Below are 144,179 nucleotides of genomic sequence, written 5' to 3'. Positions count from 1 at the left end.
CAGCGAAAACAGGAAAATGGGAAATCTGAGCAAACGATTAACTGGAAACCATATCTGTAACACTCATTCTCAGGATCAGCGAGGGTCCCAGCGCTCAGCCCCAGTTTCCCCTTTGCTGGTCCAGTACAATCTATGATGTCGTTGTCACTAATAGTTGCAGGACTGCAGCTCCAATCATACTGCAACAATTAGAGACCAAATTCTATTCTCTTGCAGAATATGGAAATGTTGACAATAGTGAGGAATGTATATAGGAAACAGAACATTCCTCTCATTTCAAGTTCTACATTTTCACCATTTATTACTGCGGCTTAAACCGAATCTATTTTTCTCGGTCATCAAAATCATCTAGGAAATGAGAAAAGCCCACTGTTGTCACATGAGTCTCGCTGGAGGTTTCCAAGACAGCAACGATGCCAAAAAATACCGTCATATACAATATGTATCCACAGCTACACACTGTCACCAGCACCAAGGCTCAGTCAGAGGATGATGATGGGAGTCTCTGGATAGACGACTCGTTGCCCAGTACGAAACGGATACATGAACCTTGAGCAACTTGTTGAGTAACTAACGTTTTTGCTATAATTTACCCTGTACTCTACACACAGGAGAGAATAAACAAAAATTCATACAATAATCCCTGTATAGTGACCTATAATGCCAGGGATATCTCCAGGGCTAGTGACAGTTTTGTAGCTTTTTGCACTTTGAGGATGTTACAGCCCTCTATGTATGGAATGGAACAAGTATTAGGGTTCAGTCCATGCACACGTCGTCTTTTTCAGGGGGACCAAAATCGGACTTTCTTCACATGGAAGACACTTCAGGAAACGCTCCTTTACGCTGTCGTATTGTAAACCTCTAGTATCTTTCTTTTAGGAGTTTTATGGTTGATTCCAAAGCCTTTTTTTTTGGACGTTTTTTGGTGGGATCTTTGAGAATTTTTCAATGTTTTGGGACGTCTTTTCTATTGTTTCCACGTTTTTTTTTTAACTTCATGCAACGATGAAGAAACCACTAGCGTCAAAAATATACCTGGTCCTCATCGAAGCAGAAAACGCCTGCAGAATGGTTCGGTCACTTCTTTTAACCACCTGGCGTCTTTTGAAAACGTGAGATGGTTAAAAGACACTCAGGGTACTGAACACGTGTGACCAGCAAATCATCGTGACATAGAAACTAGTGATGAGCGAGTATACTCGTTGCTCGGGTTTTCCCAGCATGCTCAGGTGTCCTCCGAGTTTTTTGTTGATGCAGCTGCATGATTTGCGGCTGCTAGACAGCCTGAAATCATGCAGCTGAGGCGACAAACTAAATCTCCGTGCACGCCAGAATACTCGGAAGACACTCGAGCATGCTGGGGAAAACCCGAGCAACGAGTATACTCGCTCATCAGTAATAGAATTAGAAACCAATATGTTGAATCTTTTGAGGGTTTTCTCAGCGCTTTTCCAGGCTCGTCTCCAAATCTGCCTGAAAAAAAAAAAAAAAAAAGCAGTTGTGTGAACAACTCTTTAGAGGCGCAAAGTGCAGACAGGCAGGTTGCAGATGTAGCAGAGCCGATTGTGTCATTTATTTAGGGTCACTTGCACCCCAAGTTATGATGAAGTAGTAGAAACCTTAACCTGCCACTCTGTATAATGTAAAGCACATATCACAGATGTAGCAGAGCTGACATTGCGGTTGCCTCCTCTGACTACACAGTAGTTGTAACCAGAGTATATATCAGTAGAAAACCAAATCTACAGTCCTATGTAAATAGCATAACGCATGCAGATACCGTCTATATTCACATCAGTTAATCTTAATTTATTATTTGTCTAGGTCTAACTCCAGCATTAAGATAGGATAGTAGTAACCCTAAACTGCAGTCCTAAGTAAGGTAACACACAAATATCAGCTAGAGTTGTAAAAGAGATGACTTTGTAATGTGGTAGCATTTGTGGTCACATCCCAAATATATAACACCAACTAGAGTATGTAATAGTAGAAACTTGCAGTCCTATGTAAAATAACACACCAGTTATCAGCTAGAGTTGTTAAAGAGATGATTTTGTAATTTATTTGGGGGGCCACATACCCTGGTAACTATTATACTCTCAGGGTAGGTAATAGTAGTGACCTGCAGTCCTAGGTAAAATAACATTACACGAAAACTTCACCTATAGTGCTAGCAAAGCTGACTCATTTATTTAGGGCTGGCATGCCAAGTTGAAATATAACAGTCAAAATAGTCCTAACCTGCAGTCCTATGTAAATAGCACACCAAAATATCACCTAGAGTTGTAGCAGAGAAGACTCTCAATAAATATGACAATCTCATCGTGCAGCCCCATGTAAAACAGTGCATATAATGATGTAATCTGGGTCTGATTAAAATAATGTGTTATTTTACATGGGACTGCTAATTAGGGTTTTATTATTGCAAAAATCTAAACTCAAAGGGTGTATACTTCAGATAGATAAATGACAAAGTCAACGCTGCTACATCAGTTTATCATCAAAATAATACCCTGGGGGCTGTGTGATGGCTGCACCTCCTCCTGCAATGTATAACTTTACCATACAAGGGGCTTTTAAACTAGGAGCCAGAATGAACTTCACACACTGCCTGCTAGCAGGAAAGTTTGAGAGAGTCAGGCCACCTACATGTACAGCTGGACACACTGCATGACCAATGGGAGGAATCCCAATTAACCCCACTGCTACCAAGATTGCAAAAAGAGGAGGTGAGGAAGGAGTTAAATTAAAGGCACAACACTGATACATTTAACGGTATAGGTTTTTTTTCCTGATATGGTAACATGCAATCAAAGATAAATATTTACAGAAATGTAACATTGGTGTTAGAGTAAATACAACATGGTGAACACAGAGGTATAAAGGGAGAGGGCTGATTGCCAGCTCTTTGGTCCAGGTGCAGCTGTCTCAGGGTCTGTGATTGCACATGAGATCTCTCGGTGGACTCATCATCAGCAGTCTAAAGTGACGAAGCTGCTGCAGAAACTCTTGGAAGTTATAGTTGCCACAGTCCTTTATATTAAAAAAATGCTTTTAACCCCAATCCAACTTAGAGAAAGAGCAATTTATTAAGGAGTGGCTTTCTTGCAGTCCTATGTAAAAAAAAACTTTACAGTTTAGGTGAGATCATAAGAGCTGAACGAATGGCGACACATGATAAACTCAGCTCTGCTGCATTTAATAAAGTGACCCAGTACTTGTCCATACAGTAAGGGATCAGCGTTTAATAGAGGACTTACCCCTGTCAGGCTGAATGGAGCACACTCTGCAGCAATCAATCCCACTTCAGGAGTTGGGGAAGAGCGAGGGAGTCTCAGCCCAGTGCAGGAGTCTGTCCAGCTGGTGGCAAAGTTTCCTCCAGGCTTCAGTGCAGGATCCTGGTTGTTATGATCCAGGGAGGTGCAGGGTCTTCTGCTCAGGGTGGCGGCAGATCACATGTTGTCAGTGACCCCCCACATGTGCCGCTGTAACACCAGCCTTAGGGTCCGCGGAGCAGCGCTCACATATACCGTGTCTGTCTCATCCAACACAACCAGCGTCTCCGGCTATTACACCGTGCAGCTGTATCACCATCAGCAAGAGGAGGGGACAGGAGGAGTGGGCAGAGCTCAGCCCATACATGTGACAGCCACACACCACTCTCCAGGAGCCACCAGAGACCCCACTATCTACAAGCCTAAAATATAGGTGAGGCCCATAAACCCCTCTGGCCATGTACAGCATAGAGATAAATCTAAGAATAAAGTCACTAGTCATTACTGATCCTGAGTTACATCCTGTATTATACTCCAGAGCTGCACTCACTACTCTGCTGGTGCAGTCACTGTGTACATACATTACATTACTTATCCTGAGTTACATCCTGTATTATACTCCAGAGCTGCACTCACTATTCTGCTGGTGCAGTCACTGTGTACATACATTACATTACTGATCCTGAGTTACATCCTGTATTATACTCCAGAGCTGCACTCACTATTCTGGTGGTGCAGTCACTGTGTACATACATCACATTACTGATCCTGAGTTACATCCTGTATTATACTCCAGAGCTGCACTCACTACTCTGCTGGTGCAGTCACTGTGTACATACATTACATTACTGATCCTGAGTTACATCCTGTATTATACCCCAGAGCTGCACTCACTATTCTGCTGGTGCAGTCACTGTGTACATACATTACATTACTGATCCTGAGTTACATCCTGTATTATACTCCAGAGCTGCACTCACTACTCTGCTGGTGCAGTCACTGTGTACATACATTACAGTACTGATCCTGAGTTACATCCTGTATTATACCCCAGAGCTGCACTCACTATTCTGCTGGTGCAGTCACTGTGTACATACATTACATTACTGATCCTGAGTTACATCCTGTATTATACTCCAGAGCTGCACTCACTACTCTGCTGGTGCAGTCACTGTGTACATACATTACATTACTTATCCTGAGTTACATCCTGTATTATACTCCAGAGCTGCACTCACTATTCTGCTGGTGCAGTCACTGTGTACATACATTACATTACTGATCCTGAGTTACTGTACATCCTGTATTATACTCCAGAGCTGCACTCACTATTCTGCTGGTGCAGTCACTGTGTACATACATTACATTACTTATCCTGAGTTACATCCTGTATTATACTCCAGAGCTGCACTCACTATTCTGCTGGTGCAGTCACTGTGTACATACATTACATTACTGATCCTGAGTTACATCCTGTATTATACTCCAGAGCTGCACTCACTATTCTGGTGGTGCAGTCACTGTGTACATACATCACATTACTGATCCTGAGTTACATCCTGTATTATACTCCAGAGCTGCACTCACTACTCTGCTGGTGCAGTCACTGTGTACATACATTACATTACTTATCCTGAGTTACATCCTGTATTATACTCCAGAGCTGCACTCCCTATTCTGCTGGTGCAGTCACTGTGTACATACATTACATTACTGATCCTGAGTTACATCCTGTATTATACTCCAGAGCTGCACTCACTATTCTGGTGGTGCAGTCACTGTGTACATACATCACATTACTGATCCTGAGTTACATCCTGTATTATACTCCAGAGCTGCACTCACTACTCTGCTGGTGCAGTCACTGTGTACATACATTACATTACTGATCCTGAGTTACATCCTGTATTATACCCCAGAGCTGCACTCACTATTCTGCTGGTGCAGTCACTGTGTACATACATTACATTACTGATCCTGAGTTACATCCTGTATTATACTCCAGAGCTGCACTCACTATTCTGCTGGTGCAGTCACTGTGTACATACATTACATTACTTATCCTGAGTTACATCCTGTATTATACTCCAGAGCTGCACTCACTATTCTGCTGGTGCAGTCACTGTGTACATACATTACATTACTGATCCTGAGTTACATCCTGTATTATACTCCAGAGCTGCACTCACTATTCTGCTGGTGCAGTCACTGTGTACATACATTACATTACTGATCCTGAGCTACATCCTGTATTATACTCCAGAGCTGCACTCACTATTCTGCTGGTGCAGTCACTGTGTACATACATTACTGATCCTGAGTTACATCCTGTATTATACTCCAGAGCTGCACTCACTATTCTGCTGGTGCAGTCACTGTGTACATACATTACATTACTGATCCTGAGTTACCTCCTGTATTATACTCCAGAGCTGCACTCACTATTCTGCTGGTGCAGTCACTGTGTACATACATTACATTACTGATCCTGAGTTACCTCCTGTATTATACTCCAGAGCTGCACTCACTATTCTGCTAGTGCAGTCACTGTGTACATACATTACATTACTGATCCTGAGTTACCTCCTGTATTATACTCCAGAGCTGCACTCACTATTCTGCTGGTGCAGTCACTCTGTATGTCCCATGTGGATTTGCCCTCAGCCAGCTTGTGGTGGCCGATTGGTCCTACCTCGACCATTAGTGTAAACCCTTAGCAGTGTGAACAGGGCCAATTTTCAACCCCTTATCTAAAATAAGAATGTCTCCACTTCCTTGCAGGGTCATTTTCAGCGGCACCAGGGGGCTTCTGCACATGGGAATATTCAGACTTTCTGCAGGACATTTGCCTTTTGTGTGGGGGCTGTTGTAATGACATCCACAGGATTTCCTCCCAGGATGGGATCCAGGCCGCCATTGTTAGTGCCTGCGCCAGGTAAACATGTATGTGAATGTGGCCATGCAGAGCAATGTACGGCTGCACACAAAATGCAGTCAGGAAACAGTAGGGGGCACAACCACTGGCTCCAATGTTTTCAATGGGATGAGTGATGGGAAGTCATTGTCCCCCATGATCACTGATATATGTCGCAGTCCCACCAGTACATGCTATAATGCTGCGGCCCTATTATAATCTACCCCATCTGTCATAAAGCCCCCAAATCAATTACCCTGCCCTTCACTACTTTGGATGTACTGGTCACCATAACTTAGTCTGTCTGTTACGTAGTCCGTCACGGTCTGTCCATGCATCCGCGCAGCTCTTACCACTGCAATGTATAAAGTAATCCTAAATGATATCACAAATATTTGTCTATTTGTCTCTTATTTATATTATTTATTAATTTTTGAATATTTATGGGGGTTGAATTATCAGCAGCAGCCAGTAGAGGGAGCTCTGGAGCTCACTGCATACAGTGTTATTATTGCGTTCAATGTAGTTATCAGTATGTGGTGAGCTCCCCCTAGTGGTGGCTGCAAGAAAGGGAATTTTTTTAATCTATCTGTGAATTTGGAGCTTCAGTGTAAGATATAATGTGGAATTATTAAGACACAATATGGAACCTATTTAGATGTGAACAGCGGTTTAGCTATTGCGGGACACAGGCTGCAGTGACTGTCAGTGACGGTCCTCTACACTTGCAAAAGAACATTTTCCTGGCACTTTCTGGTCTGTTGGATTACTCCTCTCGTGGTAACCAGCACATTGCAGTTTCACCGCTGCAGACAATCATTGATCTATGGTATGGAGGAATGGGGTCACCAATAGATTACACAAGCTCTGAAGGGTCCGCCTTGTTAATCAGGACTCATATGCATTCAGCCTCATAATTTGAGTCCAGGAAGCTGAGATACGAGGGGCTGTTTGATGTAGTCCTCGCTCTGCAGATCTGCTGTAGGTGACCCTAAAATCCATTTGGAGACCAATTCTGCAAATCCTGCAAAGAAAAAGTCACCGGTGACCTGAGCGTTTCCTCCATCTGACTGGCAGGAAGGAGAGCAGCAGCGTTGCTGATCTGCAAACAGGCCCTCATATCTCAGCGTCCTGGGCAGTGCAAGCATTAAAAAGGGGCAGAACCAGAACACCATATTTTATAGTGACTTCATTCTTCCACCGTTGTGTTTTTTAAAGGACCCGAGTGATCTTTTATGACTGAGCCACAGCTGGAGCCGGAGGCACTTCCATTTCTGCCTATTTTACAGCTTTTTTACTGTGCCGTCCCCATAAATCATTGTCCTATTGAGCATCATTTTGCACCCTGTACCCCAAGTGTCTGTGTCATCATCCTGTACCCCGAGTGTCAGTGTCATCATCCTGTACCCCAAGTGTCAGTGTCATTATCCTGCACCCCAAGTGTCAGTGTCATCATCCTGTACCCCGAGTGTCAGTGTCATCATCCTGTACCCTGAGTGTCATTATCCTGCACCCCAAGTGTCAGTGTCATTATCCTGCACCCCAAGTGTCAGTGTCATTATCCTGCACCCCCAGTGTCAGTGTCATTATCCTGCACCCCCAGTGTCAGTGTCATCATCCTGTACCCCGAGTGTCAGTGTCATCATCCTGTACCCCAAGTGTCAGTGTCATCATCCTGTACCCCGAGTGTCAGTGTCATCATCCTGTACCCCAAGTGTCAGTGTCATCATCCTGTACCCCGAGTGTCAGTGTCATCATCCTGTACCCTGAGTGTCATTATCCTGCACCCCAAGTGTCAGTGTCATTATCCTGCACCCCAAGTGTCAGTGTCATTATCCTGCACCCCCAGTGTCAGTGTCATTATCCTGTACCCCGAGTGTCAGTGTCATTATCCTGCACCCCCAGTGTCAGTGTCATTATCCTGTACCCCGAGTGTCAGTGTCATCATCCTGTACCCCAAGTGTCAGTGTCATTATCCTGCACCCCAAGTGTCAGTGTCATCATCCTGTACCCCGAGTGTCAGTGTCATCATCCTGTACCCTGAGTGTCATTACCCTGCACCCCAAGTGTCAGTGTCATTATCCTGCACCCCAAGTGTCAGTGTCATCATCCTGTACCCCGAGTGTCAGTGTCATTATCCTGCACCCCAAGTGTCAGTGTCATCATCCTGTACCCCGAGTGTCAGTGTCATTATCCTGTACCCCCAGTGTCCGTGTCATTATCCTGTACCCCAAGTGTCAGTGTCATTATCCTGCACCCCCAGTGTCAGTGTCATCATCCTGTACCCCGAGTGTCATTATCCTGCACCCCAAGTGTCAGTGTCATTATCCTGCACTCCAAGTGTCAGTGTCATCATCCTGTACCCCGAGTGTCATTATCCTGCACCCCAAGTGTCAGTGTCATCATCCTGTACCCCGAGTGTCAGTGTCATTATCCTGCACCCCCAGTGTCCGTGTCATTATCCTGTACCCCAAGTGTCAGTGTCATTATCCTGCACCCCCAGTGTCAGTGTCATTATCCTGTACCCCAAGTGTCAGTGTCATTATCCTGCACCCCCAGTGTCAGTGTCATTATCCTGCACCCCCAGTGTCAGTGTCATTATCCTGTACCCCGAGTGTCAGTGTCATTATCCTGCACCCCCAGTGTCAGTGTCATTATCCTGTACCCCAAGTGTCAGTGTCATTATCCTGTACCCCGAGTGTCAGTGTCATTATCCTGTACCCCGAGTGTCAGTGTCATTATCCTGCACCCCCAGTGTCCGTGTCATTATCCTGTACCCCAAGTGTCAGTGTCATTATCCTGTACCCCGAGTGTCAGTGTCATTATCCTGCACCCCCAGTGTCAGTGTCATTATCCTGTACCCCGAGTGTCAGTGTCATTATCCTGTACCCCGAGTGTCAGTGTCATTATCCTGCACCCCCAGTGTCCGTGTCATTATCCTGTACCCCAATTGTCAGTGTCATTATCCTGTACCCCCAGTGTCAGTGTCATTATCCTGCACCCCCAGTGTCAGTGTCATTATCCTGCACCCCCAGTGTCAGTGTCATTATCCTGCACCCCCAGTGTCAGTGTCATTATCCTGTACCCCGAGTGTCAGTGTCATTATCCTGCACCCCCAGTGTCCGTGTCATTATCCTGTACCCCGTGTCAGTGTCATTATCCTGTACCCCGTGTCAGTGTCATTATCCTGTACCCCGAGTGTCATTATCCTGCACCCCAAGTGTCAGTGTCATCATCCTGCACCCCGAGTGTCAGTGTCATTATCCTGTACCCCGTGTCAGTGTCATTATCCTGTACCCCGAGTGTCATTATCCTGCACCCCAAGTGTCAGTGTCATCATCCTGCACCCCGAGTGTCAGTGCCAGTATCCTGTACCCCATTTTTGTAATCTTTATTGGGGCAGCACAATACACAATGTCTCCTGTCTGCGGGGATCGGCGAGAAAGGGCGAGGGTTATTCGGGGCGCTGCCAAACTTGCTCCTTATACTTTTATTTTTCTTGCCGCGTTTCTATGGAGACCTCAACTTTCATCTGGAATGTCGACCCAAAGCCATTTACTAAACACTCTGGAGGGCTTCACAAACAAGGGCCCCAAGGTGGTCTGCGCGGAGGACCGTGCGGGGAACCAACTCGTTGCCGGTGCCAGGTGCCTCCTTTATGCCACATTGTTCAGCTGTTGACACAATCATTAACCCTTTCCGTGCAAAGCAAAATTCAAACATGCACCTGTCACTCGGAGTTCTATTCCACACAGCAGCGCTGGGGTCTTTTTTCTCATCCACTATGCTGCACACTGCAGCATAGATTTAACCACTATTATATGGGGGGGGCACCTGGTTGTGAATGAAATGTCAGAAAAAAATCAAGAGGGGATTTTGCTACTATACACATTTTGATACATTCAGGATCTGAGGAAAGTTGGATAATAATAACCCCCTGGGCAGATAATTGGGGGGGTCATAGTGTTTATATGTCATGCCATCTCCAAAAAAAATGCCTAAAGAAATCAGATGTGGAAAAACTCTGATGACTGCTTGTTCTCTGATTCTGGGAAAGCTGGGTGACAACCACTGTGGTCCTTTAAGCTCTCAGTTGTCAGGTGTTTTTTTACAAACAAAACCATTAATCGATACTTTCCCCAAATAACACTGCCATTCAGGACTATGGGAAAGATGGACGCAGCAGGGGATCCAATGGGCATTCCCAATGATCTTGTCTAAGGGCCAGACCCCGACATGACATAACGTCCCCTCCAGATAAGCCCTGGAGGACTGTGTTTTATTTCATGGACCCTCCTGTCATGGCGGAGCCTTTTATTGGCTCGGTGATGAATGAAGATGTGACGTCTTCCTATGTTTTGTCACGGCTGAGCCCCCAGGTATTAATAATGGGTCCCTATCTGCAGCATTAAAGTCACGGCACCGCGCCACAATATTATCATTCCACCGAAGGCACTCGGCTGATTCGCAATCAGGACGGTTTATAGGGATTCGGATATTTGCACGCTTTATGGTAAAGAAGTAACAAAAAGACAAGAAGGACCGGGTGTAGCCCCCGTTTTCTACCTTTTGTGCCACATTTATGTCACTTTTTATTGCCTGGGATAAATGGCGCTGTTCTCCTGATTCCGTCGTTGTATTTCTTGTGTTCCTGCGCCTCTCCGATCCTGAGATGTAGCCCCCTCTTCCCTATATATAAATCTTGTCTTTTAGCCAAGTAGGAGTGGTGTTCAGTTCTTGATGACCACACCCTGTTGGTTAAACAGACTAGATTTACTGTATATACAGTGAATAGAACGCTGTATCTCATTAACAGAGTGCCAGATTAATGATGTCCAGATATATATATACCGTATACACACACACAGTATATAGCCAGTTAAAGGAGGCCCCTATATACAGTGTCAGCCTGAGAATTCCTCTATATACTTCATCCAGTTTAAGCTCCCATACACTGTATCCAGTTTAAAGATGTCCCTATATACAGTACCCACCCTGAGAATGCCGCTATATACAGTACCCACCCTGAGAATGCCTCTATATACAGTACCCACCCTGAGAATGCCTTTATATACAGTATCCAGTTTAGGATGCCCCTATGTACAGTACCCACCCTGAGAATGCCTCTATATACAGTACCCACCCTGAGAATGCCTCTATATACAGTACCCACCCTGAGAATGCCTTTATATACAGTACCCACCCTGAGAATGCCTCTATATACAGTACCCACCCTGAGAATGCCTCTATATACAGTACCCACCCTGAGAATGCCTCTATATACAGTACCCACCCTGAGAATGCCTCTATATACAGTATCCAGTTTAGGATGCCCCTATGTACAGTGCCCATCTAGAGACTGTCCCTATAATAATTTTCCAGCCTTTAATAAAATTAAAAAGGATGTCTGCCACCCCTTTACAATATAAGGGACTGATATAATGGGACCCCACTGTCATGTCCTGGACTTCCATATTCCTAATTGGTTGCTACAAGTAACCATTGATCCTGTTGCCGTGGAGATAGCACCTGGTTACTTTTGTTGCATTCTATTGCCATGTATGTGCCAAATGGCACGTGTGCTGTGTACTGCCAGCAATGCGCGGCTGCGGAGTTGTCCGCTTTCTCTCTGAAGACTAGAGGATACTTGCAGATTTGCGTCTACAGTAGATGTGTTATGCGCTTTTAGTTAGGTAAGTTTTGCAGTGGCGTTGAGGAGGTGAGAGCTAGTGAGAAATGGAAGAGGAGCCCCCGGGCTAAGAAGTACCTGATGCTGGGTGTCACTGTGCAATGGTTTAGTAGTGTAAAATACTGTACCTCTATTGGAAGCAAAGGTTGTGCGCAGTGTCCTGAGCTTCTAGGTCAGAGCACATCCTGGGGTCGACATTAGGCCGGGATCACACATGCGAGGAATGCGACCAAGTCTCGCATGTTAACACCCGGCACTGTCACCGGCACTCGGGAGCAGAGCGTGCAGCTGCATGTATTGCTATGTGGTTGCATGCTCCAATCCAAACTCGGCCATGTTTATCGCATTTCTGGCCTTAACATGTAGCTCGATGGCCCCTGCAGTGTCTACTGTCTACAGAGCATACAAGTGAGGACTTTCCTATAAGGGTCCAACGTGGACAGGACAGACTGGCAGAAGTAGGAAAAGACAAGCATCTGCAGATTAAAAACACCTGCACCACAGCTAGCTAGTAAGTAGGGGTGAGTAACACTCAGTATTTCAGTGTGCTATTGCACAGAAGAGCGTAAAAAAGCTCCAGCCTCAGCTGCAGTCAGTGTCATAGACCAGCCCAGAGTACCTTCATTAGAGATAAGCAGTGAGGATTGCCACCACAGAGGGAAGCAGAGAAGCTTCCTCCTCACTATGAAAAAGTTAGGAATTAGTCGCCCATCAGAGTTGAGGAATAACCACGCCAGAGGAGTCCACAAGCTGTCGTATGAAGAGGAGTGCCATGAGAGAGACGGCTGGAGACAGTCCGTAGGTCAGCGGCTGTAATGCCGCAACTGTGAAGTGTAGTTCTTCGACTAACTACTGTTCACACCTGCATCCTTCATCCATCTCTTAGTAGGGAACCACTTATAACCAAGGGCTGTTAAATCCAGTAGTATTTAAGGGGACACACCACTGTATCCACTTATCTCCCCTTAGGACAAAAGGATAGGGCATGCTGAAATCCATCTGGCCGATTCTTCTCTCTGCCAAATATCAGCCATTGGAGACAGTCAGCAGCCTCCATACACATGAGATGGTCGGACAGTAACACAACTTTTTGGTGGGTTCGATATGGATAACTTACAATATGTCATACATGAGTCAACACCTTCACCCTACGTGACACATAGGACAAGAGTACCACCATGGGACTTCTGAAGATCAGAACAAGAGGTCTCCTAGGGGTACGTGCACACGCTGCGGAATGCTCTGCGGATTTGGCCGCGCGGACTTTGTAAAATCTGCAGGTAAATCTGCAGGTCAAAATACAGAGAACCAGAGAAGTCTCCACGGTCATGGTTCTCCATAGTATACCCCAACGTACGTGGCCCTAATACAGAGAACCAGAAAAGTCTCCACGGTCATGGTTCTCCATAGTGTACCCCAACGTACGTGGCCCTAATACAGAGAACCAGAGAAGTCTCCACGGTCATGGTTCTCCATAGTGTACCCCAATGTACGTGGCCCTAATACAGAGAACCAGAGAAGTCTCCGCGGTCATGGTTCTCCATAGTGTACCCCAACGTACGTGGCCCTAATACAGAGAACCAGAGAAGTCTCCACGGTCATGGTTCTCCATAGTGTACCCCAACGTACGTGGCCCTAATACAGAGAACCAGAGAAGTCTCCACGGTCATGGTTCTCCATAGTATACCCCAACGTACGTGGCCCTAATACAGAGAACCAGAAAAGTCTCCACGGTCATGGTTCTCCATAGTGTACCCCAACGTACGTGGCCCTAATACAGAGAACCAGAGAAGTCTCCACGGTCATGGTTCTCCATAGTGTACCCCAATGTACGTGGCCCTAATACAGAGAACCAGAGAAGTCTCCGCGGTCATGGTTCTCCATAGTGTACCCCAACGTACGTGGCCCTAATACAGAGAACCAGAGAAGTCTCCACGGTCATGGTTCTCCATAGTGTACCCCAATGTACGTGGCCCTAATACAGAGAACCAGAGAAGTCTCCGTGGTCATGGTTCTCCATAGTGTACCCCAACGTACGTGGCCCTAATACAGAGAACCAGAGAAGTCTCCACGGTCATGGTTCTCCATAGTGTACCCCAACGTACGTGGCCCTAATACAGAGAACTAGAGAAGTCTCCACGGTCATGGTTCTCCATAGTATACCCCAATGTACGTGGCCCTAATACAGAGAACCAGAGAAGTCTCCGCGGTCATGGTTCTCCATAGTGTACCCCAATGTACGTGGCCCTAATACAGAGAACCAGAGAAGTCTCCGCGGTCATGGTTCTCCATAGTGTACCCCAACGTACGTGGCCCTAATACAGAGAACCAGAGAAGTCTCCACGGTCATGGTTCTCCATAGTGTACCCCAACGTATGTGGCCCTAATGCAGAGAACCAGAGAAGAGATGTCTCCGCGGTCATGGTTCTCCGTATCATACCCCAACACTCGTGGGCCTATTGGTCCAGTTGGTCAGCACTAATGAGTACTCCAGCTTTCCATTTGTAGCTCTTTTGCTTTCGACACCGTTACCCTTCTAGAATAAACCGATTTTTCTTGGCTCTGTTGCCCATAATGTGTATAAAATGCTTTGCCCGACCCTGAATGCACCCGGGGTGACCGACCCTGAATGCACCCGGGGTGACCGACCCTGAATGCACCCGGGGTGACCGACCCTGAATGCACCCGGGGTGACCGACCCTGAATGCACCCGGGGTGACCGACCCTGAATGCACCCGGGGTGACCGACCCTGAATGCACCCGGGGTGACCTCTGCCAGCCAAGATGGTTCAGTAAGGATGTTTGATAAGTAAAAGGAAGAGGACGTAAACCAAAATCTTCTCTCCTGCCACTCAAGGTTCCAGCAGAGCTCTCTGTAAAATCAATTAGGGGCTTCCCATGGAGATGAGACCCCTGGGCTGTGCCAGGCTGTTTAATCATTGTAAAGTAGGCCAGGCATGCACGGGATATCCAGACACGGGAGGGGAAGAAGCCTCCTCTGATGGGGTGACTGGGGCAGAGGAGGCCTCCAGGACAGAGGAGCAGACAGGGTCTCTGTTACCCTTGACTGAAGCCTCCGGCGACTCTTCCTCAGACAAACAAGTCTTGTTAGCACAATGCTCCATTTCTGCTCCTCATACTTTGTGGTCAGTGGCTGACACCGGGGTCAGGAACCCTCCTGGTGTCCCTGTGAGAGGACTTGTCTTTACACTTCCTGTCAATTCCAGGAAACATTTTCAGCTCTCGCTTTTCTCAATTGCTGCAAACTGTAATTATTTCCGGACAGACCCATCATATGAACGAGTCACATAACAGCAACTATACTAGTGATACCTGTATCATGTGCTGTCAGTGTACCCCAAGTGTCAGTGCCATAATCCTGTACCCCAGTGTCAGTGCCATAATCCTGCACCCCAGTGTCAGTGCCATAATCCTGCACCCCAAGTGTCAGTGCCATAATCCTGTACCCCAAGTGTCAGTGCCATAATCCTGTACCCCAAGTGTCAGTGCCATAATCCTGCACCCCAAGTGTCAGTGCCATAATCCTTCACCCCAAGTGTCAGTGCCATAATCCTGCACCCCAAGTGTCTGCTCCATAATCCTTCACCCCAAGCGTCAGTGCCCTCCAAGAGTCAGTGCCTTAATCCTACACCCCAAGTGTCAGTGTCATAACCCTGTACCCGAGTGTCAGTGCCATAATCCTGCACCTCAAGTGTCAGTGCCATAATCCTACACCCCAAGTGTCAGCTCCATAATCCTGCATCCCGTGTCAGTGCCATAAATAATCCTACACTTCAAGTGTCAGCGTTATTATCCTGTACCCCGAGTATCAGTGTCATTATCCTGTACCCCTAGTGTCAGTGTCATTATCCTGTACCCCGAGTGTCAGTGTCATTATCCTGTACCCCAACTGTCAGTGTCATTATCCTGTACCCCAAGTGTCAGTGTCAGTATCCTGTACCCTGATTGTCAGTGTCATTATCCTGTACCCTGATTGTCAGTGTCATTATCCTGTACCCCGAGTATCAGTGTCATTATCCTGTACCCCAAGTGTCAGCGTCATTATCCTGTACCCCGAGAGTCAGTGTCATTATCCTGTACCCCGAGTGTCAGTGTCATTATTCTGTACCCCAAGTGTCAGTGTCATTATCCTGTACCCCGAGTGTCAGCGTCATTATCCTGTACCCTGAGTGTCAGTGTCATTATCCTGTACCCTGATTGTCAGTGTCATTATCCTGTACCCTGATTGTCAGTGTCACTATCCTGTATCCCCAGTGTCAGTGTTATTATCCTGTACCCCGAGTGTCAGTGTCATTATCCTGTACCCTGAGTGTCAGTGTCATTATCCTGTACCCCGAGTGTCAGTGTCATTATCCTGTATCCCAAGTGTCAGTGTCATTATCCTGTGCCCCAAGTGTCAGTGTCATTATCCTGTATCCCAAGTGTCAGTGTCATTATCCTGTACCCCGAGTGTCAACGTCATTATCCTGTACCCCTAGTGTCAGTGTCATTATCCTGTACCCCAAGTGTCAGTGTCATTATCCTGTATCCCAAGTGTCAGTGTCATTATCCTGTACCCCGAGTGTCAGTGTCATTATCCTGTACCCCAAGTGTCAGTGTCATTATCCTGTATCCCAAGTGTCAGTGTCACTATCCTGTACCCCGAGTGTCAGTTTTCATTATCCTGTACCCCAAGTGTCAGTGCCATTATCCTGTACCCAAGTGTCAGTGTCATTATCCTGTATCCCAAGTGTCAGTGTCATTATCCTGTACCCCAAGTGTCAGTGTTATTATCCTGTACCCCGAGTGTCAGTGTCATTATCCTGTATCCCAAGTGTCAGTGTCATTATCCTGTATCCCAAGTGTCAGTGTCACTATCCTGTACCCCGAGTGTCAGTTTTCATTATCCTGTACCTAAGTGTCAGTGTCATTATCCTGTATCCCAAGTGTCAGTGTCATTATCCTGTACCCTGAGTGTCAGTGTTATTATCCTGTACCCCGAGTGTCAGTGTCATTATCCTGTACCCCGAGTGTCAGTGTCATTATCCTGTATCCCAAGTGTCAGTGTCATTATCCTGTACCCTGAGTGTCAGTGTTATTATCCTGTACCCCGAGTGTCAGTGTCATTATCCTGTACCCCGAGTGTCAGTGTCATTATCCTGTATCCCAAGTGTCAGTGTTATTATCCTGTACCCCGAGTGTCAGTGTCATTATCCTGTATCCCAAGTGTCAGTGTCATTATCCTGTATCCCAAGTGTCAGTGTCACTATCCTGTACCCCGAGTGTCAGTTTTCATTATCCTGTACCCCAAGTGTCAGTGCCATTATCCTGTACCCAAGTGTCAGTGTCATTATCCTGTATCCCAAGTGTCAGTGTCATTATCCTGTACCCTGAGTGTCAGTGTTATTATCCTGTACCCCGAGTGTCAGTGTTATTATCCTGTACCCCGAGTGTCAGTGTCATTATCCTGTATCCCGAGTGTCAGTGTCATTATCCTGTACCCTGAGTGTCAGTGTTATTATCCTGTACCCCGAGTGTCAGTGTCATTATCCTGTACCCCGAGTGTCAGTGCCATAATCCTGTACCCCAAGTGTCAGTGTCATTATCCTGTACCCAAGTGTCAGTGCCATTATCCTGTACCCCAAGTGTCAGTGTCATTATCCTGTATCCCAAGTGTCAGTGTCATTATCCTGTACCCTGAGTGTCAGTGTTATTATCCTGTACCCCGAGTGTCAGTGTCATTATCCTGTACCCCGAGTGTCAGTGCCATAATCCTGTACCCCAAGTGTCAGTGTCATTATCCTGTATCCCAAGTGTCAGTGTCATTATCCTGTACCCTGAGTGTCAGTGTCATTATCCTGTACCCCCAGTATCAGTGTCATATCCTGTACCCCCAGTGTCAGTGTCATATCCTGTACCCCCAGTGTCAGTTTGCATGTTTTGCATGTGACAATCAGAGATTCAAAGAGGTAATCTAATATTGAGATCTGAATTCTTCACTTTATGGAATCTGGTTTGCCAGTCGCCATTTTTAATAATCTCTAGTAAAATTCTGCTTTCTGCAGTTTTATTGGTTGTCCGTGCGCTCCTCGACCGCTGGCAACCATAGCGACAACTGTACGGAGGTGGTGAGCGAGAGCGATTGTATGGCTTTGTATGACTAATGTATTTTCCGCCATGTGCTTTGCACGGTGAGAAGGTTAAAGGGACATCACATATGATGGAAAATAAGGTGAATTGTGTAGAGGAGCCTGTGACATGTTTGCATGAAACTGGAATTTCCCTTTAAGAGCAGCTGCTGTACCTGCAGGGAGTATTGTATATAGATGGGGTCCTCCAGGCTGGAAACCTTGTGAGTCAACATGATAGCAATTAGAATTTGGGACCCGGCCGCCTTTCCTTGGAAGCAGCCGAGCAGCTCCAGTCATGTGTCACCGTCATCGCCAGACATTTTTTTATAGCTCAATGAGCCATATGACTCGCGGAATGCTGCTTTAATGTACAGTTGTGGCCAAAAGTATTGACACCCCTGAAATTCTGTCAGATAATACTCAGTTTCTTCCTGAAAATGATTGCAAACACAAATTCTTTGGTATTATTATCTTCATTTAATTTGTCTTAAATGAAAAACACAAAAAGAATTGTCCTAAAGCCAAATTGGATATAATTCCACACCAAACATAAAAAAGAGGTTGGACAAAAGTATTGGCACTGTTCGAAAAATCATGTGATGCTTCTCTAATTTGTGTAATTAACAGCACCTGTAACTTACCTGTGGCACCTAACAGGTGTTGGCAATAACTAAATCACACTTGCAGCCAGTTGACAGGGATTAAAGTTGACTCCACCTCTGTCCTGTGTCCTTGTGTGCACCACATTGAGCATGGAGAAAAGAAAGAAGACCAAAGAACTGTCTGAGGACTTGAGAAACCAAATTGTGATGAAGCATGAGCAATCTCAAGGCTACAAGTCCATCTCCAAAGACCTGAATGTTCCTGTGTCTACCGTGCGCAGTGTCATCAAGAAGTTTAAAGCCCATGGCACTGTGGCTAACCTCCCTAGATGTGGACGGAAAAGAAAATTGACAAGAGATTTCAACGCAAGATTGTGCGGATGTTGGATAAAGAACCTCGACTAACATCCAAACAAGTTCAAGCTGCCCTGCAGTCCGAGGGTACAACAGTGTCAGCCTGTACTATCCGTCGGCGTCTGAATGAAAAGGGACTGTATGGTAGGAGACCCAGGAAGACCCCACTTCTTACTCCGAGACATAAAAAAGCCAGGCTGGAGTTTGCCAAAACTTACCTGTAAAAGCCTAAAACGTTTTGGAAGAATGTTCTCTGGTCAGATGAGACAAAAGTAGAGCTTTTTGGGCAAAGGCATCAACATAGAGTTTACAGGAGAAAAAAAGAGGCATTCAAAGAAAAGAACACAGTCCCTACAGTCAAACATGGCGGAGGTTCCCTGATGTTTTGGGGTTGCTTTGCTGCCTCTGTCACTGGACTGCTTGACCGTGTGCATGGCATTATGAAGTCTGAAGACTACCAACAAAACAAATTTTGCAGCATAATGTAGGGCCCAGTGTGAGAAAGCTGGGTCTCCCTCAGAGGTCATGGGTCTTCCAGCAGGACAATGACCCCAAACACACTTCAAAAAGCACTAGAAAATGGTTTGAGAGAAAGCACTGGAGACTTCTAAGGAGGCCAGCAATGAGTCCAGACCTGAATCCCATAGAACACCTGTGGAGAGATCTAAAAATGGCAGTTTGGAGAAGGCACCCTTCAAATATCAGGGACCTGGAGCAGTTTGCCAAAGAAGAATGGTCTAAAATTCCAGCAGAGCATTGTAAGAACCTCATTGATGGTTACCGGAAGCGGTTGGTCGCAGTTATTTTGGCTAAAGGTTGTGCAACCAAGTATTAGGCTGAGGGTGCCAATACTTTTGTCTGGCCCATTTTTGGAGTTTTGTGTGAAATGATCAATGTTTTGCTTTTTGCTTCATTCTCTTTTGTGTTTTTTTTTCATTTAAGACAAATTAAATGAAGATAATAATACCAAAGAATTTGTAATTGCAATCATTTTCGGGAAGAAACTGAGTATTATCTGACAGAATTGCAGGGGTGTCAATACTTTTGGCCACAACTGTATGGAGGATTTGCTCCGATTATGTTGTGGGATTAATATTGATCTTAATGGGACATGGAGAGAAAAGATACCCTTTATATGTTTTTGTTTCCAAGATAAGACCTTGCTATGAGAACAGTGGGACCCCTTTGGCGTTTTTTCAAATGGATTTATTTTCCAAAAGCTTGTACTTTTTTTTACATTTGCTCCAGTTTTTTTTTCATTGTTGTAGTTTTTTTTTTTTTTAAAGGGAAGGTGCTGTGGTTATTTATTATGTATAAAATACAATTTTTTTGTACATTAAAAGTTGCTTTATCCTGAACTTTACTAAACCGTATTTATGGTTTTGTTTTATAAATTTTAACGCAGCCACTTGGGGTTGCCATTTTACTTTGCAGGTCTGTGAGGGTCGCTGGACGACACTTACCGTTTGCAAATGCGGCAGCCCGTGGGCATTGTAGACAGGGTTGGACGCTGACACTATCTCTTAAGGGCCTGTCACACTAAGCGATATCACTAGCAATATCGCTATAACTAGTGACGTTATAGCGATATTGCTAGCGATATCGCCATGTCTGATACTTACCTACGACCCGCTCCCCTGCTGGTTATCGCTGATCGCGCGAGAACGTCCTGGACCGTTTCTCGTCGTCAGCTTCCTGCGGCGCTTCCTGTGGAGAGACAAGCGACGAGCGTGGAGCCGGGCGGGAGGACGCAGGATCGCCTAGTGTGACAGGTAAGTAGCGACCCCTGCGATGTCGCTGGTGAGATCTGCCTGTGTGGCAGCTCACTAGCGACCACTTAGCGATATACCAGCGATCCTGACCGCGTCATATCGCTGGACGGGATCGCTGGTGCATCGCTAGTGTGACAGCACCTTTACATTGTAGCCGCATCAGCTGTGAACTTGGCATGCCTCTGTGGGTTACATAATTCTCAGCTGTAGATGTGGCCTGGCGCCATTTTATTAGCCCTCTGGGCTCCATTAATAATCTGTTGCCAGGACCTGTAAACCGGAAGCTGTACTGTTTTCTTCCAGCATAACAAGTCCTAGGCAAGCTGCATGTACTGGAGGAGCTGCGGAGATCGGATGAGCTGCTGGAGACCAGAGGAGCTGCGGAGATCGGAGGAGCTGCTGGAGACCAGAGGAGCTGCGGAGATCGGAGGAGCTGCTAGAGACAAGAGGAGCTGCTGGAGACCGGAGGAGCTGCGGAGATCGGAGGAGCTGCTGGAGACCGGAGGAGCTGCGGAGATCGGAGGAGCTGCTGGGGACCGGAGGAGCTGCGGAGATCGGAGGAGCTGCTGGAGACCGGAGGAGCTGCGGAGATCGGAGGAGCTGCTGGGGACCAGAGGAGCTGCGGAGATCGGATGAGCTGCTGGAGACCGGAGGAGCTGCGGAGATCGGAGGAGCTGCTGGGGACCAGAGGAGCTGCGGAGATCGGAGGAGCTGCTGGAGACCGGAGGAGCTGCGGAGATCGGAGGAGCTGCTGGAGACCGGAGGAGCTGCTGGGGACCAGAGGAGCTGCGGAGATCGGAGGAGCTGCTGGAGACCGGAGGAGCTGCGGAGATCGGAGGAGCTGCTGGAGACCAGAGGAGCTGCGGAGATCGGATGAGCTGCTGGAGACCGGAGGAGCTGCGGAGATCGGAGGAGCTGCTGGGGACCGGAGGAGCTGCGGAGATCGGAGGAGCTGCTGGAGACCGGAGGAGCTGCGGAGATCGGAGGAGCTGCTGGAGACCAGAGGAGCTGCGGAGATCGGATGAGCTGCTGGAGACCGGAGGAGCTGCGGAGATCAGAGGAGCTGCTGGAGACCAGAGGAGCTGCGGAGATCGGATGAGCTGCTGGAGACCGGAGAAGCTGCGGAGATCGGAGGAGCTGCTGGGGACCAGAGGAGCTGCCGAGATCGGAGGAGCTGCTGGAGACCGGAGGAGCTGCGGAGATCGGAAGAGCTGCTGGAGACCGGAGGAGCTGCTGGGGACCAGAGGAGCTGCGGAGATCGGAGGAGCTGCTGGAGACCGGAGGAGCTGCGGAGATCGGAGGAGCTGCTGGAGACCAGAGGAGCTGCGGAGATCGGATGAGCTGCTGGAGACCGGAGGAGCTGCGGAGATCGGAGGAGCTGCTGGTGACCGGAGGAGCTGCGGAGATCGGAGGAGCTGCTGGAGACCAGAGGAGCTGCGGAGATCGGATGAGCTGCTGGAGACCGGAGGAGCTGCGGAGATCGGAGGAGCTGCTGGGGACCGGAGGAGCTGCGGAGATCGGAGGAGCTGCTGGAGACCAGAGGAGCTGTGGAGATCGGATGAGCTGCTGGAGACCGGAGGAGCTGCGGAGATCGGAGGAGCTGCTGGGGACCGGAGGAGCTGCGGAGATCGGAGGAGCTGCTGGAGACCAGAGGAGCTGCGGAGATCGGATGAGCTGCTGGAGACCGGAGGAGCTGCGGAGATCGGAGGAGCTGCTGGGGACCGGAGGAGCTGCGGAGATCGGAGGAGCTGCTGGAGACCAGAGGAGCTGCGGAGATCGGAGGAGCTGCTGGAGACCGGAGGAGCTGCGGAGATCAGAGGAGCTGCTGGAGACCGGAGGAGCGCTGGAGACAGGAGGAGCTGCTGGAGACCAGAGAAGCTGCTGAGATTGGAGGAGCTGCGGGAGACCAGAGAAGCTGTGGAGATTGGAGTAGCTGCTGGAGATTGGAGTAGCTGCTGGAGATTGGAGGAGCTGCTGGAGACCGGAGGAGCTGCTGGAGACCGGAGGAGCTGCTGGAGACCGGAGGAGCTGCTGGAGACCAGAGGAGCTGCTGGAGACCAGAGGAGCTGCTGGAGACCGGAGGAGCTGCTGGAGACCGGGGGAGCTGCTGGAGACCGGAGCGGAGGAGCTGCTGGAGACCGGTGGAGCTGCTGGAGACCGGAGGAGCTGCTGGAGACCGGAGGAGCTGCGGAGATCGGAGGAGCTGCTGGAGATCGGAGGAGCTGCTGGTGACTTGAGGAGCTGCTGGAGACCAGAGGAGCTGCTGGAGATCGGAAGGGGCTGCTGGAGATCGGAGGAGCTGCTGGAAGCCGGAGATGTTGTTACAACATCTGATTCCAAATGAAATTTTGGAAGCACAGGATCTCTATATCACAACTTATCATGAAAAACACAGAAAAAATACTAACAAACATTGCATATGGATATTTTTATGAGAAAAACTTCTCTAACCCCCAAAAATTGCCTAATAATGCCAGAAAGGCTCTTCCTATTCATCTGTATGTTATAGTTTTTATTTACGGGAACCTGCCACATAGACCTGCAGGTTAAGTAAGAAAGGTACCCAGTAGCTGGGAGAAAAGCAACTTTATTCTTCACAGGAGCTGCAAGCTTTCAGTGCATGGATCATCTACAGTCACCGCTCACCACTGTGAGTAAGCAGCGCATGTAAGCGCACCCCGACACTTTGACTGACAGCCACTTCTGCTGTGCATCAGTACAGAGCAAGCTGTCAATCAAATGTCGTGCTAGACTGTGAGTGGGGACTGTACCCATGCCGTCACACTGCATGACTGAAAGCCAGCGGCTCCTGGGAGAGAAAAAGTTATTTTTTCCTTGTAGCCACTTTGTCAGTGCAGTGGCCGGGCACCTCCATAACGCTATTAACTAGCAGATTAACCCTATATTTGCAGGTCAATACAATTATCTGATGTGCCGGGTTCCCTGTAAGGCCTTTTAATCCTTGCAGTTTTCGGGATTTTTATTTATTTTTTTTGCAAAAAATGCAATTCATAAGTTGGGCATGAATAAACTCTCAAAGTTATTGGTTTTTTTTCCCTTTAGGTCCGTAAGAACCTACACTTCCAAATGCCCTATTTTTAATGGCTGATGCTATTTTGACTCATGAATGCCAATTTTGACTCGGCACAGAAAAATGCATCTATAACCCATGACTGTGGCACGATGATCTGGTTTTCCATAGAAATTATTGTAGGAATTTTTCCTAAAATTGTTCCTTTTTTTAAAAAAAAAAAAAAAAAAAAAAAAAGCTTTCAGCACAAATGCTTAAATATCTGGAACTCGGCTTTGGGGCACTTTTATCAAAATTGGTGTACAGTAAAGGTTAAAGCGCTGCCAGTGAAGCAGCCAATCACATACTTGCAAACAACAGATCCACGCCGGCCGATCATTCACACTGTTGTATGTACGGATCAGTCATGGCTGTGCACTACGGATTGTTAGCGGAGCCCCTTTATTACATCGGGGCTTTCCTACGCAGGTGTTTGATTTCCCCTCTTCTCCAGATTTATGACCCTTTAGTCAGTTCTCATCTCCTTTGTTTGCAGTGTTGTTGGAATCCAAGAAGTATCATTTCTCCTTGCGGAGAATGACATGCTAAGCATGCCGAGATGAGGAGACTTAAAGCCGCAATGCTCCTCTTCTTCTCTGAATCGACAATTTGCATATTTCCCAGAGGAGCACTGCGGCTTTAAGTCTCCTCACCTTGGCATGCTTAGCATGTCATTCTCCGCAAGGAGAAATGATACTTTTTGGATATCGATCAGACGCCTCTCTCACAGCCAAACCAGATCTCACAATTTGCACTGATGAGGGGCAGTACCCCGAAGCACAGTGTCTGCAAACTGAGATTCTGGCTTGGCTTTTATCCCAAGTCATGTAACAAGGACTCGTTAAAGGGTCCACATTGACTTTTAGGATTGCTACTTCCAATAGGTGGCGCTAGAGTTCTAGTCCTCTTCCTCTCTGAAGAGACAGTGTTATTGGAGAGAGACGTTGTATACAGGTTCTTTCCTAGTAAGCCAAGACCGGGCCCTTCTCTCCAAGGGCCCCATAGCAGCGTCATGGTCTGCCTCTGGTATGTATTTGCATGGTGAATATTTTGGAAGTGTGAGCATTCCCCTATTGCACATTTGGGGAGGGAGATGTTGGGGTGTTAGTTGTTTTTTCAGAGGTTAATAGAGGGAACTGCCAGACAAGAAATATCTCTCAGCCCCCACAGGCTGCACTGGAGAACATACCCAGAGCTTTGTCTTGAGCTATCAATGAACTCTGCCTGAACTACGTAACTCGATTGTTTTGTAAGACATAAGACACATGGCCCAAAGTTGTGTCCAGCAGAGACGAGATGGTAACGTAATAGCGATCACTCCCAGGTCACAGTTCACCGTCGCTCCACAATCCAACCTGCGAGCTCATCCGATCCACGAGATGGTGGAGGATGCGGGCAATGTAGGACAGAGATAGTGTAACGAATGGAAGCGGAGGCAGAGATGGTGAAGTTCACATTCGTTTTTACTTTTTAAGTGGAACCTCGGTCCGGGGGGCTCTGAAGGGGGCGTGACTAGTGAGCCCCAGGTACCCGTAGTAAAGCCCCTCAGGCAGGGCCAGAATGGAATAACCGGAGGACACAGGTGCTACCTCCAGTTAGACCCCGAACACGTGGCAGCTGTCCCCAAAAGGGATAACAGAAGTTACAGCAGAGTCCATAATGAGCCGGGTCCTGGATCCGGGTAGATGGTAAGGAGTCGGTTCCAGTGACCTTCACACAGTCCTTGGACTCGGATGGCTGTAGTCGGAACGGGATGGCTTAGGCCCAGATGGTTGCTGATATGACCAGGTAACACAGGATACTGATATGCTGTGGAGACAGAGAGCATTAGACAATGCACAGAGACTGCAGACGCAGCACAGACAGGTTAGCATGAGAACCGGATGTAGCAATGATAGATACTCGTTGCTCCGGCGCTCTCCCTATGGAGGAGAGGCCAGAAATAGCAGCCAGTGCGCTGCCATTGGTTGACTGCATTTTGTGAATAATGCTCGCCGCCCCTTTAAGAAGGCAAGAGAGCGGGCGGGCGTGCCCTAATAGCCTTAGGTACAGATCTCCTCACAGGACGCCAGAAGGAGGAGGCAGGAGGGAGGACAGAATGCTGAGCAGCAGCATGAGAGGCTCGAGGTGAGTGCCCAGAACGGAGAGCAGCGGCAGACCTGGACGCAGCGCCAGGACGAGGGCCAGGTGTAACAGATAGGGAACAAGTCTGACCCAAAGCTGGACCTAAACCTGCGAACATACAAACTGTCCTGTCAGCCTATAACTGGGGCCACAACAAAGCAGTTTAATTTTTCAATGATCTATTCTGATATACTCCAGAGCTGAATTTACAATTCTGCATGCAAAAAATATTATCTGTATTCTGGGAAGGGCTGTCCTTTCACCACACACTGTATAGTAATCGGATGTAGGAAACGCTATCTCTATCTCTGAATAATAGGAGCTGTAGGGTGGCTCAGTGGTTAGCACTGTATGGTGGCTCAGTGGTTAGCATTGCTTCTTTGTAGCGATGGACTCAAGTTTTCAAATCTCACCAAGGACAACATCTGCACGGAGTTTGTATGTTCTTCCCATGTTTAATTGTTTTCCTCCGCGTTCTCCAGTTTCCTCCCAGACTGCAAACACATACTGATAGGGAATTTAGATTGTGAGCCTCAATGGGGACAGAGATGATAATGTCTGTAAAGCGCTGTGGAATATGATGATGCTATAGGAGCATAATAAGTAAGCAAAACTGTACAGGTATAGACTGACAACTCGCTGACTGCTTACACTAATATCCAACAAACTGTACATGATCAGTAATAAAATGTATGCACACAGTGACTGCACCAGCAGAATAGTGAGTGCAGCTCTGGAGTATAATACAGGATGTAACTCAGGATCAGTAATGTGATGTATATACACAGTGACTGCACCAGCAGAATTGTGAGTGCAGCTTTGGGGTATAATACAGGATGTAACTCAGGATCAGTAATGTGATGCATGTACACAGTGACTGCACCAGCAGAATAGTGAGTGCAGCTCTGGAGTATAATACAGGACGTAACTCAGGATCAGTAATGTAATGTATGTACACAGTGACTGCACCAGCAGAATAGTGAGTGCAGCTCTGGGGTATAATACAGGATGTAACTCAGGATCAGTACTGTAATGTATATACACAGTGACAGCACCAACAGAATAGTGAGTGCAGCTCTGGGGTATAATACAGGATGTAACTCAGAATCAGTAATGTGATGCATGTACACAGTGACTGCACCAGCAGAATAGTGAGTGCAGCTCTGAAGTATAATACAGGAGGTAACTCAGGATCAATAATGTAATGTATGTACACAGTGACTGTACCAGCAGAATAGTGAGTGCAGCTCTGGGGTATAATACAGGATGTAACTCAGGATCAGTAATGTAATGTATGTACACAGTGACTGCACCAGCAGAATAGTGAGTGCAGCTCTGGAGTATAATATAGGATGTAACTCAGGATCAGTAATGTATGTACACAGTGACTGCACCAGCAGATTAGTGAGTGCAGCTCTGGGCACGCCCAGGAAGAGGAGGAGCGTCTGTGCTGAGCGTCTGCAGGCTGGGCTTTTGCTAAGCTCCTGGGAAGGGAGGTTTTTTTTTTTCCTGCAAGGACTTTCCATCTGCCCCCTTCCCAGGAAAGAGGACTCTACCTGGGACTGAGCGCCGGGGCTGGGCCCCTGGCTCCCACCCCCCGGTAAGCCAGCTGGGGGTGGGGGGGCCTCATCCACCATCAGGAGGCCCAAGGCACAGCCAGTCCCAGGGATGGGGAAAAAGCGGACCCCAGGGGGCCGTAAGGCTCCAGGGTCTGGGACCCCTGAAGTGAAGGCTGTGGCGGGCCCTTCCCCCGGAGGTGCAGCAGCCAGCAGAGGTGAGGCGGGGCCCCCCCTTAACATCTGGGGCTCCAAGGCTGCGGGAGAGCCGGCTACCACCTACGCCTCCCGCATCCATGCCCACCTCTCCGAATATGAGGAGGCCGGGAAGCAGCTGAGGAGACTTCGGGGGGAGTTGGAGGGAGCCAGGATAATATCTACCATATATACTCGAGTATAAGTCGATCCGAGTATAAGTCGACCCCCCTAATTTTGCCACAAAAAACTGGGAGAACTTATTGACTCGAGTATAAGTCTAGGGTGGGAAATGCTCCATAGATTATTCCCCCATATGGTGTCCTCATAAGAAGCTCCATAGATTATTCCCCCATATGGTGTCCCCATAAGAAGCTCCATAGATTGTTCCCTCATATGCTGCCCCCACAAGAAGCTCCAGATTATTCCCCCATATGCTGCCCCCCCATAAGAAGCTCCATATATTGTTCCCTCATATGCTGCCCCCACAAGAAGCTCCATATTGTTCCCCCATATGCTGCCCCCATAAGAAGCTCCTTAGATTATTCCCCCATGTGCTGCCGCTGCTGCTGCTGCATGTAAAAATAAAAAAAATGACATACTCACCTCTTCGTCGCTGGGTGTCAGATTCTCACCTGTCCTGTGTCCATGGCTGCTCACCGCTATCTGCACGTCATCAGTCAGTGACGTTCAGACTGCAGGGGGCGCGGCGCGCATTAACCACGTCACCGCGCCCTCTGCTGTCTGAAGTCACTGACCGATGACAGACAGCAGCAAGCAGCCATGGATGTAGGACAGGTGAGTATCGCTATACTTACCCGTCCTGACGCTGTCTTGAGCCCCCAGCTTCTCCGCGCTCTCTCTTCCTGCCTTCAGCCGTCACGTGGTGCCGCTCATTAAAACTCATCAATATGCGCATATTGATGAGTTTTAATGAGCTGCACCACGTGACCGCTGAAGGCAGGAAGAGAGAGCACGGGGAGAAACTGGGGGCTCAAGACAGCGTCAGGATGGGTAAGTATGACCTGACACATCCGCCCCCTCCGACCCCTTTGTATATGACTCGAATATAAGTCGAGAGGGGGACTTTCAGCCCAATTTTTTGGGCTGAAAATCTCGACTTATATTCGAGTATATACGGTAAAAGCAGGCTCCGTACCTCAAAGAGAGCGGAGGTCGCCGCCACAGTCCAGCGGCTGGAAGAGGAGATTCGGGCCCTGGAGGGCCGGCGAAGTGTCATCATGGCCGGCAGCGGCCCCTTCCAGGAGAAGCTGCGGAACGAGGACCGGTTCAGGGCCATGGCCGGTGGGTTTCCTGGGGGGTCAGGAGGCCCCACCCAGGTGGAGGAAAGTGAGGAGAAGGAAGAGCAAGAGGGCGCCCACACCACACCCGGGCCACCTCCACCTGAAGGCCTGACGAACACCAACAGGAGTCAGGTAACATGCAGCGAGATAGCCCCTGAGCAATTGGCCCTCCCGCTGGACTCCAGTAATGCGGAGCAAAGCGGGAGCGAGGGGGAGGATGGAGGGAGCGGGAGTAATACCGAGGGGGGCTGCCTCATCCTTAGGCAAGTGCGGCAGATGGAATCCCCAGCACGGTTTGGCACGTTGTTGTTTGGGGATGAAGTCTGCCCGGAGGATGAGGCAACCGGGAGGAGGAGAAACAGGAGGCGCAGGCGTAAGGCCTCTGAAGGCGTGGAGGAACAACTGGTTTTTGCTTCTCTTCCCGGGGCCCCTCTGTCCCGCTGTGTGGAACCCGCTACCCACCCCGGCTCAGCGGGGAGAGAGATGACTGTTGTGACCTGACTGTCGCTTCTGGTGACAGTTCAGACCAGGGCAGCGACATGGAGGTCGGTGCTGGTTGTGGTGGTGGTGTCCGGGCTCAGCCCTCGGTGGCAGGGGGGATGGCCTGGCACCAGATAAAGTTGGTACAGCCAGGGCCGCACCTCCGGCGGCGAGTGCTGGGGCTTCTGGGCCCCCCACGTATGGATCCGCTAAGTCTGGATCGCTAGTTGGGGTCCAGAAGTCTAGGAAGGGCGAGCAAAAAATCAAACAACTGAAGTGGTGCAGGGAGCTGGTCACTCCCATGGCGGCGCCCGTGGTTAGAGCGGGGTCTCCGGCACGTCGACCCAAAAGGGGGTCCATGCGGGGGGCTCCGCCGCCACTGGGCGACGAGGGGGAGTGGCCGGCCCTGCCCGTGGCAAGTGGTGGGCACAGAGTGGCGGCGGTGGTCTGCGAGTGGGGCGGGGCCTCCCCGAGTGTTGCCCGGCCTGCAAAGGCTGTGGCATGCAGGGGGGGCGTGTCCTCCTCGGCCGCTGTCCTGCTCGCTATGTCCGTGTCACCTGGGGGGGCGTGGTCTCGCAAGGGGTCACTGCTCTGCCCGTGGTGGCCGTGACTGGCGGGGGGGGCATGGCCACGGCAGGCCTGCTGCCCTCTGAAAAAGCAGTGCAAGCAAGCTTGTCCACCCAGGAGCAAGGTGGTGGAGCTCCTCCTAAAGATGGGCTTCGGGGCGAATGACATCTTTGCCCTGATACATCCTTCGGCGTCCCACTTCTTTGATGTCAGTTTCGTGCGGCCAGAGGGGCTTGAGCTCTTCTGGTCGAACTACGAGCTAGTGCGAGAAGAGCCCGGATGGCGAGACTTCGTTGCGCAAGCGGTGTCTCACCAAAATGCCGTCAAGCGAGTGACCGTGGTGACTTGTAACGAGTCGCTCGCAGGCGTGGACATAATGACGTGGCTTTCTCGTTACGGGGAAGTCACCGAGGTCCCAAAAAAGAACAGGGACGAATTTGGCATCTGGTCGGGGGGCTGGACCTTCATGGTAAAGCTGAAGGTTTCCGGCGGCACGGTCACCCACATCCCTTCCTCGGCGTTCTTGGGGAGGGACAGGATCCTGGTCTTCTACCAGGGGCAACCGAAGGTCTGCCACAAGTGCGGCGACCCCACCCACTTCAGCGCCAGCTGCAAGGTGCAGAAGTGTGCGTTGTGTGGTGGGGTAGGCCACCTGGCCGCCTTGTGCAAAGACATTCGGTGCCACCTGTGTGGTGACCTAGGTCACCCGCTCAGCCGCTGCCCTCGCTCTTTCTCCAATACCGCTGCAGGCCCGGTGGGGGGAGACCGTGAGGGGGCAACCTCTGGCGGTGCTTCTGCCGTGGCAGGTGGTGGTGGAGGGGGAAGGGCTGAGGGGCCGGTGAGGAAGGGCAATGCTAAGGCAAGGGGCCCCGCGTATGAGCGGAGGCAAGAAAAACGCCATGGAGGCAAGGAGCAGGTGGAGCCTCGGGAAACAGGGGTGATGCCTGCACCTCCCTCTAGGCCCGTGGCAAAAGCCTCTGAGGCCCTGGGGGAGAGTGCGGTGAGTGAGGAGATCAGGAGGATGGAGAGAGAGGAGAAAGCGGCTGACTCAAACGACTCCTCTCGTTATGAAAGTGTCGACGAGGATGTCAGGGGGCAGCCTACAGCATCAGGTGGCAAAAACAAGCGTGCCAACCGTAAATCGGGAGGGAAGAGGGCTGACAAGTCTTCAAAGTCCCCCCGCCCCCAACCACAAGAGTGCATACGGAAGGGCCCGCTGACCCCCCTCTGATCAGACTCTCCAACCGGTTCAGCGCCTTCGGAGGTTCAGATGATGATCCGCAAGACGAGGGTGCTGGGCCGGGGGTAACACCGGAGGGTCCTTCGGGGGATGGTGGAGTCCGTCCCTCAGGGGGTACTGTTCCTCCTGAGGGGGGGACAGGCCTGGAACCCGGGGGCGAGGACACTGGGGGGGAGGGATGGACACGTCGGGGGCTTCCCTAAAAAGGAAGGTGTCTGACTCCTCCCCAGGAGGAGGTGATAGCGGGGCAGGGAAGAAACTGGCCATCCAACTCGATCACCCATGATGGCTGAACTCGCCCCGTTGACGCTGGCGTCCATTAATGTTGCCAGCATTAAGTCAGATGCGGCTCGCTTCACGGCCTTTGATTTTTTCTCCCGGATTGAGGCAGAAATTTTATTTTTGCAAGAGACCAGACTAACGGACATGGGGGCCATCTTTAAAGCACGGAGGGAGTGGAGGTGCGGGCCCTCATACTGGTCTCTTGCGACTAAGCCGTATAGCGGGATGGCAGTCCTTTTTAAGACTGCAGATGTTGAATGCCGACGGGTTACTGAGTTGGAAATGGGGAGGTGCCTGATCCTAGATGTCTTCATGAGGGGACAAGAGCTCCGGCTCATTAATATCTACGTCCCACAGTCCAAGAGGGACCGTAAATGTCTCTTCCTGAGGATCAAGCCCTTTCTTTTTACGAGCCGACAGGTGGTCTTCTGTGGGGACTTCAACACCGTTACGAGGTCCCGTGACCGGGAGGGTCCCGGAGACCGCCTGGCTTATGACAGCGTCGCGCTTAATAGCATAGCTAGTGAAGCTCGCCTGGTGGATGTCCACATCCGGCACACCCCAGGCCACGGGGGTTTCACCTACCATAGGGGTAGCAGTAGGTCTAGAATAGACAGGTTTTTTTTGAAGGAGGATGCCATCTTTTCTGCTGTGTCCGCCGTTGAGGTGGAGTTCTCCGACCACTGTTTAATTTTCTTTTCTCTGAATGTTGCAGAGACTCCTCGGATGGGAAGAGGGCTGTGGAAGCTCAATTCGTCCCTGCTGGAAGAAGCGGAGGTGAGACAATCCTTCGAGGATTTTCTTCAGAGCCAGGTACCGCTGTTGGATCTCTGTAGTAGTAAGTCAGAGTGGTGGGAGATCTTCAAAAAGCGGGTGGCGGGGTTCTTCCGTCAGCTCTCGAACCTCAGAAGTCTGAACAGGCACCGCTTGTATCAGGCTCTGGGGAGGAAACTCGAGCAGCTTGTCTCGACTGGAGGTGACCGTGAGGAAATCTCCAGAGTGAAATCTTTGCTCAAGAGGTGCCAGTATGATAGACACACATCTTTAGTTTTTGAGAGGGACTTCGGGAAGTACCGCTCGCCCGACCCTTACAGAAACTGTAAGATGTCAGTGAATTGTAAGATGGTGACAGGACTGATCGACAGTACAGGGTCCCTGAACAGATCCAAATCAGGGATCCTGGAGGTGGTCAGATCCTTCTACTCGCGCCTCTTGGAAAAGAAGGATCTGGATCGGGATAGGATGTCGGCTTTCCTGGCTGAAACCGTCCCTGAGCCAGGGGGTGATCCCTCTCTTGGTGTTTTGGCAGAAGAAATTAGGGAGGAGGAAGTGAGACTCGCCATTGATGGGCTTCGGCCCAAGAAATCGCCAGGTCCGGATGGCTTAACATCCGAGTTTTATAAGACTTTTAGGGACTCCTTGGTCCCCCTCTTGACAGGGGTCTTTAATGAGTGTCTATCCTCGGGCACTCTTCCCGACTCAATGAGGAAGTCAGCCCTAATTATTCTGTCAAAGGGTAAAGATCCGTCCCGTATCGAGAATTGGCGTCCCATAGCGCTTCTCGATACGGACCGGAAGGTTCTGGCCAAGGTGCTGTTTAATCGGCTGGTGAAGTTTGCACCCCGGCTCCTTTCAGGGGCCCAGCATTGCTCTGTTCCAGGCCGCAGTACTTTTAGTGCTGTGCTTGGTGTCCGGGAGGCAGTGGAGCAGGGTAGGGCAGGCCACTGGAAGGGGTACTTGCTGTCGTTAGACCAAGCAAAAGCCTTTGACCGGGTCAACCATGAGTACCTCTGGTCCGTCCTTTTGAGGTATGGTCTGCCTGGGAGGTTTGTAAAATGGTTAGAGATCTTGCACCAAGGGGCTGAGATTTTTCCGCTGGTGAACGGTTGGTCAGGTCGCCCTTTTGAGGTAGGTTCTGGGGTCCGTCAGGGCTGTCCGCTGAGCACGCTTTTATACGTGTTCGCGATCGATCCCTTCCTAAGGAGGGTAGATCGTGGACCGTTGGCGGGAGTCGGGATGGACCAGGCGGGCTCTGGGTCCTCTCTGAGGGTGGTGGCATACGCCGATGATGTTTCCTTTTTCGTGTCCTCGAGGGGGGAGGCGGATTGGGTCATGTCAGAGGTAGTGCGCTACTCGGAGGCATCCGGGTCCATGATCAACCGGGATAAGTGTGAAAGTCTCTGGCTGGGAGGGGGAGATCCTAGTTTTGATCTCCCGGACACCCTTCCAGGGCCCCAGGCCACCGCCAAAATTCTAGGCATCGAATTTGGCCCCGGGGACTACCCCCAGCAAAATTGGGAGGGCAGACTTAAGATCGCTGCCCAAAAGGTGGACCAATGGAAGGGTTGGTCTTTGTCCCTAAGGGAAAGGGTTGCCCTGGCTAAAGGCTTTCTGCTTCCCTTGTTAATTTACCTAGGCAGCGTGTGCATCTTGCCAGAACCTCTCTGGACACGGGTCTATAGCCTGTTCTTCCAGCTGTTATGGGGGAATAGGCTCAACCTAATCAAGAGAGAGGTCACATACCGCACGAGGAGACTAGGTGGGTTGGGTATGGTCAACCCGGTAGTGTTCTTAGTGAACACCTTTCTTAAAGCCAACATTTCCAACCTCTGGCTAGAGAGGGCTCCTCCGTGGGTAGTCTCCTGCAAGGGTTGGCTTCGGCCCTTCTTCCAGTAATGGGAGACAGGAGGGCAAGTGAAGGACCTCCGCACACCTCATGGGCATCTCCCGGCTTATGCTACCCCGGTTCTGAAGGTGATCCGCCGGTGGGGTCTGGGAATGTGGGAAATCAGGACCATGTCGTGGCAATGCCTTGACTGGAGGGTTCTGTTGACCCATTTCCAGAAGCCCCTGGCCCTTAAGGATTGCCCAGGCTGGGATCTGGAGGTGGGGCTCGGGCTTTTAAATTCTAAGCGGATCCCCACGAAGTTTTGGGACTTGACCTGGCGCTGCTTCCACGGGAGGCTGTATGTAAAGGATAACCTGAAGTGCAGGAAATCCGATGATCGGGGTTGTCCCCGTGAGGAGTGTGGCGACGTGCTGGAAAGCATGGAGCACTTCCTGCTTCAGTGTCCCTTTAATACAGAGGTTTTCAACAGGGTGGGGGCTTCCATACGTTGGCCGCGGCTGGCGTCCCTCTCCTATGCCGAGTGGGCCTATGGAGCATTCAGAACTCTGGGTGGCCAAGACCGAGGCACTTTATTCCTAGTCAGTGTAGTGGTTAGGTTCTACATTTGGAATGCACGGTGCTTCGTTTCGACGCGGCAGAAAGCCCTCCCAAGGGAAGAGGTGGTTAGTAACATCCTGGGTGACCTGGTGAAGGTTCGTTCTTTGGAGTTCGAAAGGTTGGGTGTGAGGAGGGCCTCTTGGCTTTGGAGGGGCCTTTCCTTTTAAAAACGCACTCTAGGGAGAGCTAGAATTTGTGTGAATGTGGGTAGGGACAGCATAAGGTGGTGTGGGTGGTGAGGGACAGAAGTAGGGGCAGATAGGGACAGGCACTGAGGGACAGATAGAGAGTTAGTTATAAGGTAGGTAGAGTAGGGGCAGGTAAGGACAGATAGGGACAGTTTCTTTAGGGACAGAAGTAGGGACAGTTTAGTTGTTGAGGGACAGGGTGAATGTGTTAGTGAGGGATGGGGCCTCTAGACCTCCTTTTTCCTGGTGGTGGGCTACTGCATGGCACACCTAGATTTTTGTTTTGAGATAGAGAAATAATGGATATTGGGCTTGCAGGCACTGAACTTGGGCCTGTAAGTAAAGGTTTGTGGTGTGGTAATATTCGGTAAAGCAAATGATGTAATGACATTGCATTGTAATATTGTATTGTAATATGTATTGTAGTATATGTATTGTAGTATGTGTTGTTATTCTTTTCCGTAGTCAGATGTGCATGGGGGACGTAGTGAGGTTGGGAGGGGGGTGAATGGGGGGGTGAGAGCGGAAAAAAAAAGTAAAAGGACCCTAAAACAAGGGGAAAGTGGCGAATGGATATACCATATACCATGGACCATGGAAATTATGGAAAATGGACCATTTTTGAGCACATCGGGGGCAAATGGGTGAGGGTTTTGCTTGTGGGCATAAACTTTCGTGCTCATCAGGCCTAGACGTGATAAGGCCATGGACATTTATGGACCTGTGGTGTGGGTGGTGGGAAAAATAATAATAAAAAAATATATATATATATATATATATTGAGGTGTTTAGCTGGTGTAGGTAATTTTGCCAAAAAAGAATTGGCTAGGTTTATTTAAGGCAGCATGGGCCAAGAATATTATTTTTGTTTTCCTGTATATAGGTATGGGTGGAAGTGTGAATGGGGAGTGAAAGATTAAAAACTGTTTTTCATTATTTTATGGGAAAAGTTTTCTGTTGGAAAGTTCCTGCTGGGGGTCCCCTAAGCTGGAAAGCTTGGGGGCTATAACAAGTTGCGGTTATACACAAGTTTCTGTATGTCCTAAGTGTATGATTAATGTGTGTATTTTGGTTTATGTGTTTTCTTTTCTGGAATGTTGTGTTGTATTGTTTTTGATATTTTATAATAAAAGATATACAGGATGTAGCTCAGGATCAGTAATGTATGTACACAGTGACTGCACCAGCAGAATAGTGAGAGCAGCTCTGGGGTATAATACAGGAGGTAACTCAGGATCAGTAATGTAATGTATGTACACAGTGACTGCACCAGCAGAACAGTGAATGCAGCTCTGGAGTATAATACAGGATGTAACTCAGGATCAGTATTGTAATGTATGTGCACAGTGACTGCACCAGCAGAATAGTGAGTGCAGCTCTGGAGTATAATACAGGATGTAACTCAGGATCAGTTATGTAATGTTTGTACACAGTGACTGCACCAGCAGAATAGTAAGTGCAGCTCTGGAGTATAATACAGGATGTAACTCAGGATCAGTAATGTAATGTATGTGCACAGTGACTGCACCAGCAGAATAGTGAGAGCAGCTCTGGAGTATAATACAGGAGGTAACTCAGGATCAGTTATGTAATGTACACAGTGACTGCACCAGCAGAATAGTGAGTGCAGCTCTGGAGCATAATACAGGATGTAACTCAGGATCAGTAATGTAATGTATGTACACAGTGATTGCACTAGCAGAATAGTGAGTGCAGCTCTGGGGTATAATACAGGAGGTAACTCAGGATCAGTAATGTAATGTATATACACAGTGACTGCACCAGCAGAATAGTGAGTGCAGCTCTGGGGTAAAATACAGGGTGTAACTCAGGATCAGTAATGTATGTACACAGTGACTGCACCAGCAGAATAGTGAGTGCAGCTCTGGAGTATAATACAGGAGGTAACTCAGGATCAGTAATGTAATGTATGTACACAGTGACTGCACCAGCAGAATAGTGAGTGCAGCTCTGGAGTATAATACAGGATGTAACTCCGGATCAGTAATGTAATGTATGTATTGTACACAGTGACTGCACCAGCAGAATAGTGAGTGCAGCTCTGGAGTATAATACAGGGTGTAACTCAGGAATAGTCACAGATTGATCATCCTTTATGAAGTATTTGATGTATTTGGGGTCTTGGTCTCTGTACATATAGAAAGTTATCAGAGGTCTTGACAGTAATGAGAAATTGAAGACCGTTTCATTTTAGAATTTAGTGTACATTAAACCTTAAATATCCTTTAATATTGATATGTGATTTCCTTCTATAACCCTGACTATGCCATTTGTGTTACGTTGGTCTCTCGTCTCTTCCCTGGGCTTCACATCAGAGCCGCTCCGCTGAATATTCATCTCCTCTGTTCTGGAATATGAAGTGAATGATGGATATGGAGGCGACGACGGACACTGACCCCATAGTGTTCGGCAGATCACTGGGAGGATGCACGCGGATTACCGGACATGTCACTCTGGTGTTAGCATGACTCCGGGTCATGGGGGTAACGCTACACGAGCAGCCCGGCCATCCTGCGGGGAAGCTGAGATAATGTGAACAGGACACCTCCGCTCCTTCCTGTGTAACCCCGAGTATTACAAGCAGAGACATATGTATGAGAAACGCAAGGAATGGAAACTGCGAGACAAAGGCCTGTCATCAAGTGTCACACAACCCCACCATGAAGATGGCCAGATGTGAGAAATATGACTATAGGAAGATAGAGAGAAAAAGAGCAATAGATGGATAATAGATAGAGAGATAGATGGATAGATAATAGATAGATAGATAGATAGATAGATAGATAGATAGATAGATAGATAATAGAGAGATAGAAGATAGATAATAGAGAGATAGATGATTGATAGACAGACAGACAGATAATAGATATATAATAGATAGAGAGATAGATAGTAGATAGATAAGGTAGGTAGATATAGATATTGATCTCTAGATGGATAGAAAATAGATGCTAGATAGACAAATGGATAATAGATAATAATAATAATCTTTATATAGCGCCATTAATTCTACAGCGTTTACAGACATTATCATCACTGTCCACGATGGGGCTCACAATCTAAATTCCCAATCAGTATGTCTTTGGAATATGAAAGGAAAAACGGAGAACCCGGAGGAAACCCACGCAAACACGGGGAGAACATACAAACTCCTTGCAGATATTGTCCTTGGTGGAATTTGAACCCAGAACTGCAAGGCTGCAGTGCTAACCACTGAGCCACCGTGCTGCCTAGATAATAGATAGAAAGATAGATAATGGATAGATAAATAATAGATAGATGATAGATAATGGATAGATAGATAGATAATACATAGATAATACATAGATAATAGATAGATTATAGATAATAGATAATGGATACAAAGATGATAGATGATAGATAATGGATAGATAATAGATATATAATAGATAGCTGATAGATCATAGACAATAGATAGATAGATAAATAATAGATAGATAATAGATAGATAGATAATGGATAGATAGAAGGACTAATGACTCAGCACCCATCTCTCTGGTGGTTTGCTACAATGTGTCGGTCTGCAGGCTGTTTAGCTCACAGAGCATTGTCTATACACTGTGACACACATGTATTCTCCGGACCGCCCTATGTTGAGATTCACTTTCTGCAGAGAATCTTGAAAACAGTGAAACATTGAATTATAAAATATCTGATGAATTGGTAGAACACTTTATGATTCTGAGGATTGGAGATCCCCTTCTATGTCCCGGCTGTCCAGAATCCGCCACCTGCACGTTATACGGCGCTCAGTGTTTTTCTGCATATAAATCAGATCTCTCGGCGGACGCTCCGCACACATTAATATGCGGCTGGCAAGACTCTCATTTTACATTTAATTAGTCCCTAAAGGTGAAAAGCAAATTATTCAATTAAAATGAGTGCGAGCCAAACATCATTTATCTGTGAAGTTGTATCAGCGCCGATCAGGGAGGTCTGTCCCCGAGGGCGGCGGCGGCGGCCTGGAGACTCCCACCCTGCGTGTCCTTCTTTCCGCAGACGACAGCTCTTGTATCCACCTCCGCTGTGATGTGGCCGATCACCGGGTTAACGAGCGGTCGGGGCGATACCAGGATCATTCCTAGATTCTCATTCTGCATTATTGAAAGAATACAAATATGCAATAAACTCGTTTCCGTTCCTGTTTTCCGTCAGTGAGCGGAAAAATTCTTCTTCATAAAAAAAAACCCGCTAAGGCTATGTGCACACATTGCAGATTTGTCTGTGGAATTTTCTGCGCAGATTCTTCCTCTCTTGCAGAAAACGCAGGTAAAAATCCGCAAGTTTTTGATGCGGATTTGTATGCATTTTTGTAAGCTAAATAAAGATCTATTAAACAAAAAAAAAAAAAGAATTGTGATGTCATTTCTTTGTCCAACCTCTTATTTTACATAATCCGTTGAAGAAAAATGTTTACACACAGATAGATAGATCTATAGATAGATGCATAGATAGATGGATAGATATATTTATAGCTAGATAGATAATACCAAGCCTGATGTTTACTAATAAACATAATAAAATGGTACATAAAGAGTTAAATAAAGACACACACACACACAAAATCTGCGTTAGGCCGAGGTCACACTTGCGAGAAACACACGAGTCTCGCACCTTAGTACCCGGCACTGCCGCCGGCACTCGGACTGGAGTGTGCGGCTGCATAGAAATACATGCAGCCGCACACTCCGATCCCGGAGTGCAAGGTATTGAGGTGCACCATAAGATGCGCCAATTTCGACACTTAGCCTCTTTCTTCCCACTTGCCCTGTGGCGGTGGCATATGGGGTAATAGGGGGTTGCATTGTAAGGTCACATCAAGCCCGGTTAGTAATGGAGACACATTAATAAGACGCCTATCCATTACTAATTCTATAGTTGGTAATGGGTTAAAAAAAAGACACAGCTAGAAAAAAGTATTTTAATGAAATAAAACACAACACACAGTTTGCCCTCTTTATTATACGCCTAATCCATGCGACTCCCTCGAGCTCCTGCAAAAAAAACAAAGAAAAAAACAAATTCTCCCTGTCTGACGTAATCCAATTAATAACGAGAGTCCCATGATGATCTCCCCCCTGTAGAACAGGTGATGTCACTGCTCTGCAGGGCCCCATGCGATGCAGGACAGGATGCTGACAGGAGATAATGACTCCTGCAGTGCATGACTGAAGAGGTTACCAGAGTTCAGGCTCTCACTTTATGGCAATGCTGCATGAGAATTTTCTCACACAGTGTTGCCAGAGAGAGAATGAACTTAGGTGACCTCTTTCCCGGCGGCGGAGAGATACAACGCGGAGGATTACCTCTTCCTGTCAGTGCATCACGGAAGGCCCTGTAGAATACTGACATCACCCAATGCCAGTGTTCTACACTGGAGATCGTTGTGGGACACTCGTTATTACCTGGACTACGGTGGAAAGGTAAGTATAGGTTGGTTTATTATTATATTTTTATTACAGGAGATCGAGGGCGTCGGGGCCTAGGTGATTGGTATGTACTGTATGTTATATGTTTTATGTACTGTCTGTACTGTGTTTTTTTTTTTGTTTTTTTTTTACAATTGAACACAGCCATTGTCTGATGCACTACACTGCGGATTTGATGCAATTCTGCGCGTCCAAAAACGCTGCGGAAAAGCATCAAAATCCGCAACGTGTGCACACAGCCTTAGACTTCTCACAGTGGAGAATCCGTGCGGGTGAAATGTAGGAGTCCGGGGTATAAAGGGTTATTCTCATATTCATAGATGGATATCGCCACAGGGTGCTGGCACTTTTGCAGCTCACAGCTTGCAGATGTTCTTGAGATATTAACATTTTTCTATTTTTTTTTTTTTTACAGCTTGTTGCCTAGGAAACCGACCACTGCTGCTGTCTCGCTTCTAAGCACTGAGCAGGTGCTGGCCGGGATTAGAAGATAACAGCACACTCCAAGGATCCTGGCAGCCTCAACACAGTGTGTACAAGCTCAATACAAAAGGGTTTGTAAGCGCTGTACATGTTCTGCTGTTTAGCAACGGTGGTTGGTCTCCCCAAAAAAGTGTTAAAGGGAACCCGTCATCTGATTTATGCTGTCCAAGCTGTGAGCAGTATGAATAAGCGCCTGGCGGAATGATTACAGCCAGGTATATTTTTCTGTGAAACTCATGATCATTTAAGGATCTGGCCAGGGACCAAACTAGTCCGTCTCTGCCCCGGCCCGGCTCTTCCCGGTGCCGCCACACAGGCACAGGTAAGATCCAGACTGGGGCGGAGACGGACTAGTTTGGTCCCTGGCCGGATCGTTAAACACTGCGGCATTTAATAGTATATATATTTCTGCAATCAGTGTCGCACTGGGGTACCAAGGGCCCACCAGTAACATTGACTTTGGGGGGGGCCCACTTTTCAGCTTTATGCAAATGTTACACTACCCTCGTTCACAAATGTATTAATAATATATATATATATATATATCACTAGAACTACTGTACTCATGACACCTACTAGAACTACTGAATGTAGTCATTTTGACTACTGACTTGTTTTCGTTTATTATTAGAGTTTCATTTGTGGTTATTTATTAATAATTATATTTTTTAATGTATTATTATTGTGAGATCCAACAGTAATGCTTTGGAATGTTTTTTTTTTCTGATTTTTTTTCATATTTTTCTACAGGAAATAACAAAAGTAAACTAAGTAAAACAATAATAATAGACGTTTTAAAATAATTTATTATTAAAGTGCACACATATAAACAACGACTCAAGAACAACAAGCAGAGAAAATGTAAGTGAAGGAGAAGAAAAATGAAAATATGGCGCAGAATCTCAATAAAACCGACCAACCGTTATTATGAAGTACAACCGGTAACTTTCTAAACATTTGTTGATTCGCATTTCAGGCATCGTCTTTCAATTACAGCGGTACATTGCCCACACAAAGACTTACGGCAAGTCATACAATTTCCAACAGATCGATTATTTTTGCATTTTGCTTTTATCTGGCAAAATTTTTTTTTGAGACATCACATCTGAAGATGTAGCAACTTGGGACATGCCACCCTTTCCCCTAGATACAACATACGGACCACTCAACTCTGTGACAAGCTTTTACAAAAATGCCTTGCGTGACATTTGTCCGGTGGTCATCTCCTTGTATAATATCCAAGCATTTATACCCGCTAAGTCTAAGGTATTTTCAAATGCGTGAACAGGCCATCTCCTAGTACCTGTTCTTGTGCTGTATTTGCGTGCCATCTGATCTACTACATCTACTCCATATTTTGTTTCATTATAAAACTTTACAGTTTCTGGAGTTTTTTTTGGAGATTCAGAAGCAACAAGAACATCGGGATGGACGGAACTCAGAATTATCACATTTTTGGTTGGCTTACCTTGATACACGGTAAGTGTAAAATTATCCTCATTTTTATAGACTTTAGTGCTGTACAACTTTTCTTTCATTGTTTTTATTTCTTTAGGCACTTCTCGTCTTATCTTATTTAGCGTTCCCACGATAGTCGTTCCCTGGCTTTTTAGCTGTTTGGCAAGTTTTACTGATGTAAAATAATTATCAGTGGTTACATTTCGACCTTTTTTTCAAAAACGGCTGCAATAGTTTCATGACTACGTGGTCAGCTAAACGGTCATCAGCAGGGCGTGAATCATCTTTACCCAGATAAGGGAAGCCATTTACAACATATTTACTATCCTTATCTACAGCTAGCCAAAATTTATGGCCATATTTATCTGGCTTGGAAGGTATATACTGTGTGAAAGGACACCTGGTTTTGCTTGGGAAAAATTGTTCATCAACCGTAATGTATGGGCCAGGTTTGTAACAAGCAATGCAATTGGCAATAAACCTGTCCCACACAATAGAAAAGAGAGCAAATTTGTCGGTTTGCAGTCTCTGCGATCGATTGGACTTCTCATCAAATCTGAGGTAATGCATAATTTCTACAAAACGGTCCCTAGACATTATCGCTTTGCATAACGGTATTCCCCAGTCATAATACAACCAGGTAACACAGTGAAAATGTGAAAAGTTGACATCTGAATTGAACTACATCTATATGAACATCAGGGTAAATAAGATACAGTGGAAAAATTATGCACAAAACTTTACAGCAACTTTTAGTGACAAAAGGACAGCAAAATATAGCAGGTAGTCAAAATGACTGCCTTTAGTAGTTATAGGTGAATGTTGAAATAAATGCGCAATTTTTGCACCTAAATTATTTATTGCCAAAAAATCTTTTTTAACATCCTATTTGAGGAAAAGTCACCGAGTCTCAAGCCGGAATTCCTAAAAATGTAGTCACAGAGGAGAAATACATAGTGCGAAGTAGTCAAAATGACTACCTCAGTAGTTCTAGTGTTTTAACTGGGTAGTTTGGTCAGTCTCAGGGTCTGACTGCTGGGACCCTAAGATCAAGGCTCTGGACCCCTGAGAATGAAGCTCTGCTGTCCCATCCTGGATGGAGCGGAGGTGCGCATAATCCACCGCTCCTCCATTCATTGGCTATCAGATTGCTAAGCACAGTCCTGTAGAGAATGAATGGTGCCAAGGCAGAGCATGCTCCTTTCCGCTCCCTTCAGGACGGGGCTGATCGCGAGGGTCCAAATGGTCGGACCACTAGATATCAGCACATCCCCTACTTTTTTGATAGGGGATAACTTTTTTTCTCTTTTTTGGGGGGTGGCGGGAATAATCCAAATCTATCCTAAAGATCGGTGCGTGTATCAGAGCTCAGGACGAGATCACAGCTGAGGGTCTGTTACAGTTGTATCCTGCCTGGCACAGGCCACTAATCTCTCTCTCTCGCCCTGAAACTTTGTTGCAATGTAGAGTTCTGGATTTCAGCCTGATGAGCTCTCAGCAATCTCTCCCTTGTGAGATAAGCAGTGTTTCTATGGATTTTTAAGCAATACACCAATGATTATTGCAATTCACTTGCAGCAAGCAGATGCATCGAAAATGGTAAAAAAAAAAAGCAAAAGACAAAGTTTATTAGAAAGTCGCAGAAGTTTTCATTATCCGATAATTGAACCATGAAAAATGATTCAGACTGCGGTGGCTGGAGCTTGTCCCGGTCATCGCCGTGCAGTCCTGCAGGGGTTAATAATGTGCACACATCAGTGGTGGTGCATCCAGCCATGAAGGTGACTATCATGTGTACACAGCCGTCCATTGATCCCTGGTAGGCCCCCCCCCAGGTCACGGGAGCCTGTGATGGCGGCTGATGGTTATTGGTTTGTACTGGGGCTCTTTAGTCATTGAGTTGACATTGAGCGCAGGCCGCGTCGTCCTCATCCGTGGGCGCTGGCATCATGGACTCCGGCTCACAAGTACCGTGTGGCATCACTGCCCGGAAACACCAGTTATCTTTTATTATAAATCGCCCATGTAGCCACTACGGCCACAGAGCTGCCAGCCTGCACCACAGTGCCACCGTAACGTGCAGCGCCACCGTGTCAGCCGTGCCACCGTAACGTGCAGCGCCACCGTGTCAGCCGTGCCACCGTAACGTGCAGCGCCACCGTGTCAGCCGTGCCACCGTAACGTGCAGCGCCACCGTGTCAGCCGTGCCACCGTAACGTGCAGCGCCACCGTGTCAGCCGTGCCACCGTAACGTGCAGCGCCACCGTGTCAGCCGTGCCACCGTAACGTGCAGCGCCACCGTGTCTGCCGTGCCACTGACCCCATTACCATGAAAGCCAACATGCCCCACTGTTCCCCATATTAATGACAATACCCCCAACTTTCCATTAACGCCTCTTGCCAAGAGCGAGGAATTACATAGGGTTCCCCATAAGTCTGTATGGGGCACATTGGCGTCTTATACGGCCCATCTCACCTAGGATAATGGAAGGACCCTGGGGGAGACACCTTTCGGCATGTACCCCCTTTTTGTAGTAACTGTATGATGGGGACATGTGTGACGATGGAGACAAATGAAGGACAGGTTGTGTCAGGCAGGTGACGATGGCTCCGGGGCAATGAAGCCCCCTGACAAATGCCACTTCTAAACATATTTTAGTTGCTTGGCCCTAAGACCCCCAGTGCCAGCAGGTCAACAGAGGCCCCCGTAGCCCACATGATTCCACAAATGGTGCCACTGACAACAGACAGGTGCCTCTTAAACTGCTCTCTGACAGCCCTCTGATGAACCCAAGCAGGTGCCCCCGAAACAAGACGCATCTGTGGAGGAAACCAAGTGATGGAAACCCACCGATACATTGCAGCCAAGAAAACCCAAAGTGCAGACCCTGGGGGAAACCTTCTGCTTGTTCCCTCCCACAGTTGACGTTCAGGGGTCTGCAGGACGCCCTGCGAGCAGCTTATTGCTAGATTTCCACAGTGGAAAGTCAATACTCTGATGTATTTGCAGTTTTTTTTACAATTTATTCTAAGGAACAGATTAAATTGCAGCTATAAGATGCCAAATGTAGATACCGAGACGCCTCATGACTGTTTTCTGGTGTAAAACGCTTGCAAAATTTCACCAAATTTTTATGCAAAACCATCCAACAGCGGACACATAAACACAAGGGCCCCAAGTGCTATCCCGATCCAGGAAAGTGCTCCAACGCCCCCTTTGGTCTTGACTGACGGCTCAAACATTTTACTACATCTAGTTTTTGGCACTGAAATGATCAGAGGAGGCGTCAATCATGCTGAGCTGCAATACCAGGAACAACCTGTGGACAAGTGTGGCGCTGTCTCTGGAATAAAGCAGTCATCTCTTTCTAATCCTGGATAAAACAATGAGATCTCAGCAGGATATTCAGACGTGTGGATGATGGAAGCGAGAAAACTGGTAGAGACGGATCATCCAAGACGGGGGATGTTATTATGGGGCACGACTGGTGGAGGAACTGGAGGGCGGGTGATGACACTATCTGCCCCTGCTTTGTGGCTTCTTGTGTGACCCCCATGTGGGACCAGGAGGTCCCGGAGTCTTGTTTTTGGGAGATCAGTCGCCATTTCTTGGCCGTATGGTCGCCCTACCTGCCGCCTCTTCTTCTCGCACTCCTATGATAAGAATAACAGTGCACATGGAGCCGGTGACATGAACGGATTCTCTCAGGGCTCCCATCGATTCCAGAGGAGGGTACCGCCGTCTGTTGACACCTTAAAGGGGTTGCATCATTTTCAGGAATGTCCCCGGTTCCCGATGATTGACAGCTCGGATCAGTGACATGGTCGCACCGAATCGTGCGCTCCCCGATGCAGTTTTTCCTCTGTAGCAATGGAGAGTCGCAGGGCGACTGAAGCCGACCCGGGTCCAGCAGTGCGTCCAGCTTCAGCGCAGCGCTCGCAAGCTCTACAGCAAACAGCTCTCTAGAAACTGGCCGCCTCTGATAGACCTCAAAGGCGGCCACCAGCAGTAAACGGCAAAGCAAAATTCCTTCCATTTTTAGAACGTAGAGGAATTTTACGAAGACGTAAATTGCAAAGTCGATTGTTTTAATAATAATCTTTATTTTTTATATAGCGCTAACATATGCCGCAGCGCTTTACAGTTTGCACACATTATCATCACTGTCCCCAATGGGGCTCACAAACTAAATTCCCTATCAGTATGTCTTTGGAATGTGGGAAGAAACTGGAGAACCTGGAGTTAACCCACGCAAACACGGGGAGAACATACACACTCCTTGCAGATGTTGTCCTTGGTGGGATTCGAACCCAGGACTCCAGCGCTGCAAGGCTGCAGTGCTAACCACTGAGCCACCGTACAGTGCCAACCACTGAGCCACCGTACAGTGCCAACCACTGAGCCACCGTACAGTGCCAACCACTGAGCCACCGTACAGTGCCAACCACTGAGCCACCGTACAGTGCCAACCACTGAGCCACCGTACAATGCTAACCACTGAGCCACCGTACAATGCTAACCACTGAGCCACCGTACAGTGCTAACCACCTTTTATCCATTGAGACGATCACTTTTAAAACATTTTTCCCAGTGTTCTGATAATAAAGTGAAGCTTAAAGGGGTTGCCCAGGACTTTAGCACTGATGGTCTATCCTTAGGATAGGTGATCAATGTCTGATCGGTGGGGGTCCGACACCCAGTGCCCCCCGCCGACTGCTCTTCCCGATGTCGGCTCCGGCGTGCAGCACAGCTCTCTTGACTCTGGCCGCAGCCAGGTGCTGCACATCCACCCCATATCCAAATGACTAGTGTAGTACCCCGCCACGGCCATTATTCTGTTGACAGAGCTGGTCGGCAGGGGTGTTGGGTGTCGGACCCCCACTAATCACATATTGATGACCTAGGATAAGCCATTCCCGGACAACCCCTTTAATTCCTGGTCATGAATATTGTCTCCGATACTTTTGATTCTGAATTCCTGACTATTTTGATGACATAACGAATGAGAAAAACGCTCTTTTCATTGGGCGAAATGAATTTGAAACTTGCTGAAAGCTCACGGTCCTCGGCAGCACATCATGTGGTGTGATCAGGACACGTGCTGCCGAGGACGGCGTCCGCCTGTGCGCTCCGAACGGTCGGATTGCTCTGAATTCTCACTTGTCTGGGCGATAACTTTACTTGGTTTCATCTGTTTTCACCCAAGTGATGAATCGAGGCCAAAAATGATTTTAGAAAGTTGCAGATTATTTTATTCTAGGCTAAGTATTATTTAACCCCTTCATGGCGTGCTGGAGAGCGGAGGCCGTGTGTGCGCTCTGTGCCCCGTCCTCCGCTGATCTCCCAGCTTCATGTCAGGTGCACTTATTTTCACGCGGTTGGAGATTGTGCCCCGGTTGCCTCAGGCGGCACTTTCTACACGTCCATCCTCGGCGCTCTGCCCTACATAGCGGCCTCGCCCATCCTCTCCCATCTGCTCGACACACCGAAAACAGGACGTACGCGGAGCCTCGCTACGATACACGTCCCTCACCGACGGCGGAGAAGCTGACATCTGTGTCATCCGCCGGCTTCATTCCCTGTCGTCACCGACATTTATGCCATTAGCAAAGAAGAGTCCGGAAAGCTGAGATCTAGGCTGCTGTATGTAATGAGCGATAAAGTTTCCCCTGGGCTCATATAAAGGGTCAATCCCAATATAGTATCACACTAATGAAACAAGGAGGGGGATCAGACATCTGGGACCCCCAGCTACCCAGAAACCCCTGGGGTTCAAAAACAGAGGCGGGACATGATTGGAGTGCAGGTGGATGGAGCAGAGATGATCGGAGCGGGGTCTGCATGCTGGGGGTCTGCTCCATTCATTGTCTATGGGAAAAAGCTGAGTGTGGCGCACGGCTATATCCAGAAGACCCATAGACAATGAATGGAGCAAAGGCTGAGCACGTGCACCCCGTAGCGCCCCAATCATCACTGCTCCATCCACCCCAATCATCTCTGCTCCATCCACCCCCACCCCAATCACCTCTGCTTCATCTATCCCCACCCCAATCATCTCTGCTTCATCCACTCCCACCCCAATCATCACTGCTCCATCCACCCCCACCTCAATCATCTCTGCTCCATCCACCCCCACCCCAATCATCACTGCTCCATCCACCCCCACCCCAATCACCTCTGCTTCATCCATCCCCACCCCAATCATCTCTGCTCCATCCACCCCCACCCCAATCATCTCTGCTCCATCCACCCCCACCCCAATCATCTCTGCTCCATCCACCCCCACCCCAATCACCTCTGCTCCATCCACCCCCACCCCAATCACCTCTGCTCCATCCACCCCCACCCCAATCACCTCTGCTTCATCTATCCCCACTCCAATCATCTCTGCTCCATCCACCCCCACCCCAATCATCTCTGCTCCATCCACCCCCACCTCAATCATCTCTGCTCCATCCACCCCTACCCCAATCATCTCTGCTCCATCCACCCCCACCTCAATCATCTCTGCTCCATCCACCCCCACCCCAATCACCTCTGCTTCATCCATCCCCACCCCAATCATCTCTGCTCCATCCACCCCCACCCCAATCATCTCTGCTCCATCCACCCCCACCCCAATCATCACTGCTCCATCCACCCCCACCCCAATCATCTCTGCTCCATCCACCCCCACCCCAATCACCTCTGCTTCATCTATCCCCACCCCAATCATCTCTGCTTCATCCATCCCCACCCCAATCATCTCTGCTCCATCCACCCCCACCCCAATCATCTCTGCTCCATCCATCCCTACCCCAATCATCTCTGCTCCATCCACTCCCACCCCAATCACCTCTGCTTCATCTATCCCCACCCCAATCACCTCTGCTTCATCTATCCCCACCCCAATCATCTCTGCTTCATCCATCCCCACCCCAATCATCTCTGCTTCATCCACCCCCACCCCAATCATCTCTGCTCCATCCACTCCCACCCCAATCATCTCTGCTCCATCCACTCCCACCCCAATCATCACTGCTCCATCCACCCCACCCCAATCATCACTGCTCCATCCACCCCACCTCAATCATCTCTGCTCCATCCACCCCCACCCCAATCACCTCTGCTTCATCTATCCCCACCCCAATCATCTCTGCTTCATCCACCCCCACCCCAATCATCACTGCTCCATCCACCCCCACCCCAATCATCTCTGCTCCATCCACCCCCACCCCAATCACCTCTGCTTCATCTATCCCCACCCCAATCATCTCTGCTCCATCCACCCCCACCCCAATCACCTCTGCTTCATCTATCCCCACCCCAATCATCTCTGCTTCATCCACTCCCACCCCAATCATCACTGCTCCATCCACCCCCACCTCAATCATCTCTGCTCCATCCACCCCCACCCCAATCATCACTGCTCCATCCACCCCCACCCCAATCACCTCTGCTTCATCCATCCCCACCCCAATCATCTCTGCTCCATCCACCCCCACCCCAATCATCTCTGCTCCATCCACCCCCACCCAAATCATCTCTGCTCCATCCACCCCCACCCCAATCACCTCTGCTTCATCTATCCCCACTCCAATCATCTCTGCTCCATCCACCCCCACCCCAATCATCTCTGCTCCATCCACCCCCACCTCAATCATCTCTGCTCTATCCACCCCCACCCCAATCATCTCTGCTCCATCCACCCCCACCTCAATCATCTCTGCTCCATCCACCCCCACCCCATCACCTCTGCTTCATCCATCCCCACCCCAATCATCTCTGCTCCATCCACCCCCACCCCAATCATCTCTGCTCCATCCACCCCCACCCCAATCATCACTGCTCCATCCACCCCCACCCCAATCATCTCTGCTCCATCCACCCCCACCCCAATCACCTCTGCTTCATCTATCCCCACTCCAATCATCTCTGCTCCATCCACCCCCACCCCAATCACCTCTGCTTCATCTATCCCCACCCCAATCATCTCTGCTTCATCCATCCCCACCCCAATCATCTCTGCTCCATCCACCCCCACCCCAATCATCTCTGCTCCATCCATCCCCACCCCAATCATCTCTGCTCCGTCCACTCCCACCCCAATCATCTCTGCTCCATCCACCCCCACCCCAATCACCTCTGCTTCATCTATCCCCACCCCAATCATCTCTGCTTCATCCATCCCCACCCCAATCATCTCTGCTCCATCCACCCCCACCCCAATCATCTCTGCTCCATCCACTCCCACCCCAATCATCTCTGCTCCATCCACTCCCACCCCAATCATCACTGCTCCATCCACCCCACCTCAATCATCTCTGCTCCATCCACCCCCACCCCAATCACCTCTGCTTCATCTATCCCCACCCCAATCATCTCTGCTTCATCCACCCCCACCCCAATCATCACTGCTCCATCCACCCCCACCCCAATCATCTCTGCTCCATCCACCCCCACCCCAATCACCTCTGCTTCATCTATCCCCACCCCAATCATCTCTGCTTCATTCATCCCCACCCCAATCATCACTGCTCCATCCACCCCCGCCCCAATCACCTCTGCTTCATCCACCCCCACCCCAATCATCTCTGCTCCATCCATCCCCACCCCAATCATCTCTGTTCCATCCATCCCCACCCCAATCATCTCTGCTTCATCCATCCCCACCCCAATCATCTCTGCTCCATCCACCCCCACCCCAATCATCTCTGCTTCATCCATCCCCACCCCAATCATCTCTGATCCATCCACCCCCACCCCAATCATCTCTGCTTCTTCCACCCCCACCCCAATCATCTCTATAGGTAATTTTTCTCCAGCGTCCTATGGATAGGGGGTAAGTTGCTGGCCTGGGCATAGCAATTTAAAGGAATATCCCTTCCAAAACCATTCAGATCCTGTCTAAAATGTGATGTCTCCAAAAGACCAAAAGCTGATCAGAGGGTAAATGGCCACCATTGGGTTCTACTGTCCCACAAGAGGCCTTCCACGAGTTCAAGTGGATTCCCTCCATCTTCCCTGGTGTATAGCATCCAACACCATTGCCCCTGGCATAAAACACTCGGCGCTCCTATCTCCTCCAGTTTATAATATCCTGCTCCCCCCTCCCTGGTGTATAACCTCTGGCCCCCCACATGCCATCTGCCTTTACTACCATGTGACAGAGCGACCGGTGGCGCAGAGCTCCTGATACCAGAGCGGTCCGGTAATAGGAGCCAACGGTGTCACAAGTCAATCCGTGACATTTCTTCTCCATCACCTGTGTGTGATATTATAGAGAAGTGGCAGGAACTGCAGCAACTCAGCCACGAAGTGGAGACCCCGTAACATTACAGAGTGGGGGGCCGAGCGCTGAATAGCAGAGGGCAGAAAAGTCACCATCGCTCTGCTGACCCCATAACTGCAGAGTCCAGACCTCCTCTGGTATCAGCACAAACACTGCGCCCCCCACCGGGAGCTTCATGGCCGAGCAGCTGCCTGCAGCCGTACATCACCAAGCACAATGCTGAGCGTCGGATGGAGCGGTGTAAAGCCGCCACCACTGGACTCTGGAGGAGACGTGTTCTGTGCAGTGACGGATCGCACTTTTCTATCTGCGTCCGATGGAGGAGTCTGGGTTTGGTGATTCCAGGAGGACGTTACCCCCTGACTGCATTGTGCCCCCTATACAATTTGGGGGAGGATTAATGAATGGTGTCAAATGAAAAAGAAAATCGTTTTTCTTTGCATTTTCATCCAAGGATAACTTTATAAACGGGATTACAATTAGTCCTTCAAAAAACAAGATACAATACAAATATGTCGCCCTAAAATGTAAAAAAATACTCCTATATACAACAAGCCGAGGTCAGTGGCATTAAGATTAGAGCGGGGGTCCGGTTCAGGTCAGACATAATGATATCTATCTCCCAGCACAAATGTGGTGAATCCTGAATACATTTTCCTCTTTTCCTTCCACCTCACTGAGGATCTCGATTTTCCTTCTATCACAACTTTGGCATGGCGGTATCCAACATCTGAGGGGCACAGCTTGGTGGCGGCACAGTCTACACCAAACAATGAGGGGTCTCCTGGAGAGTTTACCATCACTTATGCTTTGGCTCAAAATTGTTGGCTCAAATCTTCAACGTTAATGGCGCCGCCGCTGCAAAGATCCAGGAGGCGTCCCCCGGAGCCAACAGCTTGGGATGAGGCCACAAGAAGCCAAAAGAAGCAAAGAGCTGTAGGCGAGATGTAAAGCAATGGGCGCAGAAGGAATCAAAAATACCCATTAGCCGGAAAAAAGAAGCCGCAAGACCAGATAGTGAAATTATAAATAAGTACATTAATAAGTGGCTCTATAGATATTGCATATTCTAAGCCATTCCTGGGGGTTGCGAGGAAAGAGGAAAAAAAAATATCAAAAAGGAAAAAAAATAAATAAATTGAAAAATATATATTTTTTAGGATTCTTAAAGGTGTTCTTTATCGCCATCTTGTGGCCATATCATGTATTAGCATATCAAGACACTGCAAGCAGATTCTGTAGGGTTTATGGAGCACAGTGGGCCAGTTGTATGGCGGATGGATCCTTATAGGCCATGAATGCCCTCCGCGCCCCCTTAAATGAATGAGACTTTGACCTTCTGACTTTCCATCCATACTGGAGTCACAAGTGCGCTTGTTCTGGAGCAGAAAAAAACATCAGTTGCTCAGAAAACTCACAGTAAGGGGCTTTGTTACCAGTCCTCAGACCCTCGCAGACCCCCTTGTCTCACTGTAAATTGTATACAGGGGGGAAGGGTTTACAGATCCTTGTTCTCCACAGTAAGCCTGATTCTGTACCGAGAATTAGTGATGCGACTTCAATAGGTAAAGTCACATTTCTAGGGGTCAAAACACCTCCCTCCGCAGATGGCCCAAAAATTCTGGTGTCCGCAGTCCCCGTAACAGTGCTGGCAGAAATTACCCCATATCTGTGATTTCCCCAGTGACCCCATAACTGACACATCCTCAGCGACCCCCATAAGAGTTAACTCCTTAATGAAACGGCACTTTTTTTTTTCTTTTTTAATTTTGTTTCCTCTCCTTTTTACAAAACCTACAATTTTTTTTAATCATTGGAATAAACCATACAAGCACTTTTCCTTTTTTTTTTTTTTTTTTTGCTTATCGAGTTGTAGACTTGAATGACACCATTCACATTGGCACACGGAAACTTGAAAAAAAAAATAGTAAAAAAAAATAAAAGCAATTATTATTATTATGCCATTATTTTGGGAGTTCACTTTCCTGGTGCTGAGCGTGCATTTCTAATGACCCAGTCCCCATTCCAGTACAGTTACAGAGATACAAAACTTACATGTTATAGATAATATAGAATAAATTCAAAACTATGTAAAAAAAAAAATTAAAAAAAAGGTTGTTTTTGGCATTTTCTGAGACTTTTTTTTTTTTTTTTTTGCAGTTTTTATTAATACCATTTTTGGGGCCATAAGATCAATTCATCACTTATTATTTCCTTTTTTTAACATGGGGGTGCGGTGACCAGAATTCTGACATTTTAATATTTATTTTTTGACATTTCCCATAGGGTTAAATAATTTATATTCCGAGAGATCGGACTTATGTGGACGCGGCGATGCCGAGTGTGTTTACTATTTTATTTATTTTTTTGTATTGAGAAAATGAAGTTGATTCAAACTTTTAAAAGTTTTAAAAAGTTTCTTCTTCATTTTCAGTCTCCACGGGGGGGGGGGGGGGGGGCTTGAACCTGGGTTAGTTGGGCTCCTCATTTCAGCGGTAGACTTTCAAGTGGTGCAGATTAGTGATTGGCTCCGGGTCTGGCGGATGCGGACTGTATAGCACAGCTGGCACTTGGAGCAGCATCGGCTCATACACCCACCCCTGGCGTTATGTATATGTACGGCACATCTCAGGAAGGGGGCAAAACCCAGAATATTTCTCTGTATGGACCCCCAATAACTCTGTAGCTCGAGACCTCTCCGTACTCTCGCTGGCATCTCTCAGCTGTTCCCAGATGTCTCTCTGATGTCCGTATGTCCCTCACTGCAGACCCTACAAAATAAATATGTCGCTGGGTGCTGCCATCTTTTTCCATCTGCTAGGCTTTGTGCTTCAATCCTTGCAGATCTCCGACCATTTGTCCCCCCCAAGGATCTTCATCCAGGAAGGGAACAACGTCTGCAAGACGCGTGATGGAGGGCGCAGGATCAGAGAACAGTTAAAGGGGTTGTGCAGAATTAATAAAAACAAAAAGCAAAGATGCTTTCCTGTAAAAATAGCGCCACACCTGTTCATGGGTTGGATGTGGTATTGCAGCCAAGTTTCTATTAGTGCAATAGAGCAGAGCCGTAATACCGGACACAACCTCTGGGAAGGGGGGTGCTGTTTATGGAAGAAAGCAGCCTTGTGCTTCTGGGTCGCCCTCCTAGGGCCGCGGGGCACTCGGTACCGGGCCGGTATCAGCGGGATGTGTCACAGCAGCGGTGACCCGGACCGTGGCCCTGGCCGCCCAAGTAATAGGAAGATGTTAATGGTGGAAAGTAGTTAGATGAATAGTTCGTGATGCCCCCTGTGGTGCTCGGCAAGGGAGGTGCCAAGCCGACGCTGCAGACAGATCCTCCGGGACAGATGGTGTGGTGCAGCAATGATGTTATAGCTCTCCACAGGCAGGGCTGTAGTCCCAGGGTAGTGTAGATGTGGAGACACTTAGATGGTGTAGTGTCCGGCGCAGGGGATGTAGCAGTGCCAGGCGGACAGACGCAGGAAGGAATGGAGGACACCAGGGCATGTAGTTCCAAAGCTTTACTCACAGTCTGTAGTGCCAGCTTCCGTGCCGTGTCCTCCGGGTCAGGGACTCAGCCAACCCCCAGGCAAGATGGAACGCTCTCTTCCACGCTCCGCCAACATGTGCCTTTTCTGAACTTCTCCTCTTATAGCGCCTTTGGTGTGAAGATCTCCTAGTACTGAGTTACACTGGAGTGCCTCCTGACAGATGTTCCCAAGAACTCTACTTGTACGGCAGACAGCTGTAGCCTGCTTCGGGGACTCTCTACTCCTAAGTCCCAGCTCACTATCTGTGTTGCTGTTGTGTCCTCAAGTCTTAGATGGGAGTAGTGCATTTACAGCTCACTACTCCACTGGTGTCTGCTGCAGAACCATTAGTGTCCATACAACCTCGGGGACTGGGCCCCGGCCTTGCGCTTAGAACATCTAGGCAGGGTTCTTCGCATGCATCGTCACACAGAGAGACTCCGTCACACAGAGACACGCATTGTCACACAGAGACGCATCGTCACACAGACATGCATCGTCACATAGACACACACATCATCACACAGAGACACACATCGTCACACAGAGACGCATCGTCACACAGACACGCATCGTCACACAGACACGCATCGTCACACAGACACGCATCGTCACAGAGACGCATCGTCACACAGACTCATCGTCACACAGAGACGCATCGTCACAGAGAGACTCCGTCACACAGACGCGCTTCGTCACACAGAGACACACATCGTCACACAGAGACACGCATCGTCACACAGAGACACGCATCGTCACACAGACGCATCGTCACATAGGAGGAAGAAAGACCCTGGTCCAATTATTTTTTTTAACATGTGAACGCATGTCCCTGCGTACACCGTTAAATATATGTACGAATGACGCATGTGGATCTATGCGGATCAAACATTGCACACAGACGCTAATGTGAAACCAGCCAAAATGAGATCTCCTCTGAGGCGCCTTTTTTTTTCGAAGCTAAATAAGCCCAACTTTTCCAACCTCTCATCATATGAGGCCTCCATCCCGTGTAACATAGGAGAGGCCTCTATCCTGTGTAATAATGTAGTTGCCCGTTGTTTAACTGACTATCTTCTGAATGTCCGTTTTAAAAACTGGATCCCATATTCTAGATGTGGCCTCACCAGTGTTTTATAGATGGGTAACAATACATTGGGATCGCGGGATTTTCTCTCTTCTTATACACCCTAAAATCTTGTTTGCTTTTGCGGCTGCTGCCTGACATTGAGTGCTGCTGCTCAGCCTATATGTAACCAGAATCCCTGGTCCTTCTCCTGCTCTATAGTGCTGAGTATTCTGACATCTAACGTATATGCAGCAATAGGATTACTCCGCCCTCGGTGATTACGCTACATTTATCTACATTACACCTCATCTGACAAGTGTTTGCCCATCAGATGTCTCATCCAGAATCTTCTCTAATATTGTAATGTCAGGATCAGATTTTAATATCCTACATAGTTTGGTGTCGTCACCCCTGCCGGTACGGATCCCTGCGGTCCCCACCGCCTCCCGGTACGGATCCCTGCGGTTCCCACTGCCTCCTGGTACAGATCTCTGCGGTCCCCACCCCTCCCGGTACAGATCCCTGCGGTCCCCACCGCCTCCCGGCACAGATCCCTGAGGTCCCCACCCCTCCCAGCTCGGATCCCTGAGGTCCCCACCCCTCTCGGTACAGATCCCTGAGGTCCCCACCCCTCTCGGTACGGATCCCTGAGGTCCCCACCCCTCTCGGTACGGATCCCTGAGGTCCCCACCCCTCTCGGTACGGATCCCTGAGGTCCCCACCCCTCTCGGTACGGATCCCTGCGGTCTCCACCCCTCTCGGTACGGATCCCTGCGGTCCCCACCCCTCTCGGTACGGATCCCTGAGGTCCCCACCCCTCTCGGTACGGATCCCTGAGGTCCCCACCCCTCTCGGTACGGATCCCTGCGGTCTCCACCCCTCTCGGTACGGATCCCTGCGGTCTCCACCCCTCTCGGTACGGATCCCTGCGGTCTCCACCCCTCTCGGTACGGATCCCTGCGGTCCCCACCGCCTCCCGGTACGGATCCCTGCGGTCCTCACCGCCTCCCGGTACAGATCCCTGCGGTCCCCACTGCCTCCTGGTACAGATCCATGCGGTCCTCGCTGCGGACTTTATCCCATTTAGAGAACATACCATTTATGACGACTGTTTCCTGTCATTTAGCCAATTCCTTACCCATCTGCATAGTTTCCCCCAGTCTCGGCTTATGGAGCTTCAGTATAAGGCTGTTAGGATCTCTGCAAAGTACAGATAAATCACATCAGCCGCATTACCAACATCCAGATTTGCACTTACCTCCTCATAGAAACCCAACTTGTTAGACACGACCTGTCTTTCGTGAATCCATGCTGGTTATCAGTTATTATATTATTCTCTGCAATATATCTCTGCAGCTCATCTCTTATCATGCCCTCATCTATGTCACACACTACGAATGTCAGACTTACCAGAGGATAGTTGCCTGGATCCACCTTCTTACCTTTCTTAATTATTGGTACCACGTCAGCCATCCTCCAATCCTGTGGCACCGACCCTGTTACAAAAGTCTAAGAATATGAGATACAGCGGTCTGTCAATTATTGAGCTCAGCTCCCTCAGCATCCATGGATGAATGCCGTCTGGGCCGGGGGATTTGTTAATGTTTAAATTGCTCAGACGCAGGTGCACTTCTTTTTCTTCTTAGTTATATCAGGTTGTGAACTTTTTTGATTTTTGCCTTGTTGAATGATCCCTGAAACAGACAGATCACTGGTGAACGTGGATGAATAGTGCCTGTTTAATATCTCAGCCTTTTCTTTGTCCTCTATAATTACGTTATTATCGTCTTTTAAGGGGTCGATACCATCTATGTTTTTCTTTTAGGCATTGATGTATTTATAAAAATTTTGGGGACTAATTTTAATGTCGTTGGCGATTTGTTTCTCTGTAGATAACTTTGTAGCTTGAGTTTTTTTTTTACATTTCTTATTGAGATCTTTATACTTCTGAAATGCTATTTCTGTATTCTCGACCTTCAGGATTTGGAATACTCTTTGTTTTAGTCTGTTTAGTCTTTATACTATATTAATTATCCATAATGGGGTTTTTCTGTTATTCTTGGACATTTTATTACTAGAGGGTATAAGATTTTTTGCAGGATTCTAATAGTATTTCCTTAAACATGCCCCCTTTATGGTCGGTATCCCCAGGTACCATGATGTGGTCCCAGTCTACACAAATAAGCTCTTCCCTTATTTTATTGAAACCAGCTTTCCTAAAGTTCCAGGTTTTGGTATTTCCCCTTTTGAATATTTGATTGAAAATTACATTGGAACTTACCATATTATGGTCACTGCTTCCCAAAAGCTCCCTGACCTGTAGATCTGAGATTGTATCTGGTCTATGTGACCATACCAGATCCAGCAGATTACCTCCTTTGGTCGGTTCATCTACCAGCTGAGAGGCGCAATTGTGGACAAGAACTTGCAGCTTTTAGCACAACCAGAAAATTCTATGCCCCAATGAATGCCTGGATAGTGAAAATCTCCCGTAATAAAGGATCCTATTATTATCTGCTGCCTTTTTAATTTGTTGCAGCATTTCATCCTCTACATGTTCCCCTATATTAGGAGGCTTGTAGCAAAGTTAGCATCTTTCCATTATTGCTGTCCCAATATACATTTATCCACACTGACTCTACATTGTCGCAGCGCCCCCCAGTGTCGTCATTGAGCACTGGTCTCAAGTTATATTTAATTTTAAAAAACAATATTTGATGCATTACTGATTTTTTTTTTTTGCATCTTGTGCATTATTAGACCATGTTCCTACCTGCAAAAAATCTTTGCTTTTTCAGCTGAATTTTTTTTCTTTAGGTATTTGCCCCCGAAATGCAGAATAGTAATTTGCTCTGGTTATTGTTTTTTTCTTTTGCTGCAGATTTGACGCAAAATGCAATAATTGCAGACTATTAGTACCTTGAACAGAAAGTTGCAGATCAGTCAGTGTTAGATGCAGACACTAAGTGGCGGGCGACACCTAGTGGTAAAATTGCAGAACTGCATCGGATGAATTTGCAGACACTTTAAGTGGCAAGCGACACCTAGTGGTAAAATTGCAGAACTGCATCGGATGAATTTCCCATATTCTCCTTGATTATATTAAAGGTCGGAAATTATTTAAAAATTGCATGAGCTGCGGAGCGTAGAGAACAACTGCTGGGAAAGTGGTAGGAATTTTCACTTATAAAATAATTAAGTGCAGCCGCATAAGATGTTATAAGATCGTAGTTACTGGCAAGAAAGCGGCAGCTAAGAAGTCTGTAATTTAAAGGTTGTCCCATAATGGAGCTGATAGACGAAGCTTGGATCGTTCTGTTCTAGCGTAATGTGAACTCAGGCTGAGGACAGCACTAAAGAGCGAATGGATTTATAGTCTGTAGTCCTGAAAGTGGCGCTTTACGGGACCCAAACTTCTTAAAGGAGCCAACGTTCCTTTAAAACTTCAAACCTGACAGCAGATACATGACGCCCGAGGCACCCGCTGGACGTATCAGACACTGGTGGTGTGATTTCAGCCACGTATCTGATTGTGAAACTGGAATTAGAGTACAGATGATGGCAGTCATGAGATAGGAGAGAGGGGGACACTTTTGCAGCCCCCTAGCACTTACTACGACCATTTTACAGCACAAAAGTTCGGGTCCAGATTATTTTGTGCAAAATGTTTGCGTCATTGTGAAGAATTTGACAGATAAAGGGAAAAAAAAAACATAAATCAACTTAAAAGAAGCAAAAAAGTGATAAATCTGCCCCAATTTCCCTCCCTGACCTCCATAAGTTCCCAATATTACCCCCCTTTTACTTCTCTCAACCAGGAAACTAAAAATGACCCCTTCGCTTCTTCTCACCACCAAGTATAAATTAACCCTTTCATTGCCCTAGGCCAAGGATATTAAAACTAGCCTCATTCATTGCTCAAGGAATCCAGACATGCCATTAACCCCTTCATGGTCACACAACTGTAATAGACTCTGTGAGACAGTGACCCCTGTTACAGCTAGGGGGCGCTGTATGTGCTCCTCAGGATACGCATGGAGGCGTAACTGTGATGTGAGACAGTGACCGGTGTTATTATAAATGGCCGGTATGTGTCGCAGAGGAAGTCTGCGCTGTAAGCCTGAAATGTTGTTGCTCTGGGACTTGTAGTTCCAAGTGTTTGTTTACTGGGGGGCTTACAGGGTTAGTTGGAGAGCTGGGCGGGACTGACTAACCACACATACACCGCCCACCTGTGGGGGTGGTTACAGCTACATAATGTGACCAGGGTTTGGGTCACATGTTCAGAGTGTAGGGACCTGAATGGTCAGTGTGTAAGGTCCTGTGAGAGAGGAAGGCCTGTGTGTTGGAAGGTCCTAGGTGTGGACGGACTTCCTGAAGAGGCCGTATGTGTGGAATCCTTGACGGCACTGCGTCGGGGAGCTACCGTCCTTCTGAGGGTCTGGACTGTCGGGAGTGCCCTGGTCACAACGACAGTGATCCCAGTAAAGGCAGCTTCCCCAGGAGAGAGGACTGACACGAGTCAGCGAGTGGAGCAGGAGCTCCAGGAAGGTAACTCCAGCAAGGGGGTTATATCAGCAGAGAAGTATCTGCCATTGGAACAGACTGTCTGTGGTTATTATGTTCCGATGATGTATAGAATGAACTGTTCGTGGTGCGGTTTGTGGTCTGGAAATAAACCGGATATACGGCTTGTGTGAGAAAAACATGTTGGTGTGCTAAAATCCCGTTGACAAGTGAATGTCCCCCAACACACTCAGTAAGCGCTGTCTTACAACTCTCAGCTCGGAAAAGTTTAGGTCTTTGGGGGTCAAGATATTAACCATATTGTTTCCATTCACTGAAAGCAAGCATTACATAAATCTACAGCCGGACATGAAAACTTCTCCTTGCCTTTTCCTTCCGTCGTCTAGTGGATTATCCAGCCATGTAGAGGGGCTCCGGGGCTAAGCGAGACCATCCACATGGCAGCCCACCTGCATGCCCTTGGATTTAATCCCCCTCATCGGGTTTCCACTCTCTACAACGTATCGTACAATAACGTTTCCATATTCTTACAGCAAAGTATTTGGTGCCAGTTTGCGGCTGGGTTCCCACGTTCTGGGCGCAGGCGGCCGTGCGCCATGTCCGGACGTCACTTGGTCTACACATGCACTAATAGTTTTAGGCCCCCCCAGTGTCTGACGTGCCATTATCGCCCTCTAGTGGCACAATCCAGGAATGACGGGATTAGGGGGTCTCCAGCTGATGATCGGACTAAGGGGTGATGTGTATTTCCAGGATGCCGTCCCTGGAGGAGGATGAGTGCGGAGACGGAGCTGGGAAGCACTGGTTACTTTATAGAGCAATGTGGGAAACTGTAGGGGGACGTGAGAGAGAGCAGACCCCCGAGAGGAGACGCAAGGAATGCAGGGAGGATCCGCTCTAGTTTAACCCTTCCAATGCGCAACCCAAGGAAAGTCATCATGAAACTCTGAAATTGTGTTATACTGATGTTTATTACATAACAAAAAGTATGTGCCCCCTCCTCATCCCACCTACAGGAGCTTTTCTGACCTCCATCCATACACATTAATATGCAGTCGCCCCTCTGCAGATAAAACTGCTTCTGCTCTTCTGGGAAGGATTTCTGCGAGATTTTGGAGGAGTCTGTGGAAATTTTCGCCCCTTCATCCAAAAGGGGAGGTTGGAGACACAATCTCTGTTGGGGTCATGGGGAACAGAAAAGGGCGAACCCCAAACTATTCCCACAAAGCTACAATTGTCCACAATGTCTTGCGCTGAAGATTTTCCATCACTGGAGCTGAGGGTCCGAGGCCACCCGCTGATAACAGCCCATAGCATTATCCCCCTCCACCATCTGTACAGGGGGCACAATGCAGTCAGGGGGTAACGTCCTCCTGGAGTCACCAAACCCAGACTCCTCCATCAGACATAGATAGAGAAGTGCGATCCATCACTGCACAGAACACGTCTCCTCCAGAGTCCAGTGGTGGCGGCTTTACACTACTCCATCCGACGCTCGGCATTGTGCTTGGTGATGTACGGCTGCATGCAGCTGCTCGGCCAGGAGGCCTGATGTTATACACTGGGACTGAATTCTAGTTTTTCAGTGATTAAGGTGCGAGTCCCAGCCCTGTTCCCCATATAGTGTATGTATCGGGGGACACTTGTGCTCCATTAGTTGCACAGATAACAGTCTGGTTTATCACCTATACCCGGGACATGTTGGGCCAATGTAACTGCTGATACATTGTGACAATATTCTGATAAAACAAACACAATGCAATGTTTTTTTTATGCTAATAAAGCCTGATGCTCAAACAATGAAACATTTTGCAACTTCTAATCTTCTCTGTCCTTTATTTCCTCCCACGTTACATCCCTCCGCTTGCTGTCAGTGAATGGGAACATTCTCAGTAACATCCGGCGGCTTCGCTACCCATCGTTATCTAATGACTAGATTATGGCCCGATGCTATCGCATCGGGAGGATGCGATAGCATCACACCTCTTGCCATGTTAACCCTCAACACACACACACTCCTCTCACCTTTCACCATCTTCACTCACTCTTTCACTCCACATACGACCCCTTCTCTCACTCCGTCTCTCATACTCACTCCGTCATCGCCGCTGCTCCACGATCCCCGACATCATCTTCCGCCGGCGCCATCCTGGATCCAGACGTTGTCCACGCCGGCGACATGTTCTTGCGGCGACGCTATCTTGAGTATCGTGAAATCCCGCGATAGTCAAGAGGGCGTCGCCGCAAGAACATGTCGCCGGCGTGGACGACGTCGGGATCCAAAATGGCGTCGGCGAAATCTCGCGAGTTTTCGCCGATGCCATTTTGGATCCCGACGTCGTCCTCGCCGGCAACATGTTCTTGCGGCGACGCCATCTTGACTATCGCGGGATTTCGCCGATCCAAAATGGCGTCGCCGCAAGAACATGTCACCGGCGTGGACGACATCGGGATTCAAAATGGCGTCGGCGTAATCTCGCGAGATTTCGCCGACGCCATCTTTTTGGATCCCGAGTCGTCCACGCCAGCGACATGTTCTTGCGGCGACGCCATCTTGAATCTCGCGGGATTTCACGAAATCCAAGATGGCGTCGCCGCAAGAACATGTCGGCGGCCTGGAGAACGTCTGGATCCAGGATCGCGGCGGCGGAGGAAGATGTCGGGGCAGCGACGATGACGGTGTGAGTATGAGAAACGGAGTGAGAGAAAGGAACGTATGTGGAGTGAAAGAGTGAGTGGACGTGAGTGGAGGTGAAAGGTGAGAGGAGTGTGTGTTGAGGGTTAACATGTGCGTGTGTGTGGTGACGTCACCGGTTACAACTGGACGGAAGTTGTTACAACCGGAAGCTGCTTAGGGCATTTATTATTATAGATGATGAGGAAGAAGCCGTCTGTTGTTGGCGGTGATGGCGTGTAGAGGCTTCTTCAGCCAATGTAATAGATTTAGAGTTAGGGGATTCGTGTGTGAGACGACGGCGTTTATAAGCCTTAATCTTGTCAAGTCGATGCTGTTTTTCCTCAGGAGTCTCATTAGCACGGCGTTGTTTTTGTCGTAGTGCTAAAGCTGCTTTCCTTTCACTGGCATTGGCATACTGTGCATCGGTATTGAATGGTGGTATTGATAGGGCAGAAACAGATTGCTGATTAGTTATGTCAGTGAACGGCATATGGGATGAAGTGTAGCAGTAAATTGTTCCACATGCTGATGTGGAAGCATCCTGTTGTGAGTCTAATAATAATGATGAGGAAGAGGCCGTCTGTTGTCGGCGGTGACGGCGTGCAGAGGCTTCTTCAGCCAATCTTATGGATTTAGAGTTAGGGGATTCGTGTGTGAGGCGACGGCGTTTATAAGCCTTAATCTTCTCTAGGCGATGGTGTTTTTCCTCAGGAGTCTCATTAACACGGCGTTGTTTTTGTCGTAGTGCTAAAGCTGCTTTCCTTTCACTGGCATTGGCATACTTTTTGTTATGACTCATGTTGGCACAGGTAAAGGAGTCTATTTGGCAGTTATCTGGCAGTGAAGAAGGCGTCCTGGAGTATTGTAGAGTAAACAGATACTAATTGACCCTGTAATTGCCCAGCAGTAGTTATGAAGTGGTAGTGGCAAATTGGCCCTGTAATTAGACACCGGCAGAGGAGCAAGGCAGCAGTAGTTATGGCGGTAGAGGCAAATTGGCCCTGTAATTAGACACCGGCAGAGGAGCAAGGCAGCAGTAGTTATGGCGGTAGAGGAAAATTGATCCTGTAATTAGACACCAGCAGAGGAGCAAGGCAGCAGTAGTTATGGCGGTAGAGGCAAATTGATCCTGTAATTAGACACCGGCAGAGGAGCAAGGCAGCAGTAGTTATGGCGGTAGAGGCAAATTGATCCTGTAATTAGACACCAGCAGAGGAGCAAGGCAGCAGTAGTTATGGCGGTATTGGCAAATTGGCCCTGTAATTAGACACCAGCAGAGGAGCAAGGCAGCAGTAGTTATGGCGGTAGAGGCAAATTGATCCTGTAATTAGACACCGGCAGAGGAGCAAGGCAGCAGTAGTTATGGCGGTAGAGGCAAATTGATCCTGTAATTAGACACCGGCAGAGGAGCAATGCAGCAGTAGTTATGGCGGTATAGGCAAATTGGCCCTGTAATTAGACACCGGCAGAGGAGCAATGCAGCAGTAGTTATGGCGGTAGAGGCAAATTAGCCCTGTAATTAGACACCGGCAGAGGAGCAAGGCAGCAGTAGTTATGGCGGTATAGGCAAATTAGCCCTGTAATTAGACACCGGCAGAGGAGCAAGGCAGCAGTAGTTACGGCGGTAGAGGCAAATTAGCCCTGTAATTAGACACCGGCAGAGGAGCAAGGCAGCAGTAGTTATGGCGGTAGAGGCAAATTAGCCCTGTAATTAGACACCGGCAGTGAACAGTCAGAGGAGCAAGGCAGCAGTAGTTATGGCGGTATTGGCAAATTGGCCCTGTAATTAGACACCAGCAGAGGAGCAATGCAGCAGTAGTTATGGCGGTAGAGGCAAATTGATCCTGTAATTAGACACCGGCAGAGGAGCAAGGCAGCAGTAGTTATGGCGGTAGAGGCAAATTGATCCTGTAATTAGACACCAGCAGAGGAGCAAGGCAGCAGTAGTTATGGCGGTAGAGGCAAATTGATCCTGTAATTAGACACCAGCAGAGGAGCAAGGCAGCAGTAGTTATGGCGGTAGAGGCAAATTGATCCTGTAATTAGACACCAGCAGAGGAGCAAGGCAGCAGTAGTTATGGCGGTAGAGGCAAATTGATCCTGTAATTAGACACCGGCAGAGGAGCAAGGCAGCAGTAGTTATGGCGGTAGAGGCAAATTGATCCTGTAATTAGACACCGGCAGAGGAGCAATGCAGCAGTAGTTATGGCGGTATAGGCAAATTGGCCCTGTAATTAGACACCGGCAGAGGAGCAATGCAGCAGTAGTTATGGCGGTAGAGGCAAATTAGCCCTGTAATTAGACACCGGCAGAGGAGCAAGGCAGCAGTAGTTATGGCGGTATAGGCAAATTAGCCCTGTAATTAGACACCGGCAGAGGAGCAAGGCAGCAGTAGTTACGGCGGTAGAGGCAAATTAGCCCTGTAATTAGACACCGGCAGAGGAGCAAGGCAGCAGTAGTTATGGCGGTAGAGGCAAATTAGCCCTGTAATTAGACACCGGCAGTGAACAGTCAGAGGAGCAAGGCAGCAGTAGTTATGGCGGTATTGGCAAATTGGCCCTGTAATTAGACACCAGCAGAGGAGCAATGCAGCAGTAGTTATGGCGGTAGAGGCAAATTGATCCTGTAATTAGACACCGGCAGAGGAGCAAGGCAGCAGTAGTTATGGCGGTAGAGGCAAATTGATCCTGTAATTAGACACCAGCAGAGGAGCAAGGCAGCAGTAGTTATGGCGGTAGAGGCAAATTGATCCTGTAATTAGACACCAGCAGAGGAGCAAGGCAGCAGTAGTTATGGCGGTAGAGGCAAATTGATCCTGTAATTAGACACCAGCAGAGGAGCAAGGCAGCAGTAGTTATGGCGGTAGAGGCAAATTGATCCTGTAATTAGACACCGGCAGAGGAGCAAGGCAGCAGTAGTTATGGCGGTAGAGGCAAATTGATCCTGTAATTAGACACCAGCAGAGGAGCAAGGCAGCAGTAGTTATGGCGGTATAGGCAAATTGGCCCTGTAATTAGACACCGGCAGAGGAGCAATGCAGCAGTAGTTATGGCGGTATAGGCAAATTAGCCCTGTAATTAGACACCGGCAGAGGAGCAATGCAGCAGTAGTTATGGCGGTATTGGCAAATTAGCCCTGTAATTAGACACCAGCAGAGGAGCAATGCAGCAGTAGTTATGGCGGTAGAGGCAAATTGATCCTGTAATTAGACACCAGCAGAGGAGCAAGGCAGCAGTAGTTATGGAGGTATTGGCAAATTGGCCCTGTAATTAGACACCGGCAGAGGAGCAAGGCAGCAGTAGTTATGGCGGTATAGGCAAATTAGCCCTGTAATTAGACACCGGCAGAGGAGCAATGCAGCAGTAGTTATGGCGGTATTGGCAAATTAGCCCTGTAATTAGACACCGGCAGAGGAGCAAGGCAGCAGTAGTTATGGCGGTATTGGCAAATTGGCCCTGTAATTAGACACCAGCAGAGGAGCAATGCAGCAGTAGTTATGGCGGTAGAGGCAAATTGATCCTGTAATTAGACACCAACAGAGGAGCAAGGCAGTAGTAGTTATGGAGGTACTGGCAAATTGGCCCTGTAATTAGACACCGGCAGAGGAGCAATGCAGCAGTAGTTATGGCGGTATTGGCAAATTAGCCCTGTAATTAGACACCGGCAGAGGAGCAAGGCAGCAGTAGTTATGGCGGTATTGGCAAATTGGTCCTGTAATTAGACACCAGCAGAGGAGCAATGCAGCAGTAGTTATGGCGGTAGAGGCAAATTGATCCTGTAATTAGACACCAACAGAGGAGCAAGGCAGTAGTAGTTATGGAGGTACTGGCAAATTGGCCCTGTAATTAGACACCGGCAGAGGAGCAATGCAGCAGTAGTTATGGCGGTATTGGCAAATTAGCCCTGTAATTAGACACCGGCAGAGGAGCAAGGCAGCAGTAGTTTTGGCGGTATTGGCAAATTGGCCCTGTAATTAGACACCGGCAGTAAACAGGCATAGGACCAAGGCAGCAGTAGTTATGGTGGTACAGGCAATGCCAAGCGTCCGCACAGCAAGTCGGCGTGAGGTAAATGACGCAATTTCACGAATGCAAGATGGCGTCGGCGAAATCTCGCGAGATTTCGCCGACGTCGTTAAGGCTGTGTGCACACGCTGCGGATTAGGTGCGGATTCATCTGCGCGGATTTTGTAAAATCCGCAGGTGAAACCGCAGGTCAAGAGACCTGCGGTTTTACCTGCGGATTGCTCTGCGGGTTTTCATCTCCTCAATAGAGGAGATGGCAAACCGCAGGAGAATCCGCAGAAAGAATTGACATGTCAATTCTTTCTGCGGATTGAAAACCGCAGATAATCCGCGCGGAAAATTCCGCACCGTCTGCACTGCGGTTTTTGATTCCCATAGGGAATCATGGTACTGTACACCGCAGCAAAATCCGCAGCGTGTGCACACAGCCTCACACCTCTTGCCATGTTAACCCTCAACACACCACACCGCCTCAACACACACTCCTCTCACCTTTCACCTCCACTCATGTCCACTCACTCTTTCACTCCACATACGTTCCTTTCTCTCACTCCGTTTCTCATACTCACACCGTCATCGTCGCTGCCCCGACATCTTCCTCTGCCGCCGCGATCCAGGATCCAGACGTTCTCCAGGCCGCCGACATGTTCTTGTGGGACGCCATCTTGGATTTCGTGAAGTCCCGCGATATTCAAGATGGCGTCGCCGCAACAACATGTCGCTGGCATGGGCGACATCGGGATCCAAAATGGCGTCGGCGTAATCTCGCGAGATTTCGCCGACGCCATCTTTTTGGATCCCGATGTCGGCGGCCTGGAGAACGTCTGGATCCTGGATCGCGGCGGCGGAGGAAGATGTCGGGGCAGCGACGATGACGGTGTGAGTATGAGAAACGGAGTGAGAGAAAGGAACGTATGTGGAGTGAAAGAGTGAGTGGACATGAGTGGAGGTGAAAGGTGAGAGGAGTGTGTGTTGAGGCGGAGTGGTGTGTTGAGGGTTAATATGTGCGTGTGTGTGTGTGTGTGTGTGTGTGTGTGTGTGTGTGTGTGTGTGTGTGTGTGGTGACGTCACCGGTTACAACCGGAAGCTGGTTAGGGCATTTATTATTATAGATATTCATCAGGGGAGAAACGTCCGCAGCTCGCGGAGCATTGTCCAACCTGGATACGACTAACGACCGCTCAGCTCCGAGAAGCCGCAGGTCGGTCCTGGTCCTTGATGTTTCCATTCATTTAAAAGCAAGCGGAGATCTTACAAAGAAGAATTGAGATACAAAGTACATTGGAAAGTTGCAGAGCTAGGAACTTGGATCCCATAGTGTGGTGGTCCTCCAGCTGGGGAGAACTACAACTCCCATCGGAGCATTAAAGCAAAGCAGAGCGAGGACCGAGTACCAGACATTTATTTACATCTATTGTATTTATACACAAATAAAAATGCTCTATTTAGATAATTTTGCTCCTTTCTTTACACATCACTATACAAAGCCCTGATAACCATATACGGACCCCCGCCCTCCCCCCTCCCATTATGGGGCTTCATGCAACCCGCGTCCCCCCCCCCTCCCCCGGAATCGCAATGCTGCAGGTTTCCGCTGCACTTGCCGGGACCTGCAGCCGTGTAAGCGCTCGAGTGTCTCATCCCCTACTCTAGTCACATTTCAATATCGTTTTGGGTCGGAGCACTTCCCTCTTAGAGGTAAAGACCCTCTGCCATGTCACAACGTAATTCACCGTCGCGCCGACATCCCCACGGCGCCGACATCCCTTCCCCTCTAAGTGTGGTTCTGGTTAATTTGCAGAGGCTCAGTGTATATACATGGTGGCGCGGGGGGTGCAGATCCTCTCCCCTCAGCTTCTTCCGTGGAGTCCGGTGGATTTTTCTTAGTATTTTGGTACTTTGGTGTAATCTTCGTTTTGGATGTTCCGGCAGAGACATATGGACAGGACGAGTCCTATTAACTGCAGAGGAGATGGAGATGGTGTAAGACGCGGCAACGCAGAAACTCAAAGACACAAACAAATCCAGGCCCATTATTCAGATTGGCCAAAATTTTAATTTTTATAGTGTCAAAAAGATAAATAAAAAAAAAAGGAGCCGGATATTAAAAAAAAAAAAAAAAAATATGTTTTCTTTAACCCCATCCTGACAGGTTCATTTTCCATCAAAATTTATATATCGAATTTTGGGAGATTTTCTCAATGATAAATTCAGCTCTGCTACATCTGCACAGTCAGCAGCACCCCAATCCTCTGCCATACATCAGTCTTACCTCGGTAACGCCGACTCCAACGCACACGCCCAAGATAATCCCCAGATTGTCCTGCAGCCAGCTCTCCACTTGTTGCACGCAGCCCTGGAAACACAATGGCGGCATTTAGAAACCGGGAGCGGCGGAGACTTACTTCATCAGTGGAGAACAATGCCTGGCATGTCCACGCTTCAAATGATACAGCTATATTGCCAAAATGGAGCGGCCCTTTAAGTGCTAAATTTTACATGTCTACCCTTTAAGCAGCAATCTTCAGGTTCCCCTTACAACGGAGAGGAAATTTTTCGACAATGTGTTATATTAAAAAACAAACAAAAAAAAAAACAAAAACAGATTTGTACATAAAATGTCGCACGCCATTCGGTTTTATAAAAAAAAAAAAAAAAAAGAAAAATGGTACCATTTGATTTTGTTTCTTTGCACTTTCTAAATGAGTTAACTGAGCTTCCATCAGTGAGCTCATTCTGATAAGGAGTTGAGACTTCTCTTATTCTAAACTCCTCTCAGCTATTTGATGACCACATCAAAGTTGAGGTAAACTTTCACATGGTCATAAATCAGCAGAGATGAGCTCCGAAAAAGACAGAAAAGGGAGTTAACAAGCAAAATTAGCTCGCTGATGGATCCTCAGTGAAATCATTATTGCAGTGACAAAATGAACATGACGGGCTATAGAAGGCAAAAGTTGCAAAATATTTTAAGAAACCCAACTGCAAGAATATCTACATCCATTAAATTGCACAATATTGAAAAAAAAAAAAAAAAAAAAAAGAAGATTCATAAACTCACAACTTGATGCAGATTGGCGACAGTAGAATTGCAGAAACCTTCAGACGCTGTTGCGTTTTTCTGACAAGAGCAGGGATACACGTTGGTTTTGTTGGTAAGAGAATGATTTTCAGTCCAGTTCTGGTAACTGATCCAACCGCAGCACTGGAGCTGCAACCAAAAACAGCACGGATTCCCATAAATATAGGGTGTCTATGAGAAGATCTAATGGATAGGCTGCTAGTGGGCAGGGACTTACCAAGTCCCTCCCCTGAAGAGCTGATTAGAGGCGGGCATAATCCAAGAGCACAGAATTAATCCATTAACTAGATGTCCAAATAGAAGTGAAATAGAGTTTGCATTGGAAACAAACTGCCTACAAAGTACCAATGTGAGTACATGCTTATTGCCGGCTCTTCGGGGGAGGGACTATTTTGTGTCTGCCCGCCCACCAGGAGCCTTCTTGTAGATATCTAAACTTACGGGGATCTACAGTGAAAACTGAATTTTCCCATCTTAATTATTCCTTTGTCGGCTCCCTCAGGACCCCAATGAAAACCTGTTGTGGCGAAGCATTGACCATATTGGGACAACTGCCACTAGCACTGCTGCATCCCAAATCTTACACCGCACGGGGGGGGGGGGATTCTTCAAGCTGTATAAATGGCCACATACAGTAGGTCAGGGTAAACTGTGCCTAGGGCAATAATAGGTTCTCATCATATTTTATCCCTGCAAGTCCTAACAGCAACGAATAAAAAGTACAGAATCCGCCATGTCATGAATCACAGGCTGCATAATAAGTCAGGGCGGCAATTATACCAGTGCGTTACAGGAGGCTATAAACCTCCCCCGTAATCACTGCTCCGTACTCACATTGTGCTGGATGTAGTCCCACGTAGCCTCCGCGCTCGTGTTCACGGCGTCACTGGGGTTGTAGTTCACTATCAGCTCATGGATGACGCCCGACATCTCAGTTTTGAGCTACGAACAAAAAAAAAAAAAAAAAAAAAAAGACAAAAGGTAAAAAAAAAAAAAAAAAAAAAAAAAAAAAAAAAGAAAAAAAAGGGAGAGAAGTCAGGCAGCACAAGTGACTGTGCCAGGGCGGGATCCCAAGCGGCATCACTCCGGGCAGCGCCGGTGATGGACATTTCCTCACTCACCCAACTACCTATGTGCAAGGCAATAAGTGTGAACCTGAACCCGACCAACCACCTACCGAGCCGCTCAATAACTCACCCAACCACATAATACAACCAAGCTCCACAGCCACCACCCACACATGCAGATAACCACCCACTAATTAACTCACCCACCCCCTACCTATCCATAGTCACCCCCATATGCCCTATTCATCCACCCAAGCCATTATCCACCTACTTACTGGTCCACCCACCCATCACTAAGCCAACAAAACATCCATGAATCTTTCAGGCCACCCCTAAAGTCCATCCACCAATCCGCACCCCTTTCCGTCCATCCATCAATCTGTGTTCCAAGTCCATCCGCCGAATTAGTCCAACCAACCATCCTCAAAACTATCCATAGACCTATCCAGATACCATATACTGTCACATATTTATCAATCCCATACAAGCAAACATCCAACCAACTATTCCTGCACTGAAATCAATTATCCACCTACCTACTGGTCCACCCACCCATCAATCTTTCAGGCCACCCCACAGTCCAACTACCAATCCCTTTGCACTTTTAGCCATCCACAATCTACCACCCACATATGCAACTAACTAATTCACCCATCCATCCCCCAATTATCCCCAGACCTACCACATTTACCATATGCTTTCACACATCTACCTATCTGACCAAACCACGTATCGAAACAATGATCCACATATTGGTCCATCTACCCATCCATCACTTACTGATCCATAGGCCTACCCACCTATGCCCTATACTTTCACACATCTTCTCATCCCATACAACCAACCACCTAGCCAACCAACCAACCAACTGTTCCTGCACTCAACCAATTATCCACGTACCTATTGTTCCAGCCACCTATCACTAACCCAACGAACCATCCATGAAACTTCCAGGCCACCTCACAGTAGACCATCTACCAATCCGCACCCCCGTCCATCCATCGATCCGCACAGCCACCAGTCCACCCAAATAAGTCCTCCGGTGACAGGATCCACCAGGTGGGCAACCATTGGCGGACTCTTGTACTTACAGATTCCCTTTGGAGGTAGATCAGGACACCGGCTGCGATCTGAGCGAGGAGAATGAGCAGCAGGAACGAGAAATACTGAAATAAGAACGGAGACTGTAAGGACGACCTGAATTACAGGGAATACACAGGCTCCACTGTTCCATCGTATAATTTACGACTGTCATTTATTATATTAAAATTTATTGCTGGCGATCAGGGATTTCGGACTCGGAATTCAGTACAGGAGCCATTATTCACCTTCCATTTCAACAATTTACGTAGCATTTCTCCTTGCGGAGAATGACATGCTAAGCATGCTGAGATGAGAAGACTTAAGCGGCTTTAAATCTCCTCACCTCGGCATGCTTAGCATGTCATTCTCCGCAAGGGGAAATGATATTTCTTGGATATCGGTCAGACGCCTCTCTCACAGCCAAACCAGATCTCACACTTTGCACTGACGAGGGGCAGTACCCCGAAACAGAGTCTGCAAATTGAGATTCTGGCTTGCCTTTTATCCTAAGTCATGTAACAAGGCTCGTTAAAGGGTCGACATTGACTTTTAGGATCGTTACTTCCAATAGGCGGCACTAGCGTTCTAGTCCTCTTCCTCTCTGAAGAGACAATTTGCAGCAATTTACATAAGAAAAGGTCAAAAAAAAAAAATCTTTGGGCAAAGCGAAGTTGCACAAAAATTTTGCATTTTTGGGGGAATTTTTTTGGGTAGATCTACCAAACTGGGCAAAGCTGGGCAAGACACCAAGTGGCTACACTCGCCTGTCAATTCTTCAAAAACTAGTTTGTTATGCCTCTTAATGACCTTGGCACCTGTGATTCCTGCACGCCCATCATTAAGACTGAAGGAATAATTAGTCAGTGAAATACGCACCAGTCCAAGCAGACAGCGGACTTCATTCACAGCCCCAATGCAGCCCAGGAATCCCATGATCATCGTGACGCCTCCCACCGCGATCAGGATGTACGAGCCGATCTTCAGCGAGGACGAGGAGCCATCTGTGTGCAAGACAACAATGGAGCGTTACATGCCAGCCCTCAGTCCAGTGGTGGTGGCTTTATACTACTCAGACGCTCGGCATTGTGCTTGGTGATGTACGGCTGCATGCAGCTGCTCGGCCATGAAGCTCCCGGTGGGGGTGCAGTGTTTGTGCTGATACCAGAGGTGGTCTGGACTTGGGGGTCAGCAGAGCGTTGGTGACTTTTCTACCCTCTGCTCCTCAGCGCTCGGCCCCCCGATCTGTAACGTTACGGGGTCTCTTCATGGCTGAGTTGCTGCGGTTCCTTCCACTTCTCACTAATATCACTCACAGCCTGATGGGGGAAGATTCAGGAGGAAGAAACGTCACGAACGGACTTGTTACCCGATGGCTCCTATTTACAGAACCGAGAGTAAAGGCAGATGGCATGGTGGGGGGCTGGAGGGTATACACCGGGGCGAGGGGGGCGGATGTTAGACACCAGGTGGGGCAAAAAGCTGGGTATTATACACCGGGGCCATGGGGCCAGATGGAGCAGAGCTCGATGACTATGCCGGCTCCTGGCACTGGTCTCCATATGTCGCTTCTCACTCAGGACAAGCAGTAACTTGTTTTCTATTCTTAAAACTGTTGACTTTTCGATTTTCCTTGCGGAAGTTCATGTGACCGCTCTGTGCTGTGTCAGGACGGTTTTTGACAGTCTCTTTCCATTTGCAATCTGCAGTAGAGCAGAACCTTACAGGTCAATGATCGACAGATGGCGTCCGACCAACACTTCCATCCAGCGGGGTCATTTCCCCATCAGTAATTTCTCGCATATTACTTGTGCCACAATAACCTAATCTGTGTCGCTTCTTTTCTAGATGCAGCGCCCCTCTCGTCCACAGGTTTTGAGTGTTATTGCAACTCCGCTCCATTCCAGTAAAGGCCGCAATACCAAATACATCCTGCAAACAATGGTGGCGCTGCTTCACTTCTATACATGTAAAGTTTCTCATCAGAAACCAGATCAGCTCGGGGACGATACTTCTCCACCCCATAGGGGTTTCCATCTAAGTACATCTCAATTCACCAGTTTTCATATTTGCAAGAAAAACATAAAACATTAATGCCGACATTTATTGCTGGTGATTTTTATTTTAGGTCGTAGCGATGATGGGAAAGGCTTTGTAATTATTCACTTTATGATTTCTGTAAATGTAAAACTTAATGGACGATTCATTAAGAAATCTGACATAAAATACCTTAATAAGTCGAAATATCTTTGCTCAACTCAGAAGTTGCTCAAAAGTTCTGCAACATTTGGCATTTACTGGCCGATCCTGACCAATAGGGAGACGGCACAGGAGGGATGAGGAGAGTCTACACCCGACTGTCCCGGCCAATAGGGAGACAGCACAGGACGGATGGGGAGAGTCTACGCTCACCTGTCGTGGCCAATAGGCAGACGGCACAGGAGGGATGGGGAGAGTCTACACCTGCCAATCCCGGCCAATAGGGAGACGGCACAGGAGGGATGGGGAGAGTCTACACCTGCCGATCCCGGCCAATAGGGAGACAGCACAGGACAGGACAGATGAGGAGGAGTCTAAGCCCACCTGTCCCGGCCAATAGGGAGACAGCACAGGATGGAAGGGAAGAGTCTACACCTGCCGATCCCGGCCAATAGGGAGACAGCACAGGAGGGATGGGGAGAGTCTACACAAACCTGTCCTGGCCAATAGGGAGACGGCACAGGAGGGATGGGGAGAGTCTACACAAACCTGTCCTGGCCAATAGGGAGATGGCACAGGAGGGATGGGGAGAGTCTACACAAACCTGTCCTGGCCAATAGGGAGACGGCACAGGAGGGATGGGAAGAGTCTACACAAACCTGTCCTGGCCAATAGGGAGACGGCACAGGAGGGATGGGGAGAGTCTACACAAACCTGTCCTGGCCAAAAGGGAGATAGCACAGGAGGGATGGGGAGACTACGCCCAACCGTCTCGACCAATAGGGAGACCGCACAGGAGGGATGGGTAGAGTCTACGCCTGACTGTCCTGGCCAATAGGGGGACAGCACAGGACAGATGAGGAGGAGTCTACGCCCGAATGTCCACACCAATAGGGAGACAGCACAGGATGGATGAGGAGAGTCTACGCCCGACTGTCCCGGCCAATAGGGAGACAGCACAAGATGGATGGGGAAAGTCTACGCCCAACTGTCCCGGCCAATAGGGAGACAGCACAGGACGGATGGGGCGAGTCTATGTCCACCCGGCAAATTCATGAGAAGTTATGCCACTTTTATGTCTCTATTAATTTCAGAAATGCAATCCTATGAATTAAAATATGCAAGTACCCTCCTCAGAGGGGAAGAGGACTGGTGCTACAGCGCCCCCCACTGTTCTCTGCCTATCTCAACAGATTACTTGCATATTTAAATTTCCAGAGAAGGCTTATATGACCTAGAGGTCTCCCCATGTCAAATTGACACACTACACAAACCTCTGAAACACGTATCTGCAAATGGAGCTTCTGGTTTGGCTCATCATGCTTTGTAGTCAAGCCAGTCAGTAAAGCCGAGCAAAGTGGTGCTGGGAAATAACGCCAGAGAGGAAGAAACTTGGGAAGTGCTTTGGCTCACTTATAGCACTTCAGCCTCACTTGCTTGACTTAAAGCAACAATTTTTTTTTTCAGCCATGGAACAATAGATTAAAACATCCTGTCACCCGTGTCTTTACTGACGCAGAGAGCAACATGACCAGATAAACGATTGAGTTGGATCATTGGGGTATATTCCCTGGGTCCTGCATCCCCCTACAATACTCCCGATTTGGATCAGTAGCCCTGTTCTTCTGGGAGGCCGTGTTTATGTGTATTTAATATATTAGAAGTACAATAAAGGTTTTGCTGTATCTTTATAGAAGAACTATTTTGTAGGTTTAGATTTTTCTGGACTTTGCAGAACAAGATCGATACACAAACTTACGCAAGACGGCGACGAAACTGGTTTTATCCACCAGGATCCATATTCCGAACCCGAGGATCACGGCTCCAAGAATCTGCAAACAAGAAGGGAGATTTATAACCACCTCAGCCAGATTGACCGATCACAGAGTACAATATTAAATGCAGCTCCGGATGTGACTGGAGTATAACAGATGATGCCATTAATGTCTCCTACCTGCATGAGACTGTCAGTGGATCTCCACTAGTGACAACTCTGGCTGTTGCAGAACTACAACCCTCATCAAACCCTTGCAGCTGGTACGGAAACTTTGCCCCCGTTTTGGGGTTCTGATGCAATCAATGACCCTCCCCCGAGGATCCAGGGATGGATCTGTTATCTGCTGAAGCTGAAACCTTCCTACAGGTTTCCATGTGCAAAAGTAAAAAAAAGGGGGCAAACAAATAGACGATCTAATCCTGGTAGTCAGACCTCAGTTTTACCCAATGAGCCAAAACTGAGGAGTAACAATGGAGTCTGGAGTGCAAGGGTTAATGCTGCCCTGCTGCACCCGGACAGACCTGTTCGGCGAGATGAGGAACATGGAGGAAGGAACTTGCTGACTCAACACAAAAACCCAAGTTATGAACACAGGGGAGCGCTCCAGTGCATCGCACAGAATGGACGCGGCTTCGATAAGCGGCGCCGCTAATAAAGAAAGACATCAGCGGCCAATGGCGCGCTCACTCGCCACTTACAGAACATTCACCGCATCCGAGATAACCCAATCAGGAGGCAAATGTCAGAAGCAGATCCTTAAAATGGTAGGATATAGCGGATGAGTGATTGTGGAGTATGGCCACCTGGTCAGCTCATGCAAAACTACAAGTCCCAGCATGCACTCCTCTGCAAATTAAAGTCATATGGGGGGGGGGTAAACTATCCGGATTCCTATTGATGAATTACGCAGCATGAACATAAATGGACGTTAGCATCACATGTTCAATTCGATCCCAATCTCCCTACAGTTTGTGTTAATAAAGCCACTAGGTGGCGCTGCTGTACTGAATCTTACAGGGATTGTCCAGGAGAGCGCATCTTCCCATAAATTACCGCACAGGAACAGTTACTGGAACTTTACTTATGCAACGGGATATCAATCTAGGTAGATTGTCAGCTCTTTGGCTCGGTGGTTGTAGGGCGTTACCTGCGATGATGCCCTCGACTCTGGGGCGGATGGGATGTGCGGCGCCTGGTACCCTCCGCTACTCATCGGAATGCGCTGTTTTACAGTTTCCTATCTGGGGAGCTTGGTCACGCGGACCACCTGCCCTCACATGGACACCAGCTGTTCTCTCCGTTTTTTTGCCACGTCCTGGGTGTATGGGCAGCTACCAGCTGCTCTGTCTGGCGGTCACTGCCACCACACGGGCAAGGTGTCCAGTCCCAGAGGATACGAAGCTTAGAATAATCGGTCAATGTAGTAATCGGAATCTATAGAAGATTGTAACAATGTATCAGCGCAGGTGGATTTAGCTTACAGAGCATTGTCTGCACGGGGTATAATTCAGAATGTGATGTGATACTTCAGGGCCTGAAGCAGCGCCCCCCACCTGTCACTTAAAACACTAATTTCTGTTACTTTCGGGGTAGGAGTTATGACCTCTCCGACACCGTTGTTCCCCTTAAAGGTACATCTCAGGCAATAATCACACTCCTTCAGCTAGTAATCGTGAATGTTTCCATTTACTGACAACAAGCAGCGATCTTTAAAAAGAGTAAAAAAAATGGTAGAAAGATTGCAAAGACTTTTAGAAAGTTACAGAACTTCCTGCAAACTGCAACTTACCCCGAGATAAATTGTCCTTTCGTCTTTTGCACGCCAAAGAGACTGACCTCTGGCTCACCAGCGTCCTGAACAGTTTCCAGGAATCTCGTCTTACAGCGCCAATGACTGGCGCTCAGCGCTGGGCTAACGGACGTGTGGCACAGAAAGGGTTAATGCAAATGGAGGTTGTTGCCCCCTCTCTCCAAGGAAGACAATCATAAAAAGATGCATTCCCTAAATTCCCAGGATGGGTCCAGCTGTCCTTTAAGAAGTAAAGTTTGGGGGGGGGGGGCAAGTGGCTTCACATCCAACAGCGGAGCTCTCCGGGCCAATCCCACAGCTGCTCCAAGTCTGTGCGTGCGGCAGGAATGTCCAAACAGCTGTACGCGCAGCCGCCGCGCTTAACCCCTTACTTCTCGGCGGTTACAACGGCTCACGTTCTCTTACAGGATGCAACTGTCAAGTTGTTGCCAAACGCCGGCCGATACTTTCTATCAGACTTTGGCCTCGATTCGTTATTGCGTTTTCAACATTTTCTTTTTTTTAAGTTTTTGACGTTTTTCATATTTGCCCCAAAGTCTAATGCGAGTCCTTATTGAAGTCTATTTTCAGATGTGCTTGCCATTTCTTTTTTTTTGACCTTTATGTTTCCCAGATTCCCATGGCCAATTCAGCAATTGCAACTTTTTTAAAAAAAAAAAAAAGTTGCAAAAGTTTTGCAAAGTTGCCCCTTTCCACAGATTGTTGGGTTTTCTTTATGGCAGAATTTTTTTTTTACTTTTTAGCGAAATATTAAAAACGTGTGACATTTTAACGGAACAAGAGAATTGTTGGCTACAAAAAGGGTTCAAGGCTAAAATAAAGAGCGTTTCTAATTCATGTACCGCTTACGTCATTTTGAAAAATTCAAATTGAGAAAAACCCTTCAAAATGACGAATCGGCCCTTTTTGTTTGATTTGTTCACAGTTTTGAGATCTCTGCTTGTTGTCAGTAGGTGGAAACATTCTTGGTTACATCCAGGAGCATAAAACCTGTACAGACCCAAAACCTCAGCGCTGAGGGTTTGAGAGGACTCGCTACAATCCCACCAGTCTTCCATATTATTTGCACTGATACATTGTAGCAAATGGGGGCGGGGGGGGGAGCAATACGAGGAGGCCTTCCCCTTGTCCACTGGCACCAAGGGGCCACACTGGTGCCAGGGTGCAGATGGCCCACTTTTGGCTATGGCGCCCCCTACGTTTGCCCTGGCACAGCTCGTTTCCTGCACAGACACTGGGATGCCACGTAAACAGATTATTTTGCAGAGGTTACAGCGTAACGTTCGGTAACAGGAAGCCGCAGATCAGGAGCTTTATCTGTTCCTCATTCTGTGCAGACAGATACACGGCTCCATCATCAGAAGGGGAAACGGCCGCAGCTTCCGACCCATCCATCCCCATCAGCCATCCACAGGAGGGTCAGAAGCTACGAATACAGAGAAAGTACTGCACATCCTGATCCTGCTGGTGCACCAAGAGAATGCTAGTCCTACAGTAAATACTGGTGGACACCGGGCACAGATCCAACAAGAAGTTCATATAAGGAAGCTATAGGAGGAGGACGAGAAGTTCTCAGGGTCAGGAGAAGTTTTATTAATGAGGAAGGAACTTACAGTCGGTGGGAAAAAAAACTCATCGTAGCAAAGTATCAGGTGTGAAGGGCGACCTTCCTCCATATACTATAGGCCAATGTATAGGAATAGGTCTCATGTCACTTGTAAGAGCGCCACTCTTGGCCATGGGCAGAGTCTGGTATTGCAACTCCGTCCTCAATACTTGGCTACTAGATTAGATACATTCCAGGTACAAAAATGGCATCATATCCATCATCATCCTGTACCCCAAGTGCCAGCGTGTCACTACCCCGCACCCCCAGAGTCTATATATGCCCCTGTGGGGACAGGTGCAGTGACTGGATGCACTGTATGGCGGGCTCCTCACGAGGTTTGGACGGACTTGTGTAATCAACAGGACATGGCCACAGCTTGGAAAACGAAAAAGGAATTAAGAAAACAATAGGAAAGATAAGAGCGGCTCCGATAAGCTTGAAGAAGAGAAAAACACGGGACTATAATACAGGGACCTTACGCGGGGCCACCCACCACATGGACCGGGCCAGTCACCACATGGACCGGGCCAGCCACCACATGGACCGGGCCCACCCATCACATGGACCGGGCCCACCCATCACATGGACCGGGCCCACCCATCACATGGACCGGGCCCACCCATCACATGGACCGGGCCCACCCATCACATGGACCGGGCTACAGGGGCAAAAAACACCATCATCATCATCATATTGCGCTGAAAAACATTATAAAAGGAGGCACCAAGAGTGGACAGTACAGGTGATCGCATGTTATTGCTCTCTCTTATCAGTCATTTCAGGCTGCAGAGGGGCGGCCACTATATTTGTCGGTTATCTGCGATCCATCATGTCGATTCATCTAGTTCTGTAAAGAATATTAGCAGGAGGTGGTTAAAAGGTTAATGGCCCCGTCGTTGATACTTACAAAGAACAGGAGGTTAAATAAGAACAGGAAGTATTTGATCACTTTCATGCAGCCGCCACTGGCCATTTTCTCTGGGGTTTCGAACCTGGGAAAAGAAAAAGACAGACATCAAAGGGTTAATAACCTTACTTTTATATAACCAAGGGTGATTTTTTGCTGTTCGTGAATGTCAGGACGACAACAACCTCAGCTCTGCTAATCCGAGCACTGGGGGGGGGGGGGGAAAATCAATCAGCATAAAGCATCCCAGCTCCACAGCCAGCTCCAGCCCCAGACCCATACCCAGCCATCTTCGGCCAGCCCCAGACCCATACTCAGCTGTCCTCATCCCCAGCCAGCCCCAGACCCATACTCAGCTGTCCTCGTCCCCAGCCAGCCCCAGACCCACACTTCCCCAGCCAGCCCCATAACCAGCAATCCTCGGCCAGCCCCAGACCCATACCCAAACGTCCTCATCCCCGGCCAGTCCCACAGACAGCCATCCTCTGCCAGTTCCAGCCATCTCCGGCCAGCCCCAGACCCACACATTTTATGTACATTGACACACTAACAAACCATCAAAAACAGGAAAGTGATTTGAGCCATGTATGGACCTCAGAGGATTTCTTTAAAGTGACAGGACATCACTAATTCCATAACTATGTTTGCTAACATTAATATCCGTGTTGAACGCATTAGTTGCGCAGTCGCACCGGCCATTATTATAGACGCCGGCTATCTGTTTGCATTACGCCGTGCTGCGGGCTTCTATAATATTCCAGTCCTGATCAAGTAAATAAGTGCACAGGAAAGAGTTAATTCCCTGCTGATGATCCCAGGGCCCATGGCGGACCTATAATGGGATTATAATAGAGGGCCTGTAGTGTCACCTGCAGAACAAGCCCAGACACCCCACAGCCCGGGGAGAGGGTGTCACTCACTCCACTTTTCTTTACGCCCTAAATTTAACACCCAGATTTCAACAGTAACAAAAAATTGCTTGTTGGGTGTAAAGAGAACACTCAGCAAATGGGACAATCGCTTATTGGCAATTCCACAAAGTCTCAGAACTAGACCTGGGAGTTATTTACCAGCGCCATGATAACATGGGATACATGTAGGGGGGCCCCCCATCCCCCTCCAGGATACATGTAGGGGGGCCCCCATCCCTCCAGGATACATGTGGGGGTCTGGGGGGATTGACATGAGCAGGGCCCAGTTGCTGTGACGCTCTGCAGACCTCTCAATCATGTCGCCTTCAATGATAGTCGGAGTCCCACAACCACCCAGGACCCCCGGCTACTTCTTTGTATACAGCACTGCTTAGAGGGGGGACCTGTCCATCGTCATTAGTGGCATTGTGTCACATGAGGGGGGGGGGCTGCAGATGGGGGGACAATGATGCCTGTGTTCCCCAAATACAAGGCGCACTCCTCCTCTCCCCTGCACTGGCATTAACGAATGAGCCACGGGGGCCACCAACAAAAGCTGCACAAGAGCCTGTCTGGCAGCTGCAGGTCCGCGCTCTCCTTTATGTCTCTGCTCCTTTTATGTCTATGGAAATGAACTTCACCGAGGCCTCGTTCCCAGGGGCGCAGACCACGGGCACATTACACATGGACAGACACAGAAGCCCAGCAGCTACTAAAGGCAAATAATCTGATTGTCAGAGATAAGAGGATATGTCCCACAGGAGACGACCCCTCTACCCCTATACGGGGACGTCAGGGTCAGAGGTCGCCGCCTGGTTAAGCCCTACACTATTCCCAATGTCATGGTAATTTCCCCATTATTATAATGCAGCCCCATTCCAGAGAAGCAATCACAAAAATAATGACTATTTAGGTGGATTGGCACAATATGGCCATAGCTCGCCTTAGACGACCCCCAGCGATCATCATGGCCAACAAGTCCTTGTTATTGACTTATTGGGGAAAGTGTCCATAAAAAAAAAACAAAAAAAAAACAACTTTTCCTGGGAGAATTCATTGCTTTACAGGATTTCTTTAAAATAATCCAGCGCCACCCTTGTCTACAGGTTGTTTACGGTATTACAGCTCAGCCACATTTACCTTAGTAGAATAGAACACGCCGTGCTTTTCTATTTCTGGACATTCCCTTAACTATAACCGGTCACACAAATCCAAATCCCTTTAATGTGGCGTTTAATAGTTTGGAAATTCTATTGATAAAGATATGCAAAATAATTCAAAACTTCAAGAGGTTAATGAATTACCATCCCTGGCGCTAATTCATGCAGTAAAAATGAAAATAAATGAAAAAAAAATATTGACATCCTGATGTTTACCACTAATAATAATAATAATAAATAATAATCTTTATTTTTATATAGCGCTAACATATTCCACAGCGCTTTACAGTTTGCACATATTTTCATCACTGTCCCCGATAGGGAATTTAGATTGTGAGCCCCATCAGTATGTCTTTAGAATGTGGGAGGAAACCGGAGTACCCGGAGGAAACCCACGCAAACACGGGGAGAACATACAAACTCCTTGCAGATGTTGTCCTTGGTGTTGTCCTCGATTCGAACCCAGGACCGAGGAACCCAGGAACCCAGGACCAAGGCTGCAGCGCTAACCACTGAGCCACCGTGCCGCCCTAATCACCAATGTGTATCTATGGTAATTTAAATCAAACACTGCCCCCTGGAGACAAAATGATCATGAAAAATTGTGGCCAAAAGAGCCAATGACCTCGATCTATATAGAAATCAGAAATTCCTTTATTTCCAAAGAATGAACGCCAATGTAATCTAGTTTCATAGGACAGGTGATGTTTTGGTTGTGTGCGCCCCTTTAAGAACTCACGACCGATAAGACAGCACCCAAGAAATAAAAAGACTCCATAGAACATTCCTGGGGACCTCGCTCAGCACGAAACATTCTTGGGCAAATTTACAAAAACGAGGAAAAGTAAATACTTTGTATCTGCAGATGCCAATTTCTATAAATCACACAAGGCGGAGAAGGAATTTTTCAGATCTTTGTACATTTAGTACAAAGAGATATATATATATATATATATATATATATATATATATATATATATATATATATATATATATATATATATATATATATATATATATATTTTTTTTTTTTTCTCCTCCAAACTTTTACCAAAAAGTTTCTCCTCCAAACTTTTACCAAAAAGTTTCTCCTCCAAACTTTTACCAAAAAGTTTCTCCTCCAAACTTTTACCAAAAAGTTTCTCCTCCAAACTTTTACCAAAAAGTTTCTCCTCCAAACTTTTACTAAAAAGTTTCTCCTCCAAACTTTTACCAAAAAGTTTCTCCTCCAAACTTTTTAGACCCCTGAATAGTCACCTATTTATCTCCCATCACCTTCAGTACTGTGCCCCCTGCACGCAGTAGATGTGTTGCCTGACAACCCCATCGAAGAGAAGGTTTCCCTTGGGACAAGATTGTCAGACAGAACTGTTGCAGCAGAGAGCCAGGAAGCAGAGCGGCGGTGCCACAACCCTGCCAATTCTGCAGTATCAATCTGATTTTTCGGCGCCTGTCCATTTAACAACCAGTGATAGCATCATGGGCAAACTGACCCATGTGTGGCCCCAAAAAGCCATCTGTGGTTTAATGGCAGAAGTCACTAGATGAAGGAGTCAGAGTTCTTGTTTTAAGATTGGTGCTAGAGCCCCCCTATAGCCAAAGCAAGGCCCCCTATAAAAGCTTACAGATGGCTAAAGAACAGTAGACGCTGGGTGTGGGTACTTTTGGCAGAACTAGCGTTTTTTTCAGGCAAAGTAACTGCACCTATAAAAAGTTCCTGGTACAAACTCCATCAATCTTATTGCACTTTGAGGAGTCGAGAATGTTACTATTTAAAGGGCCACACACACCTTTAGATGAACGACAAGATGTAATGTGACATGACATTACAGCCTGTCCCACTGCAATGCTCAGCTAAGCTGTTTGATGGAATGTCCAGGGACCAACTTGCTGACTGTCTCCAGTAAGAACCCACCGACCTGCCTGATCAATGCTGTCTAGTATCATATTTAATGCAGAGAACATAAATATGTCAGTCTGCCCTAGAGGGAGCACATAAGATCCCGGATCACTTCTCCCTCCGTGGCAATCAATGATGGAGGAGGATGTAGTCCAAAGGATTATACCACTGTGGTCACCCACAAGTTATGGGACCGGGGTCAAAACTAAATACGAGAACATGAGGCCGGAATCCATGCCACAACTTCTCTAAAAGAACTCGTTCCTCCAAAAAAGATAAATTACAAAAATGAAATATTCACGTTCCTGTTCCTTTAAATGACTGCTGCCAGAGGACTGACAGGGCTAAATGGCGGTGGACGGTTATTAGCATGCAGATAAATATTTACCATCCTCCATAGAAAACACATGGTCAGGCAGCGAGTGCCAACGTGACTGCTGCGTCTGTGCAAGAAGGGATGCACAAACGGGGGTCCAGAGCAGAGACGAGGGGAACGAGGCCAAGGTGTGAACAGATGCAGCATTGTGGCGAGACCCTGAACACCAAGCGTTTCGTGGCCCCCGTAAGGGCCCTTTAAGAAAATAAAGTGCACTGTGTGGACAATTGACTATAAAGGGGTAAATAGGCCGCTATACATTACAAAAAAAAAAAAAAAAAAACAACTATGCCCTGCTTGCTGACAGTTTCCACATGGTATAAGATCTAAACGTAAGCGTAAACAACAACAAAAGTTAACAAACTCACTTTTTTATGCTGAATTTTACATTTACTATCTAGAAATGTCGAGGTGGGGCGACGCTAAGTAGTGAAACTGAAGTAGGTGGCTGCGCTGACGATTTAAGTCTATGGATCAATACAAGTGTAATTTTCCCTTATTATTTATGACTATTACAAATGAAAATGAATGGCTGCACCTATGGTTTATCCACAGTCAGTGCAAGCGATGCAGGAGCAAAATGGGCATCCACCTTCCTCAGCCGCTCCTCTGTGACGAGGGCTACCATACACATACAATAACGTAGGACTCTTCCACAGCATGGCGCTGGACCCTTAGGTGCCACAAATATTAAAGATCACTCCTCCTATCAAAATTGCTATCCATTTGATATATTGCAGTCATCATATTATACAGCAATGTGTATTTACAATTGCTCATTTTTCCTTTCTACCCAGCTAATTCTTCTCTTTTCTCTGCTCTATGTAGAAACAGGAAGACTCTTGTCCCTGCATTTATCGTTCCCTTCTTCACCTCCTGACTCAGCTGCTCCCTCCTCCTGGGACTTTTGCAGCAATTCCTGACTCATACGGGAAAAATGTATCTCCTATTTATACATAGAGCTTAGAAGGATTCAGCTTTTATTCACAAGACGTCAAAAGAACTAATGGAAAAGAGAATAATTATCTGGGTAGAAATGCAAAATGAGCAATTGTAAGTACATAGTGCTGTATAATATGATGACTGCAATATATTAAGAGGATAGAAACTTTGAGGGAGGAGGATGGAGGAAGAGGAGGATGGATACACTATACACTTGGCCTGGAGCAACTCAAAGTCCCATGGATTCCAGTACCACCTTTATGCTGATAATTATACTCAGATCTACCTCTCTGGCCCAGATGTCACCTCTCTGCTGTCCAGAATCTCGGAGTGTCTATCAGCCATATCCTCCTTCTCCTCTCGCTTCATCAAACTCAATGTGGACAAATCTGAACTCATCATCTTTCCCCCATCTCACAGATCTTCCTTACCTGACCCATCTATCACAATTAATGACATCACGCTTTCCCCCATACCAGAGGTCCGCTGCCTCGGAGTAACCCTTGACTCTGCCCTGTCCTTCAAACCGCACATCCAAGCTCTTTCCACCTCCTGTCGCCTCCAGCTCAAAAATATTTCCAGAATCCGTCCTTTCCTCAATCCTCACTCTACTAAAATGCTTGTGCACACCCTCATCATCTCCTGCCTCGACTATTGCAACATCCTTTTCTGTGGTCTCCCTGCTAACACCCTCACACCTCTCCAGTCCATCCTTAACTCTGCTGTCTGATTAATTCATCTCTCTCCTCGCTACTCCTCCGCTTCTCCCCTCTGCAAATCCCTTCACTGGCTCCCATTCCCTCAGCGTATCCAGTTCAAATTACCAATACTGACCTACAAGGCCATCTATAACCTGTCTCCCCCATATGTCTCTGAACTAATCTCCCGATACCTTTTTTTAAATCAGATAAATTTTTATTGCATAACAAAAAATAAAACAACCAGCATATTCAATCTGTGAAGAGTGAACAAGTTATAAATATTTTCAAAACATACTTCCCATTCCTTTCTCCCACCCCTCATCCCTCTGTAAAGCACGTCTACAACTATTTAAATAAAAGTACACAGTATTGCAGCATTGATCTTCTGATGAATCTCCCAATATCTTCCCTCACGTAATCTCCGGTACTCCCAAGACCTCCTTCTCTCCTCCACACTTATTCGCTCCTCACCCAACCGCCTCCAAGACTTCTCTTGAATATCCCCCATCCTCTGGAATTCCACGCCTCAACACGTCCGACTATCAACCACATTCAGATCCGTCAGACGGAACCTGAAAACCCATCTCTTCAAGAAAGCCTTCAGCCTGCAATGACCCCGCTACCTCCTCACCACTAATGGAGCCACCGCCTCACCATCACCGGAGCTGCTGCAACCCCCCAACGTAATGTCTCCTTCCCCTCCATCCTGTAGCATGTAAGCCCGAAAGGGCAGGGTCCTCTCTCCCCTCTGTATCAGTCTGTCATTGTTAGCTTGTTTACTGTAAGTGATATCTGTAATTTGTATGTAACCCCTTCTCATGTACAGCACCATGGAATCAAGGGTGCTATAGCAATAAATAATAATAATAATAATGATGGAGGAGGAGGACAGAGGCGGAGGAGGAGGACAGAGGCGGAGGAGGAGGACAGAGGCGGAGGAGTGCTTCTGTAATATGCTCGCGGCTCAAACGCAATCTGCTCCATTTTGCAATTATTAAATTCTCAAATTTCACAATTTCCACAATTCTTGGAAATGATCCTTTAAATTGTGGGGAAAAAAAACAAAAAAGTCAAAGACTTTCTCACTTTGAATCACTGGAAAAAAAAAAGTGCACTTATGCTCTTATATGATAAGTGGACCAATAGGGGGCGCCAATAGGCGCTCATCACTTAGAGTGGATTGTCCAGGATTAGAAAAAGGACCCTCCTTCCCCTAAGAAACAGAGGCTCAGCCGCTACCAAATCTTATAGGATTGCTGTGCCCTGTGCAAAGCAATGCAGTCCGGCTGCAATACCCGCCACGGCCTACAGACAGGGGAGGCGACGTTTCTGTAAAATCTGCTGGTTTCATACAACTACTGTAAAGGACAATTTAATATGTAAATCTACAAACAGATCCTCGCTCATTGCTTACACTGAAGGGAAGGACGGAAACCTGCTGTGATAGCAGGGGGTCCGGGAGGGGACGTCCTATAGTTAGGGTCAGTCCTGGTGGTGGTATAATATCAGAGGAGTGCAGAAATGAAAGAGTCCTGCAGAAAAAAAAAACCCATCCCCGCCGTGTATCCATCATTAATATCATATTCGACAGACCATATTTGCTAAAAGGGTCCCCTGACAATAAACTGCCTGAACCGCTAACAATCAGCCATATGCGGGGAAACACCGTCACAAGTGCTCAGTTCTCACAGCACCCCCACAGGAGAAATGTGGTACTACACAGGTCCTACAGGAAATCAGTGTCCTGTGTGTAATCTGTGCACGGACCGAGTCCTCCAGAGCGGGACAGGAGAGGACGGAGAACACGTTCTACAAGCAGAGAAACCACCTGGCACACAGGTGTCTCCAGGTCTCGGCAGGTTTTATTGCAGGGCATCGCTCTGGCATGTGATCCGCCCCATGTCCTAATAACGAAGAAATGCCTGAGAAGTGTGAATGACAGAACACGTCCCATGCCCAGAACGGCACAGAAGGCGCTTCTTATAAGGAGCGGCCCAGGACAACCGGTGCCCACCACAGACATGTACATGCCCACACTGGGCTGATCACCATCCCAAACATTCCCGTCTTAGGAAACATACAATTCTGGGGGGTTTCTGAAATGCCAGAGTTGTGAATATCCTGTGTTCAGCCTCATTCACGCGTCCAATTTTTGCAAATGAGCGATAACCGTCATTTTCATTGATGGCACTTGTACCTGAGATAATCTACGGGGTCTGCGGATAATCTACGGGGTCTGCGGATAATCTACGGGGTCTGCGGATAATCTACGGGGTCTGCGGATAATCTACGGGGTCCGTGATTGCTACATGGAAAACGTCAAATTTTCCAAAGGTCGGATCAAATTTAGCAATGCAAGTCTGAAAAAAAAAAAACCAATCTGACAACGTTTGAATGATATTGAAGGGTGGTTCAATATTCATTGACTGTCAGAAAAAACGCTCCCGTCCGGTCCCCCAAGCAACGCTCCCTCATAAAAATCTGTATGCATGTATGTATGCATGTATGTATCAAGCCCCACCCACTCCACATAGACCAGCCCACTCCACGTGCAAAACCCCGTATAATGTCTAAATAAATACAAAGATATATAATATCTAATATATCTATTTGCTAGGCACAGCTTCTTGATCACAACAGGTTACACTTGCCTGTGTTGCCCATAGCAACCAATCACTAAGCATCTTTCATTTCACCGAGCTGTTTAAAAGATGAAAGCTGAGCTGTGATTGGTTGCTATGAGCAATAGTTTTCCTTGTAGACAGTTGTGGTAACTGAGGCCTATTATTCTTATCATTTCTATGGTGTTATCGTCCTTTTGTAAAGCTGAAAATAACACAATTTATTACCGTGCCAACACAGACCACCCTCTGAGGCTGGTTTCACATTAGCGTATTTTTCCACAGCGCAATACATCGTGCGTGTCCATGCGCATGCGTCATGCCTACCTATGTTTAACATGGGGGGGGTGCATGGTCTTGCGTTTGTACGCATGCAGTTTTTTCAAGGAGTGCGGCTAGGCACGCCAGACGCAACCTGTTGCATTCTTGGGTCCGCCGAAAGGCAGAAAAAAACGCATGCGCATGGAATGCGACAAAATAACGCATTACAGTCTATGGGAACACATGCGGTTTTTGCACGAGTTTCTACTGCGCAAGATGCGCTGCGCACAAAAACGCTAATGTGAAATTGGCCTGAAACAGACTGCAGAGGGAGCCGAAAATCAGGAACTTCTCTTTGTCTGGCATGAAGCACTCTCATTAACTTAAAAATTCAAACACAGATTAAAAAAAAGAAACACAAGACGGATTTCTCCAACGCAGGTACCATTTTAAAGGGAATCTGTCACCCCATTTTTCGAGTATGAGCTGCCGCCACCGACATCAGGGGCTTATCTACAGCATTCTGTAATGCATTCTGTAATGCTGTAGATAAGCCCCCGATGTAACCTGAAAGAAAAAAAACAAAAAAAGTGTTAGATTATACTCACCCCGGTCCGGGTCCGATGTGTGTCGCCGTCCAGTCCGGCGCCTACATCTTCATACGACGCCGTCCTCTTCTTTGTTTCCTGTCGTGGCTCCGGCGCAGGCGTACTGCTCTGTCCTGTTGGGGGCAGAGCAGAATACTGCAGTACGCAGGCGCTAAGAGAGGTCTGGCGCCTGCGCACTGCAGTATTCTTCTCTGCCCTCAACAGAGCAGAGCAGTGCGCTTGCGCAGGAGCCACGACAGCAAGGAAAGAAGAGGACGGCGTCGTATGAAGATGGTAGGCGCCGGACCGCAACACCCATTGGACCAAAACCGGACCGCCCCCCGGTGAGTATAATCTAACTCTTTTTCCCCCTTCTCTTTCAGGTAACATCGGGGGCTTATCTACAGCGTTACAGAATGTATTACAGAATGCTGTAGATAAGCCCCTGATGGCGGTGGCGGCAGCTCATAGTCAAAAAAAAAAAAAAAGGGATGACAGATTCCCTTTAATCTGTGTAACAGCGCCAACCTGACAATGTTCGCTCTGACGGGACGATGTGGGATATTAGGGGTAGTAGTCCGGTGGCTCTGGCTGACGGGACGATGTGGGATATTAGGGGTAGTAGTCCGGTGGCTCTGGCTGACGGGACGATGTGGGATATTAGGGGTAGTAGTCCGGTGGCTCTGGCTGATGGGACGATGTGGGATATTAGGGGTAGTAGTCCGGTAGTTCTGGCTGACGGGATGATGTGGGATATTAGGGGGAGTAGTCCGGTAGTTCTGGCTGACGGGATGATGTGGGATATTAGGGGTAGTAGTCCGGTGGCTCTGACTGACGGGATGATGTGGGATATTAGTGGTAGTAGTCCGGTAGCTCTGGCTGACGGGATGATGTGGGATATTAGGGGTAGTAGTCCGGTGGCTCTGGCTGACGGGATGATGTGGGATATTAGGGGTAGTAGTCCGGTAGCTCTGGCTGACGGGACGATGTGGGATATTAGGGGTAGTAGTCCGGTGGCTCTAGCTGACGGGACGATGTGGGATATTAGGGGTAGTAGTCCGGTAGCTCTGGCTGACGGGACAATGTTTGATATTAGGGGTAGTAGTCCGGTGGCTCTGGCTGATGGGACGATGTGGGATATTAGGGGTAGTAGTCCGGTGGCTCTGGCTGACGGGACGATGTGGGATATTAGGGGTAGTAGTCCGGTGGCTCTGGCTGACGGGATGATGTGGGATATTAGGGGTAGTAGTCCGGTGGCTCTGGCTGACGGGACGATGTGGGATATTAGGGGTAGTAGTCCGGTGGCTCTGGCTGACGGGACGATGTGGGATATTAGGGGTAGTAGTCCGGTGGCTCTGGCTGACGGGACGATGTGGGATATTAGGGGTAGTAGTCCGGTGGCTCTGGCTGACGGGATGATGTGGGATATTATGGGTAGTAGTCCAGTGGCTCTGGCTGACGGGATGATGTGGGATATTAGGGGTAGTAGTCCGGTGGCTCTGGCTGATGGGATGATGTGGGATATTAGGGGTAGTAGTCCGGTGGCTCTGGCTGACGGGATGATGTGGGATATTAGGGGTAGTAGTCCGGTGGCTCTGGCTGACGGGATGATGTGGGATATTAGGGGTAGTAGTCCAGTGGCTCTGGCTGACGGGATGATGTGGGATATTAGGGGTAGTAGTCCGGTGGCTCTGGCTGACGGGATGATGTGGGATATTAGGGGTAGTAGTCCGGTGGCTCTGGCTGATGGGATGATGTGGGATATTAGGGGTAGTAGTCCGGTGGCTCTGGCTGACGGGATGATGTGGGATTTTAGAGTGTGGCTATGCGGAGTGGGCGGGGCTATACACTCAGATATTATATATAAACCGGGCTCTTCATCTAGCGTATGAATAAAGTGACAATTGGGATTTACCATTTCTCTTGTCAGAGTGCCCTATCCCTACAAAGTATTAAACGGTCAGTACTGATCGGTTAGTGGCAGAGTATTTAGAGACTTGTCTGCAACTGCAGGAAAAACCGTGGAACAGGACAATGTAGTTTAGGAAAATATGCTCCAGAATTGATATTTCATGGGGAATATGGGGACAGATATCTGCAGAGATGATAGATCCTCTATAAGATGCACCCGTGTAATTCTTTAATAAGGGATTATCCAGGATTTTAATTTCCCCATGCACCAAATGATATTTCAGGTTATCGTTCAAACGCGCTGCAATACCAGACCTGACCCATCAACAATCGTGGCGCTCTAATAAAAGGAAAAAGAAAAGATGCATTTCTACAAGCCGGAGCATAATTACATGTCACAGACGCACATCTATGACTCCTCTTTGCCTTTAATTCCAACACAATTTAAAGCTTCATTGCTCAAAATATTTGACCTGTTCCTTTAGCCTGCAATTACCGTGCCTTTGCCTTGACAGCGGAGCTTATAATTATCGGCTCCGTGTTTTCTTATATCTGAGACTTTTATAAAACATTTAAAAATAAATATTTACACTTCTCTGTTTTCAAAATTGCATTCATTGTTCTAGAATGTGAATTGTGGGACGTCAGTTACCTCCTAATAACGATGCATTGCACCATTACTTAAAGGGCAATTCCATAGTTCAATAAAGACTACGCGTTCCTATACAGAGGACCACGCAAAGAAATGTAAACCATCAGCTACACTTATTTCTCTTACAATGGGTCCCTATGGTGGACGGACGCCTGAGCATCCATCCTGACTGTGGCCACTGTACCTCCCCCCTAACAGTCACAAACGGGGTGCGTATCTGTCCATGCAACTAATGTGGTCGACTGCCATAATAAAAACGCAGCGGAGGATAATGCATTAGATGGTTGACGTTGTTCCGATCACTTGCGCAGTGGAAGGCGACGTCAAGTCTACAGACGCCCGCCGGGCCCCCGGCATGGTGGGTATTGTGCACCTGCGGAGGTCAGAAGAGCCCCTTAATGATGATTTATCATACAGGAATAAAATAGAACTTTATATTACAATACACAAAATTTTGTGATGTTGTGAGTCCGAGGACGCCGCCATCGTCACACATCCAGCTGCTCCGAGCCAACCGGGAAGATCTGATGCACAGAAATGTGGAGTAAAATCGTGGCTCACTGTCCGGCGGTGGTCAATGCAGGGCTGCTCAGATCTGGGTCCAGTGTGCACCGTGACGGACAGTCCCCTCAGACAGCCATTGTCTACCCCTAAACCCCTTTTATCTTCACCCCTTCCCGCTCCTCCCCCATTCTGGAGCTCTGGTTCCCATGCAAATCCTTGAGTGGGGGAAGGAAAGCAAGTAAAAAAAAAAAAAAAAGGAAAGCCATTCCCACACTGTGAATTCAATGATGATGCACAACAGTGTCCGTCTAGCATTGCTGGAGGACAATAGTAGCAAACCCTCAGCTGTGAGAAAAGCTAGTCCTGAATCGACTGCAAACAAGAATTGCATTATTCACAGACAGTAAACAGTATTGCTACAATATCTCTAGAGGCCATAAGACCTAGATGACCGTGCCGCACCTTGGGGGGGCAGAGGAGGAACGTGCCGCACCTTGGGGGGGACAGAGTAGGACTGTTCCGTGCCGCACCTTGGGGGGGCAGAGGAGGACCGTGCCGCACCTTGGAGGGGACAGAGGACCGTGCCGCACCTTGGGGGGGACAGAGTAGGACTGTTCCGTGCCGCACCTTGGGGGGGGGGGGGACAGAGGAGGACTGTGTCGCACCTTGGGGGCGGGGCAGAGGAGGACCGTGCCGCACCTTGGGGGCGGGGCAGAGGAGGACCGTGCCGCACCTTGGGGGGGGGGGGGGGGGCAGAGGAGGACCGTGCCGCACCTTGGGGGGGGGGGCAGAGGAGGACCGTGCCGCACCTTGGGGGGGGGGGCAGAGGAGGACCGTGCCGCACCTTGGGGGGGGGGGGCAGAGGAGGACTGTGCCGCACCTTGGGGGGGGGGGGCAGAGGAGGACTGTGCCGCACCCTGGGGGGGCAGAGGGGCAGCTGCCATGAGCACAATTTTCTTTGAGAACTTTCAAAACAAAAATATAGAAAGTGGCAGTGGTGTTAGAAGCACTGAGAATCCAGAGCAGGCACACATTTCCCCTTAAACCACTCGAGTGTTGCTTTAGCAGTACGCTTTGTGTCATTGTCCGTCCCAGTCTCAAATCACTGAAGACCCAAACAGGTTTTGCTCAAGAATATGCCTTTTGTATTTTACACCATACATCTTCCGTGTCCCTGCTGACGAAAAATATCAGACATCTGCACTAATACAGGGTGCAGCGAACCCAAGTAAAATGGCAGCGGCACAGGTGCATAAATACCAAATGAGACAGCCAGCCTACAATCAGGGATTGGCCGTGTGGGACACCAGTGCAGAAGAAATAATCCGAATGTGGCAATGTTCACACAGGGAATGCAGGGCTTCTGGTTCACAACCTCTTAGTAACACCGTATAGGGGGGCTGCCCAGTGCCAACTAGAATGCATCCCGTGTGAACAGAGGCCACAAGTTTACAGAACCATTTGGGCCCAACTGCACCCTGAAAAAAATATAAAAAGTGCACAAAAAACATATCAATATATGTCAGGTATTGGTTGACATTAAGGCCTTAATACGGAAGCTGGCAAACTGCGTCAAAGTTCCTTACACTTGTTAGTCCTACTCTAACATGAAAACCTCAAGAAGAGGAAAAAATCCTCCAAAAAATTCAGATACAAACCAGACAGGCCCAAATGCATCTGCACTAATACCGGGTGCAGTGTATATACTGACAGACAGGTGACACGTAGATTGCACACAGGGGGACATCCTGTCACTAAGCATGGGTCTTATGAAGGGAAATCGCTTGCACCAGAAATTTTAAGGAGCTTCATCGCAAAAGGGGCGAAAACATATGCACACGATAATGTAACAAAATAGGTACAAAGGCAAGGGGGTGAATAATTTTGCAAGCCACGGTACATGCCCTGGTTTTATGCAGAGCGATCCTGTTGTAGAGCAGGCGGCCATAGGACCCACCAACGTGGCATTGTTTTGCTTTAATGGGGCCCTTGTGGCACAGTTTTCAGGGCAGTTAAGACCCATTATTCCGGGATTAGGTGGTGCAATACTTGACTCGCCAGTGGCAGCGACGACCCGCACTACGGCTGCATGGAAACTATTTTGATAAGACTTCTCTCAAACCTTTGTAGCAGAATAGTGGAAACAAAAGTTTCAGACTTGCTATAAACTCGATCAGAAGAGGTCGCGCTCGACCACCGCAGCTGCAATATCGACTATCAGCCCACAGAGCGTTTAATGTACCGGCTCAGAAACGGAAAATCTCTTCTAAAGTGAGACCTTAATATACGATAAATTATGCATCTGATGTACAACGAGCACCGGAGAAGTGCTGGGAAGTGAAGCGCAATAGTCCGAAAGTGATATCCTGGATGTCTGGGAAAATGGGTGAATCTGATATTGCGGCCGCTGTAGCGCACACGGCTTTTCTAGGGTCCGGAATAGGAAATTGACAATATTTAAAAAACAGTTATTGTAATAATCAGGCCATGGACCGAAGAACCTGTTGCTCTGCAGAAATATGTAGTTCTTCTTATGTGGAGTAAATGCCGCTCTTCTCCCGAATCCGGCAACGTTTTTCTTTTGCTCCTGCGCCTCTCCGCTCCTGAGATATGGCCCAATCTCCCCTGTATATAAAATCTAGTCTTGTTAGCCAAGTGGGCGTGTTCTCCAGCACTTCTCTTGAGGTCCATGCCCACTTGAGTAAGAAGAAAAGGATTTATATGCAGGGAATAAAGGGTCGTATCTCAGGAACGGAGAGGCGCAGGAGCAAAAGAAAAAAACTACACCGGATTCAGGAGAACAGCGGCATTTCCTCAAACTAAAGAAATTACATGATTTTAGCACTTGATAGATCGCCTCTATATAAGAAAACATGTGCCCATCTCAAACATTAAACTGAAAATTAGCCCAGACTTCATCCTTCACTTTTAAAATAGCTGATCGCATATTGCAAAAGCTCAATACGTAAAGAAGTTAAGGAAAGAAACTTGTATTTTTGGTTGTACTATGATAGGACCTCATCAAATTAACACCAACTCCCGAGAGATAAAGATATTGGCCATCTGCAGTAGGAAGTGTTTACATATAATTATCATTCTAACGATAAATTTAGATGTTAAGTAACACACCCTGACCGAGGTATTCAGCCCTGGCATCGTGCCTCCTCAGCAGCAGTAACAATGTGGAAGGGCATGGCATGAGCAATACAAGGCGGCGTCCATTAATAGGATTCGGAACACAACAAAGTCAGAATTATTTACCTTAAACATTCCAGGAGTGAACTACAACTCCCATCATCTAGGAGGATCAAGCATTGTATGCCTTATTGTTCAATGAAGACTCAAACTACATAGTACCGAAATAGAAGCTAATGGGGGGGGGTCTTACTGGTCTAATCCATTTAGAGGAACCTCATAGAAATCATTGTTTCCACCAGTCCATAGGATTATAACGATAATGAACATATTATAAAAGTCTCTGCTTCCTGACAGTGAAAGAAAACATCAAGAGGCCGAAAGCTAAACTAAACGTGGAAGTTCTCTATATCAAATGTAAACAAAATGTATCAATCACGAGATGACATATTCCTAGACTGGATACATTATAACAAACCATTAGGATGTCACAGAGGTCAATGCTGCTGATGTATCAGTGTCATGGAGACAGAAAGTAGAAATCATGATATTCTGTTATCAGGTGCCAGACTAAAGGACATCGTCTCTATATGTATTGTGTCTAGAGATCATCTGTGGGACTGGCTGTGGATACAGCTCTTCTTCACCCTGGGGTAAGGATTCAGTTTCCCTCTCTGTCCCTGTATCTGAATGTTGTGACCAAGGCAAAGCAGCTTGTTGACATGCAGCACATGTGACAATCATCACCATAGCTATGCCATCCCCCCCCCCCCCCCCCGACGCCCGCCAACCAGATCACCATAGCTACCCCCACCCGACGCCCGCCAACCAGATCACCATAGCTATGCCCCCTGATGCGCGCCAACCAGATCTCCATAACTATGCCCCCAGATGCATGCCCATAAGATCACCATAGCTATGTCCCCGAACGCCCGCCAACCAGATCACCATAGCCATGTCCCCCGACCAGATCACCATAGCTACGCACCCCGACGCCCGCCAACCAGATCTCCATAACTATGCCTCCAGATGCATGCCCATAAGATCACCATAGCTATGTCCCCGAACGCCCGCCAACCAGATCACCATAGCCATGTCCCCCGACCAGATCACCATAGCTACGCACCCCGACGCCCGCCAACCAGATCACCATAGCTATGCCCCCTGACGCGCACCAACCAGATCTCCATAACTATGCCCCCAGACGCATGCCCATAAGATCACCATAGCTATGTCCCCGAACGCCCGCCAACCAGATCACCATAGCTTTGCATCCGACGCCCGCCAAGCAGATCACCATAGCTATGCCCCCCACCCCCTGACGCCCGCCAACCAGATCACCATAGCTACGCCCACCTGACGCCCGCCAACCAGATCACCATAGCTATGCCCCCCGACCAGATCACCATAGCTATGCCCCCTGACGTGCGCCAACCAGATCTCCATAACTATGCTCCCAGACGCATGCCCATAAGATCACCATAGCTATGTCCCCAAACGCCCGCCAACCAGATTACCATAGCTACGCCCCCCGGCGCCCACCAACCAGATCACCATAGCTATGCCCCCCTGCGCCCACCAACCAGATCACCATAGCTATGCCCCCCGACGCTCACCAACCAGATCACCTTAGCTACGCCCCTGACAACGACCATATCCACAGTGAAGCAGGACGATTCAGGTCCATTAATAGATGGGCAGCAGTCCTTTACAATGGTTGCCCTTACTTGTTTTAAAAAAAAAAAAAAAAAAGTACCAAGCTGAAAACGTTGCCCTAATACACCATCAAGGCCCAATAAGTGCATTTAGCATCTTTCTACAGCAGACACCACTCCCCCCCCCAACTCACAATAATACGGAACACTACTGGGGGGGGTTTCAAACTAGAATGTGTAGAGTTTTAGAGAAAACACCTGGTGTAAAAGATTTTGTCCGCACCCTTCTTCTCACTCATCGATTACTGGCTTCAGTTTTTAATGGAATATGAATCTGGATTCCCATCCCATCTACAGGATGGAAAACAGGATCAGAGGGTCAGCCAAAGCCATCAGAGGGTCCGCAAGTGGGGGGGAGAAAGTAATGGCATTCCGATAGCTTTTCACCAACTTTCCTTTTTAATGTGCCAGATGTAATATTGTATCTATCCAAGAAAAGTATAATATACGGCAGTCTACCGGAAATGCTTAAAGAGCGACTCCATCATACCAGCGCAGATACGTATGGGTAAAAAACAAAATAGAGTTCCCACACTGTATTCTACGGGGCCACATTCTGATCCACCGTCATTGGCCACTATCCTCGTCTTACATGTATTTAAGGGGATTTCTTGTTAAAAAAAAAAAAAAAAAATTAAAAAAAGTGGAAAACATGGGAGAGGACAACCTTTAAATGGAACTCAAAATGTGCAAAAATACTCAGTTAGTTCTTGAGGCTAAATTTTTGAATAATGGTGGACTAAAGAGGAGTCAAGGTTTCCATAAAAAGGAACTGCATGTTAAGCAATTCCCCAAAACTGCCCTATTGTTCACATCTGTGAGGCGGTGATCGGAGGAGCGGCAGAATCCTGTACCTGCCGGGCCAAACACAAAGGAGCAGAAATGCAAAACCAGAGTTCAGAGTCCTCATCTATTAGCAGAAGCAGAGGAGGAATAAAAGGAGGAGAATCTCCACACAAAGCTCAATGGAAACCACGGAATGTGAATTTAGGTTCAGAGGTTTCACAGAGGAAGGAAGGACGGCCTAACAAGTTCTCCAACTACAAGACAAGTAATTCTGGTTGTCACTGTCACATCGAAGACGACACATTAGAAAATACTGTATCACTAAGTAACCAAACAACCAAATAATACATATTTTTCAGTATATCTCATTACCCATCCTGTACTGATCCGGAGTTACCTCCTGTATTATACCCCAGAGCTGCACTCACTATTCTGCTGGTGCAGTCACTGTGTACATACATTACTGATCCTGAGTTACCTCCTGTATTATACTCCAGAGCTGCACTCACTATTCTGCTGGTGCAATCACTGTGTACATACATTACATTACTGATCCTGGGTTACCTCCTGTATTATACCCCAGAGCTGCACTCACTATTCTGCTGGTGCAGTCACCGTGTACATACATTACTGATCCTGAGTTACCTCCTGTATTATACTCCAGAGCTGCACTCACTATTCTGCTGGTGCAGTCACTGTGTACATACATTACTGATCCTGAGTTACCTCCTGTATTATACCCCAGAGCTGCACTCACTATTCTGCTGGTGCAGTCACTGTGTACATACATTACTGATCCTGAGTTACCTCCTGTATTATACTCCAGAGCTGCACTCACTATTCTGCTGGTGCAATCACTGTGTACATACATTACATTACTGATCCTGGGTTACCTCCTGTATTATACCCCAGAGCTGCACTCACTATTCTGCTGGTGCAGTCACCGTGTACATACATTACTGATCCCGAGTTACCTCCTGTATTATACTCCAGAGCTGCACTCACTATTCTGCTGGTGCAGTCACTGTGTACATACATTACATTACTGATCCTGAGTTACCTCCTGTATTATACCCCTGAGCTGCACTCACTTCTCTGCTGGTGCAGTCACTGTGCACATACATTACTGATCTTGAGTTACCTCCTGTATTATATTTCAGACAATATATAAGGTTGGGCAGGTAGTAGAACAGTAGGAGAGTTCAGCTCTGAAGCTGCAGGTCATGCTTCATTCATATACAAATCCCACATTCTGCTGCTCCCTTGTCCATTATCGCTGGTGGAAGATGTAGAAGATAATTCTGCACCGTGCGGCGCACTGGATAATGGGGCGTTCTAGGGCTTTAGCCGGTGCCGACACTGAGCCGCTGTTGCTACGATGTGTCACAACGTGGAGTCATCATCTACTGTATGAACCATTTCCTCTTGAAGATGCTGATGTAACATATAATCCTTTTACTGTAAAGGAAGACAAGACGCCCAGTGACAGCAAGGTGCGACTGAGCGAGGCGGGCGACATTCCTGCGCTATGTGAGAGCAGGGCGCCCGAGACCGCCCAACAAAACCACCGCAACAATGAGACATCACACGACAAATGTTCCCCCATGTGCAAATCTACGAGCGGCGATCACTGGTGGAAAAATAACAGAATTCGGGTACGTGCACACGCTGCGGATTGCAGTGCGGATTTGGCCGCTTTGATTGAGCTTTGAACTTGTATGCAAATTATGCTGAAAGTGCACTGGGGGCGTGTAAATACTGAGTACAGACATGCCTCCAATGCACTTCCAAGTTGATTTGCATATGGCTTAATTTCTCAGCGCTGGCCTGTCCAATTACTACACAATAGGTACGATGTTTATTGTTGTCCTTTGACCTATATACAGCCTGCTTCAGTAGTGAAATATCCTGCCTGGTTCCCTCTAATTGGTGGGAGTCACGGAGGTGGGATCTACGTAGTGAGAGGCCTCATTATTGACAAAGGCACAGGAACTTATGCCCACCACTGAATGGGTCATATGGATGAACCACCGCACCCCTATATAACGCTCTGCTCAACTCATTTTTAGTCAAAAAGTTGTAGATATATGTTGCAGGCATTGGACACAGAACTCACATCCAGCCTGTAATACTGGGAGAGACAGAGAGCTCACATCCAGCCTATATTACTGGGAGACACAGAGAGCTCACATCCAGCCTATATTACTGGAAGACACACACGGAGCTCACATCCAGACTGTATTACTGGGAGAGACACACGGAGCTCACATCCAGCCTATATTACTGGGAGAGACACACAGAGCTCACATCCAGCCTATATTACTGGGAGAGACACACGGAGCTCACATCCAGCCTATATTACTGGGAGAGACACACAGAGCTCACATCCAGCCTGTAATACTGGGAGAGACACACAGAGCTCACATCCAGCCTATATTACTGGGAGAGACACACGGAGCTCACATCCAGCCTATATTACTGGGAGAGACACACGGAGCTCACATCCAGCCTATATTACTGAGAGAGACACACGGAGCTCACATCCAGCCTGTATTACTGGGAGAGAGACACTGAGCTCACATCCAGCCTATATTACTGGGAGAGACACACGGAGCTCACATCCAGCCTATATTACTGGGAGAGACACACGGAGCTCACATCCAGCCTATATTACTGGAAGACACACACGGAGCTCACATCCAGCCTATATTACTGGAAGACACACACGGAGCTCACATCCAGCCTATATTACTGGAAGACACACACGGAGCTCACATCCAGCCTATATTACTGGAAGACACACACGGAGCTCACATCCAGCCAATATTACTGGGAGAGACACACTGAGCTCACATCCAGCCTATATTACTGGGAGAGACACACGGAGCTCACATCCAGCCTATATTACTGGGAGAGACACACTGAGCTCACATCCAGCCTATATTACTGGGAGAGACACACTGAGCTCACATCCAGCCTATATTACTAGAGGAGACACACAGACCTCACATCCAGCCTATATTACTGGGAGAGATACACATACCTAGGGCAGCACGGTGACCCAGTATTAGCCCTGTTGCTTTGCAGTGCAGTGCTGGGGTCCTGGGTTCAAATCCCACCAAGGACAACATCTGTAAGGCGTTTCTATGTTCTCCCCGTGTTTTCTTGGGTTTCCTCCCACATTCCAAACACATACTGAAAGGGATTCTAGATTGTGAGTCCCATCGGGGACAGCGATGATAATGTATGTAAAGTGCTGCAGAATTAATGGCGCTATATAAATGAGTAAAATAAATCAATAAATACATACCTCACATCCAGCCTATATTACTGGGAGAGACATGCAGCTCTCGCATCCAGCCTATAGTACTGGGAGAGACATGCAGCTCTCGCATCCAGCCTATAGTACTGGGAGAGACATGCAGCTCTCGCATCCAGCCTATAGTACTGGGAGAGACATGCAGCTCTCGCATCCAGCCTATAGTACTGGGAGAGACATGCAGCTCTCGCATCCAGCCTATAGTACTGGGAGAGACATGCAGCTCTCGCATCCAGCCTATAGTACTGGGAGAGACATGCAGCTCTCGCATCCAGCCTATAGTACTGGGAGAGACATGCAGCTCTCGCATCCAGCCTATAGTACTGGGAGAGACATGCAGCTCTCGCATCCAGCCTATAGTACTGGGAGAGACATGCAGGTTTTTAAATAGTATCGGTCTTCTCTATCGTATGGACCTTTTAAGCGCCCCTAGACTCAAGGGTCCGTGTACAACTGCAACCCCTGAACCCCACTCTAGTTACACCGCTGGATACTTTTGATGCTTTCTCACGGCAAACCTCAAACACATCAACAGTAATCCACTAAGAATGAGTCACAGCTGCCATGACAGCCCCTATAGAGCTGATACCGGCAGCAACATGATCAATGAGGACAATGAGGTCTTGGAGGATCCAAGAGTCAAAGATACGTCTTACCAGCAGATAAGTGGAAAACTGTGATTGTGGACTCTCCTCCGGCAACGCTTCGAGAAATGAAAGAGAAATGAGTCCGCTCCCTTAGCATCAAGATGCAGCTGCTCAGGGTGTAACCAGATACTGGACGCAGGTGAGGGCAGGGCTTCCTTGGCGCAGGTAAACAGGAAGGGGGGCACCGAACCCAAGGTCGGAAGGACAATTTACACCCATAGAGACTGGGACACGTGACCGCCGCTGTAACGGGATCCTATAGAACGCTGCATACATCAGTTAACTGTGCCTGGTTCTGTAGCCGTGTACACAGATTGCAACCACATCAGTCCCCGATACCAGGAGCTCACAATCTAAATCTCTCACGTCTGCATTTCAGGAAGAAGGAAACTCATCAAAATGCATTGAAAGTCTAAAAACTTTGTACAAAATTTTCTTCTATTGTTTAAAAAGTAGCCCCAAGACAACAGCACCCCCAAGACTAGTGCCAGAGTACCCCCATAATTGGATCCAATGGCAATAACTGCAGACAAGACCCCTTTAGGATATGTTCACACCGGCACCAAGTCAGTTTTTTAACAACGTTTTCAGATCTGATGCATTTTTTGGAATAGTCAGCATCATTCTAACAGAAGAGTAATCTGTCATCTCATTTAATCCGTCATGATATTTCCTAAGTGGCGCATTATCAAAATGTGCAGAGAACAGATATAAAAGCCAGGAGGAAAAAAAAAAAAAAAAAAAAATTAATAATACTAATAAAAAAATAAATAAAAAACGCATCTGTGTGTAGACAGACCTAAATGAAAAATGACGTGACTGCTGGATTAGGAGGTTTTTGAAAGCTGGGGTCTGCAGTCTGGAGAGGGTCCGATAATCCCCCTCTCACGCCCCTTTAATTCTGGGTTATAGGAATTTGACAGATTATAGTTTGATGTTCGTTTCTGGATTTTTCTCATTTCTTTTTGCTAGCGATATCGCTTAGTGTGACAGGCCCTTTAGCATGACCCGCTCCGGGAACTGTTTCCACAACCTGTGGGATGATTCCTGAGGACATGGCGGCTGGGAGCGGCCAGGAATTTGCAGCAATTCCATCAATCACTCCCCCAGGAGCGTCACAAGATACAGCTGGGAGGTATCGACTAAACTTATCGCACCTTGTACGGCGCAGCGGCCGACCGAGACGTCATTCGGCCAATAACTCATTGCACCTCACAAGTGCCGGATTACCAAATATTCCGGATCATCAGACAGTCAAAAGGTGACATCCACTCTCTGATCTCCGGGTGCATTTATATTCTCTGTCCCGCAGCCATTAAATGTAAGCCGATTATTTGCTTGCTTAGACCGGCCAGCCGCACCACCATGCAGATAGGCAGTCACTGTTCTCGGCAGCACGCGATGCTGCCGAGAATGATTTTTTTTTTTTTTCTTTTAAGCAAGTCGTGATGGCAGCCTGACGAGATCAGTCGATTATCGAGACTAGAGCGATCCTAGGATTACTCGGAGCTTATCGGCCAGTATAAATGGACTTGAAGCCAGAATGGTAATTAACAGAGGAAGAGACCAAACAAATTTGGTCAAGTTTTAGTCGCCTGAGGTCCGACCAGAATGCTCCTTCATCCGGTGAAATGAGTTTTAAGCCTAGTAACAAGTCAGCGTTCTCGGCAGCACGTGCTGCCGAGAATAGAAACCGATGAGCCCGGAACGCTTGTATTAACGATCATACAGAGTGAATGGAAGGATGTATGGGAGAAATCGGGTGGGACGGCTGCGTCCGAAACATCAGTCTAAAGAGTCTGGGGAGAGATGCAAGATAACCGGGAACTTTACAAGACAAGGATCAGATGACGGCACCGGAAGAAGCGCTGCAGATTCCCAGATCTGAGAGTCTAAAGTGCAGAAGACTAAGATAATGATTTGACGTAAAGAAGTTATTGGTTCAAAGTTTTAGAAAAGTTTTTGAGAAGTTGTAGAGAAGAGGATTTCTGATCAGCGGAGACATCGAGATCACCAAGACCTCATTCAGACTTCAGATCTTCACAGCTAGAACACGTCCCCATTATATTATAGTCCGCGGGGGGGGGGGGGGGACGTTCCCGGTATGACCCGCGGGGGCGGGGGGACGCTCCCGGCATGACCCGCGGGGGAGGGGGTTCCATGCAAAGATCACGGAGACGTACCCAATTTTTGATCGGAGTCATGGATCATACGGGACAAAGGAGCGGACGGGAGAAGAAGATTTACAAATTCATTTTTTCCATACATGATGGAGTCATGGAGAAGAACAGACGACACCTGAAAAGCGTTTTTATGCGCAAGAAAGATGACCGGTGTTTGAACGTGGCCTTAAGGATCACAGGGGTCTCACCAGCCGGACCCTCACGGTCAGGCCAAAGGTTTTCTAGAAGCACATTACCCTTTAAGGGGGTTTTCCATCCCTGTGACGTCATCCACCAGCCCACTCAGGTCACAAGCAGCGGGTTTTCCCCACTCAAGAACTCCCCAATATTAATATCACTTCTCTCCATGACACAGACTTCCACTCACAGATCTGAGAGTCACACGATCAGGGGAGGGGGGTCTCCGCAGTGGAAGATTGGAAACCCCCTGTAAATGAGAGAATTAGGCGGCCACTGAGGGAACGATACAGTTTGGAAGGGCATACATTTGAGGAGGGGGCGATACATGGTGTACATACAATACGAGCGGCGGATAAGCGGAGCACAGGAGCTCTTGGTCCAAACATCAAACTTTCACATATTTAGAGTGTACGAAACCAGCTCTGCTACATCGCTCCCGTGTATATAAACACAGATGGAGCAGAGCTGGCAGCACAGCGCAGCCCAGTCCCGGCAGTATACACAGCAGCGCAGCCCAGTCCCGGCAGTATACACAGCAGCGCAGCCCAGTCCCGGCAGTATACACAGCAGCGCAGCCCAGTCCCGGCAGTATACACAGCAGCGCAGTCCCGGCAGTATACACAGCAGCGCAGTCCCGGCAGTATACACAGCAGCGCAGTCCCGGCAGTATACACAGCAGCGCAGTCCCGGCAGTATACACAGCAGCGCAGCCCCGGCAGTATACACAGCAGCGCAGCCCCGGCAGTATACACAGCAGCGCAGCCCCGGCAGTATACACAGCAGCGCAGCAAAGTCCTGGCAGCATACACAGCAGCGCAGTCCCGGCAGTATACACAGCAGCGCAGCCCCGGCAGTATACACAGCAGCGCAGCCCCGGCAGTATACACAGCAGCGCAGCACAGTCCTGGCAGCATACACAGCAGCGCAGTCCCGGCAGTATACACAGCAGCGCAGCCCTGGCAGTATACACAGCAGCGCAGCACAGTCCTGGCAGCATACACAGCAGCGCAGTCCCGGCAGTATACACAGCAGCGCAGTACAGTCCCGGCAGAATACACAGCAGCGCAGTACAGTCCCGGCAGTATACACAGCAGCGCAGTACAGTCCCGGCAGTATACACAGCAGCGCAGCCCTGGCAGTATACACAGCAGCGCAGCCCCGGCAGTATACACAGCAGCGCAGCCCCGGCAGTATACACAGCAGCGCAGCCCCGGCAGTATACACAGCAGCGCAGTACAGTCCCAGCAGCATACACAGCAGCGCAGTCCTGGCAGTATACACAGCAGCGCAGTACAGTCCCGGCAGTATACACAGCAGCGCAGTACAGTCCCAGCAGCATACACAGCAGCGCAGTCCCGGCAGTATACACAGCAGCGCAGTACAGTCCCGGCAGTATACACAGCAGCGCAGCCCCGGCAGTATACACAGCAGCGCAGCCCCGGCAGTATACACAGCAGCGCAGCCCCGGCAGTATACACAGCAGCGCAGCCCCGGCAGTATACACAGCAGCGCAGCCCCGGCAGTATACACAGCAGCGCAGCCCCGGCAGTATACACAGCAGCGCAGCCCCGGCAGTATACACAGCAGCGCAGTACAGTCCCAGCAGCATACACACCAGCGCAGTCCCGGCAGTATACACAGCAGTGCAGTGCAGTCCCGGCAGTATACACAGCAGCGCAGTCCCGGCAGTATACACAGCAGCGCAGTCCCGGCAGTACACACAGCAGCGCAGTCCCGGCAGTATACACAGCAGCGCAGTCCCGGCAGTATACACAGCAGCGCAGCACAGTCCCGGCAGTATACACAGCAGGGCAGCACAGTCCCGGCAGTATACACAGCAGTGCAGCACAGTCCCGGCAGTATACACAGCAGGGCAGCACAGTCCCGGCAGTATACACAGCAGGGCAGCACAGTCCCGGCAGTATACACAGCAGGGCAGCACAGTCCCGGCAGTATACACAGCAGGGCAGCACAGTCCCGGCAGTATACACAGCAGGGCAGCACAGTCCCGGCAGTATACACAGCAGGGCAGCACAGTCCCGGCAGTATACACAGCAGGGCAGCACAGTCCCGGCAGTATACACAGCAGGGCAGCACAGTCCCGGCAGTATACACAGCAGGGCAGCACAGTCCCGGCAGTATACACAGCAGGGCAGCACAGTCCCGGCAGTATACACAGCAGGGCAGCACAGTCCCGGCAGTATACACAGCAGCGCAGCACAGTCCCGGCAGTATACACAGCAGCGCAGCACAGTCCCGGCAGTATACACAGCAGCGCAGCACAGTCCCGGCAGTATACACAGCAGGGCAGCACAGTCCCGGCAGTATACACAGCAGGGCAGCACAGTCCCGGCAGTATACACAGCAGGGCAGCACAGTCCCGGCAGTATACACAGCAGGGCAGCACAGTCCCGGCAGTATACACAGCAGGGCAGCACAGTCCCGGCAGTATACACAGCAGGGCAGCACAGTCCCGGCAGTATACACAGCAGGGCAGCACAGTCCCGGCAGTATACACAGCAGGGCAGCACAGTCCCGGCAGTATACACAGCAGGGCAGCACAGTCCCGGCAGTATACACAGCAGGGCAGCACAGTCCCGGCAGTATACACAGCAGGGCAGCACAGTCCCGGCAGTATACACAGCAGGGCAGCACAGTCCCGGCAGTATACACAGCAGGGCAGCACAGTCCCGGCAGTATACACAGCAGGGCAGCACAGTCCCGGCAGTATACACAGCAGGGCAGCACAGTCCCGGCAGTATACACAGCAGGGCAGCACAGTCCCGGCAGTATACACAGCAGGGCAGCACAGTCCCGGCAGTATATACAGCAGGGCAGCACAGTCCCGGCAGTATATACAGCAGTACAGTCCCGGCAGTCTACACAGCAGAGATCTGATCTAGCAGGGACTGCAGACGTGTCCTGGCAGCACATCCACCTGGCAGGAGGCTCCATAGACAACCAGTGCTAGGAACATGGTGACCTGTGCCCTGTCCCTGACTGCATCAGATGCATATGTGGAATGGCTGCAGGGAGCAGGGCTGAGGTCGTAGAGACAGTCAGATTCAGAAAAGGAACTGTCCCTTTAAATCCTCCCAGCCACCTTTCCCCCCAGTTGCAGCTGTTGGTGGGTTCTTTGGGGGCTCTGCGGCTCCTGCTCCTTTCTCCTCCTGCTTACCTAGGTTTCTCAGCGAGTTTTCTGCCTTCCCGGAGCCTCCTGTTGCCTGAGATCCTGCCTGGAAGCCGCCAGCAGCTGCTCTGACTCTGAGCAAACTTTTCTGAGACTCAGAGTCCAAGGCTACAGTGACTGCAGGAGAGGGCGCTCCGCCGCCACCTGGCGGCCAGAGCATGAATTACAGAGAGCTTGGACAGCGCTTTATACATTGTCTGACCAGTAGGGGGCAGAGCTGTCTGCACTGCAGGGCCAGCTGATGAAGACTGGCTCAGTCCTTGTGCTGTTTGTTGCCCAGCAAGTTTTATAGTTTATTTTACTCTTCATCCAACCATATAAGGCTAAGTCTCCATTAGATGATAAGCTCGCTGTCTCCAGCGGTAACACTAGAGGCGCGTGCACATGGGACTTCTGTGCTGCGAGTTGCGAGATTTAATTTCATTCTTTGCATTGCAAATAGTAAAATGTGCTGGAAAGTTTGACACGTCGCCGATTATAAATCTTCAGTTCCTGTCGGGTTTTTTTCTCCTCCACGATGCTGGTGCTGTAACATGACCAATCACTGATCACCCGCCATATACGACCCGTGCCCACACTCCGCACCCCAGCGAAAGGACCCCACTGGTGGAGAAACATCAGCTGTCCTGTTATTTCTGTGCCAGGAAAGGGAAGAATTTATATTTTTGAAAATACATTTATCTGTCTACATTACACTGGAGCTGAGGGTCCGAGGCCGCCCCCTGATAACAGCCCATAGCATTATCCCCCGCCACCATCTGTACAGGGGGCACAATGCAGTCAGGGGGTAACGTCCTCCTGGAGTCACCAAACCCAGACTCCTCCATCAGAGAAGTGCGATCCGTCACTGCACAGAACACGTCTCCTCCAGGGTCCGTTAAGGAGGAGGACTCCCGGCTGGGTAGCCGGGCCGGAACCATGGGGATTGTCACCAAGGTTCCAAAGGGGACTGTTTCCGGGGGACACAATTAGAGGACGGACCAGAGAGAGTTCCAGAAGGGATGGGGGCGGAGCAAGCATAAAAGGGGCTGAAGACGCCAGCAGGGGGCATTCGACCGAGCAGGAGAGAAGGAGCAGGAAGGCTAGAGGGAGCCAGAGAGCTAGAGCAAGAAGAACAGAGCAGCGACTGGAGGGACTGGAGAGAGACTCACCGCAGACAGGAGAGAGACACCGACCACTCGACCACGCTCCTCGTGGCCCCCACCGCCGACTCCAGCCCGCGGCTGCGGCCTGCCCACGGCCACCGCAGCTCAACTCCGGCCCGCGGCTGCGGCCTGCCGAGGATAACTGTTGTTAGCTTGTTGGTTAATCAAGATAGCCCCTATAGGTATAAATATATATAAAAAGTTACATCATAAGTTCATCCCGTCTCCCGTCTCGTCACTGCATCCTGTGTACTTGCGATTACTACATCCAGTGGTGGCGGCTTTACACCCCTCCATCCGACGCTCGGCATTATGCTTGATGATGTACGGCTGCATGAAGCTCCCGGTAGGGGGCGCAGTGTTTGTGCTGATAACAGAGCAGGTCTGGACTCTGCAGTTATGGGGTCAGCGGAGTGATGGTGACTTTTCTGCCCTCTGCTCCTCAGCGCTCGGTCCCCTGCTCTGTAATGTTACGGGGTCTCCACTTCATGGCGGAGGTTCTTATCATTTCTCAATATCACTCACAGGTGATGGGGGGAGATTCAGGATGGAAGGATAGATATTATAGATAGAAAGAAAAAGAGGGAAAAGAAAGAAAGAAAAAAGGGATAGATAGATGACAGACAAATAATAGACAGATACAGTGGGTACGGAAAGTATTCAGACCCCTATAAATTTTTCACTCTTTGTTTCATTGCAGCCATTCGGTAAATTCGAAAAAGTTAATTTTTTTTCTCATTAATGTGCACTCTGCACCCCATCTAGACTGAAAAAAACAAATGGTCACATGGTCATAAGTATTCAGACCCTTTGCTCAGTATTGAGTGATGCACCTTTTGAGCTAGTACAGCCATGAGTCTTCTTGGGATCGATGCAACAAGTTTTTCACCCCTGGATTTGGGGATCCTCTGCCATTCTTCCTTGCAGATCCTCTCCAGTTCCGTCAGGTTGGATGGTGAACGTTGGTGGACAGCCATTTTCAGGTCTCTCCAGAGATGCTCAATTGGGTTTAGGTCAGGGCTCTGGCTGAGCCAGTCAATAATGGTCACAGAGTTGTTGTGAAGCCACTCCTTTGTTATTTTAGCTGTGTGCTTAGGGTCATTGTCTTGTTGGAAGGTGAACCTTCAGCCAAGTCTGAGGTCCAGAGCATTCTGGAAGAAGTTTTCATCCAGGATATCTCTGTACTTGGCCGCATTCATGTTTCCTTCAATCGCAACCAGTAGTCCTGTCCCTGCAGCTGAAAAGCACCCCCATAGCATGATGATGCCACCACCATGTTTCACTGTTGGGATTGTATTGGGCAGGTGATGAGCAGTGCCTGGTTTTCTCCACACATACCGCTTAGAATTATCACCAAAAAGTTCTATCTTTACCTCATCAGACCAGAGAATCTTATTTCTCATAGTCTGGGAGTCCTTCATGTGCTTTTTTAGCAAACTCTATGATGGCTTTCATATGTCTTGCACTGAGGAGAGGCTTCCGTCGGGCCACTCTGCCATAAAGGCCCGACTGGTGGAGGGCTGCAGTGATAGTTGACTTTGTGGAACTTTCTCGCATCTCCCTACTGCATCTGTGGAGCTCAGCCACAGTAATCTTGGGGTTCTTCTTACAGTTGTGGCCAAAAGTATTGACACCCCTGCAATTCTGTCAGATAATACTCAGTTTCTTCCTGAAAATGATTGCAAACACAAATTCTTTGGTATTATTATCTTCATTTAATTTGTCTTAAATGAAAAAAACACAAAAAGAATTGTCCTAAAGCCAAATTGGATATAATTCCACACCAAACATAAAAAAGAGGGTGGACAAAAGTATTGGCACTGTTCGAAAAATCATGTGATGCTTCTCTAATTTGTGCAATTAACAGCACCTGTAACTTAACTGTGGCACCTAACAGGTGTTGGCAATAACTAAATCACACTTGCAGCCAGTTGACATGGATTAAAGTTGACTCAACCTCTGTCCTGTGTCCTTGTGTCTACCACATTGAGCATGGAGAAAAGAAAGAGGACCAAAGAACTGTCTGAGGACTTGAGAAACCAAATTGTGAGGAAGCATGAGCAATCTCAAGGCTACAAGTCCATCTCCAAAGACCTGAATGTTCCTGTGTCTACCGTGCGCAGTGTCATCAAGAAGTTTTTATGCCCATGGCACTGTGGCTAACCTCCCTAGATGTGGACGTGGGTCGCCCTCGCACACCCAGGGCAGCGGGGTACTCGGTACCGGGCCGGTGTCAAGGTGGGAATGTGTCACAGCAGCGGTGACCCGGTCCGTGGCCCTGGGCGCCCAATATCGATGGCGGTGATGTTAATGGTGTTAAAGTTTATTAGAATAGTTTGTGACGCCACCCGTGGTGTTTGGCAAGTAAGATGTTGAGCCAACGCTGCTTGCAGATCCGCTGGGACTGATGGTGTGGTGCAGCAAAGATGGTGTAGCTCCCCACAGGTGGAGCTGTAGTCCCAGGGCAGTGTAGGTGCAATGGATGAGGAGAGGCGCAGAATGGTATGGAGGCTGGGACCCAGGTGTAGTGGTGCGGGAATAACTGGAGGACACCCGAGTATGCAGTTCAAAAGCTTTACTCACTGTTTGCAGTTCACTCAACTGCCTGCCTCCGTACCGTGTTCTCCGGGTCAGGGCTCCAGCCAACCTCCAGGCAGGATAGGATTCTCCCTTCCACACTCCGCCAACATGTACCTTACTGAACGACTCCTCCAATGCGCCTTTAGGTCCGAAGCACTCCAGTACTTAGTTACCCTGGAATGCCTCTCTCTAGGTGTTCCTAGTCTTTACTTGTATGACAGACAGCTGTAGCCTGCTTCGGGGACTCCTCACTGCGTCCCAGCTCTCTATTCAGTTGCTGTTGTGTCCCAAGTCTATGATGGGAGCAAGGCGTTAGCGGCTCACTACTCCTCCGGTGTCTGTTGCCGGACATAAAGATCCAATCAACCTCGGGGACCGGACCCCAGCCTTTGCGCTCTCTGGACTGGAAGGGTTCTCTATCTTTCTTCAACCAGCTTCCCACCGTCCTTCTATTCTCCTTCGTTCCGATCTGTTCTATCTCTCTTATGGAAGGTTAGGATATCAATCTTATCAGTCTCTTTCTCTGGTTTTTCTCGTGCCAGCAGCCCAGATCACTGGGACCTGCTGCAGCACGTCCTTCAGACACCCATCTTCTCTCTTCTCTCTCCAACTAACCAACCCCTCACTCCCACTCTTCCCACTCTTTTATATCATCTCACTCCACCTGCCTCCCAGCACATCTCGAGTTACGAAGCAGGGTTCCATGAGGGGTGCTCTGCTAACCCCCAGCATGAAGCTGTTAGGTGGCCCCACTGAACTATCCTGTGTGTGGAATGCAGGTGTGGAGCGTGGTCAGGAGTTCCCACCTTACCTGGATGGTGGGGCACTACACCATAGGAGAAGGTGCAGTACCTCTGTGGCGACTGAAGCCTCAGGGGCGCCACATACCCCCCCGTTAAACACAGCACGTCCGCGGGTTGTAAGACAACAAAAGGTACAATACAGGAACACACAAAAATTTTTAAATGCTATTCAACAATACATATCTAATCTTCCTAATGTAGGAGGCACATTTCTTAAACGTTACAAACAGGTTAACTTCCTACCTTAGTATCAAAAATTTACTTAAGTGCAATTCCTAGTTCAAAGTGCAATTATTCTTTCTCTCTCTTTCTACTGGACGCAAGACACTGACCATCTGTACTTGGCCTGTCACCTGTCACTTTCAATTCTTCAGTCTTTATTCAATTCTCACATTCTATCTCAAAACTTTTCTAATTCTCTGTATCAAATATTCTATAAAAGACATTTACTTTTCATAAGACACAACATTATCAAATACTTTTTCATAAAACATTCAAAATTCTTGAAAGGTGCTGAACACTGCTCCCAGCCGGGATTTCTTGCAGTGTCCCTTAAGGTAGACATCATTCTTCGAAAAGTGTCCATGCAAAAACATTATCTTCGCAAAGTGTCTTTATATGTAAAACCAAGAAAGGGCACCTAAAGAGGTGCAACTATTTACAATAAAAGTTTTTGGATCAATCAGCGTCTGTGATCTCCACAGTTCCATTTCAAAAACAACGCTGCCAATCAAAAACTGGGCAACATGATGAACAAAAAGGCAAAGGCACAACTGGTGCAACAAACCCTCCTGGGTATCGAGATTTGGAAAATTATAATTCTTCTACTGGTGATCCCCTCCTGGGGTTCTGGAAGCTGAACTGGAACTGTTCTCATCCTGATTCTGGTTCCATGCTATGGGTTCTTGAAACTGTGCTAAATGGAATCCATGATGTATCTCCATGCCCATCAACTATTCTCCCTTGATAGGTGGTTCCGCTGTTCTGGTACGAGGTCTAGCTACTAGGGCCTCTGCAGTGTGTTGGTGCTGATGAGCAACTGCCTGGGGATTTAACAGTGAAAGGATCCCAAGATCACCGTCCCACAATGATCCAGATCCCCCTCTGACCTGTAGATGTCGGATCGTGCATGCCGGCTCCAACCGTACCCCCACCAGCATGGTCCTCCTCCTCCCCATCAACCCATTAGGAAGGCCGGTGTAAATACCTGGGAGTTCCCAACGGTGCATCCTCTGTTCCGGTGCAGGCGTGATGGCAACGGGTGCTGCCCGGCGAGACACCGGGGACGGCGGTGGGGCCAGCAGCAGCTCCGGGTCCGCGGGGGGTCGCTGGCGGGACCTGCGCAGCCGCGCCAGGTCCGGGCAGGAGTTTCTCTCCCTCCGCTTCAGCTCCCTGGGCTGTGTGCAACTCCTCCGGTATTAGCGGCAAAGAAGGAACAGAGTACGCTGCTGATGGCATGGCAGCGGCTCCAAGCTCCACAAGGTCTGCCCAGAAAAGGTCCGGTGCCACAATGGCAGGTACCGGTGGAGAGGGTACCGCAGGTGTAGGCCCCGCCAGGGCGCGCTGCCATCTCAGCTTCTCCAAAGCTTCCTTCTCCTGCTGCAGACGGGTGGTCAGTTCCATATTTTCCTTGGCTAATTGCCGGCAGTTCACTCCGGAATCAGGGTTGGAGCCGTCAGCCATGGCGCCGGGGAGATTCAGTTCCCTGCGCTCCGCAGGCCTCCTTCCCTTGCTCTCCAAAATGGCGTTCTGGCGTTCATCCTCTTGCTCCGCCCTTCTTCTCGCCACTGGCTTTCTCTGCCCCTCCTTCCGGGGGCGGCGTCTTCTTCCAGCGCCTCCATACCAAGCCAGTATACGAACCCCTCGGGGGGTGGGCCATGCATCGATCACATAGTAATTCAGGCAGGGACGGCCCAAGACTCTTCGCGGTCTTTTCTTAGGACCTCCCATCTCTTCACGCCCTTCTTCTCCGTGCCAGCGGCCATTTCTAATGTCCATTTTACAGTCTATTAAATGTCATGATACCAGTGCTGGGTGACCGGCACTTCTGGGGTTAATGTTCTGATTGCAATGCAGACTCTCACCTGCACACCTGGGACCTATTAGGGTGGCCTCTCATTGGTTCTGGGGAGACTTCTTATAGCCTCAGGAAGCTCCCATCCCCCATCATTTATACCTTTGCCCTTGGCATTGTGTGGTGACCCCTGAGTGTGTTAGTACTGTGTTCTGGTTGCTTGATTCTCTGTGTATGACTCGGTCTGTTCTCTGGATATCGCTTTGGATTCTGCTTGGTACCTTCTATGTCCGTTTGGTTTTCGATCTCTGCTTGGCCCTGACTGTCTGTGTCTGTATCATCTGTCGAGCTGGAAGGTATTCCAGAATGCCTGAAGGACTTCGAAGATGTATTCTCTGAAAGCGAGGCCGAGATGTTACCGCCACATAGACCCTTTGACTGCGCTATTGAGCTGGTCCCAGGGGCTAAATTACCTAAAGCCCGTCTGTTTAATTTGTCCGGTCCTGAGCGCTTGGCTATGAATGAGTACATTGCTGAAAGTCTGCGCAAAGGACACATATGTCCTTCAGTCTCACTTGTGGCGGCAGGTTTCTTTTTTGTAAAGAAAAAAGATGGCGGGTTACATCCTTGTCTCGACTTCCAGGAGCTTAATCAGATTACTGTACGGAATACATACCCCCTTCCGTTGATTCCCGATTTATGTAACCAACTATCAGGGGCAAAGTGGTTTTCTAAACTGGATCTTCGGGGGGCATATAATTTGATAAGCGTCCGAGAGGGGGATGAATGGAAAACCGCGTTCCTCACGACTGAGGGACTATTTGAAAATGTAGCCATGCCGTTTGGTCTTACCAATGCCCCCGCCATATTTCAGAATTTCATCAACGTGGTATTTTCGGATCTCATTGGTCGTTTTGTCGTTATCTATTTAGATGATATTTTGATATACTCCACCGACAAGCATTCTCATTTGGAACATGCACGAACAGTTCTGCAAACACTGAGAGAAAATCATCTGTATGCCAAATTGGAGAAATGTGTATTCTGTGGGCAAGAATTGTCTTTTTTGTGGTTAATTGTATCCGGTGAGGGTTTTTGCAGGGACCCCAAGAAGGTGCAGGCCATTGCGGATTGGGTGCAACCCCGAGATCTTAAGGGTCTTCAGCGCTTCTTGGGGTTCGCCAGTTATTACTGCAAATTTATCCGGGGGTTTTCGCAAGTGGTCAAACCTCTCACGGATCTAACATGCAAAGGTGCGGATGTGAGAAATTGGTCCTCACTCGCAAAAGAGGCCTTTGCGACGCTGAAAAAATGTTTTATGTCTGCTCCTGTCTTGATACAGCCAGATCCTTCCAAACCATTTGTGGTGGAGGTGGACGCCTCCGAGGTGGGGGTGGGGGCGGTGTTGTCTCAAGGGCCTGCCACTCTAACCAAACTCAGGCCATGTGCTTTCTTTTCCAAGAAGTTCTCTGCTGCTGAAAGAAATGATGATGTAGGCAATAGAGAGCTTCTTGCGGTTAAGTTGGCGCTTGAGGAATGGAGGCACTTTTTGGAGGGGGCCAGTCACCCGGTTACTGTGATCACTGATCACAAAAATTTGTCTTACATCGAGTCTGCTAAAAGATTAACGCCCAGACAGGCCCGTTGGTCACTTTTTTTTTCTCGTTTCCAGTTTACTATTGCTTTCCGTCCATGGTCAAAGAATGTCAAGGCTGACGCCTTATCTCGTAGTTTTCACCCTGTGTCTGTCCCTGATCCACCGTCCTCCATTCTGCACCCTGGGGTGGTGTTAGCAGGGATCTCGTCTGAATTGGAACGGGAAATTGAGGGGTCCCAGTCGCTGGCTCCTGCGGCCAAACCAGGGGGCAAGTTGTTTGTCCCAGAACAACTTCGCCTTAAACTCTTGCAAGAGTTCCACGAATCCAAGTTGTGTGCTCACCCTGGTATATCAGCCACGCGACTGGCGGTGGCTAGGATCTTCTGGTGGCCTACTATGGGTTCTGATATAAAGAAATTCATTTCTGGTTGTGGGGTCTGCGCTCATTCTAAAAGCTCTCATAGCCGGCCGGCGGGGGAGCTGATGCGAAGTTCCTGAAAGACCGTGGACCCATCTGTCCATGGATTTTATTACCAATCTTCCCTCTTCCAGGGGTAATACGGTGGTATGGGTAGTGGTGGACAGATTTTCTAAGCAGGCTCATTTTGTACCCTTGTCCGCATTACCTTCTGCTGAGATCTTATCCAGATTGTTTGTGCAGCATGTGGTCCGCTTGCATGGGGTACCCCTGAATGTGGTGTCTGATCGTGGTGTGCAGTTTGTGGCTAAGTTTTGGCGTGCTTTCTGTGAAAAATTAGGGATATCTCTGTCCTTTTCGTCTGCATACCATCCTGAGAGTAATGGTCAGATGGAACGCACTAACCAGTCTTTGGAACAGATCCTCAGATGTCTGACTTCTGCTAGACAGAATGACTGGTGTGATATACAGCCGTTGGCTGAATTCGCCATCAATAGTCGAGTGAGTCAATCCACTGGTATGTCCCCTTTCTTCATCAACTATGGGTTCAGTCCTCATTTTGATGAGTTTTCTCGTCTGGATTCGGGGTGCCCCGGGGCTGAGGACTCTGTTCAGCGGTTAAAAGATACATGGGCAGAAGTCCAGCGGCGTATATCTAGGTCTCAAGGCAGGTATAAGTTTTTCGCGGACAGGAAACGAACACCTGGTCCCATGTTTCAGGTGGGAGAGAAAGTTTGGCTCTCCACGCGAAACATTAAGTTAAAGATTCCGTCAGCCAAGTTGGGCCCCAAATTCATTGGCCCGTACAAGATTGTGGAAAAAATCAACCCGGTAGCGTACAGACTGTGCCTTCCACCCTCTTTCAAGATCCCTAACGTCTTCCATAGATCTCTACTGAAGCTGTTTGAAGCAGTCCGGGGAGAATCCGAGTCCGCTGCTCCTCCGGTTTCGGTTGAGGGACATGTGGAATATGAGATTGGTCACATCGTAGATTCTAGGTTGGTACGGCAGTCAGTACAGTACCTAGTTCATTGGAAGGGGTATGGGCCGGAGGACAGGTCCTGGGTGCCGGCCCGGTTGATGCATGCTGATCGTCTGGTTCGGGCTTTCCATGCTAGGTACCCGGGCAAGCCTGGGGGTCCAGAGGCCCCCCGTTGAGAGGGGGGTACTGTCATGATACCAGTGCTGGGTGACCGGCACTTCTGGGGTTAATGTTCTGATCGCAATGCAGACTCTCACCTGCACACCTGGGACCTATTACTGTGGCCTCTCATTGGTTCTGGGGAGGCTTCTTATAGCCTCAGGACGCTCCCATCCCTGTCAGTTATACTTTCGCTCATTGCATTGTGTGGTGACCCCTGAGTGTGTTTGTGCTGTGTTCTGGTTGCTTGATTCTCTGTGTATGACTCGGTCTGTTCTCTGGATATCGCTTTGGATTCTGCTTGGTACCTTCTATGTCCGTTTGGTTTTGATCTCTGCTTGGCCCTGACTATCCGCTCTGTCTCATCCCTGGTACTGTATTGATATCTTGTGTATGACCTTTGGCTTTGTCTGACCTCCCGTCTGTTTATCCCTCCTGTACCTCGCTGGTCTGTACTGTGCATGACCTCTGCTTTGCCCGACTCTAAGTTTTCTTCCTCCTCTGAAAGCAGGACGCTAAGCCCCGCCCCCTTGCAGTCACATGACCGTTCACATGACCGTAGGTCATGTGCTGGCTTTCTAATCTTCTACATTCAGGTTCCGTGCATCTTTATTGTCCGGCTGTTCTTGTCCCCAGGGGTCCCTACGGTGTGGGTGAGTCCCTGCTTAGCAGAGGCTGTACGCCGGCGCTGTCAGGACCCTGACATTAAATTTGGTCTTCTGCACATTTTCAAAAGTTGTAAATCCAAGGCACACATAACCCGATGGCATCGGGTCTCGTCATCCTGTTTGTGACGCCAAAATTGGGTCGCCCTCGCACACCCAGGGCAGCGGGGTACTCGGTAACGGGCCGGTGTCAAGTTGGGAATGTGTCACAGCAGCAGTGACCCGGTCCGTGGCCCTGGGCACCCAATATCAATGGCGGTGATGTTAATGGTGTTAAAGTTTATATGAATAGTTCGTGACGCCACCCGTGGTGTTTGGCAAGTAAGATGGTAAGCCAACGCTGCATGCAGATCCGCTGGGACTGATGGTGTGGTGCAGCAGAGATGGTGTAGCTCCCCACAGGTGGAGTTGTAGTCCCAGGGCAGTGTAGGTGCAATGGATGAGGAGAGGCGCAGAATGGTATGGAGGCTGGGACCCAGGTGTAGTGGTGCGGGAATAACTGGAGGACACCAGAGTATGCGGTTCCAAAGCTTTACTCACTGTTTGCAGTTCACTCAACTGCCTGCCTCCGCACTGTGTTCTCCAGGTCAGGGCTCCAGCCAACCTCCAGGCAGGATAGGATTCTCCCTTCCACACTCCGCCAACATGTACCTTACTGAACGACTCCTCCAATGCGCCTTTAGGTGCGAAGCACTCCAGTACTTAGTTACCCTGGAATGCCTCTCTCTAGGTGTTCCTAGTCTTTACTTGTATGACAGACAGCTGTAGCCAGCTCGGGGACTCCACACTGCATCCCGGCTCTCTATTCAGTTGCTGTTGTGTCCCAAGTCTATGATGGGAGCAAGGCGTTAGCGGCTCACTACTCCTCCGGTGTCTGTTGCCGGACATAAAGATCCAATCAACCTCGGGGACCGGGCCCCGGCCTTTGCGCTCTCTGGACTGGAAGGGTTTTCTATCTTTCTTCAACCAGCTTCCCACCGTCCTTCTATTCTCCTTCGTTCCGATCTGTTCTCTCTCTCTTATGGAAGGTTAGGTTATCAATCTTATCAGTCTCTTTCTCTGGTCTTTCTCGTGCCAGCAGCCCAGATCACTGGGACCTGCTGCAGCACGTCCTTCAGACACCCATCTTCTCTCTTCTCTCTCCAACTAACCAACCCCTCCCACTCTTCCCACTCTTTTATATCATCTCCCTCCACCCGCCTCCCAGCACATCTCGTGTTACGAAGCAGGGTTCCACGAGGGGAGCTCTGCTAACTCCCAGCCTGAAGCTGTTAGGTGGCCCCACTGAACTATCCTGTGTGTGGAATGCAGGTGTGGAGCGTGGTCAGGAGTTCCCACCTTACCTGGATGGTGGGGCACTACACCTTAGGAGAAGGTGCAGTACCTCTGTGGCGACTGAAGTTTCAGGGGCGCCACAGACGGAAAAGAAAAATTGACAAGAGATTTCAACGCAAGATTGTGCGGATGTTGGATAAAGAACCTCGACTAACATCCAAACAAGTTCAAGCTGCCCTGCAGTCCGAGGGTACAACAGTGTCAACCCGTACTATCCGTCGGCGTCTGAATGAAAAGGGACTGCATGGTAGGAGACCCAGGAAGACCCCACTTCTTACCCTGAGACATAAAAAAGCCAGGCTGGAGTTTGCGAAAACTTACCTGAAAAAGCCTAAAACGTTTTGGAAGAATGTTCTCTGGTCAGATGAGACAAAAGTAGAGCTTTTTGGGCAAAGGCATTGACATAGAGTTTACAGGAGAAAAAAAGAGGCATTCAAAGAAAAAAACACGGTCCCCACAGTCAAACATGGCGGAGGTTCCCTGATGTTTTGGGGTTGCTTTGCTGCCTCTGGCACTGGACTGCTTGACCGTGTACATGGCATTATGAAGTCTGAAGACTACCAACAAATTTTGCAGCATAATGTATGGCCCAGTGTGAGAAAGCTGGGTCTCCCTCCGAGGTCATGGGTCTTCCAGCAGGACAATGACCCAAAACACACTTCAAAAAGCACTAGAAAATGGTTTGAGAGAAAGCACTGGAGACTTCTAAGGTGGCCAGCAATGAGTCCACACCTGAATCCCATAGAACACCTGTGGAGAGATCTAAAAATGGCAGTTTGGAGAAGGCGCCCTTCAAATATCAGGGACCTGGAGCAGTTTGCCAAAGAAGAATGGTCTAAAATTCCAGCAGAGCATTGTAAGAACCTCATTGATGGTTACCGGAAGCGGTTGGTCGCAGTTATTTTGGCTAAAGGTTGTGCAACCAAGTATTAGGCTGAGGGTGCCAATACTTTTGTCTGGCCCATTTTTGGAGTTTTGTGTGAAATGATCAATGTTTTGCTTTTTGCTTCATTCTCTTTTGTGTTTTTTCATTTAAAACAAATTAAATGAAGATAATAATACCAAAGAATTTGTGATTGCAATCATTTTCAGGAAGAAACTGAGTGTTATCTCACAGAATTGCAGGGGTGTCAATACTTTTGGCCACAACTGTATTTCGCTCACCAAGGCTCTTCTCCCACGATAGCTCAGTTTGGCTGGACGGCCAGGTCTAGGAAGACTTCTGGTGGTCCCAAACTTCTTCCATTTAAGGATTATGGAGGCCACTGTGCTCTTAGGGCCCCGTCACACATAGCGACTCACCAGCGATCCCGACAACGATATCAACGTGTCAAGATCGCTGGTAAGTCGCTATGTGATCGCTGGTGAGCTGTCAAACAGACAGCTTCACCAGCGATCAGCACAGCGACGCCGAGCGCGTAGCGTCCCTTAGATACCCGATGTGTACCTTAGTTACCAGCTCCCTGCATCAGCGCGCTGGTACTGATCGCAGCGATGCGTGCTGGCCAGCGGGAGACCAGCGACCAAAAAAATGACCAGGGCTTTCCTACAGCGATACCGGCAGGGGGGCCGGTCACTGATCGCTGTCACACACAGCGATCTCGCTGGTGAGATCGCTGTTTTGTCACAAAACTTGTGACTCAGCAGCGATCTCGCTAGCGAGATCGCTGTGTGACGGGGCCCTTAGGAACCTTGAGTACTGCAGAAATTCTTTGTAACCTTGGCCAGATCTGTGCCTTGCCACAATTCTGTCTCTGAGCTCCTTGGCTAGTTCCTTTGACCTCATGATTCTCATTTGGTGTGACATGCACAGTGAGCTGTGAGGTCTTATATAGACAGGTGTGCGCCTTTACAAATCAAGTCCTATCAGTTTAATTACACACAGCTGGACTCCAATGAAGGAGTAGAACCATCTCATGCCGGTTTCACACGTCAGTGACTCCAGTACGTGTAGTGACAGTTTTCTCACGTATCAGAGACACTGACACATGTAGACTCATTCAAATGAATGGATCTATGTACATGTCAGTGGGTTTTCACGGACCGTGTGTCCGTGTGCAAAACACACTGACATGTCCATTTTTGAGCGATAGCACGGATCACACGGACCCATAGAAGTCAATGGGTCCTTGTAAACAGCTTGTTGGGTCTGGTGTCCCTCATCTTCCTCTTGACAATACTCCATAGATTCTCTATGGGGTTAAGGTCAGCGAGTTTGCTGCCAATCAAGCACAGTGATACTGTTGTGTGTACACCAGGTATTGGTACGTTTGGCAGTGTGGACAGGGGCCAAGTCCTGCTGGAGAATTAAATATCCATCTCCAAAAACCTTGTCGGCAGAGGGAAGCATGAAGTGCTCTAATATTTCCTGGTAGACGGCTGCGCTGACTTTGGTCTTGATAAAACACAGTGGACCTACACCAGCAGATGACATGGCTCCCCAAACCATCACTGATTGTGGAGACTTCACACTAGACTAGACCTTGGAAACTAAGGTCCCAGAGTCTGGAGGAAGATTGGAGAGGCCACAATCCAAGCTGCTGGAGGTTGACGATGTTCTACTTTATCAGTGACTTTAGAATTCAAGATTGGAATTTTGATAATTGAATACTGTGTTTTTAATCTTGAAGTCAAGTTTTACTCTATTCCCTTTTCTATCGTCTGCAAGAGGCAAGGGACAGAAGGATGGGAAAAAGACACATAAGCCGTGACCTCAGGATGAGACAACGCAGTGCTTGTGCAGTCTGTAGCATTGGATACACATCAATATGCACAGGAGGTGTGGGATAAGTAGGATGGTTTAATCAGGACAATATGCAATGCTGCTTTCCTTTACCACCATAAGAAACGTATACCAACCCTTTATATACTGTGGTGGGCGGCAAGAAATACTATATATGTGCCATGTGTGACATTTATGTATTTCTACTCAACTGGAAATTTTTATCACGTTGTAATTGTAAGGTCCATCCAGCAGATGGCAGTGTTGTCAAACGTTTGGTAGGCAAATTGCATGACTCCTTACCTTGGCATGCCAGATCCGGCATGTCACTCTCCACAAGGAGACACGTTACCCGATAGACTTCAGTAAAGAGCCACTCACCTAGCCAAATCAAATCTCAGACTTAGCACTGATGAGGGGCAATACCCCAAAACACCGTGTCTGCAAACTGACATTCTTATTTGGCTTTTATCCTACGTCATATTTCAAGGCTCTTTAAAGGGTTAATCATAACTTGTAGGATCGCTGCTTCCGACAGGCGCTAGAGAGTTTAAATCCTCTTCATCTCTGAAGAGGCAATTTGCATATTCCATTTTTCAGAGGAGGATGCACGGCATGCCAGAGCCGACACGTCACTCTCCACAAGTAGAAACGTTACATTTTGGAAGCAATCTAAGAAAGTCAGAATCAATAGAATTTGTCATAGGGCAAATATAGATCAACCTATCAAAATTATAAAGTTTCTCTTGTCCTGAAGGTTTGCTACAATGTATCAGTGAAGAGTCCTGAATCCTTCTATTATATTTTTACTTTGTGGAATATACTTCTGCTAGTTCTCCTTTTGGCCACTAGAGGACAGTGTAAACCATATGGTAACACCTCATGATTCTAAGGGGTAACAAACTGGGTGACTGTCCAATTTCTTCTGGAGCCACATGTACTAGACCCATAGGAGTAAACTGAGAGCAGAGCAGGAAACATTCACTTCCCTGGACCATCAGTGACTGTACTATAGACTTCTCTCATTTATGCATTGTATGGTATTGTCTGTGCAGTGAGAGAGCTTTATTTGAGCATTAGATGAAAGTATTGTGTAGAGAATGTATGTCAGTATGTGTACACATGATATGGCAGAATTATTTGTATAGAGTTAGTGTTGATGATTATGGCTTACAGCCACTGAAAACCCAAAAGTCATTATCTCAGTAAATTAGACTACTTTATAACCCCAGCTTGAAAAATGATTGTAAAATCTGAAATGTTGTCCTCCTGAAATGTATGATCAGTAAATGCCGTCAATACTTGGTCGGGGCTCCTTCTGCATCAATTACTGCATCTATGCGGCGTGGCATTGAGGCGATCAGCCTGTGGCACTGCTGAGGGGTTATGGAAGCCCAGGTTGCTTTGATAACAGCCTTCAGCTCATCTGCATTGTTGGGTCTGGTGTCTCTCATCTTCCTCTTGACAATACTCCATAGATTCTCTATGGGGTTATGGTAAGGCGAGTTTGCTGCTAATCAAGCACAGTGATACTGTTGTTTGCAAACCAGATATTGGTACTTTTGGCAGCGTGGACAGGGGCCAAGTCCACTCCACTCCACTGTGAGGCGTCGATTTCTCAAACTACAGACTCTAATGTACTTGTCTTGTTGCTCAATTGTGCAGCAGGGCCTCCCACTTCTCTTTCTACTCTGGTTAGAGCCTGTTTGTGCTCTCCTCTGAAGGGAGTAGTACACACCGTTGTAGGAAATCATCAGTTTCTTGGCAATGTCTTGCATGGAATAGCCTTCATTTCTAAGAACAAGAATAGACTGTTGAGTTTCACATGAAAGTTCTTTATTTCTGGCAATTTTGAGAGTTTAATGGAACCAACAAATATAATGCTCCAGATTCTCAACTAGCTCAAAGGAAGGTCAGGTTTATAGGTTCTCTGATCAGCCAAACTGTTTTCAGCTGTGCTAACATACTTGCACAAGGGTTTTCAAGGGTATTCTAACCATCCATTAGCCTTCTTACACAGTTAGCAAACACAAAGTACCATAAGAAAACTGGAGTGATGGTTGTTGGAAATGGGCCTCTATACAACTATGAAGTCATTGCATTAAAAACCAGACGTTTACAGCTAGAATAGTCATTTACCACATTAACAATGTATAGAGTGTATTTCTAAATCATTTAATGTTAGCTTCATTGGAAAAAACTGTGCTTTTCTTTCAAAAATAAGGAAATTTCTAAGTGACCCTAAACTTTTGAACGGTAGTGTTGTAGTGCTAGTAGGTACACAGGATGTAGTGTTAAGTCACGAGACAACTCCGGTGCTTTTTATAATAACATTTATGAGACTTGAGGGGACTTTCCTCTGTCACGGCCTGATCACCGAAACAGGGGTAACACAGGTTGCCCACGCACGGGCTTTAAACAAGCAAACACAGTTGTGTGGAACACGACTACTCCTGGCAACAGCCGGTCACTATAGGGCCACGGTATGGCCGGGTCCTTAAGTCTAGAGTCTACTTAGCAGTCCAGACGTCCCTTGCCGTTCGGGTTGGTGGTCGTTCAGCGGAGTAGTTGCTGGGCCCAGTTGCTGAGGCGTTGACGAAGTCTTCGCGCTCTCCGGCACGCTAAGGACCCTGGAGCCCCACAGGCCCTGGCAGAGTCCTTGGACGGATGGGTCGCAGCTCCCGGGCCAGAGCAGGCGGCAGCGATGTATGGTGTCGAGTCACAGGCCACCTGCGCAGCTAACGGCTGCGATGGGGAGACCGCGATCAGCAGAGGCCTGGCCCCTGCTGCGGACCGGAGCGGGATAGTGGTGGCCGCCGACGGCGCGGTGCTGGTCGCGGCCACTGGTGAGAGCAGGGCGGCCGCGGGTAGCAGGGAACAGGCTGCGGCTGCGGGCTCAGGAGAGGTGGCGATAGCGGCCGCGAACTGTACTGGGGCCGCGGTGGCCGCGGGCTGGAGCGGGACAACAAGTCTCGAACGGTTCTCCGGAAGTCCTCGGTGGGCGTCCTCCCTGGCGCTGGTGAGTCGTTCTATCTGGCAGTCGCTCCCACGCTCTCCTGCTCTCTCTGTCCTGGTCTGCTGACTCATCGTCTGGGGAATTCCCCGCCTCCTTTATACCGGCTCCTCCCCCAGCCCACCTGTCTGTCACAACGGTCCGTCCTCAAATCCTGTCCCCCGGGAACGGTTTCCCTCGGAACCCAGATGACGACTCCTCTGGTTCCGGCCCAGACACTCGACGGGGGCCGTTCCTCCTTCACTCCTCCGCCCTGTATGCTCGCCAGTCCTCGGGCGAGGGTTTCCGTAGACTCGTGTTAGTTCCTTGGGACGACAATCTTTGCCGCCATACAAACTGGTCCTGTTCGTAACGTTCAGGGGGTTTGCCAGCTGTTGACCGCTCGGAGCGTCAAAGCTCGGGTGTAGTGGAATCTTCTGGGGTGGTGGCGGGTGGTCGACTAGTTGGTTCTAGTGGAATTTCCGGGTCTACTGTAGTGCCACTACTGGGGCGCCCCGTAGGTGTGATGGGGAAGTCTTCTTCGTCATCTAGGTCCCAGACCGTGGGCCGGGGTTCGGGGACCTGAAGGGTCGGTTCTGGCCTCGGGGGATCAGTAGACGTACAAGATCGTAACATGTTACGGTGCACAACCCGAGTGAGAGGCGTGTTGTTACCTTCAGACTGTATTTCGTACACAGGCCCATCGGGGCTTATCCGGCGCAACACTCGGTATGGGTTCACCTCCCACCGGGGTTCTAACTTGTTTTGGGGACGCTGGTCAAGTATGAGTACCCGATCCCCAGCCTGAAAGTCAATAGGTGGAGGTAGTGCTCCCCCTGATGTTCTAGATCCTGGAGCTTCGTATGGACGATCCGGTGGAGGGTCTGCAGCCGATGTCGGTGATTTCGGACCCATGAGGATACCCCGGTCCAGGGTTGTGGTTCCTCCGGGTTTAATTCCACCTCGGTAATTCCTTTGCCTTCCCACCCGAACAGCAATGAATAGGGGGTGTAATCAGTTGCTCGATGCACTCGGTTGTTATATACCCACATCAGCTCGGGGGCATATTCAGGCCAGCGGGCTTTGCAGTCGCTCTCCAGAATGCGCAGCATTTGGATTAATGTACGGTTAAATCGCTCGCAGGCTCCGTTTCCCTGCGGGTGGTATGGTGTAGTCCACGATATATTGATACCGTACAGATGGTGAAGCTCTTCCATGACTTTTCCTAGGAAGCACACTCCTTGTTCCAAATGTATTCGTTGTGGACAGCCGTACACTTGAATAAAGTTCTTACAAATCGCATAAGCAGCCGACTCCGCTGTTTGGTCTCGGGTGGGGGTGACCACGGCGAACTTGGTGAAATGGTCCACCATAACGAGACAATGTTCATACCCCTGATAGGCAGGACCTATGGTCAAGTAGTCCACCGTAAGAAGCTCCAAAGGGGCTGATGTTACAATAGTCTGCACCGGGGTTTGTTGTGCAGGGGGTTTAGCGAGCTAGCACGGGCAGCAGGTCCGACAAACTTCCTCTACAGCAGTGTGCAAGTGTGGGTGGTACACTATCTGCTGTTATGTCTTTTGAGCACCAAAGTGAGCCCCCTTTTCATGGGCTTCCCGGGCAAGATGGTTGAGATGAGCTCCGGGAACGATCACCTGCCATATCGTAGCTGACGTGGCTTGTGACATGGCCTTTCGATATAAGAGTCCCTTTTTGAGGACCAGTTTTTCCCACTGGCGCAGCATCAGCAACATATCTTGGGTCAAAGTCTGTCTCTGTGAGCCCGTGGGCAATTTACCGGTGGCCACCCATCGGTGCAGGAGTCCAATTTCTGTATCTTCTTGTTGCTGCTGGATCCAGTGGTCGCGGGGCTGTCCCGGCATCCCTTCTAGGTGTCCCGGACTAGGCACTTCCTGCGTGCTGACTGCGAGCGTGGCGGTGGTGAGGGCTTCTAATTCGTCGTCTTGGTTTCTCCTTGGGGTGGTGTGTCGGATTCTGGAAAGCACGTCGGCGTGCACGTTTTCAGCTCCCCGTTTGTAGATGATTTTATAATGGAATTTAGCCATCCAAGCCACCCACCGCTGCTCGAGGGCCCCCAGTTTGGTATTCTCCAAATGGGCTAACGGGTTGTTATCGGTCCGCACTACTACTTCGGAGCCCACCAGATACTCTGTGAATTGCTCTGTCATTGCCCACGCTACCGCGAGGAGCTCGAGCTTAAAGGAGCTGTAATTTTCCGGGTTGCGTTCTGAGTCATGCAGCGACCGGCTACCATAGGCGATCACTTTCTCCCGGCCATCCTGCACTTGTGACAACACAGCTCCTAGTCCCTGGAGGCTCCCGTTGGTATGCAGGATGAACGGTTGTGAAAAATCCGCATATGCCAATACTGGGGCATCCGAGAGAGAAGCTTTGAGATCTTGAAACGCATCCTCTTGCGGTTGCTGCCACTGGATCTTCCGTCCATTCGCCCCGGCGGGAGACCCCTTCAGCAGGTCTTGCAGGGCTCGAGCTCGGCGTGCAAAATTCTTCACGAATCGACGGTAATAGCCGGCCAACCCCAAGAAGGCCCGCACGTCCTTCGCCGTCTCGGGGATAGGCCACCCCTGGATGGCAGCAACCTTTTCCAGGGATGGTCAAACGCCCTCTGCCGAGACGGTATGCTCCAGGTACTTGATCTGGGTGCAGAACAGGTGGCATTTCTGGGGCTTTACCTTTAACCCGTACTTCTGCAGCCGGCCGAGCACCTGCCCTAACCGCTTCAGGTGGTCCTCGAAGTTGGCGGAATAGATGATAATATCGTCCAGGTATATCAACGTGGCTTCGAAGTTGAGGTCTCCCAGACACCGCTCCATCAACTGCTGAAAAGTTCCGGGGGCGTTGGCCAGCCCAAACGGCATTCGATTGAACTCGAACAGTCCCATGGGAAGGATGAATGCCGTCTTGGCTCTGTCCTCCTCCGACATCGGCACCTGCCAGTACCCACTGGCCAGGTCAAGGGTGGAAAAGTACGTTGCGTTCCCCAGGGCAGACAGAGACTCTTCTATAAGGGGCAGAGGATACGAATCCTTGATGGTGCAGGCGTTCAACTTCCGATAATCCACGCAAAAATGTAGGGTGCCATCTTTCTTCCGAACCAGGACAATAGGGGCCGCCCAAGGGCTTTGACTTTCTCGTATGACCCCCTTCCGGAGCATTTGGGCTAATAGAGTTTTTACTTCCTGATATAGCTGCGGTGGTATTTGCCGATATCGCTCCCGGATGGGGGCCGCTCCCGCCATGGGGATCCCATGCGTGATGGCCGTGGTACATCTGAAGTCGTCCTCGTGGCTGGCGAAGACAGTGTAAAATTGTCCAAGAAATGTCTCCACTTGGAGAAGCTGGGCCGGCGCTAGACCGAAAAGTTCAGCCCACATTCTCTCCAGGATGACTCGACCTTTTTCTTGGGCCGCAGGTGCGGCAGCCTGTTGGGTTCGAACCGTTACTGCCCAGGGATCTTCGGGTTGCACCCGCAACTGGACTGCGGGGTCCGGCAGCATCTCCTCCAATGGCCGGACAAGCTTGGCCATTTCGGCCCGGGGCATCAAGGCGATGTCTTGATCTTCCAGGTTGACACAACGTACCAAGACGGTCCCTCCCCACACTGTGGCCAGGGAGCGGGCCACCAGGATGCCAGGGTGCAGGTGCCCCGAGACCGGAGCAGGCGGCAGCGACGTAGGGTGGCGAGTCACAGGCCACCTGTGCAGCTAACGGCTGCGATGGGGAGTCCGCGATCAGCAGAGGCCCCTGCTGCGAACCGGAGTGGGATAATGGTGGCCACGGCCATTGGTGAGAGGAGGGCGGCCGCGGGTAGCAGGGAACAGGCTGCGGCTGCGGGCTCAGGAGAGGCGGCCGCAGACGACCGCGGGTAAGCCGCAGCCGCGGGCAGAGAGGTGGAGATAGCTGCCGCGAGCTGTACTGGGGCCGCAGTGGCCGCGGGCTGGAGCGAGACAAGTCTCGGACGGTTCTCCGGATACCGTCCCTCTGGAGTCCTCGCTGGTGAGTCGTTCTAGCTGGCAGTCGCTCCCACGCTCTCCTGCTCTCTCTGTCCCGGTCTGCTGACTCATCGTCTGGGAAATTCCCTGCCTCCTTTATACCGACTCCTCCCCCAGCCCACCTGTCTGTCACAACGGTCCGTCCTCGAATCCTGTCCCCCAGGAACGGTTTCCCCCGGAACCCAGATGACGGCTCCTCTGGTTTCGGCCCAGACACTCGCCGGGGGCCGTTCCTCCTACAGTGTATTCATATAGCACCATTAATTCCATAGTGCTGTACATGAGGAGGAGTTACATACAAAGTTATAGATATCATTTACAGTAGACAAATTTACAATGACAGATTGGTACAGAGGGAAGAGGACCCTGTCCCCGGGGGCTTACATTCTACAGAATAATGGAGAAGAGACAGAAGGTCGGGGGTACAGCAGCCCAGGTGGTGGTGAGGCGGCAGAATGGTTATTGCAGGCTGTAAGCTTTCCTGAAGAGAAGGGTTTTCAGGTTCCGTCTGAAGGATCTGAGGGTGGTGGATAATCGGACGTGTTGAGGCATGGAATTCCAGAGGATGGGGGATATTCGGGAGAAGTCTTGGAGGCGGTTGAGTGAGGAGCGTATAAAGGCCCCATCACACACAGTGATCTCACCAGCGAGTTCGCTGATTTTGTGACGCCACAGCGATCTCGCTGGCGAGACATGTGTGTGACATGGATCAGCAACCGGCCCCCCTGCCGGGTATCGCTGATCGCGCTCCATCATCCTGGGCCATTTTTTGATCATTGGTCTCCCACTGGCCAGCGCGCATTGCTGCGTGTGGCAGCGAGAGGACAGCAATCAGCGATGCTGGAAGCTGATTTCCAATGTAAACAGCGGGTATCTAAGTGTTAGCAGCGGATTAATCAGCGTAACATCCAGAGTCAGCAACACAGAATGTAGATTTATTCATATCCAGGTTGAACAGCTTACAGCATGAAATGTGATCAGTCTGGTATCTGCTGTGGCTTGCAGCATGGGAGCATTACAACAACAAGAAGGGAAGAGAAGGAGGGGGCATCCTGTCTGGTTTTTTTTTTGTCACTGAACTTTGTTAACAATCTCACAATATGCACAATATATAAAACAGTACAGTAGTAGTTGTTGCAATATATACAGATCAATATGCATTATTCCAACACCCCCATTCAACAACTACTTATCCTCTTAGTCCCAGTGTGGTTCTCAATTCTTGGAACCTGGCTCGTGGCAATGGCTTTGTCATAATGTCAGCTGCCATCTTATCAGTTTCACAATAGACGAACTGAATTATGCCACGATCTATCAAATCACGTAAATGATGATGTCTGACGTCAATGTGCTTGGTTCTAGCACTGATCTTTTCACTGCATGCAAGTTTAATGCATCCTTGGCTGTCCTCATAAATCACCGTCGGCTGAGTTGACGGTGTGCCAAGATCATCCATCAATTGTCTTAGCCAAATGACCTCCTGGCTTGCATAGGCTGCGGACACATACTCCGCTTCTGTAGATGACAAGGCAACAGACACTTGTTTCCTACTAGACCAGGAGATTAAACTTTCTCCAACTTTAAACAAGTATCCGCTTGTGGATTTACGATCATGCGAATCACCAGCCCAATATGCATCTACATAGCCGGTGAGTTCTAGATCTCCCGTTGCAGACAGCTTTAAATTTACATCTTGCGTTTCTTTTAAATATCGGAGAAGTCTCTTAACAGCATTCCAGTCTCTTTGGCGTGGTTTTTCCACATATCTGCAAAGGATTCCAACTGTTGTTGTGATATCCGGTCGAGTCATAGTTGATATGTATAGAAGTGCCCCCACTGCCTGACGATATTTCTCATTGTTTGGCAACAGGTCATCTTCTCCTTCCAGCTTCAGGTAGGATGATTCCATTGGGGTTGATATACCTTTGGCTTCTGACATTCCAAACTGATTCAGAATCGAATTAATTTTTGCACTTTGGTTTAGAAGAAAACTTCCATCTTCCTCTCTCTGGATTTGGATTCCAAGATAATATGTCACATTTCCAAGGTCTTTCGTTTCAAAATGCTGGTTCAGAATTTCAGCCATTTTTCCAATTTCTGCGTCTTCCTGATGAACTACAATCACATCGTCCACATATAAGAGAATATACATCCACTTTCCATCTGTATATTTTGTGTATAAGCATGGATCCGCTTGACCTCTTTTAAAACCTTCTTCTAACAAGACCTTATTCATCTTGGTGTTCCATGCTCTTGCTGATTGCTTAAGACCATAAAGGGATTTTTGTAGTTTGCAAACAAGATTCTCTTCACCCCCTTTTACATAACCTTCAGGTTGAGTCATGTATAAGTCCTCCTAAATGTCACCATTTAAAAAGGCAGTTTTTATATCCAAATGTCTGACATTCGTCTTTTGTACAGCAGCTACAGCTAACAAAGCTCTGAACGTGGTCTGTTTAGCGACTGGAGCAAACGTAGCATCGTAATCTTCGCCATACTTTTGAGAATATCCTTTTGCCACCAACGTTGCTTTAAATCTGTGGGCTTTACCTTCAGAGTCATATTTGGTTTTGAAGACCCACTTGCACTTGATTGCCTTTTTGCCCTGTGGCAGCTTGGTGAGTTTCCAAGTTTGAAGTTGATGAAGCGATTTGATTTCCTCATTAGCAGCATTGATCCACTTTGTTCTTTCATGGACAGGAATTTCTTGCATTTCATCCCATGACTGCGGCTCTGATTCAGGTAGTGTCTTGACTATGTAGGATAGACGTTTAGCTGGTATGCCTCTGTTTGATCTTGAAGATCTCCTGATTTCAGATTCACCTGATTTTTCTGTTGTTCCTTCAGTGGTTGAAGAATCCAGCCAGACCTCTACATCCTCCTTGTTATTGTCTTGTAATTGTGATTTCAGCTGGACTACTGGCGTAATGTCACAAAACTTGGGGGACACAAAGTTCTCATCGATCACTACATCTCTACTTATTGTGACCTTGTTTGTTTCTGGGTGTAGAATCCTATAACCTTTCTGGGTTTCACTGTAGCCTACCAGGATCCCTTCCTTAGCGTGAGATTCCCACTTAGTTCGCCTTTCTTTGGGAACATGTACAAGCGCTTTACTTACGAATATTCTTATATGATGTAGTTTTGGCTTTCTGCTGTTCCATTGCTCAAACGGAGTTTTCTCTGTAGCTTTACCTGGTAGTCTGTTCTGAAGATAGCAAACTGTCATGATTGCTTCACCCCAATATGCTGTGGGCAGATTTGCATCAAACAACATACTTCTTCCACTTTCACAAAGTGTTCGGTTCCTTCTTTTCACGACACCATTTTGCTCAGGATTGTACGGTACAGTGGTCTGAAATAGGATTCCATATTTCTTTAAAATGCTCTGTGTCTCATTACTTGTGTATTCAGTCCCATTATCTGCACGTAGAATCTTTGGCATTCTCCCAAATTTATTATATACCTCAGCTAGAAATACTTCAAGTTTCTCTGGAACTTCTTTCTTGCTGTGAAGCAGATGGACAACTGTATATCTTGAATGATCATCAATAAATGTGAGAAAATATCTCTTCTTCCCAGGAGTCTGAGTGCTCATTGGACCACAGACATCTGTATGTATTAAATCTAGTGTCTGTTCTGTTCTTGTAGTACTTCTCTTAGGAAAAGATTTTCTAGACATTTTCCCTTTGATGCAGCTAGTACATTTCATTATCTGCTTACATAGATCAATTGTAATGTCCTCAGCTAGTTGCTTTTGAACTACCTTCCTTATTGCTTCTGGGTCTCTGTGTGCTAGGCGCCTATGCCATACATGAATGCAGCTATTGTGCCTTTCTTCCTGAGCAGTATACACACACTCTTTGCATTTAAGCTGGTAAAGTTCATTTGTGATTTTTCCTTCTGCTAGTGTGTGGCCTTCTTTTGAGATGATGCAGCTATCATGCTTAAATGTAACTTCATTTCCTTGTTTTGTGAGTTTCTTTACAGATAGTAAATTACTCTCAAGACTAGGCACATAGAGCACATCTTTTACTGGGATCTTCTTGCTTTGTGTTGGTGAGATTTGACAATCAATATAGCCATCTCCTATACCTTGTGAAGTCATGTACTGACCATTAGCCATAATCACTTTCTCTGACTTACTTTGGTTAAGCTTAGAAAATAAGTCCCTGTTATTAGTCATGTGACTAGTTGCTCCAGAGTCTATACACCATGCATGCTTTGATGTATTTACACTGACAGTAAATGCAGTTTAGTATTCACAGAATCATTTTCTGCAGACACAGCACTTTTAACCCTTTGAAGTCTGATTTGCTTTTTCAGCTGATTCATTCTAGCTTTCCAGACTCTGCAGTCGGCTTTCAAATGTCCTGATTTCTTGCAAACAAAACAGTCACGTGTTTCTTTTAGGTGCTTTCTATTATCATTTAGATTTTGTGTCTGTAAAGCAGATTCTGCATCGCATGTCCTGCTGTTTACACCTTCTGCTTTCTGCTTATATTCATCTATCAGCTTCCCTCTGATATACTCCAATGTAAGCTCATCATCTGGGCGCGCATCTAGTGCGGTTACAAGCGTGTCATAGTTTTCTGAAAGACCACTAAGCAGTAATGCGGCTACATGAAAGTCCTTCAAATCTTCCCCAATGCCTCTCAGGTGTTCTGCAATCTCTAGAATGTTTGTTATGTAGTCCAGCATATCCTGGCCATTCTGTAGTTTAGACTGGTACAATTTTCTCATGAGATAGTTTATTGCTTAAATTTATCCTGTCATGCACCTTTTGCAGCTGCTCCCACATTTCTCTTGCAGTTTCACTTTTGCACACATGCACAATCTGATCATCATCTATACTGAGTGATATGGTACTTTGTGCTTTCTGATCCATCTCTATCCACTCCTGTGATACTGGGTCAGGTTTAGGCTCCTGTGTGTATTTCCACGTACCTTCTCTTATCAGCAGCATTTTCACTTTGAATTTCCAGGATTGATAATTCTGGTTAGTGAGAGTTGGTACTGTAAACTTCATGGAGTTGCTGCTGCTGGTGGCCATCTTTGCTGTCTTCCTTTCTTTTCTTTTCTCTGTGCTCTGGGGATCTGGGACTCTAGGACTCTGGGCCCATAACCTGTTAGCAGCGTATTAATCAGCGTAACATCCAGAGTCAGCAACACAGAATGTAGATTTATTCATATCCAGGTTGAACAGCTTACAGCATGAAATGTGATCAGTCTGGTATCTGCTGTGGCTTGCAGCATGGGAGCATTACAACAACAAGAAGGGAAGAGAAGGAGGGGGCATCCTGTCTGTTTTTTTTTTTGTCACTGAACTTTGTTAACAATCTCACAATATGCACAATATATAAAACAGTACAGTAGTAGTTGTTGCAATACATACAGATCAATATGCATTATTCCAACACTAAGAGCCGTGCGGCTTAGATACCCGCTGTTTACATTGGAAACCAGCTTGCTCGCTGGTCCTGATCGCTGGAGGGGCTGTATATGTGACAGCTCACCAGCGATCAGCCTAAAGATGTCTCAGCGATCCCATCCATGTCGGATCGTTGGTGAGATCGCTGGGACTTCGTTATGTGTAACGGGGCCTTAAGTGTGGAGGAGAGTAGGAGGTCTTGGGAGGATCGAAGAGTATGTGCGGGAAGATATTGGGAGATTAGTTCAGAGATATAGGGAGGGGACAGGTTATAGATGGCTTTGTAGGTCAGTGTTAGTAGTTTGAACTGGATTCGCTGGGGAATTGGGTGCCAGTGGAGGGATTTGCAGAGGGGAGAGACAGGGGAGTATCGAGGAGAGAGGTGGATTAGTCGGGCAGCAGAGTTGAGGACAGACTGGAGTGGTGCAAGAGAGTTGGTGGGGAGGAGGGTGTTGCAGTAATCAAGGAGGGAGATGATGAGGACATGGACAAAGGTTTTAGCAGATTGAGGGCTGAGGAAGGTACGGATTCTGGAAATATTTCAGGAGGTGGCAAGAGTTTGGACGTGTGGTTTGAAGGAAAGGGCAGAGTCGAGAGTTACCCCGAGGCAGCGGATTTCAGGTGCGGGAGAGAGCGTGATGCCGTTTACATTAATAGATAGATCAGGTAGGGAAGATACGTGAGATGGAGGAAAGATAATGAGTTCAGTTTTGTCTACATTGAGTTTTAGGAAGTGAGAGGTGAAGAAGGAGGATATGGCTGATAGACACTCTGGGATTCTGAACAACAGAGAGGTGACATCTGGGCCAGAGAGGCAGATCTGAGTGTTGTCCGCATACAGGTGGTACTGGAAGCCATGGGACTTTATGAGTTGTCCTAGGCCAAGGGTATAGATGGAGAAAAGTAGGGGCCCCAGGACAGAGCCTCGGGGGACTCCAACAGAGAGAGGGCGGGAGGAGGAGGTAGTGAGGGAGTGGGAAACACTAAATGTGCGGTCGGAAAGGTATGAGGCAATTCAGGACAGGGCGAGGTCTTTGATGCCAAGGGAAGAAAGAATCTGTAGCAGTAGGTGGTGGTCGACTGTGTGGAGGGCAGAGGACAGGTCGAGGAGGAAGAGGATGGAGAACTGTCTGTTAGCTTTGGCTGTGAGTAAGTCATTAGTAATTTTGGTCAGGGAAGTTTCAGTGGAGTGGTGGGGGCGGAAGTCAGATTGGAGGATGTCAAGGAGGGAGTTAGATGTGAGGTGGGAGGAAAGTTGAGCATGGACAGGCTGTTCAAGGAGTTTGGAAGAAAATGGGAGCAGTGATATGGGGCGATAGCTGGGCATAGCAGTTGGGTCAAGGTTTGTTTTTTGAGGATGGGTGTTATGGTGGCATGTTTGAAGGCAGAGGGGAAGGTACAAGATGATAGCGTTAGGTTGAAGAGATGGGTTAGGGCTGGAATGAGAGTGTTAGTGAGGTTGGGGAGCAGATGGGAAGGGATGGGGTCAAGTGCACAGGCGGTGCGGTGTGATTAGGAAAGGAGATGAGTAAGGTCTCCTTCAGTGATGTTGGAGAGGGAGGTTATTAGGGAAGGGCAGAGGTCTGGTATATGGAGCGGTTGGGGTGGTGGAACTGTAAAGGTTTGCCTTGTTTGGTCGATCTTATTTTTGAAGTAGGTGGCAAAGTCCTCGGCAGAGATGAGGGGAGTTGGAGGTGGCAGTGGTGGGCGGAGGAGAGAGTAAAATGTGCTGAACAGTTGTTTAGGGTTGTGGGATAATGAGGATACAAGGTTTGTGAAATAGGTCTGTTTAGCAGAGGTGAGGGCTGATTTGAAGACAAGTGTAGCTTGTTTGAGAGCAGTGAAGTCATCTGGCAGGTGCGTTTTCTTCCAACGCTGCTCATCGACCCTAGAAGCTTGTCGAAGTTTTTTGGTGAGGTTGTTGTGCCAGGGTTGCCTATTGATTCCTTGCACTTTGCCATGTGTAAGAGGGACGACTGAGTCTATGGCTGATGTGAATGTGGTGGCGCTGTCTGTGTTGTGGACTGAAGATATGGAGGACAGAGGTAGAAGAGATAAAAAACCAAAACCAAAGATATTCAGAGTGCTGACTATTATTGTTATTATAGCACACATCCAAATAAAAGATACTAAAGACAATACATTGTCACAAGAATTTTATTTGTATCTCACAATTTTTTATATAAAAATATAATTAAAAGCCGATGCACAAATGGTGTGCAGGGGGCACGAAGAGACACAATATGGCCAACAACAAAACACACATAGCATTCAGTAAATGTTATAAAGTCAGTGATATGATCCAAATCAATATATCATAAAAATAAAGTACATATATATTCACCCAAATATGCAGAAAATATATAAAATATAAAGTGTCCTGTGCACAAATAAATAAACAATTTATTAATTATATCCCATAAAATGGTGTGAAAATGTTTATTTCAATATGCAACCACCTTCAAAAAAAAAAAAAAAAGTGCTCAGTGCAGAAAATATATAAGGGGCTATATAGCCTTCATTGCATATAAATAAGAAATGAACAATAAAATAAAATATTTAAGTGCAAAAAGAATGACTTAACACTGCTGGAACACTGCTGACTACCAACACAAAGGTTGCGGTATAATTAAGTGAATGGAATAATATCACTTCATGTGGTTACTGACCAGAGTCTCCTCCTGCCCCCTGCACACACCACACTCCAACGCACGTTTCGCTCTTGCTTCGTCAGGGAGGTAGAAGAGAGTCTCTGAGTGTCTAGGTAGTAAGAGGACGTAACTGGTCCTAATATAGCGGCGCTATAGGGCGAGGGTTACCTAGCGTTACTGTAAGTAATTATCTCCTCGGAGAGGGAGAAGACACTTATCTGCTTTACAATGTGACACTGGATGGGGCGCAGAATCAGGACATGCCAAATGGACATGGCTGTGAGGTTTGGCCACCCGCTCTGGTTCCAGGCAGGAATTGCAAAACAAAGGCGCCTGTCAGTGCGGGATTAGCAGAAAGCAGATTATTTATGAAGATTCACAAAATGCTGTTCAGGAAGCCAAGATGCGAGGCTGCGGAGAATGTCACAGCTGGATCCCAGGAGAAGACTCGCTGCCAGGGAGAGTTTTATAGCGCAGTACATGCAAAGTCTGCAACTCCCTCAATGTGTACATGGTGGCAGGGTGGTATCCAGCGACAAGTCCTCCTGGTGAACCCTTTGTACCCCTTGTTACATGGACCTGCGGGAGAAAGAACCAGCTGTAGGGCAGTTATAGGGCAACTGTCCTCAGTCAATGATTTCTCAGAGAACACTGATGCCACCTAGTGGTGAAATATGAAAATACAGTTAATAGCAGAACTGTGTAATTTTTCAAAACAATTTTGAAGCAGAAAACTACACAAGAAAGGCACATGTGGATATAGCCCTTAATGGAGCTGCAAAGTTTTTAAAAGTAGATGGAGTTTGGTAAGAGGGGTCGGGGGGGGGAGGGAGCGACGCTTAAAAAACTCATCAGAAATGATGCCACAATGGTCACATTAATAAAGAAATATAATCCTGCCGAGCGCAGCAGATTTCTGCTGCTGCATCCGGCAGGTGAAAGATGTAATCAATTTATTAAGAGAAGCCCCCCGAATTTGGCGCACCCTGACTCAGTACTGGGGTACAGTTGTCAGTCTTGATGACTCTTCCTCTAGATTTTTTTTTGCACTTTTGCACAATAAGAACAAATTTTATGGGAGAAAGTAGAGATGAGCAAATCGATTTTGTGCAAATCAAAATTGTGTCTTTTTTTTTTTTTTATTTAATGGACCTGGAAAATTCAAACAATTTGCAATTTTGATTCAAGGAATTCTCAAAAAAAAAATGTCAGCCCCAATTTACACAGAGCTCACGTGATCTTACAGTGGCGATACGGGCTCACCCATAATGCCTTGCAGCTATGACATCGCATTCTGCCATTACTACCTCTTGTGGTCGGCGTTCCACAATCTGATTGCTCTAACTTTAAAGAACCCTTTCCTATTTAGCTGCCAGAATTGACTTTCTGATTTTATAAAACCTACAGCAAACAGTCCAGTAAGTGACACATCGTTGGAATCAGGGTTTCTGCCCCTGCATCATAGGTGGCCAAAAACCTTGTGACAGATTCTATTTAAAGGCAAGAAAGATGAAACCTCAACCTCCTTTAAAGCTGACATTGGACAATATTGTTGCTCACGCTCGTACACATTTCCTTTGGAGAAGGGAGTCGTGTTTCTCGTCACTTAATTCTAAGGGGGATGGGACCATCCACGATTGGGTCTCCTTTCTTCTTGGCCTCCATAGCCACGCATGGCTGGTGTATGCTATGTATCAGGGACAGTGATGCCCCATATTGGCTGATGGTAGATGAGCTGAAGCAAGGGGTTAAAGTCACCAAGCATCTGTTTCTGTGGGATTTTTGGAATGAAGCCTTACTCCAGGCAGAGACCCCCACATAATGTCAGTGGCTGGGGAACGCAAGGACACCCTTCTCCCCAGACCCATAGCAAATAGCCAAAATCAGGCAGCCCTCCTTCCTATGACGATGAGACTATGAGGTTTATTTCACATCATGGCAGAAACAGCTGAAATAATCCAGAGCCTGAAGCAAAGAGTCTTCTGAGTGGCAAAAGCCAAGTTGTAAAACTTTGCAAACGTCAACAGTAGACGTGAGGATGAGAAACTCTCTAATATATCATAAAAAAGAAATTTGCTTCTTTCTCCACTGATGAGCCACTTCTTCTCCCTCCTCCCACCTCCTGAGCGCTACATTTACTGTGAAAAGCAGCTAAAGGGAGGGATCAGATTATAGCTGTCTTTACAGGTGAAGGGTAGGAAAGGGGCAGAAAACGATAGATACACAGTCAATTTGGCTGCTTTCTAGTAAGTGTTTATCTCACCTCAATTCTGAATTCACAGCTACACTGCTCAGTGTTGCTGTATGATGTCCTCCGTGCTGCTCCTGCTCCAGAACACGTCATATAAAGAGACAGGAGGGCAGGAATCCATCGTTGCTGTTCTGCTGTTACTCATCCATTAAAGAATAATGACATTTTTTATTTTTTAAATTTTTAACAGGAAATATAATTGGGATACATTTTGGGAATAGGGTTCATTATTCTATTTTACTGCCTTTATGTATAAAATAGGTGTTAAAGTGCGAATTGCTTCTATCCATATGTGCGGAGCACAGACCTCCTAACCAGATTTGAACAATGAAAATGTTTTTCAAATCCACAGCATTAATTCTTACAGTGTTTTTACAGCAATTTTTTCACCCATTGAAATGAAAAGGAAAAAAATCACAAAAAAAAAAAAAAATGTGCTTATTTTCCCGCCAACCCTCTGGTTTATGCTGCAGAAAACTGCTGTAAATACTGAACGTGTGCACAGAGCCTTACTATGACTGCACCTCTGTATATGAGAGACACACCAAATGTACCCTATGTACTAAGCCATAAAGCAAAAACAGGAGTAGAACTCCAAAAAAAAAACGCTTTAACAAGGGCCAAAGTAACAATTGAAAGGTACAAGTTTATTAAACATTTCATATAAAAGAATCATAAAAAGTCAGACAAAGTAACACAAGATATCAAGAAAAGAAAAGTGGGTACCCCCAGAAAAAATAGTAGTAGAAAACACCTGGTAAAAAAGGTCTGAAAATGCAGGGTTAATAATGGTTAGTTAGTTAATAAATCACACATACACATATTTGGTATTGCCACTTTCAGAATCGCCCGATCAATACGAAAAAGGATTAACCTGATCGCTAAACAGTGTAGCGATAAAAAAATCGAAACGCCAGAATTACGTCTTTGTGGTCGCCGCGACATTGCGTTAAAGCGCAATAACAAGTGATCTAAAGAACGTATCTGCACCAAAATGGTATCAATAAAAACGTCAGCTCGGCGCGCAGAAAATAAGCCCTCACCCAACCCCATATCACAAAAAATGGAGACGCTACGGATATCGGAAAATGGCACAATTTTTTTATTTATTTTTTTTTTTACAAAGTTTGGAATTTTTTTTCACCACTTAGATAAAAAAAAAAACCTAGACATGTTGGGTGTCTATGAACTCGTAATCACCTGGAGAATTATAAAGGCCGGTCAGTTTTAGCATTTAGTGAATCTAGCAAAAAAGTCAAGCAAAAAACATGTGTAGGATTACACTTTTTTTATAAAATTTCACCGCACTTGGAATTTTTTCCCTGTTTTCTTTTACAAGACATGGTAAAACCAATGACGTCGTTCACAAGTACAACTCGTCCCATAAAAAATAAGCCCTCACACGGCCATAGTGATGGAAAAATAAAAAAGTTATGGCTCTGGGAAGAAGGGGAGCGAAAAAGAGAAATGCAAAAACGAAAATACTTCCGGGGATTAAGGGGACAGCCTTTCTACTCTCCCTACAAGACCCTGACCTCCGCCCTGTATCCCCCTCCCATGACCACCGTCCTGCATCCCACTCCCATGATCTCCATCCTGTATCCCCCTTCCATGACCGCCACCCAGCATCCCCTCACATGATCACCATCCTGCATCCCCCTCTCATGATCACTATCCTGCATCCCCCTCCCATGATCACCGTCCTGTATCCCCTCCCATAATCGCTGTCCTGTATCCCCCCATGTTTGGCGTCGGGTTCCTGTGCAGCAGGAATCCCAAGCCCTTCTCCCGACGGTCTCCCATTCCTCCCCAGCCGCAGAGGAGGTTGCTCAGCAAGCTCGTCGGTCCCAGCACTCTGCCCAGAGCAGCTCTGTGGGTTTGCTTGCTGCTGCCACCTCTGGCATAGCTATGGCAATGCAGGCTGCGCAGCAGCAAGATTCTCCAGGGACTAAGTCCTCATGTCGGGCCACTGAGCATGCCCGTGGAGTGATCTCCCATTGGAGATCGAAGGTCACGTGCTCAGGTCCTGCTCGTGTTCGGATTGGCCCATCCGAGAATATAGGAAGGTCCCGGACGCTCACGGCTATAAAAGGTTCGCATGGCCGCTCGGCCATGCACTAGGATACACTGTATTTTCAGGCTATGAGGAGTGAGTGATGTATGCACGCATGAATGTCTCTGGTGACTGACTCATTATGAAACCCCTACCCTTGGTACGCATGTGTTGTGCAGTCTAGCCTGCTAGCGCCCAGGCTTAGGAGTAGGTAGGGCAGAGTCGGAGTCAGGCATTAGCCCCCATCAGTGACTCGGCACACCTCAGTGCACATGCTCCACACTCCTTAGCCAGCGTCTATAGCGGCGTTCACGGCAGCGACGCCGTGCGCTCAGAGGGCCTAGAGGGACTCTAACCCCGTGCCCTTGGGGTAGAGTTCTGTGGCCGCTTTCTGTGCACTTTTTGACCGGGCTCTGTGAGCTAAACAGGCTCCGGTATTTGTGTTCAGCGGTTGTGCGGCTCTGTGAGTCAACAGAGTTCGCTCCTGTTCACACTGGGTGATGTAACCCACGTGTGAATGTTTTCACGCCGCTCTATTCTTCCGCCATTACCTAGCAGCAGTGTACCACCTCTGCACGGTGGACCCCGGGCTGCGAGCGCACCTACTATTATTTATAATTTGGTGCGTTCCGCCAGCCCTAACATCCCATGACCGCCGTCCTGCATCCCCCTCCCATGACCGCCACCCTGCATCCCCCTCCTATGACCGCTGTCCTGCATCCCCCTCCCATGATCGCCGTCCTGCATCCCCCTCCCATGATCGCCGTCCTGCATCCCCCTCCCATGACCGCCGTCCCACATCCCCCTCCCATGATCGCCGTCCCGCATCCCCCTCCCATGATCGCCGTCCTGCATCCCCCTCCCATGATCGCCGTCCTGCATCCCAAACCCATGACCGTCATCCTGCATCCCCCTCCCATGATCGCCGTCCTGCATCCCCCTCCCATGATCGCCGTCCTGCATCCCCCTCCCATGATCGCCGTCCTGCATCCCCCTCCCATGATCGCCGTCCTGCATCCCCCTCCCATGATCGCCGTCCTGCATCCTCCTCCCATGATCACTGTCCTGCATCCCCCTCCGATGACCGCCGTCCTGCATCCCCCTCCTATTACCACCTCCCTGCATCCCCCTCCGATGACCGCCGTCCTGTATCCCCCTCCTATTACCACCTCCCTGCATCCCCCTCCCATGACCGCCGTCCTGCATCCCCCTCCCATGATCGCCGTCCTGCATCCCCCTCCCATGATCGCCATCCTGCATCCTCCTCCCATGATCACCGTCCTGCATCTCTCTCCCATGACCGCCGTCCTGCATCCCCCTCCCATGACCGCTGTCCTGCATCCCCCTCCCATGACCGCCTTGCTGCATCCCCCTCCCATGACCGCCGTCCTGCATCCCCCTCCCATGACCGCCGTGCTGCATCCCCCTCCCATGACCGCTGTCCTGTATCCCCCTCCTATGATCACCGTCCTGCATCCTCCTTCCATGATCACCGTCCTGCATCTCCCTCCCATGACCATCATCCTGCATCCCCCTCCCATGATCACCGCCCTGCATCCTCATCCCATGACCGCCGTCCTGCATCCCCCTCCCATGATCGCCGTCCTGCATCCTCCTTCCATGATCACCGTCCTGCATCTCCCTCCCATGA

General features: G+C 48.4%; 2 protein-coding genes across 4 annotated transcripts in view; both read right to left on the bottom strand.

Annotated features, from left to right (window-relative positions):
• TSPAN18 (tetraspanin 18) overlaps positions 1–3,666 on the bottom strand; it is a 105,094-nt gene extending 101,428 nt beyond the window's left edge. The window contains exon 1 of one of the 2 annotated variants that reach the window (XM_073578575.1): positions 3,264–3,666. The gene's annotated coding sequence lies outside the window, so the exon portion shown is untranslated. The remainder of the gene's footprint in view (positions 1–3,263) is intronic. The other variant, XM_073578574.1, reaches the window with a different exon arrangement.
• Positions 3,667–68,870: 65,204 nt separating this feature from the next.
• On the bottom strand, positions 68,871–108,851 carry CD82 (CD82 molecule). 2 transcript variants are annotated; one of them, XM_073578571.1, is made up of 9 exons: positions 108,685–108,851; positions 81,016–81,100; positions 76,672–76,744; positions 73,593–73,717; positions 72,725–72,799; positions 71,401–71,508; positions 70,546–70,695; positions 69,757–69,840; positions 68,871–69,445 (listed from the first exon to the last, which is right to left on the bottom strand). In XM_073578571.1, the coding sequence occupies exons 2-9, from the start codon at positions 81,079–81,081 to the stop codon at positions 69,368–69,370; spliced, it is 759 nt and encodes a 252-aa protein (XP_073434672.1). In that variant the 5' UTR covers positions 81,082–81,100; positions 108,685–108,851; the 3' UTR covers positions 68,871–69,367. The 2 variants fall into 2 exon arrangements, with proteins under 2 accessions (XP_073434672.1, XP_073434673.1); XM_073578572.1 differs by lacking the exon at positions 108,685–108,851 and adding an exon at positions 103,153–103,262.
• Positions 108,852–144,179: the final 35,328 nt, after the last annotated feature.

The sequence above is a fragment of the Dendrobates tinctorius genome, unplaced genomic scaffold (assembly GCF_039654945.1).
Source record: "Dendrobates tinctorius isolate UK_male_01 unplaced genomic scaffold, ASM3965494v1 ptg000059l, whole genome shotgun sequence".
NCBI classification, from domain to species: Eukaryota; Metazoa; Chordata; class Amphibia; order Anura; family Dendrobatidae; genus Dendrobates; species Dendrobates tinctorius.
Note: the sequence above shows the minus strand (reverse complement) of the source record. Positions and strands in the feature narration are given on the sequence as shown.

Excerpts from the sequence above, each read along its gene's own strand:
- CD82 (XM_073578571.1), bottom strand. The coding sequence starts at position 81,081 with ATGGCCAGTGGCGGCTGCATGAAAGTGATCAAATACTTCCTGTTCTTA. Across the intron at positions 71,509-72,724 it reads TCTACCTCCAAAGGGAATCT|CTCAAAACTGAGATGTCGGG; the intron begins GTAAGTACAAGA and ends TTTTGTTCGTAG. Across the intron at positions 69,841-70,545 it reads TCGCCAATCTGCATCAAGTT|GGCTGCGTGCAACAAGTGGA; the intron begins GTGAGTTTATGA and ends TTGTGTTTCCAG.